Source organism: Asterias rubens, chromosome 3, assembly GCF_902459465.1.
Source record: "Asterias rubens chromosome 3, eAstRub1.3, whole genome shotgun sequence".
In the NCBI taxonomy this organism is placed as follows: domain Eukaryota; kingdom Metazoa; phylum Echinodermata; class Asteroidea; order Forcipulatida; family Asteriidae; genus Asterias; species Asterias rubens.
In genome coordinates, this window is record NC_047064.1 from 19,618,698 (window position 1) to 19,762,876 (window position 144,179).

Below are 144,179 nucleotides of genomic sequence, written 5' to 3' on the forward strand. Positions count from 1 at the left end.
AAGAATATCAAATGAAAAAGAAAAGTTAAACATTCTGAACTTACCAGTGGCTGTAACGCGTCCAGATCTTTGATTTTGTTATTGCTCAAAGTTATATGTGTTAATTTGGGACAGTTTACCAATACCCCAAGACCCGCCAATATTCTGTTTTCACTCAATTCAAGCTGCAAAAGAAGAACAGGTGGAAAAAAAAGGACGAGGATTTCATTAAAAAATTTATTTTACTTTTAGAGTATTCTTAACAAGTAAATTGTGAAGGGTAACTAAGGCCAAGACAAAGGCAGCCAGGGGCCATGGTCTCCATAATATTCCAAAGTTTGGGGCACTACAAAAAATTTATTACTAATTGTTAATATCTTGAATTTGTCTGAGGGAAGCAAGTCAGCATTTAGTGATTTCAAAGGCGTTAGAATCATCAGAATCATAACCCAGTGCTAATCATCATTCTTGCGTTATTCCCATGGAGTTTTTTTTCACAACAACTATTTTGTTCATTTACCGGTGTTGAGTTACCGCATGGTGGTAGATGTTGAGGGAAGATCAACACCAAGTTAAAGGGAAGGTTAAGGTTTTGTAGTCACTCTTAAAATTAATGGCCAAAAAGATATCAGTTTTTCTGCCCCCAAATTTGAATCCGAGTAATGCTTCTCAGATAGTGTTTTCCTATTCGGGGGTTACTCTTCCTGCTTGGACAAAACCGCTTTCTGATTTTCGGCGCTATCTCAAAAATGCCAACCACCTTTTGAAATACAATTTTCACAAATTTGTTTAATTGCACACATCTACATTCAGGCCTGTATGCTTCATTTTTGAAAAGGCAAGGGCACCAAGGCATTTTCTCTTTGGTAAAGGGCACCCTATGAGGAAATTGTAAATTTCTACTAGAGCATTTCAAGGGCACCAAGGCAATGGCAAGGGGCAACGGAGGCAATCGCCTTCGTTGCCTCCGTGAAGTATCAGGCCTGTACATTTATACGATGGAAACAATCCAACGATTCCAACGTCATTAACAGACAAACAAACAAAGTCAACCAACACACCTTTCTGAGATTGGGAAGTGCAGGGAAGTTTTTGAGTGTCGTTAATCCTGTGTTAATGAGGCTTAGGACTTCCAAAGATTCGTAACTTTCATTCAATCCCTCGATCGCTCCTTTGTCACTCCGGCAATTGTCCAAATTTAATTCTTTGACCTGTAAAAAAAAAAAAAGAATAATAATGATAACATCCGTAAATGTTTGCACAACCATTGATTTTTTAAAGAAGCCATAAATTGGCCGAGCACATGAGTTATCTGATTTAGGGAAAAATATGGGAGATAATTTGTTCAATTTTATTTATTTACTTATATTTTTAGGGGGACTGAAGAGAACCATCCTCAATAAGACCCCCCCCCCAAAAACAAAAACAAAAAAACCCTAAAAAACAAACAATTAAACAAACAAACAAACAAACAAACAAACAAACAAACAAACAAACAAACAAACAAACAAAACAAAATAATAATAATAATAATGATAAGTTTATATTCCATCTAAGTTTTGAAGCATTACAAATAATTCTTACTAATCCTTACTATAATCTGCCCAAGAGAAGCAAGGCGGCATTTAGCGATTTCAAAAGAATCATCAGAATCATAACCCGGTGATATTCATCATTCTTGCATTATCTCCACGGAAAGACATTTTTAGAAAAGTTTTATTTTTCATCAAGTTTTTCTCATTACATATTTACATGCCATGGTCTGTTGGGTAATACTGTTACTACAACAAAAATGCATGAAAACCAACCAATTAAGAGTCGTTTTTTTAAAACTGTTTAGCCATGATTAATGTTTTGATTGCTGATAATAAAAAAAAATCTTTCAACATCTCAAAAATTCAATTAAAAAATAAATTAAATTCACGAGCCTGGATAAAAAATGATATTTTATCACAATATAATTTACTGTGATAATATTAGGGCCTCAAAAAAAGCTCAGAATAACATTTCGATTTTAGAAAATCACCCGCCAAATTTATGTTTATACTACGCCCTCTATTGACACAAAAATACACCATCTCGAAAAATCCCCGTTCAAAGTTGTTTGTTGGCCCAAAATCTACATTTTATCCAGTCCACCGAGCCTCAGTTTCACACCTAACTGTCACAAAAAAATAAATCCGGAGCTTGATGCCGCTAAAAACGACCTGTTGTGGAATTTTGTCGAGTTTCTCGGCCCGGTGTTCCGTCCAGGGATCGGTGGCCACTCATTGGGCGCATGCCTACATGCCTAGCCATCCCCATAGCGCACACGCATTGCCACACAGCGAATGCAATCGGCGACCATTTTGCTCCCGTATACTTTATCACACACACGTTCGTAATACACACAGAACGCAGTGTGCCATCATGGCGTCGTGCAGTAAACCCACGCCACAATCTGCCAACTTTTCACTCCATTTTCACCCTCCAGACCACGATGTGCCGCCCGAAAAACATCACAGGAGTCAGGCTCGCACCGTTTCTGTTCTCACTGACATGTTTTGGAGGGACAACGGGACAGATTTGGGCTGAAAAGTGGTGTAACGTCACAAGTTTGTCCACGGCGTGGCAGCAACACTTAGGGACCACCTCATAATGTCTTTGTTGTTGATTTGTGTTGTGTGTGTTGTAGATGGTTGTAAGTGGCTGGCTGGGTCACTATTCATATTTTTGTTACACAGCAAGTGTTATGTGAGGGTCAAATATTGGCTCTGTATCTGTAGTATTCCGAGAAAAGATTGTGTATGTTCCACCCACTTTTTCATGTTTTCAGCTAGGTTAGGTGTGAGGAATTTATTATTAGATTTTTTCGTATTGTAAGGTATACTTTTGTGTGTATATATTTAAACAAAAATTATTGAGCATGCATGCAGACTGCATGCAGTGAAACTACTTATCATGTTTTAGAATTATATTCTATCATTTTACCCTCCATGATTTTAGTAGAATTATTCATTTTTTTTACAAAATGCAGTTTTTCATAGTTTCAGGGCTTCATTTTAGATCATCTTTTTGCTGGCACCATAAAAATGCTTTAATTATTTTTGTTGAAAAAGAGGTTTTCTTTTTCAGGAGCTTCAAAAATCACAGCAGCACTTCAGAAATTGTACTTGTAGGTACCCTAGTTGTAGGCTTATTTTGTTTTAATACTAGGGTTTTTTCTTTGAAAATCTGGATGTATTTCTACTTATGGAATGCTGTGTGGTAACTCTTTGACGATGACAATTTTAGTTGCCACCTAAATAGCAACTGGATAAATATTTGCAAAGGCTAAATTCAAACAACTTACTGATGATGTGCAGATTAAGTAGGCCTGATGAATGTTTTAGGAAAACTAGCAAGTGCAGCATTCTTCAAAAACAGCCAGAGAATATTTAGGGAACCTTATTTTAAAGTAAGTTGCAACTAGTGGTAGTAGACTCCAAACTGGGAGTTAATTTTTAGCTAAGTTCAATTTGTAAACCTGTACTAGGATTGGATTTGTTTGTTGCTTTAAATTTAAGCATGGAGGAAAAATTAGTAGTGCAGTTTGGTATTGTTCAATGTTTTATTGGTTTACAACATTTTGGAAAGCGGTGTTTATGTAGTGTACACCTTGCATTCAAGACCTGGCTACTAAGGCATGTTTTGTTTTGCTGTGAGTATGAAATGTTGCAGAATTAATTAGAACTTAGTTGATCTCTTGAATGTTGTTGCACTATTGTTCCTCTACTACGGGTTGCTCTAGCTAGGGTTGCTCTAGCAAGCATGTCTAACGAAAGTGTCTGACTCAGTCAAGCTCTATGCTTGCACTTTAATTAGTTGTACTCATTTCTACATGCTTCAGTCACTAAGTGGTTGAATCGTTGTCAGTGGTTTTTATTGTATTCTGTAGTAGTCTAAATAGTTGCTCCACGTGGGGGATAGCATGTAGAACAAGATTTTGTTGGCCTAGTCATCTAGGGTAGTTCAGGAATGTATGTAAACAGAAACCTGGCTTTATATTTAACTACTTCTTTTCATAAAATTTGACAAAATGTCATATTAGGCCTAGCATTTGACAAATGCAGACCTGTAGAAATACATCCAATCCAAGCATTGACTGACCATTTGCCAAAGTACACAGCCGCCAAGCTTATCATTTTTTGGGGGAAAAAACCCACCCCATTTTATTACAGAATCAGCACAGTGCACAAGATACCTTCCCCATGTTACCCAATTTAAATCTTGACACACCTTCACCTTTTACGCAGACACTAAAAACAGCCACACAAAATATTTTAAAGAAAAGCAGACGCCGCGAAATTACACTCGGTCCCGGACATAAAACTACAACAAAACATTACAAAAATGCCGCCCAACTCGCATGGCACACGCATACAATCACATGCAACCCGTACAACACAGTCACAGATCCCTATAAACAAATTTTGCTAAACTAGAAACTAAATTTAAAAAATACAGCACAGCTCGTTGTCTAAATCTAAACACAGCAAAATAAACTACATTATTTACCTTTTCCGGACATTTTCCTCGACACTCCAATTCTATCCGCCTCCCCATCATCGCAGCCCCCGTTCCTTGCTCATTGGTTTGCTCCATGATTTGTCTATCTTCTTACCGCCGGTCCGTGGTAGTTACTCTCGCTCGAATCGGCAGTGGGTATACTACTACCGGGCCGTACAATCAGCAGAGAGATCCTCAATTATTGGCCCCACACAAGCCGTTTGAATTGTTGGCTGTATTTATGAACCTACAACGATGCGAGACTGCTAGTGTACCTAGCTAGTCAATGGCAGTGAATATTGTCATGCAGGGCTGTATGACATTGCCCAATCTACCCGTACACATGTAGACTGTATGTGTGAATCAATGCTTGAAGCACGAGGGTGTCCGGGTGTTTTCTGACTTAGGTTGATGTGGTGAGGTAGAGCCTTCTCTCTTCTAGCTGCAGTATACAAAACTTGAACAACCGTTTGGCGCTATAACGGCGATCCCTAACCTTGTGCGCTTCAAACACACTGCATTGGTTTTGTACGTACACGATCGGAGCTGCCTCAGTTTTCCACAAATCCAGCATCGGGAGCAACATGCAGCCAACGCGCCAAAGTCAATCATTATCCAGGGAGGGGTACTCGCTATTGAGCAATGCGTAGTCCCCTTAATCACAATAGCTTGGCCGTGTTGTTTGTTTGGCTATGTTTTTGTGTGTGAATGAGTGAACCGCCAACCAAAGGAACGGTTGGAAACTTTTTTGACGTCTGCAAAATCTGTCGATATAGACGGGGTAGAACAGAATTTTGTTTAGTCGTTAGATGACAATTAATTTTTAAAGGAGGTGGCATTTGGCAGGAAAGGGTAAATTACATGACGAGACGACGAATAAATGAACATTATTTGATTGTTGGGGAAAGTGCACCCTTCTTTTCCACGATTTATAGGAAGGCATTATTCCTACCGGCTTGTGACAGGCCAAAAACTTCATCTTAAAACCAAAAAAAATAACGATACTAATGTGATGGACAAATAAGGCGAAGTGGTCTCCAGATTAAAAATGCTGAGGTTGATAAGCAAAAAAAAAGAAACTATTGTTTCCTCAACAAGTTTGAAGTTTCGTAAAAGTCGAGCGATCACCGGCGGGTGCTGGTCCGAGGGGCGGGGCATGCAGGGTCAAGTCTGTTTATTTTATCGATAAGATGTGCTTCCTAAATTACTGAGGCAGAAATCGTTCCACGTTTCCTATCGGTTTATTGAGAGTTTAACCCTGGATTCGTGAATGAGGACCCAAGAGTGGCTCATTTGCATATTACTGTGGATAATTTACATATTCTTGGGTAATTTAACTTGTTTTTATATAGCCTATGGGCTAAACGCAAAACCTCTAAACGCACGATATTTTGTATTGGCAGAAAATTTCTAAATGTTTAATTGATCGATTAGTGCGAGTATGAAAAGTGCAAAATATGAATATTCATTAGCCTGTACAAAAAAATGTCAGTACCTGGGCGGTGACGTTAATTTGAGGGTTTTACGCACCGTCCATGATGAGTAACCATTAGAAACATTAAACCAACATCCATACCGGTAAAGACGTCTTCCCTGAAAGTGTGCTGTCGGTACCATGCCAATGGCATCATTTCATTCAGGGAGTGCTCGCCCGGACTCAACGGTTTTTTTTTTGGGGGGGGGGCGCTGCCATTTTCATGACAGCTTACATTTTTTGCTGCAGTCAAGTTTTGAAATGAATTGAAATGAGGCTCATCTCATGAACTCGTGCAGATTTGATTAAACCCCCTGGCTTGAATGGCTCTATTGGTGAACGAGAAAATACGGGCACGTCTCGGGTGGCGGCGATTTCACGGCGACTTGGGAGCTTTTAAACAAAAGTATCCCTGTTTATTCGCCCTCGAAGTTTTGTTTCTAATTATTATTATTATTATTATTATTATTATTTTCGCCATAACAGTACAAAACAAAATACATTGACAACATTATACCCCAAGATGGGCAAGGGACAACAGAAGCAAATACATACTATGATCCGTAGATCTGTTGCCCCACACCTGGGGTACACAATAAAATTAATATAGATTTAACATAATATAGTACACAAGGCAATAATAAAAGCAGAAAATTAAAAATCAATAGAAAATGCTAAATATATATTAAGAATAAAAAATTAATTAAATTAAAAATAAATAAATAAGTAAAAATAACAGATGGGGTAAGGATAAACAATAAAGGGAAATAAATAAATAAATAAAACCTAAACTTGTAGATAAATTAAAACGACTTAAAATATTGCACAAGTGATAGGGCTAATGCTACTATTCAGTAGATTCATGAGGTTGACAGACAGAAAATCTAATGAGGTAGTGATGTGTGTAGCCCAGTAACCAATGAGACACTGGAGTCAGGTGTGTCTCTGACTGAGGTATATAATTTAAAAACAACTCTCAATATAAGAGTAAATTCAAGTTGTCTTGTTGAGTATTCCCAAAGAACTAGCATAATAACTTCATTTCTTCCACAAGCCTCGGACTACTTGCTTTTATTTTTCAAGAAAAACCTTCAACACTCAAACTACTCGTTGGAGGATTATTTAACCCGTTGGAGGTTGAATTCCTTCAGAACTAGCTGAACACCGAGGCAAAATCTTGTATGTGGATACCGATCCATATCCATGCAGCATCCACATACAATAATTTGCCTGAATAAAAATTATATAAATCTGGGAGAAAAAAAACAATCATAGGGAATAGCAAAGAAGACAATGATACGCGTAGAATAGTATACATAAAAAGTATACCATGCCCAAGTTGTCATGCCTTGAATAAAATTATCCATCCATTATGGAAAAGTAATAAATCAGTATAAGCCAAAACACCAGGAAATGAATATCTTTAAATCACCACCCGCAGTTGTGTATTACTACTACTGGGACCTACATGTTCACAATCAAATAAGGAGTCAGCAGACCCCACTTTCATTTAATGATTGTTCATGCTTATAATACTTTATACTCTCGACTGATACTACTTATGCGTTTCATTTCCCGAGTGTTGTTTATTACTTTGACATTTCATTTTCATAACATTCCCGTCTTCCTCATTGCTAACCAGCCGCAATAAAAAAAATGAAGCCAAGCTACTTCCGAGCAACCAATAGAGTTGCTCGTTGTACGGCCCACGGTGATGGCAACAAAGGATACGCCCGACCTAAAAATGTGACCAATAGCAGCGGGCGTTGTATGTTTAGCTTATGAATATTTATACTTAAAATGCTAATCTCACTTGGATGGCGGGGAAAACTCGAATTTCAAACATCAATTATTTTGATCCGATCCAATTATTGAAGTCCAATTTAAAAAGGCAGAAAGATAAACATAGATGACCAAAGGCATTTTAAAATGGAGAAAATACGAGGATGAGACAATAAAAACAACAAAATGTGAACAAAACTAGGGCAATGACAAGTTAGTTATTGAATTGAAAACAAAATGACTGGGTTGCAAGTTAATTTTGTGGAGCATTGGCATGGAACATATATTTTTGTCAGAAAAATGCAGTTAAAATAGTGTCCTTTCAATTTGTTTTATGAAATTTAACTATATGACTAACGTTTTGGGGTGAATTTTGTTTTTGTCCTCTTTTTTGTTTTACTATTTCGTTTTCAGCCTTTGCTACATTGGAAATTGTTCACGCTACTCAACTTTCATAAAAATTTCACACACAAATCTAGAATTGTCTAAAAAATACAACATTTCATGTTTTATATTGGTGTGCTATGTTAATTCACCTAAAAAATTGTCATGGTTCTTTAAACCTCCTAAGCTAAATGCTTCAATTGGAGTTTTAACTGGGAGAGACTTTGGTGCTAGTTTTGAAGATGTAAATTGTTTGTTATTAGTCAAGTTCTGCTTGAAAGAGACAGGTAGTTCCATTTATTGAGAATTGGCGGTAGTTTGTTCCAATCGATATAAGGCCAAGTAAAAAAAAAACATGTTTCGCGTCCCCGCCCGCTTCCTTTTTACAGGACGCCTCCTTTTTTATTTTATTTTTTTATTTTATTTTAAGAAAGAATGGCGGCCATCTTGAAATAAAAAATAAAAAATAAAAAGCCCCTCTTCCTCCTTTTTTTGAAAAACGCGGACGTGAAACATGTTTGTTTTTTTACTCGGTATAAGTACTTTTAAAAACATGTGCTATCATGTATTGATGGTTCTTGGAAAAGGGAAAAAGTGGGAACATTTTGTCGAGTACAATTGGGCTGACCTACGTGCATGCAATAGGCTTCAATAGACTTTTCAGGCTTCAGTTTTTCTGAATTTCCCAAAGGGCCGAAACATCGGAAATCAGACCTAAAGAATGAAGAATATCATGCCTGTCACATTTGTCATAATGTATGATGTGGAGCAACCTTATTATTTGATTGGATCAATACCCCTACCCACCCCACCAGTAGTATAAGTATTGCAATTTCATCTATTCTTCTAAGTCTTCTGGGCATATATATAAAAAACTTATAAGAGCACTAAAACAAAATAAGAATATGAACAGTGGCAACAAAACATGATAAAGTTGATTAAATTCTCTTTATGTTAAATCCAAACATTAGAAACATTTTTTACTACATTTTTTTTTAAACATGTGCGGCGAATTCTTGTAATACCAACAGAATAACATTGACCAGTAAACTGTTTAGAAATAGAAGTACTAAATGGACCATGTGACATGACATCATATGTTTACAATACTAGAGCCACAGAGTCTGGACTTCCTGCAGGCACAATTATTAATTTTTGTGTACACAGCTCAATGAAAGAGAACAATGATCTTGATTTTCGAGGGGAATGGTTTATTATCAACTTTCGATATAAATAAAGGACGAGGGGAAAAACATTTCAGCTGTTATTTTTACAACTCTTGAATTTATGTTGAACTTGTAATACAAAATCAAAAAATTTTCATGTGATCCAGTGTAGTAATTTGCCTCCCAGGCGTTGAAGTATCTGATGTCTTTACAACAAACTTGGCAATAGTCCATTTTAGCATTTTAGTCCCTGTGCACTTTCACCTGCTCATCATGAAGTGTTGATGTCAGTGCATGGTGTAAATGATAAATCATTTAAGCCTGGCGAATTGAAAATTAGAAGCGATTTCTTCTTGAACGGAGAGCAGAAAAGTAAGTTTTCAGGTAGAACTTAAGTCAATGACCTGGGGTGGATTTCACAAAGAGTTAGGACTAGTCTTATCTCGAGTTGGGACCAGTTACTCGTCCTTACTTAGGACTGTCCATGCAATTTTTATATCTCCTAGGACTAGTCTTGAATCTTGGTGAAATCGACCCCTGCAACATGTTTGTGTGTGGACATCTTACAACATCATTTATAAGCAATTTGATCAGTTTAAGAAAATGACTTTGGTAAATTTTCCTTCTCCAAAACACTTGAAGACACTGGACACTGTTGGTAGTTACTCAAAATAATTGCTAGCATAAAAACTTACTTGGGAATGAGCAATGGAGAGCTGTTGATAGTAAAGAACATTGTGAGAAACCGGTCCCTTTGAAGTAACGGGTAATTTCTCACTCAAATATTTAAAAACTTCAGGCCTGAAGCCTTTAATTGGGCATCTGAAAGCACACACATTTGTGCAACAAGGGTGTTTTTTCTTTCATTATTCTCTTGCAAATTCAATGACCAATTGCAATTATGTTATGCATATGTTAGAATACACCAAGTGAGAATACTGGTCTTTGACAATTACCAAAGGTGTCTTATAGTACAATTCAATTATTTATAAAATACAATTTGATACACCTCTCCAAAAGATCCCTCCTCCCCTTTCCCACCAAAATGTCTCAATCACCTCACCAAGTACTTAATTTTCTCCCCATCAAGTTCAAAGGTCGCGATAAGACTCCGAGAGTCTGTTGTGTCCTTCTGACAGTTGATTTTTCCGGAGAGTACTTCCCCCGCTTTTAATGGAATAGGCTTCCTGAGGAGAAATACTGTCTGTTTCCAATGGGTACGCTGGCTGCTTGGACCAGTGGAAAACATTACCTGGGGGAGGGGAAATGCAAAAGAGGGTGAATTACTATTAAAAAACATTGGTAAATTTAGGGGAAAAAAGACAAAAATACTGTCAAATCTATTCAAGGCAGTGGACACTATTGGTAATTACTCAAAACAATAATTAGCATAAAACCTTACTTGGTAACGAGTAATGGGGAGAGGTTGGTAGTATAAAACATTGTGAGAAACGGCTCCCTCTGAAGTGGAGTAGTTTTCGAGAAAGAAGTAATTTTCCACGAATTTGATTTCGAGACCTCAAGTTTAGAACTCGAGGTCTCGAAATCAACCATTTAAACGCACACAACAAGGGTGTTTTTTTTTTCATTATTATCTCGCAACTTCAACGACCAATTGAGCTAAAATTTTCACAGGTTTGTTATTTCATGCATATGTTGACATACACAAAATGAGAAGACTGGTCTTTGACAATTACCAAGTGTCCACTGTCTTTAAGAATACAGACAAACTAAAGCTCTAGTTATTCTGAAAGTGTATGAGGTTTGGAAATCACTCCAAAAATTATTGACCATACAAAGTTACTTGGCAAAGAGCACTGGAGAGCTGTTGATGCTAAAAAAAATTGTGAGAAATGACTCCCTTTGAAGTAATGTAGTTTTAGAGAGAGGTGTAATTTTCATCCACAAATTAATTTGAATCTGAGATGCTCTCACAATTCTATGCAACAAGGGTATTTTTCTGTTATTATTTTCTTGCAACTTTTTAAATTGAGCCCAAATTTTCAGTTTTGTTATTTCATGCATATGTTTGGATATACCACTGGTCTTCGGATATTACCAACAGTATACCATGCCTTTAAATGAAACATCGATGACACAACAAAAAAATGCTGACATGAGAAAGTGTTTGAATAAGTTCTTCTTGAACATTCAAGTTTCACAAAACTTTACTATTGTTCATTTTTAATAGGAAGATGTGCTAGGCATGAATTCGTTACTGCCACCAATCAACTTGAGATTCATTGTTTGAAATGCTGTCATATTGAAGAAAATTGAATTTGAAACTCCATTACAAATGAATGTTAAAGCCAGCTTAATTTAACTTCGCCCCTACTTATTTGAAGAATCTTGACTTACTGTCTTGTTGCAGTTCTTCTCAAAAATGACATCAAAGTATCCGACAATCGCCTGTGAAAAGAAGTCAAACTTAATCAGAACTCAATCAAAATCAGTACGATTTGAAACTTTGCATAGTGGAAATAAGATATGGAAAGGTTTGCGGTAACACCATGTAATTACTATCTCGGCCCCACACCCTCACTATACCCTGTGCTGTTCAACAATAAAAATCAACAACAGATAATTATAAGATCTAGGCGTGTTAAACACCCTAGTTACTATTTGGCATCTTGAGTGGTAACTATCTTTTGCCAAACTTTCACAAGGGAAATACTGCACTCTATAAGGTTTTTTTTAAACACTTTATTATTACTAAATTAGTAATACTGGATATTCAAGGGGAGTTGAAGCATTTATATTTCCAAAAATCTCCTTGGCTCCCCCATCCTCCTTTAGAAAAGGAGAACTTTGTGTGGACCACTCATAAACATGACTGTTGAACTTACAGTACACTCCCCGTCCCTTGACGCTCTCAGTTTGAAGTCTGTTGTAAAATCAAGGTCTTTAACATTCACGCTGGTTACGTCTAAACACTGTAAGTTTGAAAGAGAAACAGTCAATTGTTTTAATCCTATATTAATGTAGACGTATACAATAAAACTAACATGTGAAAATTGTATATGAATCAACTTCAATTCGTAAACAATTTTGCGGCACCACCAGTGGCAGGTTTGTGTAATTTATTTGTTCAGTGTCATATTTATTGTTTACCTTGACCATCGCTGCATCAGACATGACGGTATCAGCGTTAATATAATCCACTGACGTCTCTTCTAGTACGCAAGACTTCATGCACGTCATTTTAAATCCATACACGTCATCCCAGAATGCTACCCTGGAGGCATGGCCGACTGTGTCACTAACGGCAACCAAACTCAGGGTGCACAGATCGGGATAGACTGAATAAAATAAAATAAGAGTGAAATGAGTGCATCCCCTTGCTGTACATAAAAATAGAGTGGTACAACACTATGCCCACAGAGTACTATTATACACATATTGACTGGCAATGAGGTAACTAGTGTACGTCTATTCCCCAGAGGGACTTTGAGTGACCAGCAGAGGGACCTATTTTCCAAGGCCGAAGGCCAAGGGAAATAGGCCCCTCTTCTGGTCACTCAATGGCCCAAGGGGGAATAGACATACACTAGTTACCGAATTATGCCAGTCAATATGTGTTTTTTAACACAGCTCGGTCTTAATTGTCAAATAAGAACAGAAATCTGGAAAAGAAAGGAAGTTTTGTAGTTGTTGTTCACGTAGCAGGGCACTATTTTCAAAGACTGGTGCCCGCTCGGGTACTAGTTCTTGCAAAACACGCGCGCACGATCACTAGACTGTATTAGTTCATCCCACGAGACAGTTTTTCAGCCAACCAGAATACAGAACAAGCAAGAGGTGTGTTATAAAACCGGATAAAAAAAGTAGGCATGTTACAACAGGCTTCAGATAAACCCACGGCACCAACAGCAATTGCCGTGGTGTCCTGTGCTTTTGCCGTGGTGTCCTGTTCAAAGTTCCAATAAAACTTGAAAATTTCCTCATAGAGGTGCGGTCAGGTGCCCCTTACCAGTGATAAAATAGTGTGCCCCTTTCAGAAGTGAAGTTAAAGGCCGTGGACACTATTGGTAATTGTCAAAGACTAGCCTCCACAGTTGGTGTATCTCAACATATGCATAAAATAACAAACCTGTGAAAATTTGAGCTCAATTGGTCATCGAACTTGCGAGATATGAATGAAAGAAAAAAACCCCGTTGTCACACAAAGTTGTGTGCGTTTAGATGGTTGATTTCGAGACTTCAAGTTCTAAATCTGAGGTCTCGAAATCAAATTCACGGAAAACTACTTCTTTGTCGAAAACTATGGCACTTCAGAGGGAGCCGTTTCTCACAATGTTTTATACCACCAACCTCTCCCCATTACTCATCACCAAGAAAGGTTTTATGGCAATAATTATTTTGAGTAATTACCAATAGTGTCCACTGCCTTTAAAGGGTACCCTTATTGCACTAAGGCAACGACCAAGGGGCATACGTTGCTCGTCCCACTCCAAATTATAACATGACCTACCCATTCCTCCGTTGGTTAAGTATTTGTCCCTGGCATAGAGAACTGTGTCCAGCATCGACTCGAACAGGAGGAAATATCCCATCCATTCAGATATGATTACATCAACCTGGGCGAATGAAGAACAAAACGAGCTCGTAATAATTGTAGTGCTTATAGTATGAGGGATTCGAGCTGGGCCCAATTTCATAGAGCTGCTAAGCCCAAAAATTTGCTTAGCAAGAAGTTTCTTCCTTGATAAAAACAGGATTACCAACTGTATTTCGATTTGTTGCAAATTGCTTGTTACTGGTATTCAGCTGCTGTTTGCTTATCCTGAAAACCACGTGGACATTTGGTTGGTAATTCTGTTTTTATCGAGACCAAAATGTCATGCTAAGCAAACTTGTGTGCAAAATTGGCCCCTGGTCTCTTGTCACCGGAATGCTCAGTGGTCTAGTTAGACAGAGGACTAAGGACAAACTTGGCCTTTTGTGTAAAAGATCCTTAGTATGAGGGATTCGAACTGGTCTCTTGTCACAACGGAATGCTCAGTGGTCTAGTTAGACAGAGGACAAAGTACAAACTTGGCCCTTTTGTGTAAAAGATCCTTAGTATGAGGGATTCGAACTGGTCTCTTGTCACCGGAATGCTCAGTGGTCTAGTTAGACAGAGGACAAAGTACGCTAAGCAAAGAACTGGCGCTTACAGAAGCAAGACGTTCTGGGCTTCTGTCAAGTGAATTGCTTTTGAACGGTAGTAGTGGCCTCATACTGTTATCTTGCTTTGCATCTTTGCTTGTTGCGAGTAAGGACGAATAACCTCCCAAGTTTTTATTATTATTTATACATACCTTGTCAACAGGGAGTGTGATGTCTTCAACCCTTCCTTTGATCAGCGTTACAGTATTCTCAAGTTTGTTCTGCCTATCAAGTCAAAATATAAATAAGGGAATCAATGTGTGGTGAAGAGGTTTTCAACTAGTGGTTTAATCCCAACGAGGCCTGGTTCTTGATAATTTTACCGAGATTTCTATTGAGGCTTTGTGAAAGTGAGTGTTCACTCACCATCTGTCACATTATTTTTGTCTAAATCGCAAGTTTAGCTAAAAACTATCTGTTCCAACATAAAATTCCGGAGTTTGAAACTACAGTTATAGTTCCTTGACAGCACTATTAGGCTGACAAATTTAGTCAACTATTAACAATGGCTCTCATTTCTGTGATCATGTAGCAAAATCAAACAAAGAAAGGAAAACCACCCTTAAAACCTAAAAATAAACTTACCTGACAATATCCATGGCTTGATAGACAATGTCTGATTGGTCAACCCCTATCACCTGCTTAGCTCCCGCCTTGGCAGCAAACATGGACAGAATGCCGGTGCCACAACCAACATCCAACACAACCTGAAATTAACAAAAACAAAGAATGTGATGGAATGGTTTACAGTGACACTTTAATAAATTTCTTGTTGAGGGTCGAGGCCCGGCAGTCGTCAAGGACTTCTGACTCAATTTATGTTCACTTTATAGGGACTGAAAATCCAATCCACACTGTTCACATGGTTTCCTTGGCAGGATTTGAACTCGTGTCAAATTCAAGCATTTTTATGCATTTCCAATCCAAAAGGTTTTTACATATTCAACCTGCACTGAGACACACCACAACATCAAAGAACAATGAGAGGGGACCAGTTGCTCTCACTTGTTGCCTCTTTTGCAGCCTACAAGACTTGGCCACAAGCCTAATTAAAATGTGCCATGAGCCGGCTAATGTTAGATAACCAATACAAGGGGTTGTGAGAAAGCAGCACATACTGGGAAAAATAAAATGGCCCGGTGACATTTGATCACTCCTGGAAACAGTGAAGAGTCCTACCTTATTCTTGAAGATGTGCTGGTTGTCGTAGATGAAGTCTCGGTAGCTTTCCGTCCTGACTTTATCCTTGAGCATCTCCTCGTGGATGCCATAGTGGGCATAGGAGTCAAAATAAGCCTGGTCTTCCTCAGGGGTTTTATCCGGGGCAGCCGAGGATGACAACTTGTCTCCATCACTGCCTGGAGATGCTAAGACTTTCAGGGCAAATTCTCTGTGAAGGAGGTTTTTGGGGGTGACACAAATGAAAAATTATCACGACTAGGTTTTTTTTTTTTTAGCGGCTGACAGTTTTTCCTAGAGACACCGTGGTCTGCATGTTTTTGTGGTTAGACTGCATGACTTGAAATCACAAGGTTGTGGGTTCGAATCAAGGAAAGCTCACCGAGAACTTGTGGTTGATAGAGTTATACTGCAAATTTAATTGTCGGTAGTATTTGTAAGTTTCTCCGTATGGCTAAAGAAGACAGGGGCCCAATTTCATGGTTCTGCTTACTGACGAGTTCTGCGCTTGTGAGCACCATTCTTTGTTTGCCAGTCAGGCGGCGATTTTCTGTCTTAGCGAAAAAATGCCTAGTAATGCGGAGTACGCACACACACAAGCAGATATTCCCTACTAAACTGTGAAATGCATTTGAAGTAAGCATGGAATTTCAAATTAAGTAAGTGCAAATTATTTGCATATATGGTAAGTAGAGCCACGAAATTGGGCCCAGGTCTTTACAGCACACACTTTATAGCACATTATTCTATGGGCCGTATTCTTCAGTCTCGACACAGCAAGTCAGCATTTAGTGATTTCAAAAGCGTTAGAATCATCAGATTCATAACCCAGTGCTATTCATCATTCTTGCTCGAGATATCAAGACAAAGACCCACTTAAAGTACATATATTTTGCCTTTCTTTCATTCATATCATGGGGAGACACTGTAAATTTCCTGGTCCCAAAAGGCTTTTACAGTAATCACCGAAAAACGCAGCAAATGGAGGAAACTTCTGGACGTCTGCTCTGCAGTCAAAGGAAAAATATTTACCCACTCAGCACAGACAATTTTCAGGAAAAAATACTTACTTAGTGATGTTAAGATCCTGCATTGCTCTTGACAATGACTCTTCAGCGATGGCTGCTCTCTGCTCCGCGGCCTGTAGCCTCTGAAGGAGTGTCCGATACTCCTCTGCTGGAACTGATATGTCGTCTTGGCGACCGTCTGACATGTTATCTTGGGATGTTTCGGATAAACTTTCGTTGTCAAGAGATTCAATATCTGTGGGGAACGAGCGAATGAGTGAAGATGCAGTGTTACTGGAAAGTAAGCTCTAGCGAGAGCATAATGTACATATCCAAGCCATGTGAACACATAGATGAGGTCGAGTGCAAGAAAATAATCTTGAGAAAATGCCCCAAAGGGGAGGGGGACCAGGTCCTCTAGCCTCTAAGGATTAGTGTTTTTACCCTCACAAAAATGCACAATCACTTAACCCTCCTACTGTCTGACCATGCAATGTCATCCCCCGTGGTTTGGAATGATAGATAAACTTCCAGCCTGGTGTTTCTGGTTTAAGCAAACACTCGTGTTTACAGATTTCCTCGAGCTACAGTGATTGAGTTCACTTAAGAGACAAAAGGTTCATCATAGGAGGGTTCTAGTATACAGTTGTTGCTTACCAAATAATAACAGAGAATCATTTGCCAGTACGGGCTTCATATATTCATCGCTGGCCCAGGGTGCATTGCTCGTAGGATTGATGTTATTCAGATCAGAACTAGTTGAATTCTAGAAAGTAATCAAAAGAAACAGTAAGAAGATCTTGTATTGTGGGCTACAATTATTTTTTTCCAGAGGTCGTTGCCACCTACTCCTAGGGCTGAAACAGGGTTACCTCTTTTATACAGTCCATACGGTTGTAGGCTTGGGTATCATCAGTCCGAAGCCTGGCCAATAGAGCAGAAAGAACTACCTCCCAAATTTTACATAGCAAGTGTCACGACGGGGACTCGAACCCACACCCTGCAGATTAAACACCAGAGCTTGATTCCGGTGCTCTTAACCGCTCGGCCATGACAACGCCACTTTATCATAGACCCTGATGCATCCATTGACTCGTACAAATTTTCATTTTACCCACGCTCGGCGAGGATATGGAATCAGCTTCCCCTAGCAGCTGTGTGTGTCCCATCTGTTGTAGCATTCCAGAAGATAGCCCTTCCAGCTCCTGGTGTTTTAACACCTAGCACTGGCTCCAGGCTCCTGTAAATCACTTTTGCTTTTAACTTGCACATTAATTAAACATTAGTTCACCATCACCTGCGTCTTTGACCAGTGACAGCACCTGATGCACCATCCCAGTTTCCAGCGAGAACTGCTACAGGGATGACGTTACTCAAGACCCCCTTGCATATTACATCACACCAGAGCTGTGTACTGAGAGAGTTGCGACCAGGGACCAGTTTTCTTTGGTCATGATAGAGTGTCATGTCCGAGTGGTTAAGAGCATCAAATTCAAGTTCTGGTGCTGATTAAGTGTGTGTTCGAATCCCGGTCGTGACACTTGTGTCCTTGAGCAAGATACTTTACTATAATTGCTTCTCTTCACCCAGGGGTATAAATGGGTACCTGCGAGGGTAGAGGTTGATATTGTGTATAAAAAAAAAAACAAGCGCCTTGCAGGCAGCTCAGGGCTGTATACTCCCACGGGAGCTGAAGAACATTACAGGGATGTTATTGGCCCCATGACCAGGGCACTAATGTAAAGAGCATTGATAGGGTTATTGTGAAATGCGCTATATAAGAAATTGTTATTATTATTATTATTATTATTATTATTATGTGGTTAATACTGGATGCCATTTCGGTCCAAATGCAGCACAACCAATATGCAGACTAGTGTGGCACTCTGTATTCACCGAAGCCTTTTTTGACACAAAATGGCCTCTTATCACGAGTTTTCACTAAAAAATGTTCATAAAAGTGTTTTATTTACCTTAGAGCGAATATAGTTGACCATTTTGATGAAAGCAATGCAGTCCATGTCTGAAGCAAATCAAAAGTAGTAAAAAATGTTATCTGCTGAACTTGAACAATAGATTAGTACAACTCAAACCAGTTTAGAAGTAAATCATATTGACGGATTTAAACAAATCTTCAACAATTTGGCTCGATTTTGGCCTAGTTGGTTCTATTTTAAGAAATTGTTTACTTCTGAGAAAAATTGAACTACTCTCAAATTTAAAATGATTTTTTTATTTTTTTTATATATTTTGACAACTTAAGTTCCAAGAAAACCCATATTGCAGGGAGTGGGGCTTTGTATCCCACATGATTGTAGCTCGTTGTGGCTGAGCGGTTAAGAGCACTGGACTTAAGCTCTGGTGTTTCTTATCAGCAAAGTGTGCCCTTTGTCCTTCAGATAGACCATTCAATGTACCAACAAATGCATGTAAAAGACCCCAGTACACACTTATCGCTAAGAGAAGGGATTCGCCCTCGTTTGCATTGGCAGTTCCTTTATCTTCAATCATGTTAAGGCTACATTAAAGGCAGTGGACACTATTTGTAATTACTCAAAATAATTGTTAGCATAAAACCTTACTTGGTAACGAGTAATGGGGAGCTGTTGATGGTATAAAACATTGTGAGAAACGGCTCCCTCTCTGAGGTAACGCAGTTTTCGAGAAAGAAGTAATTTTCCACGAAGTTGATTTCGAGACCTCAGATTTAGAATTTGAGGTTTTGAAATCAATCATCTGAAACACAACTTCGTGTGACAAGGGTGTTTTTCGTTCATTATTATCTCGCAACTTCGACGACCGATTGAGCTAAAATTGTCAAAGGTTTGTTATTTTATGCATATGTTGAGATACACCAAGTGAGAAGACTGATCTTTGACAATTACCAATAGTGTCCAGTGTCTTTAAAAAGAAGAAACAGAAACCCGAACAATCTACCATATTTCCTCCTGTTTATTCTGATGTCAAAGTCATGGATCTTTGGACAGTGATTGAAGAGGACATCTTCAGGCGATGGTAGCATGGCTTCACAGAACAGACACCTTGCATCTTGGTTGCTCCCCTCTGTCTCGTCATCACATTCTAACCAGGTTTCTTCATCGTCGTCATCTTCCATCTCGTTCAAGAGGGTTTCGTCGACATCTTTCTCACCTAGTGATGAAAGAAAATAAGTAAATGATGTGGCATTACTGGTCCTCTGATTCACTGACATGGGTGTTGGAATGGTGGGTCAATGATTGATCATAAAAAAAATCTAGATTGGGTAAAAAGAATAACTCTTTTCTGTAATGTGGGACTAGATTCAAATCCTCCATCCAGTTTAAATACAAATAATGATTTTTATTAAGGGAATAAAAGGGTAGCGACGAGTTCTTTAACAGCCGGTTAAAACTGGCAGGGTCGTTGCAGTGTGATTTGAAATTCAAGGTTTTGCGTGATAATATTGGCGTACGCGCCCACCCGACTTTCGGAATCCAGCCGGTTATAAACAGCTCCAGCTGGTCATTATCAACCGTTTAAACACACCCACGTGATGCGCTCTCCACCAATAGGAGCAGATAAACTGTCTGTTATAAATATATATTAACTTTTTTATATTATTATTATTAGGATATATATTTTTATTTCACACAATGTTTTCTTAAGCTTAGGTCGTACTATATTTATTCCCCATAATAAGCCGATTCACAATTACAACTGCGCATGTCCGTTACTGCTGACAACGCAATTTGTTTATCTCCCGTGACCTTTTGACAATAAACCCGGGTATTGTCAAAAGGTCACGGGAGATAAACAAATTGCGTTGTCAGCAGTAACGGACATGCGCAGTTGTAATAGTGAATCGGCTTATTGGTTTACTGTATTCTTTTTAACAAACTAAATATTCCAAATAAAGCAGTTTAGAGAAAAATACGTGGAAGAAATGGGCGGGGCTTCTTGACCCACTTCACTTTTAATGACTTTTTTTAGTGATGACCTACTTTTACTTTTTTGTTTATTTAATTCAATAAAAAATTTAATAATAATTGGTCATCAGTATGATCAGCAGAGCAGCGACATGACAACACACAGAAATATTTACTAGAAATACATTGAACAAATTTCAGAATAGAAAATTCATCACGGGGATTCCAGACAAAATCCACGAGATTTCAAAACAAATCAGTACGAATAAGATTCATGTAACTTTTTATTGTATTTACCATTTCTGGACAGAAAACATGTGTCTTTCGTGGATCTCGCCATCTTGTGTTGAATGACTTAAACAAATACCGTGTGGACCACATGAGGGCGCCCTTCCACTTTCCCTGTCCTCAAAAACATGGTGCTGAGGTGGACGTGCTGCCGCGCTGTGTTGAGGTGAGTTTTTAGAGACGAAATTTCCTTATTTTTAAGAAACTATTTACTCAATTAAACTCAAGTTTTTATTTCATAGTTGTTTGGATATGGTTTATGTCAAAACAATGGTCGCGTCAGTATCGTTACTGGACGAGTTTACCTTGTTTTTGTTTTCTGTCGACGGAAATGAATGACGAACAACCGGTGTGACTCACCACCAGGCAGAATGACTGGAATGGCTCAACCATGGTTGAACAAAACAAAGTGTTTTTGTAGGTCAGCTGGTGGTCGGGGTTGAGTTTTAATTTAGTTCATGTGGTCCAGACGTCTGCTGCCCACTTTCCTGTCAACGTTACACACATTTTGTATTGTTGTTTATGTTGATAGTTGTGCTATGGTTTGGAGTGAATTGATTGAAGTTCCTAGCTCTTAATTAAAACACTGTATTTTGTCAGCATATCTCATCTTTACCTTGCAGTTTCACATCATCTTTCTTTGTTTTAAACCTTTTGTACAAATATGAATATGAATGAGTTTATGCCAGTACAGAATCCGTGACTTGGAAATAGTGGTAGGTGATATAAAATTTGATATGACTAAATCTTTAGTGCAACATTTTGTCAAAAACATTATATGTGTCATTCATTGGCAATTTTTTAAAAATTGTAAATAAGTTTTCCTTTTTTGGGAAGTTCTTTTTAGATTTGTTCAACAAGCAGAAGCATATGTACATTTATAGAAATGTTTCCGTGGCTGTTGCTTTGTCAGTTGAAAAAAAAAAGTTTGGCAGAAGAAACAAGGACAAAGAGAGGGAGAGAGATAAAAATGAAAAAAAAAAACACAATTCAACAAAAACTGAAAGCGTTCTCCCATAACCGTTGTCTCCTGGCCAAATGACAGTTAAAACACCTGAGGATCAGTCAACATTTTCTCTGAGTGGTCCGGCTGGCTAGTACAGAATCATCCCTGGCTGATGCACTGCCAAAAAGATGAGCTATGTAACTGGTCCTGCTGTCTGCCAGTCACTGAAAAGAAACGGGCAAACCCAGATTGACTTTTCTTCTTTCTTGTTTTGCAGCTACTGGCACACCCACTGACTTTAAGATATCCCATGAGATGCAACGCTGCCAATTCAGACTTAATTCCACCAAGTTTAACTTCAGCTCAACACAGCACCGATCCTGAGGATTAGGGAAACAGATTAAGAGAGGGTTAACATCTAATATGTGAAGTAGAGGTCAATTATCAACGCCAGAAAACCTCTAAAGAGAACTACAGTACTTCACTCAAGGTAATCCATCACCTTTTTTACTTGGTTGTTATTCCAGAAGTTATCGATCTCACTAGCACAAGCTAGTTTATTTGGTCAATATTCGCAACTTCATGCCGTTGGGCATAAATTTTGGCTGATACGCAGGCAAAAAACAAAATCTTTTAAATGATTGGTTATACTTAATATTACATGCGAATCTTCTACTAAGCAAAAAAAGGGCGGGATACCAGTCACAGATTGTATATGTGACTTAGTTTGTTTGCCGGTAACCATATTCTGGTAAGCCTATGTTTTTTGTGCTTAGCTACTGTTCGGCTCTAAGAGCAGCCTTAGGAAATTGGGCTTAGAGGTAGGACTTGAACCCCGGATCTTGAAGAAGACATTTTTGTGTTTTTACCTGATCTTGCATTTTCATGTATTTCTTTTTAATCTCTCTGACCCGGCAGTTAGTGAGCTACCCAGGATCGTAATCAAAGTCGGCAGCTGTCTAAGGGGAGGAGTCGACAGGAACCAGAAGAAAGAGAAAGAAGCCTTGACCATCATCTGTCTTTCTTTCTTACAAGGAAACTCTTTCCAAGATCTCACGAGCCATCATGGCGTCTAGCCCAGCATGGAAGGTCAGTTCGAAGATTGTTTTGAATGTATTATTATTTTATATTCTATTTTCTTTGAATGAATCCAAGGATTCCTCATAAGTGAACTCAATCACTGTAACTCACAAGCCTGAGGAAACCTGTAAACAAGGGTGCTTGCTATGTGAACCAGAAACACTGGGGTTAACCCATACCCTTACACTGTAGCTTGCAAGCCTGAGGAAACCTGTAAACAAGGGTGCTTGCTATGTGAACCAGAAACACTGGGGTTAACCCATACCCTTACACTGTAGCTTGCAAGCCTGAGGAAACCTGTAAACAAGGGTGCTTGCTATGTGAACCAGAAACACCAGGGTTAACCCCTACCCTTACACTGTAGCTTGCAAGCCTGAGGAAACCTGTAAAACAAGGGTGCTTGCTATGTGAACCAGAAACACTGGGGTTAACCCCTACCCTTACACTGTAGCTCGCAAGCCTGATGAAACAAGGGTGCTTGCTATGTGAACCAGAAACATTGGGGTTAACCTCTACCCTTACACTGAAGCTTGCAAGCCTGATGAAACCTGTAAAACAAGGGTGCTTGCTATGTGAACCAGAAACACTGGGGTTAACCCCTACCCTTACACTGTAGCTTGCAAGCCTGAGGAAACCTGTAAAACAAGGGTGCTTGCTATGTGAACCAGAAACACTGGGGTTAACCCCTACCCTTACACTGTAGCTTGCAAGCCTGATGAAACAAGGGTGCTTGCTATGTGAACCAGAAACACTGGGGTTAACCCCTACCCTTACACTGAAGCTTGCAAGCCTGAGGAAACCTGTATAACAAGGGTGCTTGCTATGTGAACCAAAAACACTGGGGTTAACCCCTACCCTTACACTGTAGCTCGCAAGCCTGATGAAACAAGGGTGCTTGCTATGTGAACCAGAAACATTGGGGTTAACCCCTACCCTTGCACTGTAGCTTGCAAGCCTGATGAAACCTGTAAACAAGGGTGCTTGCTATGTGAACCAAAAACACTGGGGTTAACCCCTACCCTTACACTGTAACTCACAAGCCTGAGGAAACCTGTGAAACAAGGGTGCTCTGTTGTAAACCCGAAACAAAGATCATTTTCTCTTCTTGTTTGGAGAGGGGAGGGTTTCTTTCTCTGTTTTAAAAATTTGAAATATTTTAAACTCACTTGTCCTTCCATACGTTGGTGACTGTCACCACAAAGTTGGTCGAGGAATGCGCAAGAATGATGACTAGCACTGGGTTATGAGTCTGATGATTCTAACGCCTTTTGAAATCACTAATTTCTGACTTGCTGCATCCTGACTACGAATGGATCAATCCAACAACTTTAGTTGTTTCGTAGCCTTCACATACCTCTACTCTTCCATGATAAGTGACCAGTGGTGGATTTCACAAAGAGTTAAGACTAGTCTTATCTTGAGTTAGGACGAGTTACTCATCCTGACTTAGGACTAGCCATACGTTTTTCATATCTCCTAGGATTAGTCCTAAGTTAGGACTAGTCCTAACTCTTTGTGAAATCGACCCCAGGGTTCTTTTACATAAACTACCAATCCTAGGACATGGTACTTGCGGCTTAATGTCCAATCAAAAGGACAAAGCAATTCCGGTAAAGTGTCAAGGTCGAGGATACAAATGTCTTGACTTAGACTCGAACCCACACATGTGATTTACATTTATACATGACTTTCATTGGTTTCAAGAATGTTTTTGTCGTTGTCTGCAGAGAATGAATTCCCAAGACTCGCCTACCATCATCAAGCCTTTCCACCCTGCTCCCCAACTGCAGAGATCTGCCAGTTATCCACCTCAAAACGGGTAAGTCCTTGGTCTGTATAAGGGTCTGAATCAATGGACCTTATTGCTGTTTCCACAAGAGTGTTGCAGAAAATGCGATGAAGGGAAGAGGGACAATTTCCCCAGGGTTCTTCCCATGCACAAGCAGGTCATTTAAAAAAAAAAAAACAATCTAAAAATTAATCCAAAGAAACAATTTAAATCTCAAGATTACTTGAAAGTTTTTTTTTATAACCAAGATAAACACCAAGTAGAAGTCATTCCGAAGTCCTTGTTTCAATTCAGCGTGCTCAGCCAAATATATATTTAAAAAAAATGTTTATAATGCCCCAAAGTTGTGAGTAATGGTGGGTAGAACCAAACAACTTGTTTTGTACTCTATTTTAAAAATAGACTGATATTTATGAAATGGTGTTTTTTTCTTTTCTACAGAGCATCATGTCGAGAAACAGGAATGATCGAGAAAATGTTGGTGAGTTCAGGAAGAGTGTTTTTTTTTCTCTATTTGTCTTTTGTTTCTCGTCTGTCTGTTTTCTTGTGTTTTATCTTAAAAACTTATTCCATTTTGTAGATTTCTGTAATTGTGTAATGCTTCTAAATTAAGCTATTCACATTGCATCTTTTGACTTTTCTTCGAGGAAGGGTATACTTCAGGTACCTTCTCCAAAATTTATTGACCGTAAAAAAGTTATTAGGTAAGAAGCACTGCAAAGTTCATAGGCATAAATTGGTAAATGTCATCTACAAATTTGGTTTTGTACTAAACAAAGATGGCTATCTATCTATTATGGTTTGGTACATTCCTCTTGTTGTAGAGTATAGTCGTACTGTAAGGTGCAAAGTGGGTGATCAGGAACACGACATCCTCAATTTACAAGTGGGAAAAGTGCAAGTGAAAAGTAACTTGGCACAGGCAAGTTGAAAGTACAGACTTCACTCAGCTCTGGCTTTTCTGAGGACACTAGTTTCCTCATATCTTCCACAATAAATCGCCATATCTTATCCAGCTCATTAGTCTTAGGGTCATCTCACACACAACAACTTACTGGAAACCAGTTCTCAAAGAAGAGAATCCATCCACTTTTTGAATATTCTCAGAATATGCTTGGAATAGTATTCACTTTTTGAATATTCTCAGATTGTTCTTGGGAATAGTATTCACTTTTTGAATATTCTCAGATTGTTCTTGGGAATAGTAAGCAATGTTTGACACATTACACATGTGCCACTGAATGCACTGCAATTGGTTGCCGCCAAGTTACCTGCAAAAGTAGCCTCGTGTGACCAGGCCCTAATGAAACTTAACTTCATTGGTCTACAATGTAATGAGACTTAATTTCATTGGTCGGCAATCTAATGAGACTTAATTTGATTGGTCGACAATCTAATGAGACTTTTGATTGGTTGACAATCTAATGAGACTTGATTTGATTGGTGGACAATCTAATGAGACTTAGTTTGATTGGTCAACAATCTAATGAGACTTAATTTGATTGGTCGACAGGGTTCTTACGGTTTCATCACCTGCTGCGATCGTGATGGACGTCTATTCTTCCACGGGAGCCACTACGATGGCAACATGGAGAATCTTAAGATTGGTGGTGAGTAACTCATTTCCAAACTCTTGACCTTATGTCCACAACTCATTTCCCAAACTCATTTGCCAAACTTATTTTCTAAACTCGATTTCCAAATGCAAAATAGTGGTTTCTGTAAACATTTGTGATAGTTTCAGAGAGACAGAATTACACAGATAATTTCTTTTGCATACGTATAAGGCAGATTATTTATCGGAGGATCCTCCCTTTCAAAAAATTTGGTAAAAGGTGCCCTTAGCCTAACCCTGCCAAATGCAACAATGTGCTCTGGTTGATAGAGCTTGTTGGATTCTCTTGCAATAACTGGTCCCAAAAACTTATCTTTTCCTCAAAACTTTCAAATTGCAGATGCAGTGGAATTTGAAACCATTCCGGATTGCCGTTCGGGTAAACCCATCGCTAGTAAGATCATCAAACTCAGCCAAGGAACCATCTCAAGTGAAATCATCTCAGAGGAGCCTCTCTCAGGTCTCGTTGTTCTTGAAGCAAAAGCAAGCAGACAGAAAACAGTGAGTAGTTCAAGTCCCTATTATCCCCTATACTTCTCGCTCGATTGTTTTTGAAGCTTAACTAAACAGACAGATGACCGAGTAGTTCAAATTCGCTAAAATCTCGCCTCATTGTTTGTTTGAATATGTATTCTAATTGTGAAAGCAGCGGTTTGCTTGGTAGGGTTCGAACCCACAACCTTGTGATTGCAAGTCCTGCAGTCTAACTGGACCACAGTAACCACAGTTCTTGAAGCAAACCCAAGCAGAGGGAAGACTGTTGTTCAAACTCTCAAATTCTTGCTTAATTGTTCTTGAAACAAAAACCAAGCAGACTGTAGACTTCAGAGGAAGTCGTTTCCCATAATGTTTTATACTATCAACAGCTCTTCAATGCTGGTTACCAAGTCAGTTTTTAAGTTAATATTTGTTTTGAGTAATTACCAAACATGTACCTTCCCTTTAAAGGGTCTATATACTTTTTCCTAACACAAAACACAATGTCCACAGATTTACATTAAACTTACACAGTTTGAAGATTATGATAGAAAGCTTCCCTTGAAGTTTTACTTACTGAGGTGCTGTAGTTTTCGAGACATAAGTAAAACAAATAATATCATAACTGGTTAATGGGATTTTACATGCTAAAATAATTTTTGTCTTTCCTGAGACGAAAATTATTTTGTGACTTTCTCAAAAACTCATTGTTTTGTGACTTTTTAAAAACTCATTTCTCAAAAACTAAAGAACCTCAGTTAGTAACATTTGAAGGGAAGCTTTCCACTTTCATTACCTTGAAACCCTGTAAGTTTAATGTAAATCTGTGGACATTTAAAAAAAGTACCCAAATCCTTTAAGAGATGTCTTACTCTTGTTCTGTTTTTTCCTCCTCTTTCTCCACAGCCAATGGGTTGTCCAATGACTGCTGAATATGGCCAGGTGGCGTATGAAATGAACGGCGTAAGTTAATACTTATCATAAAACAAACCAAGAATTTCTGAAGGTCAAATTTTATAGGGCTGCTTAGAGCTGAGGCACTATTGGTAATTGTCAAAGACGAGTCTTCTCACTTGATGTATCTCAACATATGCATAAAATAACAAACCTGTGAAAATATAATTCCAATAGTGTCCACTGCCTTTAACCAGCAGCATTTGGTCAATAGAACCCCTGTTAAAGCCATTGGACCCTTTCGGTACAGAAACAAAATTAAAGTTCACAGATTTACAAATAACTTACAGGGTTTACAGAAGATAATGGTGAAAGACTTCTCTTGAAATATTAGTCCATAGAAGTTGTGATACACGAAGTGTGGGCCTTGGAAAATACTGTTTACCGAAAGGGTCCAATGGCTTTATGGGAGAACACTGATTTCCAAAAACAGCCTGATTTCGGTGTGGGGCTTCACAATTGTATGAGTTATCAATAAACTGATATGCCATTTTGTGTTATGCTGTTCTAGGAAAGCTTCTTTCTTGCCTATGGAATGGAAGACATGTATGACAAAGGACGCCTTCTCAAAAAAGGTGACAAAGTAGCATTCTTTATCGCTACCGACAAAAGGTATGTTACTCTCTAAAATTGATTTCAAAGTTTTTCCTAAATTGTGTATAGCTGTTCATGGTATCTGACATGTTTGTGACTATGCCAAAGCTGCCCCCCCCCAAGACTATTTGACAAAAATCAATCTTGTTAACCATCTTTTCCCTCATAGGTACCCATTTGTACCTCTGGGTGAAGAGAAGCAATAATAGTTAAGTGTCTAAAATTCTAAACTAACTGGCAAGGTGACCATAGAAGAAGACATTAAAAAGCTTAAAAGTGGTTTTAAGAAGATAGGTTTTTATATTACATTTAAAAGAGAGGAGTTTCTGTTCTGTAGTAATGACTCTCACCCCTGTAATATTGTCATCATTTCTTACTCCAGAAACGGTAATGTCCAAGCTCGTAGGATCCGCATGGTGGAACCAGTCCAAGTACCAATGTTTCAGGGAGTCGTCTGCTCCATGAAGGAATCCTTTGGCTTCATCGAGAGAGCAGATGTTGTGAAAGAGGTAAGTCATAAAATAGAACTCTTTTTTGCAAAAAGGACATCAGCGTGACTATCTCGCGGAGATGTCATTCCCTCTTTGGCCATGTCAGACGGCTCCCAGAGGATACACCTGCCCATGTGGCCCTCAAGCTGATATTGTTTCGACCAAAACAAAAATAAAACATTCTTATTTTTGTGATCATAATTTAAACTGTTTTTGTACTGTTCTGTCATAGATTTTCTTCCACTACAGTAGCTTCACTGGTGACATCAATGATTTACTACTTGGAGATGACGTGGAGTTTGAAGTCGGCCACAGAAATGTAAGATCAATGTCCACATTGGCGGCTACGGCTGTCACTATTGCCCTAAATAATATATATAATATCGAAGTCTAATATAGCGCACGTATCTACCAAACAAGGTACTCAAGGCACTGAGTATATACAAACTTTCAGAAAGATAGGTTATTACAGTGATGAATTTTGAGACCCATTTAGTTAGCACCTTATAAGGGTTTACAAGGTGCTACGGCGCATTACGCAGCCACAGCCAGGAACACTGGGCGAACCCCTTCTCTTTTCGATAAGTGCACTGGGTTCTTTTACATGTGTTACACAACACACGGGACCAATGGCTTTACGTCTTATTCAAGTGTCACGGCTGGGGACTCGAACCCACACTCTGCGGATAAGAAACACCAGAGTTTGGATTCGGTGATCTTAACCGCTCGGCCACGACACTTCCTTTTCACATGGTATGTCTTATCTTTGTGGAGTACAGCCCTGGGGAGGTCCTGGGATTTATCTTTTACTCCACGGTTACCCCAGTGCACTTTCACACTGTGTCCCTATTCCACAGGGTTTCGGTTGCAGGTTTCAAGAATACCCCAGGGTTTTACCGCTTACCGCTACTCCAGAGCACGGGTCACTATTCCCCTGGGTATGCCCATTTGCAGGGTAGATCAGGGCCACATTTCATAGAGCTGCTTAGCACAAAACTTTGCTTAGCATGAAATTTCTTCCTTGATAAAAAAAAGGATTACCAACCAAATTTTCCATTTGTTGCATATTGCTTGTTACAGGTATTCAGCTGTTGTTTGCTTATCCTGAAAATCACTTGGAAATTTGGTTGGTCATTCTGTTTTTTATCAAGGCAAAAAATGTCATGCTAAGCAAATATTTGTGCTTAGCAGCTCTATGAAATTGGGCCCTGGTGTAACAATCCTGTAATCTTTCTCAGCTCCCTGGGGAGTATACAGCCCTGAGCAGCTGTGGCGCTCCGAAGGCTTTTTCAAATACAATATAAACCCTTACATGTAACCCCTGGGTTAAGAGAAGCAATTGTAGTAAAGTATCTTGCTCAAGGACACAAGTGTCATGACTGGGATTCGAACCAACACTCTGATGACTGAACCACCAGAACTTGAATTTTATGCTTTAAAGACAGTGTACACTTTTGATAGTTGTAAAAGATTAGTCTTCACATTTGGTGGATCTCAACCTATGCATAAAATAACAAACCTGTGAAAATTTGAGCTCGATCGGTCGTCGAAGTTACAAGATAATAATGAAAGGAAAAAAACCCTTGTCACACGAAGTTGTGTGTTTTCTGATGCTTGATTTCGAGACCTCAAATTCTAAACTTGAGGTCTCAAAATCAAATTCGTGGAAAGTTACTTCTTTTTCGCAAACTACGTCACTTCAGAGGGAGCTGTTTCTCACAATGTTTTATACTATCAACCTCTCCCCATTACTTGTAATCAAGAAAGGTTTTATGATGATAATTATTTTGAGTAATTACCAATAGTGTCCACTGCCTTTAAACCACTGGGCAATGACACCATATACATTAGAATATTAAGAATATTAAAATTCATGTGACATCTCTATTTTGTTTTGTTTTCGGACCCAGGATAAGGAGGTTGCAGTCACTATTAAGAAGCTTCCCACTGGTACCGTCATCTTTGAAGACATCGGGGAGAATGACCAGGGAGGATGCATCACTAAAGTCATCCCTCGCTTCACGACCAAGAAGACCAACGACCCATTCCCTGGCAAACTCATCTATGTCTTGGAAGATGGAGGGTAGGAATAACAGAAGTTCAAGTCAAAATTTTGATGTAAAACCTTGAAATCATATTTAAGTTGACCTGTTTAATAAAAATGTCTTCAGCTTCAATGCATCAAGTAATAAACCACAAGGGAAGCTGCCTGGGTAAATTTATGAGAATGGACTTTAACGTCCATTCTCTGAATTAATGAACCAGTGCTGTACCAACTGAGCCATCTTGTTGTAATGCTGGTGGTCACCCTATTCATTGGAAAATCTTAAGTCTTTCTGAAATGTTTGAAGGGGCACCTAGGCCAAGACCAGGGCAACAGAAGTCATGCGTCTTTCCAGGGGTCGATTTCACAAAGAGAGTCCTAACTCAGGACTAGTCCTACGACTCTTTAGGAGTTATTACAAACTTAAGGCTAGTCCTAAGTTAGGACGAGTAACTCTTCCTAACTCGAGATAAGACTTGTCTTCAATCTTTGTGAAATCCACCCTTGGCCAGTGCCTCGATGTTGGAGAAGATAACGACAAACCTTGTCTTAAAAAAAAAAAATTGTGCACTTTACCAGGAAACGTGAACTGTCGTATGGAGACAAAGACCTGCTCCATTCATACACGCTATGCGTGGGTGACATCGTCAACTTTCAAATCGCCACTGACAAACGAGACCATCTACAACGAGCTACAAACCTGGAGCTGTCTGAAGCCACCTTCAAGGAGGGAAAAGAAGTTAGGGAAACGGTGAGTTTACTTGAAGACTTTTTTGAAGAATAAATGATATTTGTGTTTTCTATTTGTGATCATCGGTGCTGCTATCAAAACATCATGGTCACGATTTGTTTTGGTAACTGATTTTCTGAAAAAGTTTCCCGAATCTGTCCTTGATTTAAGGTAATGTTATAGATTGGTTTTTGTCAATGTAATGCTGATTTATAGGGAATATTATAGAGAATAATACTCAGAAAGTCAACCATGTGCTGTTTCTTGTGCTTTTTATGTGTGTGCATGAATTTGCTTTCTTTTGTATTTAATTTCAATTTTTCTTGTAAAGCGCATTGGTCTGTTTTGGAAATGCGCTATATAAATCTTTTTAATAATAATAATAAACCTTGACCTTTTACCCTTTGACCTGTACAGGGCATTATAGCAGCAGTCAAAGAGGGCTTTGGTTTCATCAAGTGTGTAGACCGAGACGCAAGGATGTTCTTTCACTTCAATGAAATGCTTCACTCTGTAAGTAGGAATAGAAACAAAAACACCCCTCCCCCCTCCGCTCAGTGAAAACACATAAGGTTTTTACTTGAATTTTTTGGGGAACAGGCTTAAAGTAAAACCCCAAAAACTATATAAAAAAAGTTGCATCTCCTTGAGGTGATCCCCCCTGGCTCTCAGGTTGTATCGTAAACTTACGTGTTATCCCTGGCTACATGGTAGTTAACGGTTATATGGCTTCTGACTGGCACCCAAGAAACAAAGATATAGACTAATAGTTAGACCGCCAACGTAGGGCTGGAAAGCTCAGTTGGTAGAGCACTAGTACATTAATACAGTGAAAAAGTAATAATGTGATCATACACAGAGCGGTCGATTTTCTTTTTCCCTCTAGCTACCGGGCAATCTCGGTGGTATAGTTGGTAAATGAGAATTTTTTTTTTTTTTTTTCACAGAACTCTGGGAAAGTACTGAGTAAACAGTGCTTAATGGAACACATTGCCTTGGATCGGACGAAAAAAAAAGCATTTATAACTGTTTGTTATAATTTAACAATCGAAATTGCGTGGTTTTCTTTTTACTTTGCACGGTAAGGGAAAACCGTGCAATTTTGAGGCATGTTTGTGTGGCTCATTGTATTCTACTTTTACAACATCTTTCTACCCATGTGCATTCTATAACAAACGGTTACAAACGCTTTTTAAAGACTAACTCGACCGATCCAAGGCAACGTGTTCCTTTAAGCACATCAGTGTTAGGGTAAAACCAAATAATATTCTTTATCGCCGATGCAAATTTCATCCCCGATGTATCTATTAACTAAAAAGTAGAAGGCTTGTTTTTTTTTACATTCTTGACAAGATTTTTTGATGTTTCTTTCCAGGAGGGTGACATCCATATATCTGATGAGGTTGAGTTCTCGGTTATGTCAGTAAGTAACAATTAAGCTCAAAGTCCACCTAAGTCCAACTGTTAAATAAAAGCAAAAAAGAAAACTGAGGGAACATTCGAGACAAAATATTTCGAAAGTGGCAGTTTGCACTCCTTCAAAAATTTATTTAAGATTAAACAAACATACTGGGTTAGCATCATTTGAGAAAATCATCTGCAAAAGTGTTTGCTAAATTGTCAACTTGGTGTTTAAAGACACTGGACACTATTGGTAATTGTCAAAGACCAGTCTTCTCACTTGGTGTATCTCAACATTTGCATAAAATAACAAACCTGTTAAAGTTTGAGCTCAATAGGTCGTCACAATTGCAAGATAATAATGAAAGAAAAAACACCCTTGTCACACAAAGTTGTGTGCTTTCAGATGCTTGATTTTGAGACCTCATAATCTAATTCGGAGGTCTTGAAATCAAATTCGTGGAAAATTACTTCTTTCTCAAAAACTACGTCACTTTAGAGGGAGCCCTTTCTCACAATGTTTTTACCATCAACCTCTCCCCATTACTCGTTACCAAGTAAGGTTTTATGCTAATAATTATTTTGAGTAATTACCAAGAGTGTTCACTGCCTTTAAGTCCCGGTCATGTTGTTCATCAATTTTTCATCAATTTTCATCATGATGAAGATGGTGAATATTTTCACACGACAGGGAGTCTGCAAATTACGTGACACAAACATATTATCCTGAAATACTGATCTGAAGAGGTTTGACATTTTTTTCTGATTGTTGTAATGTTTGAACAGGACCCCACTCAAGCCCAGCGTCAGATCGCTACCAGGATTAAACAGCTCCCTAAAGGCAGTGTCACCTTTCAGAACGTTCTGCCTCAACGCCTTAAAGGAGTGGTGGACAGACTCCCCGATAACTTAGTAAGTTTAAAGTGACTCTTTTTCTTTATTTACTTAATTCCATTAAAAACAAAAGGAGAGCCAGATCGGTACCAACTGGTTTTTATTTTGGGCCGAGCATGTTTAGTATTAAAGGAACATGTTGCCTTGGATCGGTCGAGTTGGTCTTTCTAAAGCGTTTGTAACCGTTTGTTATAAAATGTATATGGTTAGAAAGATGATTTAAAAGTAGAATACAATGATCCACACCAATTTGCCTTGAAATTGCATGGTTTTCCTTTTACTTTGCGAACACACACGGTGGCCATTTATGGGAGTTAAAAATTTGACCCCCCACAAATGGCCGACCGTGTTAGTCGACGAGGTAAAAGGAAGAGTCCTATATAGGCTAGTCCTTGCCCCTGCTTGCCCAACCTCCCCCGATATAAAAATGTCTGGTTTTGCCAATTCCGTATTCATCACATGGTTATAAAAAGATAAGAAGCAATTTCAAATTCCAAAAAGCAAAATGTTGAGAGATTTGAAGTATCTTATATTGTTTTGAACAGTGGGGTCGGAGTCCAGGGAAGAATCGTGACCACACCCCAGAGCTTGGTTTGATCCGCTACCAGGAGGACGATAAGGAGGTGTCCGTTAAGTTCCATGCCAAGGACACCGATGTGCGTGTCCCTCCGGATGTCAAAGATGAGGTATGGCCAGGGGCCAATTTCATAGAGCTGCTTAAGCAACAAATTTGCTTAAGCACGAAAATAGCTTGCTTATTTTACACATGTTACTGGCCAAAATTGTAGGCTACATGTATAACATTGCTTGTGACTGGTATTAAGCTGTTGTTAACTAAGCATAACAAGTGAGTGGAGTCTTGGTCGGTAATCTGATTTTCCTAAGCAAGGATTTATTTGCTTAAGCAAAATTTTCTGCTGAAGCAGCTCTATGAAATTGGGCCCAGATCAAATTATTCAAAGAAATTAGTATATTTACAGGGGGCGAATTCACAAGAACACAATGGTTTGTAGCTCCAAACTTTTACTGGACCAACTTTAGAATCAAAATGAGAAAACAAAATTCCTGAGATCATGCATTGCAATATCTTTCCTTGAACAATCAAGCACTACAAAATGTAAGAGTAGATTGATCTCATCTGCTTTCTGAGGTTTTAAGTATACTTTGTTACTCAAAGTAACTCAATAGAATTAAAAGTTATTTATCAGAGTCAAGAATCGAACATGATTTTTTTCTGTTCAAGATATTGATATTGAGTGAGGTATGTTTTGTTATTCAGTAGAAACATACAAGACTGCTGGACTTATCTGGGCATAAGTTAACTGGCCTGACACTATAAACCACTGGCCTAGGGCCTGCAGTCCAGTGTAAAAGTTAAGCCCTGATTTAGAGGAAATTATATTTTTAGTAATTGTTTCATTTTTTGGGAAATAAACGCAGAAACAAATGTGTTGACTTTAATCACAGTGCCTTTAAAATCTTGACATCTTTTCCTAAAGGTGGAGTTCAACATCGCAGAGTTGAAGCGTGACAAATCCCACTTGGCTGTGGCTATCGTTGTATTGAACCGAGGAGCTAAGACAGACAAGCAGGGCTACATTGCTGTACTGAAAGACAGCTTCGGTTTCATCGAGACCGCTGAACACGATCATGAAGTCTTTTTCCATTACAGGTAGGGAGCAATTATTTTTGAATGATCTTAGATGAGGGGGGTTGTGTTAGCCGCTTATGTTCCACCCTGGGTCTTGTCCGTACAGCTGCTAAATGATTGCTTCACTCTTTCAATGTCTAAAGGCCCGGTCCCACTGCAGCGATAACTAGAACGATAACGACGCAAAGAGAACGCATTCCATTGGTTGAATGAGTGTGTGCGTATTCTGCGTGGAGCAATTCAACCAATAGAATGCGTTCTCTCTGCGTCATGATCGTTTTCGTTTTCGTTATCGCTGCAGTGCAGTTATCGCTCTAGTAATATTTTTAATTTACTATTGTTTTCTCATGTAACCATGTACATAGTTTTTGGATGTAATTTTATTGTTAACCAAATGCCATTAGTCTATGAATTGAATTGAACAGTGTGACTCGGCCTTTAGTCATACATGTACATGTACATTCTTTTTATGTATCTCATAAAGTGTCATAAAGTGACATGTATGAGACATGTTATCATGGAAAGGCATTATCACTAAGAAATACTATTGACTTAATGATGTACCAAGGCAGCACAAATCAACACAAAAGATACATTTTGTTTGGTGAGAGAGACTTTTGTTTTAAAGGTTTACACAAAAAAAAGAGAGAAAAAAAAAGAGCTGGTCGTTTAAGGTTCAAAAGGCAAAAAAGGATAGAAGCGGGCTCTGAAAGAGTTAACAACTTTCTGTGAAGCAAAAGTACGAATAGTCTTGATCCATTGTTCCAGTGATCCGATAGTGGACTGTGTATGTGGACTTAGTCATTTGTAAAAGAAGTAGTAGAAGGCCTCCATCAATCTCGAAAGGCGATGGACTTGTACAAATGGGGGAAGCTGATTTGCTTGAGTGGCACTTTGCTTGAATGGACCAGTTGTAGCACCTCATTCGGAACTCATTTTGTGGCATCTTTTGCATTGACCTTTGTTGACCTTTTCTATTTTATTTTGTTGTTAATAGCGAGTTTTCTGGTGATGTCAATGACATCGATGTTGGAGATGAAGTGAGTTATTCTGTCATCAGGAAGGGACCCAAGATCAGCGCAGAGGAGGTCTCCAAGTTGCCCAAAGGAACTATCGTAGTGGAGGTACAGGTGTATTTCAATTTATCTGTTCAGTGAAATGGGCTTTAAAGGTGTAATCAATGATTGGTAGAGCTGACAAAGTAGTCGCAGACAGCCATGTCACGGTGAACAATGAGGACTTGCGTACAAACAGTGATCGGTCAATGCAGTCTCGAGAAAACACTGAAAAACACCATTATATGTTTTCACTGTTTTCATCAAGTTTTGGTCTTGTGAGATTAATTAAATGTTTAACTCATTTCTCAAAACTATAGCATTTCAGTTTTTTTTTAATTTTTAGGGAAGTTTTCCTACCAAGATTATCTTTTAGCAAATCTGTGAGCGATTATATTTTTAATCATCAATGTTTTTCACATGCTTTGGGTTTCACCTCATATAGTGATCAAATTGGAGTAGGGTATCTTTCCTTGCCTTCCACCTCTTCCACCCGGTTCGAATCTAACCGGAGGCACTTCGTTGATTGGGCTTTCAGTCCCTACTTGACTGTATGTGTTTTCCTTGGGATAATTCACTTGGGTTTCCCTCCCACTGAAACTTCCTTCCTTATCTTCTCTCCATGGGGTTCTTAAAGGCCCTGTACACATTTGGTAATTGTCAAAGACCAGTGTTTTCACTAAGGTGTATCCCATCATAAGCATAAAATAACAAGCCTGTGAAAATTTGGGCTCAACTGGTCATTGAAGTTGTGAGAAAATGATGAAAGAAAAAACACCCTTGTTGGACGAATTTGTGTGCTTTCAGATAGGAGTCTCTTAATATTTTAGTGAGAAATTATCTCTTTCTCAAAAACTACAATTCTTCAGTGGGAGTCGTTTCCCACAATGGTTTATACTATCAACAGCTCTCAAATGCTCGTTACCAAGTCAGTTTTTAAGTTAATATTTGTTTTGAGTAATTACCAAACGTGTACCTTTCCTTTAGCTAGTAAAGTGATTTTGTTTACTTTTCTAAGAATGCTCAGCTTTACAACCAGAATAATTAACCAAATAAATCAAACTTTGATTGACCTCTGATCAAGTGTCCTTTTTGGTTTTCTTCTTTTGAAAACAGCCGAAGAAACCTGGAATTCTTCAGGGTAAAGTGATCCGTCCATTAAGGAATATTGACCCTCAGCAGGCTGCGTACAATGGTCTCATTCAAGTTGTTAATGAAGGTAAGAACTGGGGGGGGGGGCATTAAGGCCTAGATTTTTTATCTTTGGCAGAGGCACGCTGAGTGGGGTGTCGTGGCCGAGCAGATAAGAGCACCGAACTCAAGCTCTGGTGTTTCTGTTCAGCAGGGTGTGGGTTCGAATCCCGGTCGTGACACTTGTGTCTCTGAGCAAGACACTTAACTGTAGTTGCTTCTCTCCACCCAGGGGTAAATGGGTACCTGTGAGGGCAGAGATGGTTATTGTGGTTGGTTTAGATTAGTGCGCTACATATTTGGCGGCACAGGCTGTTTACTCCCCAGGGAGCTGAGATGGTTTAAGGAATGAAATGGCCCAGTGATCAGGGTAATAATGTTGGAAGCGCTTTGAGACATGGTGTATAAAGCGCTATTTAAAAAACGTATATTATTATTTAAACAAGGTCTATGGACTGTTTTCTACTTGGTGTTTATCTTGGTTTTAAAAGCCCCTCGGTGCAATCTAGGACATTCTTTATGGTTTTCTCTTGATGTTTTTTCAAATTATTTTATAAGTAAAAAGCAAAATTTGTGTATCTGCAGAAATTTGCAGGTATCTGCCCAATATGCTGGTTTGTGCATGGTGAGAACCCTGCTATTTTGTTTTGCAGTGCACGGTTTTACAGCAGAACTTGTAGGGTAAAGCCCGGTTCATACTTCCTTCGATGCGAATGCGATACGATTGTGACGTCACAAATTCACAACGAAATTTGCACTGAGTTGAGTTGTGCTCAACTCTCTTGCCAATATCACAGCGAAAGAGGGGGTTATGACGTCAAATTCACATCAAGTTCACATCGCATTCGCATTCACAGGAAGTATGAACCAAGCTTAACCTAGGGCCATTTTCATAGCGCTGCTTACTGAAGCAGACAAATTTGCTTTTAGTGAAGCATGTTTCACAGGTTAGCAAGAAAGGCAGCCAGTTTGCGCCCTCACCATGGATTGGCGTTGTTATGTCATTCATTTTCATGCAGTAGGCACCGAAAGGTTAACATGCTTTTTTGTGTGCTTTCGGAGAGAAGCGCTATGAAATAGAAATCGTAAAGTAAGCACAGAAACGGCCGTTCAGCACAGAATCAGCTCTGTGAAATTAGGCTATGTTGTGTAACAGCTTGACTTTTCACTCAGTCTGCTGTGGTCTATTCTATTTGACAGATAACAGTGACGGTGCCGTTTACCCATACTGCATCATCAGCCTGACAGACAGTCATGACTTCCTGCAGAAGGGTGACCCTGTCCAGCTGCAGCTGTGCATCGCTAACATCTCCGGGAAGGAGTGGGCGTGTAACGTGGTCGCCATTCGAAAGATTCTACGCACTCATGTGGACTCCATCAAGAACAACGTAAGTGTCTGGGATGTGGCGTGTCCCTTTGGTTACCAACGGCCCATTTTCATAGAGCAACAAATTAGCTCAAGCAAAATCAAAATATGAAATTGGGCCAAGGGGCCATTATCATAGGACTGCTTAACGGTAAGTAATATTTCATGCTTACTATAGCAGAGAAATTAGTGTAAGCTTTAAAGGATTTGGGTACTTTTTGTAACACAAAACACAATGTCCACATATTTACATTAAACTTACACCGTTTGAAGATAATGATAGTAGAAAGCATACCTTAAAATATTGGTTGCTGAGGTGCTGTATGAGTAAAACAATGTCATGAAAATACATTTTTACATGCTAAAACAATTTTCGCCTCATGTTCACTGAGACAAAAAAAATTTTCATGACATTGTTTTACTCATTTCTCAAAACTACAGCACCTCAGCAAGTAATATTTTGCGGGAAGCTCATTATCTTCAAACTGTGTAAGTTTAGTGTAATTATGTGGACATTGTGTTTTTTGTCCTACTAAAAGTACATATACCCTTTAAGCAGATTTCACAGATTAGCAAGACCTTTGATTTGCATTTGTAATAGTCATTTGCTGTCTAGCCCTCTGTTGGCATTCTCTGTGATACACAGCTCAGGTAGAAATTTGGCACTTGTTCAGTAAGCACAGAATGGTGATGGCAAGTGCAGAATTCGGTGGTAAGCAGAGCCATGAAATTGGACACTAAGAATTAATTTGTGCCGTTTGTAAGATTAAATCTAAAGATTGTTTTGTCTGTTGCTTACCCAGTTTGGATTTCTAAATTACGACACTGGTGAAGGCAAGAAGTTATTCTTTCACATGAGCGAAGTCCAAGAAGGATGCGATCTTCATCCCGGAGATGAAGTGGAATTTGTGCTGATTCAAAACCAACAAAATGGCCGCCACAGTGCCATCAATGTCAGACGACTCAGGTGAGTAAAAACAGCGATTGCAAAGCATCCAATAACTTTTCTATTGGACTCCAATATTACACTCAAGAGTGGCACCGCATCACCTACATGGCAAAATAGTTTAATTGTTTTTAATTTGATTGTCCTTCAGTGAGATTCAACGTCCAGGCCATCTGAACCGTTTGAAGAGTGTCCCGAGCGAAGAGAGAGGTCCGAAGACGATGGTCATCAGAACGCCTAAAGGACCCGACGGTACAAAAGGCTTCAACCTGGGGAGGACTATCTTGAACGGAACCGAAGAACGGAGTGTGTAGAAAGGGAACATCTTAGGAAGGTCTCTGTCGTACCTGTAAAGGCTAAGGTTTCTCCTCGACAGGCTACCAGTTGCCAATATATGTTATCAATGATAATTGGATGGTAACCAGAAATGACTAACTTGCTGTGAAGCAGTTGTCGTTAGATTTGCCAAGTTCATTAACAGATTTCAAGGGGGCCCCAAGTCAAATTTTTTAGCTGAATCTGCTTAGTTCAAAGAACCGTGCTAAGCGTACCTTACATGCACATGTCAGCCCAAATCTAGTTCATGAAGTTTGTAGTTTTCAATTCGGGAAAAAAAGACAATTGCTGATCAATTCTTTGCTCGCCGAGCCTCTTTTGAAATCTGATAATCCTGAACTTGGAGACTTTTGAACTTTAGGTGGTAGCAGACTTACCAGGTAAGTTTATTGTTTACGTAGTTCTGAACATGGGCATGTTTCCATGAACAGTGGATTTACCAGGCAAGTGTGCTGCACCTAGACTCTCCAAAAGTCCCCCTATTGGCCAGAACTTGTTGAATCTGGAAAATCTCAAAGAAAAATAATATTTATTTTTTATTCTAGTTTTTTCCTCTTTATTGGAGGTAGGAGATTATAAGGAGGAATTGAGGGCAGTATTATCTTGTGTACGAATTTCAGCACTAAGATGTTTAAGAAAAGCATTTTTTTTCCCCTTTTTTTCATGTGATTTATTTATTTGATTGATTTTTTTGTTAGTTTTTTTTTTTTTAAGTCAATGAAAACAAATGTGCTGCCAGTAAGTGAAGAGTATTGGACTACTCAATGTGGAAGAAAAAAGAAAGAAAAAAATTATACTAAAAAAAAAAAAAAAAAAAAAAAAATCGAAGAAGAAAAGTAAGAAATCAAGAATATAAAGAAAAAACACCAACGACAAAACAAAATAGCGAAACAATAATGCTTTTAAAAACTTTGAGAGAAGTATTGAGATGTTTAAGATAGATTTAATGAAATTATGAATATGTGAAAACCAACAAAATTAAAAAGTCAAGCTTGGGCAAAACAATTAAGGTTTAAAACACTTGATCCCTTGTAGAAGAATTTAGAAAAAATCCAATAATTCTTTTGAGAAATGTCAAAGAAATATAGTATACACCAAACCTTAACTGAATTGATAATTGCTCACTTATTTTTTAAATAGGGAGAGCTCAAGATAGCTTAATAACTGAAATTGTGCCCTGACAACGGGTCTAATAGTGTGAACCCTTCGGTATTTAAATGAAGCATTTGATTGACTCCCTCTGCAGTACTTATGCATTTACAAAATTAAACTGATTTGAGTGAGCGAATTACATATACATGGGCTAGTCTTAAGTAATGTAAAACTGGACATTTACTTTGGAAATGTAAAAATATTGAGCTGTCCTACAATTGAGTCCTTAAAAGATGAGACAATAATGAATTATTTTTTTTGGCGACAGAACCCACCACCATTCGTGCATTTATGGCAGATGGATAAGTTTGTAAAACTGTAACTGGCCAGGAGTTTCCTGAATTTGTCAAGTAAAATTTAAAGGGACACCTTGTCTTCCGATTGGGCCCTTTATCTTCAAGTACGCGCTAATCCTCCAATCAGATTCGCAGAATGGAGTGGTGATAAAAACCTGTATTGCACGGCTAATATCACTACCATGCGTATTGTGTGTTCTATGTCACGCGCCAAGTTTGCTTGAAGATAAATACGTTATCACACGCACGCTCGTGGAAATACGGAAAATATAGCGCGTCTGCGTCCAATATCCAACTCGGCTTTCGGCCTCGTTGGATATGGGACGCAGAAGCGCTATATTTTTCCATATTCCACTCGCACTTGTTTGATAACTTATATTAGACTATACAAAGTGCTTGTTATGAAATGACTGTGGTTTGGGAAAGATGTTTTGAAAGTAGAAAACAATGGTTCACACAAATATCAGTCAAAATTGTGTGGTTTTTCTTTTACATCATGAACTAACACTGAAGAACCAAAATTTTGTTTCCAGAGAATTACTGGCCGGAGAATTACCATTGAGAATTACCGGAGAATAACTGACCGGAGAATTACCGATGTTGTACTCTAGCCGTGTAAGTTCCCGAAGTACGAGGAAACCACACAATTTCGTGGCATATTTGTGTGGATCATTATATTCTAATTTAAAAACATCTTTCCAATCATTATTTATTTCATAACAAATGCTTTTTTGCATAGCCAAAGGCGCCAAATCCGAAAGCAATGTGGCCTGCTAGTGCTTCTGGCTCGACTCAACAAAAAACTACCTCCATCGTTTTATGATGACTCCTGACCCATTATTTTACTATTTTTCTCTCATTGTTGCAATGTTAATGATGAACTACTGTTGCAATATTGGTATTGGGGCAATTTCAATTGGGGATGGGAGGGAACGGGATTGGGAAGTAGGGGATGGAAGAGTGGCAAGAACTTGTCACTTAAAAAATATATGATGAAATAAAACAACTCTTTAAAACTGTGATTTGTTGACTGGGTGGTGATTTTGTATGGTGTCGATTTCCTGGTTTACCCTAAAAATGCTAGACTTATTACTAGACTGTTAAATTTTGGACCAAAGATTGATGAAAATGCTGAACTTACCCCCTTGTGATTTTTTTAATTTTGACCCAAATGTTTATAAAAATACTTGACTTACACCTTGTGACTTTTTCTATTTTGGACCCACATATAAAAAATTGCTGAACTTGCACCTTGTGATTTTGAACCCAAGTTTGATTAAAATGCTAGACTTACCCCTTGTGTTTTTTCTATTTTGGACCCAAATATGATAAAATTGCTGAATATACACCTTGTGATTTTGAACCCAAGTTTGATTAAAATGCTGGACTTACATCCCCTTGTGTTTTTTCTATTGTGATACAAATGCTTTACTTGACTTAGTGATTATGATCATTTGGACCCAAATAAGATAAAAACGCTTGACACTTGTGATGTTACACCTTTTTAAGCCAAAACTAATTGATAAAAATGCTGGACTTACCCCTTGTGATTTTTTTGAGATTATTTCATTAAATTGCTGGACACTTGTGATGCTTTCAATATTGGACCCAAATTTGATAAAAATTATGGACTTGCCCCCTATGCTTTTTGTCATATTTTAAAAACTATCTTGCGAGTATTAACATTTCCAAAAGTCATAAGGGAAAATGGGTCATATTATATTTTAAAAATATCACAAGGGGTAAGTCCACCATTTTTTATGAAATTCCGGTCAAAAATTTCAAAAATCACAAGAGGTTTTATCATTTTATCATTTCTTGACCAAAATTTGATGAAAATGCTGGACTTACCTCTTGTGATTTTTGCATTTTGGGATATTATACAAATTGCTGGACTTACACCCATGTGATTTTGTTCATTACCTTGTGGGTGTTTTTCTTAAATTTTTGCCTGTTTTTCAAGTAGCAACATGTCCCCAAAACTTAAAATAACCCTAGCCTAGGTTTTGACGAACACAACTTTCACCCACGATGCATCACATTCACATCAATCATAATTTCAACAAATATAACTATTGGATTGATTCATTTATTTTCAACTAAGGTCAACAAAACCCACAATTCCTGGTATGATGGCTCAACAAAAGTATCCATCTCATACCAAACATTTTCATCATTGGACTTAAAATAAAAAGACCCACCGAATCTTCCAAATGGAGGCTCCACATCATCATGATATGCAGAGTTTCTTTCATCAGGAAATTTATTCATAAACGATAAAAACCTTGGCCATGCCATTTTGTAAACATTTTGTTACTTGACCCCTTTTATGACAGCCATTTTTTTAAAACATGGCTGCAGTATAATTACATGCAAACATGCCCCCTATACTCAAACAGATTGCTTTCCTTTATCTGAGTGACTAAAAAGACATTAAAAATAAAATATAATAGATTTATAATAAATATTATAATAGATTTAACACAACCTCTAAATACAAACAAGTATTTAACCCCTAAAAAAACCAACTACTTTTTTAATAGGAGAATAAAACACCCTTTAGATTTAATAAATTCCCAAATAAGTGACAATTTTTTTAAACACTGTTGTTTTGAAATGTTTACATAAAGCCTGTACATGTTAACTATTTTCAAAGATTAGCTTTGTGAATATTTAAAGGCATTGATACGTTTGAGGAATACAACTCCACATATAATTTGGTTGTAATGAAAAGACACAAAATGTTTTGAACTACAAATCCATGTCACTATTATCAAGTGAACGACTATGTAAAACTGGAGACATCTGGTTTTCCAAGCATTTAAAATGCCAAGAATTTTTCGGATTATTTGGTAGTTCAATTCAATAATAAATGTATCAATCGAGTTAATCGAAGGGCTTATTCTTTTTACACTCACACGATTAATGATATTGAGCAAACACTGCAAAAACTGGTGGTGTTAAATTGATTCTTCCTGGTGTCTATATGTAACAACACCAACATGGTGATTTGTCTCCATTACTATATCGTTGGTGAAATTAACCATGGTTGGTGTTGTCACATATAGATACCAAAAAGAATAAATTCAGCACCCCAGTTTTTGCAGTTTCAAAAGATAAGACATCGGTTGATCAAGTCAATACTTAAACCGCGCACCAAAATGACTGAAATACATGCTGTTAAACCATGTAAAATCTACCTGGGGTCGATTTCACACAGATGGTCTAACTTAAAACTAGTCCTAGGCGTTTAACAAAAACTTAAAGGCTAGTCCTAGGTTAGGAACGAGTAACTTGAAATAAGAGTTAGGACGAGTTCTCTGTGAAATCACTCTGATATAAATACCCATTTTCCAAATCCATAACAACCAAAATAATAAACCATTTGTCAACAATTCTTATAAATGTTCAGCTTATAGACAGATCCCTCTACATGTATACTTTCTTCCATTACAAACCAACAGGATTAAATTTGTACAAACGCTGCACACACGCAGCTCAGTAAACATCTTATACGGGATATGAAGAATCAAAGAGGTTTAAAATAAATTTAAAATCTCTTCCACATTCAGAATAAACGACTGATCTAACTTTTTTCTAAAACATCTACCTCGTTTAACTTTTGCGTATATCCATTTAAAACCCTTCATGTGCTTTCGTTTCTAAAATTAGCTTATGACCTTTAAAGACCTGAATTTGTGATAAGTTATAGATTTAATAATAATTTTGTCTCCGACAACCGTGAAGGCCATTTTCAAGGTGCTTTTAAAAAAAGAAATTACGGACACTACTTTTTTTTAAAGAACAATAGCGTGTACAGGGAGAGGGTTACGACAATGTGACTCTTATAAAATTTCTAGAAACAAATAATAATAAAATAAATTACATGTGAACAGGCCTAATTTCAAGGTTATATGATGATGTATAATATTTACACTATACATGTACATTGTCTTTAGACACCTTTAAGGCCCGGTCCCACTGCAGCGATACCGAGAACGATAACGATTACGACGCAAAGATAACGCATTCTGTTGGTTGAATGAGCGTGTGCGTATTCTACGTGGAGTGATTCAACCAATAGAATGCGTTCTCTTTGCGCCATGATCGTTATCGTTCTCGTCATCGCTGCAGTGGGACCGGGCCTTTAGCCCCCAAACAACCATAGTACAACTACACGTACATTCATAGTGCCATTACAATGAATGTGTCTGGTGTACCCCCTACATGAACTCCCATCAACAAATGGGCCATATTTTTGACCGCGTGAGGGCGCTCTCAATCACTTCCGGGGGTATATTCATTCATACCCAAAACAGTTATTAAAGATTGGAACACATAACCACCACAGACATCTAATCCATCACGGACAATAAGACTTTTAAAGGAGCCGTTATAATCCACCTCTAAAACAAATTGAAACTACGGCGCAACACTAGTGACAGAACGCCTATTAATCTGTGCAGGGCGAATCGCGTATACCCCCGGAAGTGATAAAAGTACTATTTATAGCGCCCTCGCGCGGTCAAAAATAAGGCGCATTGAGTTGAGATGAAATATCATAACAAGTTAACCAATCATAAAATCAACTCATTTAAATTATTGCTACAGCTACTTTTAGCAAACTCACTGGCAAAACAACCAATTAATTTTTTCATAATAGGGAAGGATTTCACAAAAACTGTGCACAATACTAGCGAAGTCACACAAAAAAAATCGGATGCAAGATCTGATTTCATGGAATAAATCAAATTTTAATAAGTCCCCATGATAAAACCCTTATACACAAATGCAATTATTTACTTCACTTTACTACATTAAAATAGTCAACAAATAAAACCAAAGCAATTTGTTTAGCATGTTTCTCATACATCGAAAAAACACATCAAAAATGACCACAAATCATAAATCTGAGTATAACACTAAATGATATTGAATAATTTTATGTATTTTTTATAAGGATATGTGAATCAGATTTGTGTTACTCAAATCTAATCACAATCTGGCAAAAATGCATAGTTCTACACTGTATACATGTACTGTCAAATCCAAACATGTATACTTAGTGTCTAAGTCAGGGACTATAGTTTACTATTATATAAATACACGAATATATTTCTTTTAAAAGTTACGATGTACATGTATATGAAATTTTTTGAATGAAAGACTAAAATTGTAAAACAAGGAATTTTGATCAGTTATTTAACATACATGTTGTACCCAGAGCACATACTGTACACCATTAAATTTTCAGTATAATGATTTTAAAAAGAAACGTAGAACGAATGGTTTATGTGTCTTTTAGTTAAATATACCTTTAAAAGACCAGTCGAAATGGTCTTTGACCTACTAATGGTCAAAACAGATAATGGCAGTTTCAACTACACCATTGAAAGACTAGGGCCCAATTTCATAGCGCTGCTCAACGGTAACATTTTCGTGCTTACTGTAGCAGAAAAAATTTGCTAAGGTGCAAGCGTATGTCACAGGTTATCAGAAAAATTACGCGGCAATTTTGCACGTTAAACATGAGTTTGCATTGTTACGTCATTTATTTTTGTGCAGTAAGCACCGGAACGTTAGCATGCGATTTCATCTGCTTACCGTAAGCAGCGCTATGAAATGGAAATCGTACAGTAAGCACAAAAATCGGCCACTAAGCAGCTTTATGAAATTAGGCCCTTCTATGGTCTTTGGACTTCTAATAGTAAAAAGAGATACAAGCTCACATTTTTGTGTCAAGTTGACTCATAACCCCCATTAAAATTAATTTCTTTACTGTAGTAAAGTGGACATTTAAATGTTTGAGGTAAAGATATTATTCTTACACTTTTTATTTTATATAATTTTATTTTATTCATTGTGGGGAGGGTCGTTAATTATATTAATTGTTTTGAACCATTCATTTATGCATGGTTTTGATCTCATTGTTTGTTTTGGGGGGAGGGAGGGGGTGGGCAAGGGAAAGGAGTTTCACCAGCCACCCCCCCCCCCCCTCTGGTTAAGCCTCCGACTCTGTATACATAAATATTAGATTCTTAATACCTAACTACACTAATCACTAACTCATTTTGGAAAAACAAATGTGGCAAACCCTCATGCGAAAAGATTACATTCAATATGTCACATGTAAGCAGTGGACATAGGACAAACTGGACAGTCGCTAACAACCGATAAACAACCACAAGTTGGACATCAGAAACAACATACATAAATCAATGGCTTAGGATTTCTTAATGTTGTCATTGTTTTAGCGGAGTATTCAGAGACTGGTTCGAAAGGGAAGCTTCTAAACATGGTCATCAAGAACCTGAACTGCATCAATCAATTGATTAGTGACCTTGTTTTCCTGTCCCACAACCAGGAAGAGACGCTCTATAATCACCATCTCTGCCCTTTGTTACTGAACTAGGTTTTTAGCCAGGATTTGGTGAAAGGGTGACCAAAGTTGCTGGAATTTTAAAAACTGGGTGTCAAATTTGTTCACTTACAATAGATTTACATGACAGTTACAACATGGTGTCCAAATTTAAAACAGGTTGTCCAAGAGACACCCAGACACCCCTCTGGCAGTTTGGCAAACACGAATCCACGGCTTCGGCTTTAGATTCGGCTTCAGGCGTTGTTCTCTCGTCTGAAGCCCTGAGCCCATACGCAAAAGCACGCGCAATTGCCGAAACAACGGCGAGCGCCAAGCTAGCTTGAGCCGAAGCTGAAGCCGAAGCCATGGTTTTGTAGAGGGCCTATTGTTACTGAATCATTCACTGGTAACCTTCTTACACTGGTACTTGGCTTGTCCCCCCTCTATTGCATCTGATGAAGTAGAAATGTAGTTGTAGCTACATGCATTGAAATTTTAGCTACAGCTCATGCATTGGTTGTTTGTAATTAGTTAGTCTTTAAAGTGATACCACTATCTCCCAACATTTTTTTAATGAATTTTCATTTAGGAATCGATCAAAATGCTTGGTATTTATCGAGACATGGACATACACTAGAAGGCAAACCCAGCAGTGGGAAGAGCCTGGGGAAGAGAACATGTTACGTGTACATAATTACCTGAAGAGAAATGTTTGTAAACTATTTATTTATATGTATTGTGGAAAGTCAGATACCCTTTGTAGCTAATATTCTATAAATATAAATATTATGTACAGTGTCTGTGATAAAACATAGAACAACTGAAATAAGGCTGGATCCGAATTGGCGGCTACGGCTACGGCCAGATTGTCGCGTCGTCATGCATTGAAGTATAGGACGCCCTTAGCAACACCCCTGGCAACAGTCGTAGCCGTCGCCGTAGCCACCAATTCGGACGCGGCCTAATTTTGCATTTACAAATGTATGCATTGTTTAGCCTATTTACTAGTATACATGTAAGCTGTAAGCGAAGGACACAAATTGCACTTTTATATAGCAACATATACTGTGTATCAAGAAAATGTTGCAAGTATTTTGAAGAATAATTCATATTCAAAAGAAATATTCCTAGATTTGTTTGTATAACTGACATGACGAGAATGCTTCCAACAATGCAAGAAAAGAAAATCAGCACTTAAATTGAAATCCTTACCCATCAAAACTATTCGGTGGAAAACACAAAATAAAACGAGTAACTTTGTCACAACTTTAGACAAACTATTATAAAAGAATATCAAATATTATAAACCACAAGGGAAATTGCCTGGGTAAATTTTAAATGATTATTGGTTGAATTAAGACAAAATTACTAGAGTAAAGGCAGTGGACACTATTGGTAATTACTCAAAATAATTATTAGCATAAAACCTTACTTGGTAACGAGTAATGGGGAGAGGTTGGTAGTATAAAACATTGTGAGAAACGGCTCCCTCTGAAGTGGAGTAGTTTTTGAGAAAGAAGTAATTTTCCACAAATTTGATTTCGAGACCTCAAGTTTAGAACTTGAAGTCTCAAAATCAACCATCTAAACGCACACAACTTCGTGTGACAAGGGTGTTTTTTCTTTCATTATTATCTCGCAACTTCAACGACCAATTGAGCTCAAATTTTCACAGGTTTGTTATTTTATGCATATGTTGAGATACATTGAGAAGACTGGTCTTTGACAATTACCAAAAGTGTCCACTGTCTTTAAAAAAGAAGTTACAGTATTGCAGGGGAAGGAAAACTCAAGATACTGCCTCAAGAAGCCAACCATTCAACCTTAAATTTGATCGTTAAAGACACTGGACACCTTTGGTAATTATCAAAGACCAGTATTCTCACTCGGTGTATCCCAACATATGCATAACATGACAAATATGTGGAAATTTGAACTCAATTGGTCATCAAAGTTGCAAGAAAATTATGAAAGAAAAAACACCGTTGCACAAATGTGTGTGCTTTCAGATGTTTGAAAAAGGCTTCAGGCCTGAAGTCTTTTACTATTTAAATGAGAAATAACCTCTTTCTCAAAAAATATATTACTTCAGAAGGAGCCATTTCTCACAATGTTTCACTATCAACAGCTTACCATTGCTTGTTACCAAGTAAGTCTTTATGCTAACGATTATGTTTTAATAATTACCGACAGTATCCTGTGCCTATGAGGATATTCAGAAAAGCAAGGGGTGTTTTAACAATGCGTTCAGCCTCAAGAAAATACAGGATTTGAGGCATTTAAGCAACTAATTAACCAAGCATAAACTTCAATGAAAAATGTATATATTATTTTATTTCTACCCATTTTGTTTAACTTAGTAAAAATAAACTTTGAAGTAGGTACATTTTTTTTTTCACAAAAAAAAAACCATCACAAGCAGTTTTAACAGAAAATAAAAACACCATATTATGACAAAACAAAATATCTACATTGCGTTACTTAGAAGAGGAAAAGATATGTGACATTTTTATAACAGTAGTTGCGTCTGTATGGTTAATTCATTAAACTATGGCAAAAGTAACCATTGGACTGAACAACTCTAACATAAAGCAAAGTTTTGGGTTATAAAAGTGTGAAAGATATTCTTACTGTGTAAAAAAAAAAAATCCAGATCCACTTAATGTAGCTCTTGAATTGAAACAGTAAATAGACCCATTTTCCCCTTATGTTGTACAACCTGTGTTATCCTTGTAGGTTTTAATATAACATTTTAGCAGTAACATTGCAACTGGAAAAAGATCTAATGACATTGTGATTTTATTTCATGTGATAACCTTAAAGCCATTGGACACTTTCGGTAAACAGTATTGTCCAAAGCCCACACTTCGTGTATCACAACTTATATATAAAATAACAAACCTGTGAAAATTTAGGCTCAATCGGTCATCGGAGTCGGGAGAAAATAACGGAAAAACCCACCCTTGTTTCCGCATGTTTCGCCATTTAAAATAAATCCATAAATTCTCGATATCGAGAATTTATAACGTTTAATGTTTTCTCAAAAAGTAAAGCATTTCATGTAACAATATTTCAAGAGAAGTATTTCACCATTACCTTCTGTAAACCCTGTAAGTTATTTGTAAATCTTCGAACTTTAAATTTTTGTTCTGTTCCGAAAGTGTCCAATGGCTTTAAACTAACATACTGTGTACAAGGTGCAACTGATGTAAGTTGTTCTTCACATGGCATTGAATAAGTGTATCAGATTAGAAACAGATCCCCTTAAATAGTTTATCGCAAGTAAAATTTAAAAACATTCACAGGAATCCTACTAAAGACAATTGGCAACTATACCAACCTAAAATACCATACCAATGACGCTTTGCCTGGGTGCTGCACATTCAGTAAAATATCAATACATTACAAGTCTAAAAGTTTCAGAATCTATTGTAAACCATTACTTGGTAGTTTAACAAAGTTTGGGAGTTGTTTTGTGAATATTTCTTTTGAGCAGTGTTGGCCCAGCGACCAGTCCCTTACGAGGCAGTACATTCATGTAAACAGCCGTCGATTTCACCAAACTCTTCATAACTTGGGTTGTGATTGGTCAATATGCATTGGGGCGGAGCTAAATGGATCGTTCTATTCCATTTCATTCTTAGCTCAGTCCAGTTCCTATAATTTCAATCGTAAGACTACCCCTAAATACTGAATCATTACTAAACCTACTATTTGAAATAAAATTGTTGTAAAAGTCTCAAGGATTTCTCTTATAATAATAACAAAATTAAAAGTTAAGGTAATATAGAATTAAGGTATGGATTTCTCAATATTTTCATTCTCATTTGACAATTCAGAAATAGGGCAACCAAGCGGATGGAAGCCCCACGATTTTTGTTTTACCTGCCAACAAATAAATAAAGTAAAATAAATAATTTAAATAATAATCAATAAAAATTAAAGGGCTAAAAAAACACCTAAATATCATAGGCCAATACTTCAGAAAATATGTGCATTTATTATCTCCAGGTGTCTAACTCTATCCTAAATTAAAAATATATTCACATACATGTGTTACATGCTATTCATTAAAATCCGTTTATAATTTTTAAGAACTAATATTTCGTTTCCCTCTTTATGACATGCCTGTTAAATTGGTTACACTTTTACAATGAAATATTCCTCTACTCCCCAAGATTCAAGATTAATAAGGCTTAATTGTAAACAAATTAAAAAATAGTTTTTTTTTGTTGGTGTCCTGTTCTTTTACAGAACATAAGCAATCAAGTCACAAGAAAAATATAATTTTACAAAAACTATTTCAAGACTTATCAAGTTGTTGTTTAGATTATAATGTGACATGTTCCGTCATAAAGCTGAGCTAAGACAAGCTGTACACAAAAACACTTCAAGATGATGAGTTCTTCGTAGATTAATTGTTCCATCATGGATTTCTGGGGAAACAGAATTATATTATGTCGATGACTGATAACTTGACAGGTTCTATTTGAATTAACTGTTCTGTCAAGCATTTATTAGACTTTTCCTATATTAAGGTGAATAATAATAATAATAATAATAATAATAATAATAATAATATTAATAATAATAATAATGGCTTCTCATTTAGAGTCTTATATTTGACACTCAGTGATGCTCAAGGCGCTTCAACCTTTAGTATTTTCTTGCAAGGTATGTGAGACTACATTTTTGAAGTACATGTATGAGACCTACCCATTTAACACAGCACCATGTAATGGTTCACAAGGTACTTTTGCGCAATATGCTGCCAATCAAACAAGGAACACCGGGGCGAACCCTTCTCTTTTTGATAAAAGCATTAGGTTCTTTTATGTGCATTAACCGCTTTACATCCCATCTGAAGGACGAAGCATCATGGTAAAGTGCCTTGCATAAGTACACGGGTGTCACAACTGGGATTCGAACCCACACTCTGCTGATCAGAATTGAGTTTGGTGTTCTTAACCACTAGGCCGCAACACGCTGCATTGATCAGGCCCTCTCTGAATAAATTGTTCTGTCTTGCATTTATTGGAATTCTGCTATACTAAATGGGACCATTGATGACTTGAACAGGTTCTTTTTAAATTAATTAATCCGTCCTGGATTTATTGTTTATATATATGGATGCAATAGAATAATTGGGAAATATTCCTTTTGTTTATGAACCTTGTTTACTTCTTTGTGATTGATAAAGTGATCCAAAAAAAGAAGATGATTTATTATTATAATGGTATGTTTGTTTATATTTGTAGCAAAGTTTGCACAAGTATCGATACATTTCCTTAACAACTTTACGGATATCTTTCTTAACTAATGAGATACATGTATACTACTTTGTCACAACTAAAATGCCATCAGAGTAGAAAGCATTTTGTTTTTACATGAAAAATGTTGACTCTTTTTTTCTTCTTTTGGTAGGAACAAGTCATATTACAATGTCACACGTTGTTCTTAGTGCGAGTCAAGAACCTAACTTCATAGAGCTGCTTAAGCACAAAAAATAGCTGAGCACAAAATAAGTATGCTTAGGGGAATTAGGTTACCAGCCAAAATACCATGTCACATGTACCGTTTATGACTGGTATCCTGCTGCTTTGTGCTTTGCAGAAAATCTTTAAAGGAACACGTTGCCTTGGATTTGTTGAGTTGGTCCATGAAAAGCGTTTGAAACCCATAGTTTTAAAATGCATACATGTATGGTTAGAAAGATGTTTTAAAAGTAGAATACAATGATCCATACAAACATGCCTCGAAATTGCATGGTTTTCCTTTTACTTTGCGAAGTAACACGGACGGCCATTTTGTGGAGTCAAAAAATTTGACTCCACAAAATGGCGTTCAATCTTTCCTGTATAAGTAGTTCTATGAAATTGGGCCCAAGAGTATTTGGTCGGCATTGATGTTGTCCTTACTGTTGTTGCTTGTCATACTTTGTCAGTCCAGTTCGTCCTTTCTTTAGCGAGACTGATTGGTCAATGATGTCACAATTGCTAAATCCGAGTGTCACTAGGATCTTCTTCGGATATGCTTGGTCGTGTAAAGAGACTACGAAGTCCTGGAAAGCTCCTTTTTGGTGGGGGTCCATAGAGCATTGGGGTGCTATTCTTGTGGGTGATTGCAATCTGTAATCATAAACAAAATTAGGCTTCAATAAAATAACTTGAAAATGATTTATGAAATAATTGCATCAGGGATAAATAACATCCACCTTCTGAACTCAATTGGTCGCCAAAGTTGCAAGAGAATAATGGAAGAAAAACAATCAGATGCCTACAAAAGGCTTCAGGCCTGAAGTATTTTTCAAATTCCAACATTTCAGTGAGAAGTTACCTCTTTCTCAAAAGCTTTGTTGGAGCCGTTTCTCACAATGTTTTATACTATCAACAGCTCTCCATTGCTCCTTACCAAGTAAGTTTTTTTCATGCTAAAAATTACTTTGAGTAATTACCAACATTGTCCAGTGCCTTTAATAATAATATTATTATTATAAACACTGCAATACAGCGACTAAAAGCCGAAATTAGCAGTTTACAAAAATATTACTTTATTACAAAAAAGAATGAAATATCTAATGTATAAAGCAACAAATTTGTGGCAGAAAAACATTAAAAAGAGCCCAATTAATTTGTTTTTTTAAAATGTTGTTATTGTTATTTTTCTTTACCGTGCAAGGTGGCTGCAACCATGGTTCTCCATCAATCTGCATTGGAAATCGCTTTAATATTCGGATAGTAACTGTAGAACACTGAGCCAGCCGACGACCCGAGGAGCGAATTCCAGCTTTCACCTGTCCAGCGTGCAGAGCACTCTCCAAACCGATCACTTCTATCAGTTTGTCACCAATAGCTGAAAACATAAACAATGAAACAGAGAATACATGTATATGGAAGTTGAGGCATTGCATGATGGGTATCAAAATATATTTGGGTTTGCGGTAACACCATGTGGTATCCACTTGCTGGGTAGATTATGTTCTTTCGAGAACTTGTCTTGCTTTATATTCTACTATCACAGAGTAGATTTCCGAGTTCGGGAGTGTTGTGGCGGAGCGGTTAAGAGCACCGAATTCAAACTCTGGTGTTTCTGATCAGCAGAGTGTGGGTTCGAATCCCCAGCCGTGACACTTGTGTCCTTAAGCAAGACACTTAGCCGCGCCACGCATCTGGAACTCTCTACCACTTAATCTTCGATCTTGTGTTTGTACCGCAAAATTCAAGTCTCTTCTCAAAACTAATCTTATGTCACAGGTTTTCAATGACTAATTTTGTTGTGTCTGTTTTTCTTTGCGTTGTGTTTTGTTTTTGTTTTGTTTTTGGTTTTACTGCGCCTTGAACACCCAGCAGGGTGGATATGGGCGCATTACAAGTCTTATTATTATTATTATTATTATTACTTAACCATTGCTTCGTCCTTCGGATGGGACGTAAAGCCGTTGGTCCCATGTGTTGTGTAACGCATGTAAAAGAACCCAGTGCACTTATCGCAAAGAGAAGGGGTTCGCCCCGGTGTTCCTGGCTGTGGCTGCTGGATGCGCCGTAGCACCTTGTAAACCCTTATAAGGTGCTTCATAATTGGGTCTCAGAATTCATTACTGCAATAACCTCTCTTTCTGAAAGTTTGTATATACCCAGCGTCTTGAGTACCTTGTTTGGTAGATACGTGCACTATATAAGACTTTATAAGATATTCTTATTTTTTTCTCAGTTCTAAAAAGATCTGTCCTGCTTATTAACTCTTGGTCATCAAAGTTGCAAGAGAATAATGAAAGAAAAATCCCTTGTTGCCCAAATTTCTGTGCTTTTAGAAGCCTAAAAAACGTTTCAGTCCTGAATTATTTTATATTTGAGTTGCAAATTACCTCTTTCTCTTGTTATTTCACAGGGAACCATTTCTCACAATATTTTAGACTACATTAACAGCGCTCCAATGCTCGTTACCAAGTAAGTTTTTATGCTAACAATTATTTTGGGTAATTACCAAAAGTGTGCAGAGCCTTTTATTATTATTACACTGTTAGAAAGAAATTAAAATGTCAGAAAACAACTGAGAGCTTGACCTAAAATTGTTTAGCGAGGGTGAGGTCGATGCCTGATTGTGTACTGTAACCACAGAAATACCTTTAATCTAATTCTGAGGTCTCGAAATCAAATTCGTGGAAAATTACTTCTTTCTCGAAAACTACGTTACTTCAGAGGGAGCTGTTTCGCACAATGTTGTATACTATCAACCTCTCCCATTACTCGATATCAAGTAAGGTTTTATGCTAACCAAGAGCTTAACCTACATTGTTTAGCGAGGGTGAGGTCGATGCCCGATTGTGTTCCGCTAATTGCAGAGTGCCCTTCACTCTCTCGTCTCTTCTGAGCTTTCTTAGCGAGGCGTTTGCGTTTCTTCCCGCTTGGTGTGTCTCCCCAGAGGTTGGACCCACCATAGATACTGGGGATGTTTAAAACAGCGATTCCTTCCAGAGACGGACCGTTGGCAAGATCCAGAGACACTCCATCGCACTAATTATTGGTAGTAATATTCATATCATTATTATTTAGTTGACATAACAAAAAAGAACAATACAAAATACAGAAATAACAAAACAGGACGGACAGTAAACAAATTGCACACGCCTGGAATTAAGTCAACAGGGTGTGGGTTCACATCCAAGTCATAAGACTTGTGTCTTACTCTTTGAGCAAGACACTTACATGTGTATGCTTCTCTTAATTGAAAGGTAAACGGGTACCTGTTATAGGGCAGCATGATTGGGGGCCTTAAACCAAGGCTTGAGAAACATCTTGACAACTATTCATGTACTTACCATAATGTCAATGTCCTCGTGAAGATTCTTGCAAGTAGCTGCAAATGTTTCCGACGTACCAAACTCAAAGTACCAGAGTTTATTCTTCATTCGACTGTTGAATCTCTCGGGGTGTTTCTCTCTCATGGTGTGGAATCGGTGGGCAATAGATGCATCCTATATCCCAAAACCAAAAAATATTATTTTTAAAGGCAGTGGACACTATTGGTAATTACTCAAAATAATTATTGGCATTGTTGATAAAGTAAACTTTAGCCATGAAATACATGATAGTAAAATAAATCAACAAGAAAACCCCAAAGACTTGACGTCAAATTCTGGTTACTTGTTAACAATTAAAGGCATGCATTGGACGCTATTGGTAATTACTCAAAATAATTATTTGCATAAAACCTTACTTGGTAACGAGTAATGGGGAGAGGTTGATGGTATAAAACGTTGTGAGAAACGGCTCCCTCTGAAGGGACGTAGCTTTCGAGAAAGAAGTAGTTTTTTCACATTTTTTTATTTTGAGACCTCAGAATTAGATTTTGAGGTCTTGAAATCAAGTATCTGAAATCACACAACTTCGTGTGACAAGTGTTTTTTTTCTTCTTCACTATACCTCGCAACTTCGCCGACCAATTGAGCTCAAATTTTAACAGGTTTGTTATTTTATGCTAATGTTGAGATACACCAAGTGAGAAGACTGGTCTTTGACAACTACCAAAAGTGTCCAGTGTCTTTAAAAACAGGGGCAATAGATGCATCCTACATGTATGTTCCTATCAAAAATAAAATAAAGTTTCCAAAACAGGGGCAAGTAGCCTTTTGTTGAGACCTTCGTGGCTTGGGCAGCTTCATCCCAAGCGACTGGGTGGGAAAACCATGCAATAAGTGGTGCATGACTGCAGCATCTAGTCATCGTCAGGAGACTCAAATATCAAACACACGAGGCAACTTACACAGGCAACCAGTTCCAGGCAATCTCAAAGAAGAAAAGCCATTCACATTTAAATGTTCACCAATTTTCATGTGGATCGGGCAGGATCGTACGACAATGTTTGGAAAATGACTCATAATGCTACCAAAGTGGTCCTGTAGTTGGTTGCCCCCAAGTTGCCTATTAAAGTTGCCCTGTGTCGCCCTTGTGGATAACAATGCTACTTCATTAAATAAGATCATCTGGATTGTTGAAGATCAGTAATTAAAAGATTCGTTTTTACAAATCCATTGCATTTGGTAAAAACGAATCTTTTACTTCAACAATGCTACTTGCTTAGTATGTTTGCTACAATAATATTCAATTTTCAATTAAAATACACATTTATTTCCATACTTCCATAACAAATATCAATAATTAATGTACTACGGAGTAAAGCAAAAATAGCATTAAGTAATAGAGTATGACGCCATTTTGATGAGCAGAATAAAAAAATGTCAGCTTACCACTCCAATTGAGAAATAGTTGTTGATGATGTTATAGGGCACAGGATCACCCTGCTCATCCGTACTGGTCGTACTAAACTCAATATGCCATCGATCAAGGAACATGTCCTCCGCAACTTGCATGTCGTTGAGAATACTTGTTAGGCTACCCCCATCAAATCCTAGAAACGGTTCAAGGTTTAAAGTGTTTGGGTACTTTTTATAAGACACAAAAAAAACATAAACATACACAGATTTGTGTTAAACTTACACGATTTAAAGATAATGATAGTCGAAAGCTTATCTTCAAATATTACTTGATAAGCTGTAGTTTTTGAGAAATGAGTAAAACAATATTTCACAAAGAAAAAGAATTGTCTCAGTGAGACGAAAATTGTTATACTAGTACAACCGGTTTACGTGACTCTCCAGAAAACATTGTCCTGTGATTTTCCCTTTTTTTCCTCAAAAACTTGCAAGTATTAAAACTGAAACTTCTACAGATAAATTACATTAAATACATCTTCAAACTATATTTTTTGTTTGTGTTTAAGGCATTTCGTTTATAAGCTTCGGCTTCTTGTTAATGTCTCCACTTAGTAGTTTTATTGTCTCAATTGTTTTGTGTTTCTAAAGTTATTTTTCTTGGTGGAAATAAATGTTGATGAATTGAATTGAATTGAAATTCACATTGAGTAAGGATTCATATCATAGCCAAAAAACTGGATCAACTAAAGGTATCAAACCCTTTAAGCTTAGTTTGAGTCCAATCATGAGTAAAGGGGTTATCGAAACAAAACAAATCATGAAAGAACATAAGACCATCCAGACTCATCGCTTGTTGTTCGGACAAAGCGTCAATAAATAGACACAAATTTACTTTTTAAAAAGTGAATATCTCTTTGAGTAGTGTTGGTTTTGAATAGAACCAGTGGTTTTCAGAAGCAACACTACTCAAAAGAGATGTTCACATGGTGTTACAACAAACCTATCTTAGTAACACTTCCACCATGCACAGTTTCAAATTCAACTTTCAAAAAGTGGTTAAATTATAAAGAATGTAAAAGGATCTTCTCTCAAAAATAACCAAATTTGTTCCTGAAAACATCACTAAATAAATGAGAATTTATTCTTACCTCCTCCCCAGTTGAGACATCTAGCAAGATCATTTCCAGTTCCCAGAGGTAGGATAGCAACAGGGGGTCGAGGTTCAAATCCCAGTTTGTCTGAGGTTGAAAACACAAACAAAAATCATTCCAATATTGTTCCACATTGTGATGGATTTTGCAGTTGCTCTCATTCATATTTTTCATGCAGTTTTCGGACACAAGTCACACAATCGGCCAGTGCTTATGTTTTTGAGGCAATTATAAAGCATAAACAATTGTGTTAAAATTGCTTCAGGGGTGAAGAATATTCATTTTGAATTTACCCTTACACAGATGTGTGTAGCACTGTATACTCAGTACTTGAATCCCACCCGAGTAATATACCTGTGATTTTTTTTAACAGAACCTGGGAAAGTAATGTACATATATTAAATCATTGCTGTACACGTTGCTAAATATAAGATTCAAACTGCCCCCAGGTATCAGTTAATCTCAGCGGTCTAAGTTGGTAAGACACTGCTCTAGGGTGGTAAGGATCATAGGTTCAAATCCAACCCAAGTAATATGCCTGTGATTTTTTTCTCAAAGAACTCAGGAAAGAACCGACTACACAGTCCTAACACACAGCGGTCTAATCCCCAAATACCTACCGATACAGTCTAGTACCCAGCCTACTGTTCCATCCCCACCACAACAGAGTACCCGGAAATCCTTCACATCTTTGAAAAATTTTAATCTGAAAGAGAAAAAGAAAAAAAAAAATGTATCAACAACTGAAATATTCCAAGTGAAAATACTGGTCTTTGACAATTACCAAAGGTGTCTAGGCGCCGATTTCACAAAGAGCTAAGATTGATCATAACTGCAAATCAATTGTAGTTGCTAATAAAAGTGTGATGTCACAATACAAATCACTGAAAATTTGTCTTGGGATGAATTTGTTTGCTTTGTGAAATCGGCCCCAGTGCCTTTAAATGTATCTTTCTTTAATAACAACAATACTGTGTCAAAGTAAAAGTTGTGTACCCCTGAGTCTGGCACCCAGTGTTTGTGCATTCATTTTTTGTTATTCATTTTTTATTGCAAGTTGCCAGACACGCAAGGCCTGAAGGCCACTTCAAGGTGTGGGCTACAATTATTTTTTTCCAGAGGCCGTTGCCACCTACTCCTAGGGCTGAAACAGGGTTACCCCTTTTACAGCCCATACGGATGTAGGCTTGGGTATCATCAGTCTGAAGTCGGGCAGGTAGAGCAGTAATAACTACTTCCCCAAGTTTGCGTAGCAAGTGTCACGTCCGGGACTCGAACCCACACTCTGCTGATCAAACACCAGAGCTTGAATCCGGTGCTCTTAACCGCTCGGCCACGACACGCCACATTCAGTAAACATGATATCTTCTTACCCAGGCATAGGGCCGCCTTTACTGAGGTCATACACCTGACGTGGATTGAGTAGGTACTGGAATTTGCGCATAATCCGTTCTCCTTGTCGACCCCCACTTTTAGGGTTGATAAAAACAACTAAAGGATGAGAGCCTGGGAGTGGAGTGATCTGATCATCAGAAAAAGAAGAGAAAAATATATGTTTTCCAATATTTAATAGATATAAAGTTTGGATAATAGCTTAGAATATCCTGCTCCTTGCTCCCCGGTCTAGTTTGGCCCGCTACAGGGACAGGGTTTATATATTTGTATATCTCTGTGACCTTTTGACAATACCAGCGGGTATTGTCAAAAGGTCATGGGAGAGAAACAAATTGCGTTGTCAGCCGTAAGAGACATGCGCAGCTGCAATAATGAATAGGCTTATAGAGGATCATTATTAACTGCACTACCGCAAAGTGAGATCTTAATTGGTCTCAACGTTTCGACTAGCTTGCTCTAGTCAACAAGATTTGATCTCACCTGTAACCCTTGACCTTCCATTGACATTGAATCTGTCCTCGTTACAAGTTTCTTTGGTCCTTCATCTTCAGATGTGTTACTGTCTTTAGGGGTTAGGGTACTCCTTCTCTCCTGATCAAAATAAAGGGAATTATTCATTTATTATTTAAATGCAATAAATTTATAAATACCAAAAATTGAAAAAATCTCATTTCTGTGAATTTGTTGCCCCTTTATATGATTAAGTTTTTTTTATATATCTTTCATAAATACCCCAGACAGTTTTGCTATTCCTATTAGTGGAGAGCATGTCACGTGGGGGTGTTTAAACGGCTGATAAAGTCATAGCATGAGGAGTTTTGGGCATGTAAGATCATGTCTGCCATTTTTTTTACGCGGAACGCAATAGCTATTGGTAACCGCGCATTATCTATTTGTACACACACGTACACACAACCCAACGCGCACAATAAAGAATTTTACAAAAGTTTTTGAAAATATACAAACTTCAACTCATAACTTTGACTCGGGCCTTTATCACACGGCCACAACCCTGCCGGTTTTAAACGGCTGTCAAAAGAACTTGTTTAAAAACTTGTCGCCACTCTTTTATTCCCTTATTTATTTATTTTTTATTTATTCACAGCACTGACTGTCAAAGCAACTTGTCATGACACAATAAAGCAACTTGTCATGACACAATAAAGAATGACACAATAAAGCAACTTGTCATGACACACTAAAGCAACTTGTCATGACACAATAAAGAATGACACAATAAAGCAACTTGTCGTGACACAATAAAGCAACTTGTCATGACACAATAAAGCAACTTGTCGTGACACAATAAAGCAACTTGTCTTGACACAATAAAGCAACTTTTCATGACACAATAAAGCAACTTGTCATGACACAATAAAGCAACTTGTCGTGACACAATAAAGCAACTTGTCATGACACACTAAAGCAACTTGTCGTGACACAATAAAGCAATTTGTCATGACACAATAAAGCAACTTGTCATGACACAATAAAGCAACTTGTCATGACACAATAAAGCAACTTGTCATGACACAATAAAGCAACTTGTCATGACACAATAAAGCAACTTGTCATGACACAATAAAGTAACTTGTCTTCACACAATAAAGCAACTTGTCGTGACACAATAAAGCAACTTTTCATGACACAATAAAGCAACTTGTCATGACACAATAAAGCAACTTGTCATGACACAATAAAGCAACTTGTCATGACACAATAAAGCAACTTGTCGTGACACAATAAAGCAACTTGTCATGACACAATAAAGCAACTTGTCATGACACAATAAAGCAACTTGTCATGACACAAGAAAGTAACTTGTCTTCACACAATAAAGCAACTTGTCGTGACACAATAAAGCAACTTGTCATGACACACTAAAGCAACTTGTCGTGACACAATAAAGCAACTTGTCGTGACACAATAAAGCAACTTGTCATGACACAATAAAGCAACTTGTCATGACACAATAAAGCAACTTGTCATGACACAATAAAGCAACTTGTCATGACACAATAAAGCAACTTGTCGTGACACAATAAAGCAACTTGTCATGACACAATAAAGCAACTTGTCATGACACAATAAAGCAACTTGTCATGACACAATAAAGCAACTTGTCATGACACAATAAAGCAACTTGTCATGACACAATAAAGCAACTTGTCATGACACACTAAAGCAACTTGTCATGACACAATAAAGCAACTTGTCATGACACAATAAGGCAACTTGTCATGACACAATAAAGCAACTTGTCATGACACAATAAAGCAACTTGTCATGACACAATAAAGCAACTTGTCATGACACAATAAAGCAACTTGTCATGACACAATAAAGCAACTTGTCATGACACAATAAAGCAACTTGTCATGACACAATAAAGCAACTTGTCATGACACAATAAAGCAACTTGTCATGACACAATAAAGCAACTTGTCATGACACAATAAAGCAACTTGTCATGACACAATAAAGCAACTTGTCATGACACAATAAAGCAACTTGTCATGACACACTAAAGCAACTTGTCATGACACAATAAAGCAACTTGTCATGACACAATAAGGCAACTTGTCATGACACAATAAAGCAACTTGTCATGACACAATAAAGCAACTTGTCATGACACAATAAAGCAACTTGTCATGACACAATAAAGCAACTTGTCATGACACAATAAAGCAACTTGTCATGACACAATAAAGCAACTTGTCATGGCACAATAGCTTACCTCAATATTGGCTGATGCAGACTTGCCATGAGTTGATTTTCGGACAGAATTAACCCGACCCTAAAAATGTATGGATGAAAATTGAAAATAAAAGATAGATAGAAATGGGATAGAAAGAACGAGAGCCATGTGTGACAAACAGACAGTTAGATTGATTAGATTGAGATGTATGTTGTATACAGGAATGTTGTTACAGAAAATGACAGTATGTTGATACTGGACCCAGTTTCATATTAAAGCCTGTAAGCACTAAAAAGTCGCTTAACATAGAATAGTATTGCTTAGCAGAATCAGGTTACCAGGCCAAATTACAATAAGTTTGCATTGTTGTGGCTGGTGCTTGACTCAAGTTTTGCTTAGCAAAGAAAGCATACAAACGTACTGAGTAATGGGGAGAGGTTGATAGTATAAAACATTGTGAGAAACGGCTCCCTCTGAAGTAACGTAGTTTTCGAGAAAGAAGTAATTTTCATCGAATTTGATTTCGAGACCTCGAAATCAAGCATCTGAAAGCACACAACTTCGTGTGACAAGGGTGTTTTTTCTTTCATTATTATCTCGCAACTTCGACGACCAGTTGAGCTCAAGTTTTCACAGGTTTGTTATCTTATGCATATGTTCATTGTTGAGATACACCAACACCATTAAGTGAGAAGACTGGTCTTTGACAATTACCAATAGTGTCCAGTGTCTTTAAGGGCTTTATGAAACTAGGTCCAGGAATGACAAAATGCACAAAAGGTGAAATATCAAAAAAGGCCAAGCACATGTTACAGGAATGTAGAAAGTGTATTATAGTCAGGAAAGATTTGTAGCAGTTAGAAGATAGGAGATGATAGGAGGGTGGTAGGCCTATAGACGATGTGACCTCTAACGTCACTCGAAAAACCATAACATGATTCGCCCGCATACCGCCGGGCAAAACCTTTGTGTTTTGGCAGCCAGCTAGAAAGTGTATGCAATCTTACCATGACTACGCGTCTTTTTGCCCGGCGAAACATGACGTACACAGTGTTTTGTCAACAGAGGGCAGTTTGAATGTAAACAGAGGTCACATCTTCTACAGACCTTTCTATTGTTGATCAACGAACTGAGCATGTTGGCATGTACGGCCAAATGTTAACAAAATATACAATCGTCTTATTATGTTCTAACCCCCCAATTTTTTTTTTAAATTGCAGGCTTTCTTTTAAAGGCAGTGGACACTATTGGTAATTACTCAAAATAATTATTGGCACAAAACCTTACTTTGTAACGAGAAATGGGGAGAGGTTGGTGGTATAAAACATTGTGAGAAACAGCTCCCTCTGAAGTGACCTAGTTTTTGAGAAAGGAGTAATTTTCCATGAATTTGATTTCGAGACCTCAAGTTTAGAACTTGAGGTCTCGAAATCAACCATCTTAACGCACGTAACTTCGTGTGACAAGGGTGTTTTTTTCTTTCATAGTTATCTTGCAACTCCCACGACCGATCGAGCTCAAATTTTCACAGGTTTGTTATTTTATGCATATGTTGAGATACACCAAGTGAGAAGACTGATCTTTGACAATTACCAATAGTGTACACTGTCTTTAAATGAAATACCTCCCATAAGTGGTTCCTTTGTTCCAAATTCAACACCATGTAGCTATCTGTTTTTATTTTGCATATATGGCTTTCTGTTTGGCTACCGTATTCCAAGTGGGAGCTGATTCCAAAAGTTAGGGCCAGCATGAGAAAAGGATCTATCCCCCCAAGAACTGCGAGCTAGGGGGACGACTAATAATGAAGATGAACAAGACAGAGGTACATATTAGTATAAGAAACATGAAATCAGATAAATATACCTGATCTAATTTAAGAAAGATAATCATGCAAGTTAGTTGATAAGTCGCAAGACTTAAAGCAAGATGAATAAATAAAGGCCTTTCCAACACCAACTGCCAGTAACTCTGAATCATAGAGTTATATATAAGAACTAGAGGGTGCACTGGCCTATATACGAACTCTGGCATGCGCACAGACGGCCATTTTCTAAGTTGACAAAACAGGCATCCCAGAGCGTGTTTGTGCGGCCATTTTGTAAGTTGACAAAACAGCATCGCATCAGCGTTCAATAAACACAAACTCCAGCGTGTACGCGCTTACAGAATGGTGCGCGTGTCTCCTTGCGGTCCCATTGCGTTTGTGCAAGACGTATCACCAGTGCGCCCTCTAGTTCTTACATATAACTCTATGCTCTGAATCCATGTCTCATAATTCTAAAATGTCAAAGTTGAGGTTTGAATAAGACACTAAGGCCGAGTTTGAAACTGCGACTTTGGCTACAGCTACAGCTTGATCAGTGCGTCTGCCAGTGTTGAAGAATAGGCAGACGCGCACGATCTAGCCGTAGCCAACGCCGAAGTGGCTGTTTCAGACACGGTCTTAGTCAGGAAAATAATCCAATAAAGGTGAGTATGGGTATGCCTACCAGAACAGCTGGGCAGATGGCAGTAGGGGGTAGGATGTGGTCTCTAAATTCTCCCATGTTGCACTCTGGTTTGACTAATGACGCACACTTGTTGTGCAGCTGAATTCAAGATAGAGAATAACAGAGAATGAATCGAAAACAGTTACTAGAATATTCCTTCACCAACCATGGCCAAATTTCAAAGAGCTGCTAAGCACGAAAATTTGCTTAGCATGAAATTTCTTCCTCGATAAAAACAGGATTACCAACCAAATTTCCATTTTGTTGCATATCCTAGTTACTGGTATTCAGCTGTTGTATGGTTATCTTGAAAATCCCGTAAAAATTTGGTTAGGAAATCCTGTTTTTATCAAGGCAAACATTTCATGCTCAGCAATTTTTTTGTGCTTAGCAGCTCTATGAAATTGGACCCTGGTGTGATGCGATCAAGCAAAATGAGTCATTTGTCAGATTTCTCTACAACGATATTTCCAACGAACGACTCATTTAGCTTGATCTCATCACATATTTCTTTACTGTATACATTTACATTTGTATCTAAAGAAGAGACACTGTATCCCAGAACTTAGCTAAAATATTTGTTAAACAAATGTAGCTCAAAAAATATTTAAAGTAGGTTAAACAGATTCCAATTACAAAATAGTCTATAACACAAAGGCAGTATAACTTGTGGCAACCTGAACTCATACTCCCTCAAGGATACAAGTGTCTCGACCGGGATTTGAACCCACACTCCGATGACTAAACCACCAGAACTTGAATTTGATACTCTAACCCACTTGGTCATGGTCCCCAAATGCCTGTGTGTGCCGATTGCCCCCCTCCTCTAGATAAACTATAGAGAAACCACTGTAGCGAATCACTTATTGGAGTCAATTTTACTTACCCTGATCTTACACCAACGACAATGAAGACCAGTTACACCATAGCTCTTAATAGATTTCTTGCAGCGATCACATTTTCCATGACAGTTTCCCTCCACCCAGTGGTGGTTCATCACCTAAAATAAGAAAGATGCAGAAACAAAACGGCTGTGAAGAAGTATGAGAATACATCAAAATGTATAGCTGGAATACAGAAACCCAACAAACAAACCAGGGCCAAGCTTAAGCTCAAAAAGTAGCTAAGAACAACACAATTATGTTTACAAGAAGAAGGTTACCAGCCGAAATACCATTCCACCAAACTGGCATCCTGTTCAGTGTTGCTAAGCAGAACATTGTTTAAGCACCAATTGCTGCTTAAGCAGTTCTATGAAATTGGGTCCTGTAGATAGTTAGGGAATGAAGTACATCAAAATGATACAGAAACCCCACAAAAAAACAAACATTAATAATGTTGGAGTACAGAGTGCCAAGTCTATCTTATCCACCTGAGTATAAACAGAAACACAACATCCAAACCTAAACAATGTTGGGTGAAAATGACTCACAGAAACCCAAGAAAGACAGCTGTCTTAAAAACTTAAAAGTCACTGGACACCTTTTGGTAATTGTCAAAGACCAGTATTCTCACATTGGTGTGCATAAAATATGTGCTCATACAATTGGTCATCGAAGTTGCAAGAGAATAATGCAAGAAAAAAACACCCTTGTTCCACAAAAATGTTGTGCTTTCAAAAAGGTTTCTCAGGCCTGACGTCTTCCACTACTTGAGTGAGAAATTGCCTCTTTTGGACCTATAACACGGATGCAGATGGTGGTGGAATAAAGTGCCGAGTACATCAAAATCCGAAATATAAAACATGACCCAAAAACCCATTCTCAACCCTGTATATTAGTAGGAGTAAAAAAAGTGCAGATTCCATCAGATTCACCAAAAACATGATACAGAAACCACAGGCCTGGAGTACATGTAAGCTTAGGCGATACCACGATATTATCGCATATCGCGATGCTAATTTGGAAACGATTTCGATATCGGATCGATTTGGTTTAAATCGAAATATTGATATATCGCGATATATTGCAATATCGCGATGTTTTTTCTAGCCGAGACATCTTGCACCCCATAGGTTTGGAGTAAAACCAGAAGAATAGGTCATTAGAACACCTCTCTTATGCTGTGACTGTCTCTTCTACAACTTTCACTGGGAGTTAGAAGACTGATGATGTCACATTTAATTAATCGGGATTTTATCAAATATTGCGATATATTGTCGGCGATATATCATGGTTAAAATAAATCGATATCGCCCAAGCTTAGCCTGGAGTTACATAGAGGCCACAGAAACCAAGTCCTCCATTGCCCTCAACTTGTCCTTGGTGCCCCTTCAAAAGTTTCCCCATAAACCTCTAAGATTTTCCAATGGAAGTGCCCTTTGCAAAATGAAAATGGCCTTGCCCTTTCAAAGATGAAATTCTATCTGAAACCCATTATCCAACCCTTTATAGTGTTGATTTATAAAGTGCCCCAGAAACACCCAAAACACAGCTGTAGATGGTAGATCCTAGTCCATAAAACCCAAATAAAACACGATGCAAAAAAGTCGAAGAAAAAAGAAAAAACCTGTACAATGATGTAGTATTTGAAGTGCAGAAACTCAACTACCAAATCTGTAAGTTATTGGGGTATAAAATTGTCATTTAAAGGGTTTGGTACTTTTTGTAGATCAACTAATTAAGCTGTTATTTCAACTCCACCTGACTGCGTTATCAACCCCTAAAAAACACACTTGAATTGTGACAAGAGAATAATTTGCATGCTTATTGTGTTTTTGTCTGCCGTTGGCAACGTTTGGGCAAGTGGAATGCACCCCAGTACAGTCTTTAAAGACACTGGACACTATTGGTAATTGTCAAAGACCAGTCTCCTCACTTGGTGTATCTCGACATATGCTTAAAAGAACAAACCTGTGAAAATTTGAGCTCAACTGGTCATCAAAATTGGGAGATAATAATAAACGAAAAAACACCCTTGTCACCCAAAGTTGTGTGCTTTCAGATGCTTGATTTCGAGACCTCAAATTCTAAATCTGAGGTCTCTAAATCAAATTCGTGGAAAATTACTTCTTTCTCAAAAACTAAGTTACTTCAGAGGGAGCCATTTCTCACAGTGTTTTATACTATTAACAGCTCCCTATTACTTGTTACCAAGTAAGGTTAATTATGCTAATAATTATTTTGAGTAATTACCAATAGTGTCCACTGCCTTTAAATTGGCCCTGAAGCACTGTAGGGATGGGGAGATGTTGCGGTATTTCTTTGGAGAGTATTTCACATTCAAGGTGGGTGCAACCTTGTATATAAGATTATAAACATTTATCACTAATCCAACATGCAGACAAATTTCAACAAAATGGCAAACAATAACAATATAGAGATACATGTACAAAATCAACCATGCACTCAGTGTACGTGTACTTTCAGAACCCTTTTCTGCAAATTCATATATTTTTGGGGGTTGACATGCAAGAACCTAACAGTGCGCCTCCATTTACAAACACATGCACAGTTCATGCACATTTGAGTACATCAAGTTCTTAGCTCAAAAATCAATTGAATATTCAATGGTCTATATTGCTAACTGAGGTTCTGAGTGCTGTAAAAATTTTTAGTTTTTCAGTTTGTGCAATCGCTTTAAAATCTCACTAGCATTGACAAGTTTTGATTAGAATTTACATAGTACCTGTATCTAAATGGGATTTGAGGCATTGCATGGTGAGGTATCAATATATATTTGGTTTGCCGCAAACCAAATATATATAGCTGTATCTAGTTATCTCTTAGTCTTGACAGGTCTTTCCTGCTCATCCATAGTTGTAAAATTAAAGATGGCTCGTCAAAACATACAGAACACAAATACAGTCTTTCTTTCTTAGTGCAGCCTTCATGTGAAGATATAGTTGCACTGCCAGACACACCGGGGCTAACCCCTTCTCTTTGCGATTAGTGTACTGCGGTCTTTTACGTGTGTTGATAGTTTTTATAACAACACACGGAACCTACAGCCTTTTGTTCCATCCGAAGGATGAAGCAACGGTCAAGTGTCTTCCTTAAGGTCACAAGTGTCACGACGGTGACTCGAACCCACACTCTGCTGATCAGATACAGCAGAGTTTGAGTTCGGTCCTCTTAACTGCTCGGCCACGACACTTCTGTATAATAAAAGCATGATCCAAATCTTGACAACAGTACGATTGACTCACATGATGATCTACAAACAAAAGTATGACCAATATTACAAACACCGACAAGGTTTTTTTTATTTACAATCATAACCTACCGGTACTTCCCCCCAAACCTCGGCATCTCGTTTTGATAGGCATTGTTGTCGTGCAGTGGCAGTCAGTAAGTATAATAAGAAGGGTGACAATGTTAGTATATGGAGTAGGCCTGGGCGACTAGTGAAATTTACTACTCGACTAGTCGCGCCTTAAATAGTCGCGACTTTGACACTAGTCGCGACTAATTTTTCAATTCCAAAGATGCATTGAGGCATGTTTGTTGCAGGCGTGTTGTGGTAAAATACACGCGTCATATTTTGTTTTGCATTTACCTGTTCAAAATTGTGTCAGGTTAGAATTGGCAAGCCCATTTTTTTTTTTTTAGATAAAAAGTTCAAAGCTCAAAGATTGTATTCATAAAGGTTGTCATAAAGTCATGCAAAGCAAACGATGAAAAAAGAGCATCAAAATTTTAGTAACCCTTCAATCCAAATTGAATTGGTTGGGTTGGGGTGCAAGAAGGCACAAACCAAATTTTATTTCAATATTTCCTCGCATTTCTCCAAATGAAAAAGTTAATTGGTTTAAAAATTAACAAAAATTCTGCCTTCAAGATTGTCAGTTGTTAGACCGGATACTTACATTTGATGTTCGTTTTGACTTGACATAGGTACTAATGCAGCTAGCTGGAGCTCTTTGTACACATCGTTCGTGGACTGTATATCTACAGACTGTAATCAAACCAATACAAATAATAATTATTATAATGGATTCTTATATAGCCCACATATCCGTCACTCAGTGACGCTCAAGGCGCTTCAACATTCAGTAGTTTCCTGCAAGGTGTTTGAGACCTACTCCTTAAAACATAGCAGCATGTAATGGTTTACATGTTGCTGTGGCGCAATATGCTGCCAATCAAACCAGGAACACTGGGGCGAACCCCTCCTCTTTTATATAGGCTGCTGGGTTCTTTTACGTGCATTACACAACACACGGGACCAACGGCTTTATGTCCCATACGAGGCACGAATCATCATGATTAAGTGTCTTGCTTTAGGACACAAGTGTCATGACTGTGACTGGAATCCACACTCTGCTGATCAGAAACACCAGAGTTTGCATCCGGTGCTCTCAACCGTTAGGCCATGACACGCCACATGTAAATTATATATTTTTTTTTCTGTTTTCCTGTTTTACTAAGAGGGCGACAACATGATTTTCTGAGCAACGGTGATTTAGTTTACTTTTGTTGTCCCTGACCTACATGTGTACACAGTATTGTTTTAAGTATCCTTGCAATAACCTGGCTGTGACACGACTACCCACCACTTATTTCCGCATACATTAGGAAAATACTGTTTCAAACTACTAGCCCAGGACGAGCTGTATGGCTTGTGAACCATGATGTAGATTTTTGGTGTCAGTGAAGAGATGAGTAGGATTTGCAACTTTGCATGGTGGATGTATAAGTAAGACTAAGAGAGGTTTGCGGTAACACCATGTGAAAATCTCTTTTGAGAAGTGGTGGTACTAACCAAACGGACACTTGGTGTTCCCGCAAACCTCTCTCAGTTAGTGAAGAGCTAGTTTGTTGCCAATAAACTTACAGGTACATGTGAGGCCTTGCTTGCCCACGCCAACCAGGAGATTTAGGCAGAGATTACAGTAAGCTGGCTTGCTGAAATGCTTCAATCGCCAAACATGATTTCCGTCATCTTTAACATTCTAAGACAGTGACAAAGAGCACAATAATTTAATGAGCGACAATATGAAAAAATAAAAAAAAGTCCAATTCCTTTGAAGTGAACCCCGTTCTGCCACTTCTAAGGTTGTTAAAAGGCAGTTTCGGTTTGAATAGCTTAAGACTGGCACCACTGGAGAAAAAATATATGATAAAATAGGAAGATTGCGAAAACTAGGGCAAGATAGTTCAATTGTAAGAGCACCGGCACGTTAATCCTGATCAAAATCCTGATCTCATTTATTTGTTTATTTTTGCCAAAATTTACACAAATTTGTTTTTTTATGCATTATTGATGATACCCCAGCCTATATCCCTATGGACTATAAAGGGGCTAACCCTGTTTCAGCCCTAGAAGTCGGTGGTAACAGCCTCTGAATTATTTTTTTTTTGCCCACACCTCAAAGTGGCCTTCAGGCCTTGTGTGTCTGCCGACTGTCATAAGAAACTTTTTTGTAAATGTTGGGATACACCAAGTGAGAATACTGGTCTTTGATAATTACCAAACGTGTCCAGTGCCTTTGAAAGATTTAATACAGCAATGCTGTGAATATTATAAGTTATCACACAAGCGAGAGTGGACTTCGGAAAAATATAGCGCTTCTGCGTCCAGACGCGCTATATTTTCCACGAGCACGCGTGTGATAACGTATTTATCTTCAAGCAAACTTGGCGCGTGACATAAAACACACAAGACGCAGGTAGTGATATTAGCCGTGCAATATAGGTTTTTATAACCACTCCATTCTGCGAATCTGTTTGGAGGATAAGCGCATACTTGAAGATAAAGATTATTACGTACTGTGTCTAAACCAAGCAGAACAAGTAGAGGTATTGTGGTCATTCCTCCGCGTATCCACTCCTCAAGAGATACCGTTCCATCAGAATCGTAATCGATCTCGATCATCATGTCTTGAAGAATCTACAGGATTCGAAAAATAAGAAGGAATAAAGTATGAGTTTAAGAATAAACTCTACATGAATAGTAAATTTGAGGGTACAAGTATGTACTAAATCTTTTAAAGGAGAGTTGGCTTTGAAAAGAGCCAGTTTGGTCTCAATGTTTCGAACAGTGTACTCTGATAGCCTTTTCTCCTGAAGGCGGGGCGATCTTGGTGGTCTATTTGGTAAGACATCTGCTCTAGATTGGCAACGGTCATGGGTTCGTGTCCCACCCGAGTAAAATGCCTGTGATTTTTTCACAGACCTGAAGCAAATTAAAATACTGCTCTATCCCCAAGAAAGCAAATCCCTTTTTTTGTTTTACCTGTCAAATTGTACAAATAGACAAGTTACAATAAGATGCGATGATCAAAAAAAATTGACATTATTTACAATTCAAAGTTAAAGTAGAAAAAAGTCCTTACTGGTCTTAACTCTGTTACATCCCAGCCGAGATACTCTGCAACATGCATCATTTGGTTGACAATGCAATCAAGCTCCTGAAAAAGGCAAATAAACAGAAAACATTTTTTACAAAAACTGCGCAGACTGTTGAATGAGGTGCATTGTGGGATAGATATGGATCAAATTTGGATACCAGCTGGACCACAATGCACCTAATTCCAAGCTTTACGCGCGCGCCCCGGTATTTGCGAAAAGGTCTATGTTCATACCGATGTTTGCTGTAACACCATGTGTTTATCTCTTTTTGAGTAGTGTCGATTCTGAAAAGAACCGGTGGTTAACGACTCAACGCTTCGATCAGTATGCTCTGATCGTCTTCACGAGAATGCTGCTTCAGAGCATATACTGATAGAAAGAAGTGAGTTATCAACTACTGGTTCTTTTCAGAACCAACACAACTCAAAAGAGATATTCACATGGTGTCACTGCAAACCTCTCTTAGTTATACTTCCACCATGCAAAGTTGCAAATCCTACTGTACTTAATTAATTAAATTCAAATCTGTAATCATCAAAACAGTGTCAAGTTAAAAATGCATCAAATTTAAAATATTCAAAATCCATTAGTTGATTTCTTTCTTATAGTAACTGATTGTTTCTTTTTGTCTAACAATTAATTTGGAGACAACTCTTGACCAATAAACTCCATTTACCAGGAGCTCCAAAATATGCAAAAAGCAGTTTGATGAAATCCATACAAACTGCACTAATGAACTCATAGTCATGAGTCGATGTTATGTTACTTTTCAAAATACACCATTGCTCATATGTTTTTAGGCTGGACAACCATAGAAAATATCATTAAAAAAATAATATAAAAAACCAGTTGAGTGACGTGGATTGACACAATCAACAACAAAAACTAAAAGTACACAATATTAAACTATTTCATGATCAGTCTAGAAAAATTAAAATGACTGCCAAACCATGTAAATTATTTTATAGATTTTAAAATTTGCATCAGGGACAAAGAATATTATTCGTTGTTACCCATACACTGACGTGTGTAAGCATTGTATATACTCAGTACTCTACCAAGTTCTGTGAAAAAAAATCACAGGCATTTCACTCAGGTGGGATTCAAACCCACGATCTTCTCAATTCTAGAGCAGATGTCTTACCAACTAGACCACTGAGATAGCTAGAGGAAGTTTAGAATCCTATATTTTGCAAAGGTTGTGGCTTCATATCCCATCTGAGTAAAATGCCTGCGTTTTTTTTTCCCCACACAGAGAAAGAACTGAGTATATACATTGCTAACACACATCAGTGTTTTTGGGTAATATTATGTACATATGTAAATGATATTCAATGGTCAAGGAATAGAAATGTTGATCATTTCACAAGCTGTCTAAGAAAGCTGTCTGGCACATCACATTTCAGATTCAGTTGTCATAAAACATTTACACAGATCTTGCCGTTTCATTATTCACAGACCAGGGTCCAATTTCATAGAGCTGCTAAGCGCAAAATTTTGCTTAGCATGAAATGTTTGCCTCAATAAAAACAGGATTACCAACTAAATTTCCACGTGATTTTTAGGATAAGCAAACAACAGCTGAATACCAGTATCAAACAATATACAACAAATGGAAATTAGGTTGGTAATCCTGTTTTTATCAAGGAAGAAATTTCATGCTAAGCAAATTGTTTGTGCTTAGCAGCTCTATGAAATTGGACCCATGTTTAATGTAAACCTACTTACACTGCTATCTAGTATGCCATTGTCATCTGTGTCATACAACCGGAACATAACTGTATTCAGAACAAAATTTAAAAAATATTATAAAGAAATACGCAGCCCAGTATTCCTGAAGACGCAATTTGGTAAGATCCATGGAATAGTTTCATAGCACTGCATAGCGGTAAGCACATTTTCGTGCTTACTGTAGAATACAAAATTTGCTTAAGCATAAGCGTATTTCAGAGGTTAGGCCACATAAAAAAAAAAAATAGATTTGTTGACATCCCAAAATATGAAATCAAGAATAAAGAAATCATAACAATCACTATAAAACAGAAGGTTTTGTCAAACAAATTTAACTCCTAGATGACATTTTCTGTAAACTTTTTCAAACAACTAAGCACAGTGTAGCCCAAGTAAATATTTGAAGAATTGTTCTTGCTTTGCCAACATTGAATAAAAACCTTCTTTAAACATCTTTTCAAACCTGTACGTTTTGAAAAAAGTATCAGCTGAAAAATCTGGGAAGTAAGAGTATAAAGAGATATCCATACTTTTTTTTATGATTATTTAAAATAAAATAAAAAATAAAAATGGGGTCGGGGGGCTCTGAACAGTCGGGTGGGGACGATCAACAATTTTTTTTTATGTGGCCTTAGCAAGAAAATAAGGCGGCAAAGTTTTTGTACTTACAGGCTTTATAAAAATAGGCCTTGGTCAAATAGAGTCGTATTATACCTATTTGAATATTGTATTTCATGTCAGTGAGGAGCAACGATTTATATTTTTAATAGATTTTGAGAAACAGGATGTTGCTGCCGGCAAAAATAACAAGTCCATGTTTTACTATGCACAGTATCTCAGCAGCCACTATCAGAGCATCATTTATTTTATCCTTCCGAAAAATACACGCCCCCCCCAAAAAAAAATTGTTTCACATTTATATTCAAGTTATGATGCATGTACTGCAGTGTATACACCTCGGACATAAATCAACTTCATTACTGTGTTAGATCTGACAATTTGAACAAACAAACTCTCACAAATTCAATCATGTGCTGTAGGTAACCCCTAGGTAACCTTTAAATTCAGATTATGTTCTACACACACAAAATTAATTGGCTGATCCCTATAGTTAGCTCCGCCACCTCAGAATGAAGAAATGTAATTAAGGCTGGCAAGAAAGTGCACAAATTATTCCAGGAATCCGAGTAAACACATGTTCAATCATGTAGCGTTGTTTGGGTTTGGGAGGTTCGGTGACAGGCAAAGAAGATTTATGAGGAGCTCCTTGACTTGTACACTGACTTGAATGTTTCCTGGTGGCTATATTTATCATTGAATGTGGAGTTGCAGTCAGTGCCAGAACGTATAACCATTGTTGTGCATTGAGAATGGAATAACACTATGGGGTGCATCTAGCATAGGAGTTTAGCCCTGGAAGCAACTAATTACATGATAATACATGTATGTAGATTGTAGAAATCATTGAATCTTTAAAGGCATTGGACATGATTGGTAATTGTCAAAGACCAGTATTCTCACTTTATGTATCCCAACATATGCATACGAATAAAGTATCTGTGAAAATTTGGGCTCATTTGGTCATCAAAGTTGCAAGAAAATAATGAGGAAAAACACCCTTGCCGCACAAATTTTTGCGCTTTCAGATGCCTAATAAAAGACTTCAGGCCTGAATTTGAGTGAGAAATTACCTCTTTCTAAAAAAACTTTACGTTACTTTAGAGGGAGTCCTTTCTCACAATGTTTCATACTTTCAAAAGCTCTCTATTTGACAAGTATGCCCATTGTCTTGTTGATTCTTCACAACAGGTTTTGACATGAACAAAATCTGACAACGCTTTTGCTTCCAAAATTTGTTGTTGCTAACTGGGGAAATCCTGTGTAGTTAAATCACACTCCAGGGACTATCTATGTATAGGCCTTCATGAACTTCAGAAACATCCTAACAGCCACTTATGTTACTACTATAAAAAAGACAAGGGGCACTTTGACAAATGGAAAGGGGCGGACTCCCTCTAAACTACAACTTAGTTGAAATAAATGTCGCCAACGCACTACAGTTCTCAAGTTTTTCCAGAGTGGATAATTTTTCACCTAGCCATTGCCATGGTAATGGGTGGCTAAGTGACATTTAAGCTTCATGCTTGCAGAGACTTTTTTCACATCAGTAATTCACCCAAAAATAATTTAAAGAAATTTAATTCGGAAAGTAAATTGACCCATAGGTAAGGAAATCACCCAGTAAAAGCAGACAAAACGACATAAATTAATTAATCCAAGTATGATATTACGTCCTTGGGAAAACCTACATGTACACATGGTGTAGGCTTTAGACAGCTTTTCAGACTATTCAATCACTATTTTTCCCAAGGGCCAAACAAAATTTGGATTCAGACTTATAAGATTCAGACTAACAAACAAAACAGGATACTGGTATGAATTTTTAGAGTATTCAAATATTCGAAATAAATATTGAAAAAATATTGGGGAAATAAAGATAGAATACAGGCTAATCACTGGCTTGATGAGATGCCAAAAGTTATACGCAAAGAGTTAGGAAGAGGTTTCGAGAAAAAATAGTCTTTCCTTTGATGGAGAATAACTTCACATAAATCTCAATGAATTAGTCGAGATCGCAAGCCAACAGTTTGGAAAGATTGCGTAGGAAGAGTCAACAACATACTGGCATTGAAGTAATTTCCCGTTAATGTTGGATGGTGTTCATAAAAGCACTGGACGCTCTTGGTAATTACTCAAAATAATTGTTAGCATAAACACTCACTTGGTAAGGAGCAATGGAAAGCTGTTGTTAGTACAAAACATTGTAAGAAACGACTCCCTCTGAAGTAACAAACTTTTTGAGAAAGAGATAATTTCTCACACAAACAATTAAAGACTTACGACTTAAAGCCTATTATTAGTTATCTGAAAGCACACAAATGTGTGCAACAAGGGTGCTTTTTCTTTCATTATTCTCTTGCAACTTCGATGTCCAATCGAGTCAAAACTTTTCACAGAATTACTATTTAATCCATATTATGTTAAGATACACCAAGTGAGAATACTGGTCTTTGACAATTATCAAAGGTGTCCAGTGCCTTTAAGTACTGGATAGTGTTCTCCAACACCTGACATATGGAAGGTGGGTTTCTTGCAGATGAAGTCATCATAGATTACATAATTAGCATACTGAATTCGCTTTTGCTCAGTCTCCCGAGACTGGAGACCCAAGGACAGGTGCAGATCAGGAAATCTTCTTCCGGGACGTAATCTCGACGACTTTTGTTAAGACGTAATTCTATTATTTAGATTGACGGATCCAACACAATACGGTGAAAATGCACTAGGCTTCATATAAGGTCAGAATCAATAAACAAAACACGCTAGGGAGACTCACAAACAACAACGTACTGCTGACGATTGTTAAGCACCAATAAACAAGCTCTTTCATGATTTGTAAAATTAACAGACTTAATTAAGTCCTTGAATTTAGAGAGAGCTTGAGCATAACGTAATTATCAACCTAAAGCCGAAAAAAAAACGAAAAAAAAACAACAACTTTGAGCAGCCCACAAGGAAAAACTTAAAAAGTATCATTAACCAAAGCACCAGAGATTAACTTGGATTTTGTTTTGGTCAGAAGTTCTCACGAGTGACGAGGCGTTAGAGCGAAAGGCGTAATGGATGACACTCATGTGATGACACTCATGTGATGACACAGGCCGGGAGGCCTACCCAGCGCTGATTCTGTGCTTATGGAAGCAGAGCCATGAAATTGGGCCCTGAAGGATTTGTTTTCTTCACACGCTATGTTCAGGAAAAATAAACACGAACCCTAGGTTCCCCAAAGTATAAAAATTAGCATAAGACTTGGTAGCAGGGAAGAGATGAGGTCTCAAAAATCAAGACTTGTAAAAAAGTTGTGTGCTTTTAGATGCTTGATTGCCAGACCTCAAATTCTAAATCTGAGGTCTCAAAATCAAATTCACGGAAAATTACATCTTTCTCAAAAACTACGCTACTTCAGAGGGAGCCAATTCTCACAACTATACTATCGCCCTCTCCCCATTACTCATTACCAAGTAAGGTTTTATGCTAATAATTATTTTGAGTAGTTACCAATAGTGTCCACTGCCTTTAAGTTTGCAGTAACATCAGGGGTAGTAGTTTCCTTGCTGAGTAGGTGGATTGTTCTGATAAGAACTTGTCCCACTGTTTATCCACTTCCACAGAATAGATTGGGAATCGAGAGAAGACTACCAAGTTCAAACACAAACCTGTCCCGCTGTTTATACTATTGCTGGCGGAGTTGATTCGTTAAACCCTGGAAACTAATTAGGTGTGAAAAGTGAGGAGATAGGAAATCTTGGGGTTTTTCTTCTTCGATCGGGAGACGTTGCATTATTACTTCACTGTCGAGGACTAGACAGACCCAGAATCTGGAACAAACTTCCAGAATACATCAGAGATATCACCTCACTGGATAGCCAAGTTAGCCTGAGCCGCCGAATCTGGAGCCGAAGCCGTGGTTTTGAAAAGGGCCCCTACGCAACTCTCAAGAAATTAACAAAAACGATGACTTTCTTATAATACTTACATTCTAGTTTATCCTCTGGTTTGCCTCCTTCAAGCAGGGACAGATAGCAGACGATATCCTTCATGTACACCACCTGGTCAGCTACATCTGGATAGCTGGCCCCGCCCATACCGGGGAAGGTCTGTGCATCTTCTTTGCCTGAATATTTGCCTCGCTTTTTCCTCTTTTTCCGGTATGAAAAGAAAAACCTGTTGTGTTTGACTTCTTTATCTGCGGAAAGTTGGAAGAAAGTCACATGTTAATCCAATAGTGTCGATAGGTTTGTACTTCTTCTAATAATACAAAATAATAATTGTGGCTTTTTATATAGCGCACATGTCCTTCACTCAGTGATGCTCCTGGCGCTGTAACATACAGTAGTATTTCCTGCAAGATGTGGGACTACGTTGAAATTATGAGACCTAATTCGATAACACCATGTAATGCTTTACAAGGTGCTGTGGCGCAATTTTCTACCTTCAATGTCATGACATGTATATCTGCCAATAGGTTTACTACTGTATGGGATTTGAGGCATTGCATGGTGAGGTATCAATACATATTTGGTATGCGGTAACACCGTGTGTGTATCTTGCCAGGTAGATTTTGTTCTTTTGAGAACTTGTCTTGCTTTTATATTCTACTATCGCTGAGTAGATTTTTTGGAATTAGGGAGACTTCTCAGTTCTGAAAAGAACTGTCCTGCTTTTTAACTACTATTACTTTAGCTTTGGTGGATCGAGGGGACTTCTTGTTAAAAACTTCACTACCGTGGAGTGAGTTCTTAAAAGTAACAGAGGCCAATTAAGAACTCACCCGCGGTAGTGACATTTATAAAAAAGAAGTAATTTTAGACGAACATATTCAAACAATAACCATTAAGTGAAACGTTTTGACAAGTTATCTTCAGAATCAGGGGTCAATTTCACAAAGCAAAAAAAAAATAATACATCATAAGACAATTTGTCAGTATCACCATAGTGATTTGTATTGTGACATCACACTTTACAAAGCAACTACGATTGATTTGCAGTTACGATCAAACTTGGCTCTTTTTGTGAAATTTGACCCAGAACCATAAGTATTTGTATTTGCCAAAAAAAATGACATAAATGAATGAAAAAGCCTGCCTTTCTTTTTCCTGTTGTTTGACACTGTAGTTTCCTTGTTAGGGCTATCTGCCTGAGCTTGTATAGCGTGAGTAGTGGAATGGCTAGATGGAGTGCCATTTGAGGCATTGGACTTTTTGGACGAACTGCGTGACTGGGCGGGGCTTGCATTATCTGTAGTCCCTGTAAACAAAAACATGAAAACAAATGTTGACACTAAACACATAAGAAAAGAACCTCACGTTTCTGATGAAAGATGAATCAAGTAGAGTAGTTTCAGAAAATTAGAGTAGAATAGAGACACAAATTATATTAGCATGTAAAGTATTTTCAGGACATTGTTTTTCTCATTTCTAAAAAACTACAGCACCTCAGTAAGTGATATTTAAAGACACTGGACACTATTGGTTATTGTCACAGACCAGTCTTCTCACTTGCTGTATCTCCACATATGCATAAAATAACAAACCTGTGAAAATTTCAGCTCAATCGGTCATCGAAATTGGGAAATAATAATGAAAGAAAAAGCACCCTTGTCACACGAAGTTGTGTGCTTTCTGATGCTTGATTTCAAGACCTCAAGCTCTAAATCTGAGGTCTCGAAATCAAATTCGTGGAAAATTACTTCTTTGTCGAAAACTACATTAGTTCAGAGGGAGCCGTTTCTCACAATGTTTTATACTATCAACCTCTCCCGATTACACGCTACCAAGTAAGGTTTTATGCTAATAATTATTTTGACTAATTACCAATAGTGTCCACTGCCTTTAAGGTAAATCTGTCCACGGCTGTGGACATTGGTTTTTTTTTGTGTTACAAAAAGTACCCTAAATCCTTTAACTATGCCTTTAACTTTAACTTCAACTTATGCTGATATACGAATCAAAATCAAACTTACAGAGAAAATTCCAGGAAATCTTGACTGAAAGTGTCTCTAACCACAAATGCATGAGTTTGAGAGTTTTGTTCATCTTCAATTAACAAGTATAAACACACTCAGCTTCAGTGTAAGCGTATTTATATTCATTTCAACTTTAAAAAAAAACTAATATGAATATTTTATTCAGTATACTCAAACATCGTGCTACAGCAACATTTCAAGGATGCATTTTTCCACTTGCAACAGCAACAAAATAAATTGATTTGGCTTCAATGAATGGCAGCTTTTTATTATGTAAGAATGATCTTTTCAATTATTTACTTGTTCCACTCAGTGGTTGTAAACACACTTTTTTTTTTACTGTGTATGAACAAATACAAAATTTAGTTGGCATAATTATATTTCAACAGCAATTATGCAAATGAAAGACATCAGGAACGGCAAAGTACACATGAATGAAATAACAAACATACCAATGAATCCCTTGCGAATGATGTAATTACTACATGTGCTAAAGCCGCTTTTGTTTGATGCATGCTTTAGAGGGTTCACATATGCCATCTGCGTGTGTTTTAGATATTGCCGACAGGGTCAAGCTTTCATTCACTATATGTTATATTTCATGCAATAAAACTGCCTTGATTTCCATAACAGGTACAAGAGTAGCTGTTTGAAGAATATGTCCGAGGCGCAGACTTGAGGGGCATTATTTCCAAAAATGTTTTTGGGGAAACCCCATCCATATTAATAGGCCTGGAACTACACGCATACGGCCTACGTTGCCCCTAGTCTTGGCCTTGGTGCCCCTTTAAAAGTTTCCCATTGACTTTAAGATTTTCCAATGGAAAGTGCCCAATTTGAAAATGAAAATGCCTTGCCATTTCAAAGATGAGTTACCAGGCTGCCTTGAAATTCCAACTTCTTGATAAATATTGTAAATGTTCTTGACACCTTTTCAATGACAGTCGTGCAGTTAAACCAGGGGCCAATTTCATAGAGCTGCTTAAGCAAATAATTTGCTCAAGCACGAAAATAGCTCGCTTATTTTACACATGTTACTGGCCAAAATTTCATGGCATATGCATTGCTTGTGACTGGTATTTAGCTGTTGTTTACTTAGCATAACAATTGAGTGGAGTCTTGGCCAGTAATCTGATTTTATTAAGCCAGGATTTCTTTGCTTAAGCAAACTTTTGTGCTTAAGCAACTCCATGAAATTGGGCCCAGATTACATGAACATGAAACAAAATGATGCATGCAAATGCAAAATCACCCACTCCCGGTCTTCGTGCATGCAACAACAATAATTAGTTCATCGTGCAGTTTTGCTCTATGTTACAAGAAAAGGCTTGGGTTTTTTTTTTTTTGGGGGGGGGGGGGGGTGTGGGATTTAGCCGCGCTCTTGGCATACAAAATACTTACAGTATGCAGCTGGAAGCAAAGTAAATTACAATGGAATATTTGTTTGTCCATAATCCACAAGCCGCCGTACGAGTACACCTGTGCTCACATGTGAATGCATTTATCGTTGCGTTGAGATATGCAAGGTCATTATTTTAAATGTTCACAACAGTTGTGATGTAACTGACAACAACTTTATGACTGTATGATGCATGTTACTGTACATATAGTAGCACTTGTCAATATGTTGACAAGATTGTATATATTTAAAAACTTTGAAAGTTTTGCACTTTGTAGGTGTAATTACCTTCTGTTTTAACTGTATTCTTTTTTTAATAGGATACATGTATATTTTGGCTATAAAAAGATGTATGGTTGTTCTACAATGGTTTTGATACCTTTTGTTGATCAAATTTTTGGTCATGACATGAATCCCTACTTCTGTGAATGAAGGTGTTATGTAATAAAATTTACCTGCCCAAAGTTTCGCCTCACCCAGACAAAATTTTGTTTTCGTAATTTTTGTAAACTCATTTTCTTTTCAAAAACTGCAGCACCTTAGCAAGTCACATTTTAAGGGAAGCTTTCTACTAACATTATCTTGAAACTGTGTAGGTTTTTAATGTAAATCTGTGGACTTTTTGTGTTTTTGTGTCGTACAAAGTACCTACACCCTTTAAAGGCTCTGGACATGTTTGGCAATGCCCCTTATTTTTGACCGCGCGGGGGCGCTATAAATAGTATTTTGATCACTTCCGGGGGTACACGCGATTCGCCCTGCACAAATTAATAGGCGTTCTGTCACTTTTGTTGCGCCGTAGTTTCAATTTGCTTTAGAGGTGGATTATAACGGCTCCTTTTAAAGTCTTATTGTCTGTGATGGATTAGATGTCTGTGGTTATAATGTGTTCCAATCTTTAAAAACTGTTTTGCGTATGAATGAATATACCCCCGGAAGTGATTGAGAGCGCCCTCACGCGGTCAAAAATATGGCCCATTGTCAAAGACCAGTATTATCACTTGATGTATCCCAACATATATGCATAAAATAACAAACCTGTGAATATTTGGGTTCATTTGGTCATCAAAGTGCAATATTGAATGAAAAAAAACACTCCCGTTTATTTCAGATGCATAATAAAAGGCTAGTTGTATACTGTCTTCAGCTCTCCATTGCTCGTACCAAGTCAGTTTTTATGTTAACAAGTATTTTAAAGTAATTACCAATAGTATACAGTGCCTTTAATTGGAAACCTTAATATTTTGTTTATAAAAAGCTGTATGGTCGTATTACTCCCACGCTTTTAATAAGCCAATGGTTATAATAAGATAATGGGTCCCTTGGGCTTGATGTGCACTAATGGACAGAACAACATGGCATGGTTTAATTGATACGGATTAAGTAGCCATTAAAGGCAGTGGACACTATTGGTAATTACTCAAAATAATTATTAGCATAAAACCTTTTCTGGTGACGAGTAATGGGGAGAGGATGATGGTATAAAACGGCCCCCTCTGAAGTGACGTAGTTTTTGAGAAAGAAGTAATTTTCCACAAAGTTGATTTCGAGACCTCAGATTTAGAACTTGAGGTCTCGAAATCAACCATCTAAACGCACACAACTTCGTGTGACAAGGGTGTTTTTTTCTTTCATTATTATCTCGCAAGTTCGATGACCGATTGAGCTCAAATTTTCACAGGTTTGTAATTTTATGTATATGTTGAGATACACCAACTGCGAAGGCTAGTCTTTGACAATTACCAATAGTGTCCACTGCCTTCAAGTAGCCTTTAATCAAAGTAGAAAGTGAAAGATTTCATACTAATGACTAAGGACAGGGTATACTAAATTATTCCTGAGGCAAACAATAACTAGGAAGCTCAAATATAACAGTACAAAACATTGTAGGAAATGACTCATTCTGAAGTGTAGTAGTTCTTTAGAAAGAGGTAATTTCTTAATAAAATATTAACGTGTTTTTTTCTTTAGGCACTGAAAACACACAAATTTGTGCAACGAGGGTGTTTTTTCTGTCATTATTCTCCTGCAACTTCAATGACCAATTGAGTCAACATTTTCACAGATTTGTTTGCATAAAAAGTGAGAATACTTGTCATCGACAGTTACCAAAGGTGTCCAGTGCCTTTAATAACAGTAGACATTGAAGGATAATATTAATGACTAAGGACAAAGTAAATGTCAAGGAGTAGCGAGGTTTTATCTAGAAATAAATTATTCCTAACGCAAACAACACTAGGAAGCTCAAAAACAAATTCGAAGCCATCTAATTTTTCAAATTAATCAGGAAGTAATTGTCTGCATGTACGTACTGACTATGTGATTAGCGGAGTTTGATATTTTACCAACTTATCATTTATGACAAGCTTTCACAAATATCATCTACAAAATCCTTCTCATTACTTTCAAAAACCTATCATGGTCTCGCTCCTACCTTAACTCTGCTCGTCTTTAGGAGAGAAAAAAAAAGGAAAAAAAAAACAAAAAACGCGCAATGTTTATACTGTTCGAAACGTCAAGACCAAACCGACTCTTTTCAGAGCCAACACTCCCTCAAAAGAGATTCATAAGATGGTTGTATGCGCAAGTTTACTATTTATAGTTAATCCATACGGATGCTTAGGTTAACTAGCATTTGTATAAGAAAACACACTAGAAATTAAATGTTTTTTTTTTATAGAATAGAAACCTCTGAGAACATCTTGAATTCAATGCCAAAGATGTCATTATAATCTCTGAACTATATTCCTCGTTTCTGAGTTGTACAAACATCCTCCGGATAGCCTTGGTATGGTTTTTTTTATGTCTTCCCTCAAAAAGTATTTTGAAAACTTGTTTTTCGATCATAATTGTTTCTTGCCTAAAAGTCATGGTTTAATGAAAATAAGTGTGTTGGAAAAAGGAAAAAACAGAAGTCCTATTATAGCACGCTCATGGGGAGACCGCTCATTCTGTGTGGCTGCTCCAGGAGTTTGGAACACTCTTCCAAGAGAAATTGCTACTGCTACCTCCCTTCAATGCTTCAAGACCGGACTAAAGACATACTTATTCAAGCGTTCTTACTAATTCAGTTTCTAGTTTTCTGTTAAATGTTACATTATTTTTTTTATTTTTTTGCACTTTAGGTGTCTCTATTGAGACAGATATGTGCGCGTTATAAATTTATAATTCTTATTACTATTATTATTATTATTATTATTATTATTATTATTATTATTATTATTATTATTATTATTATTATTATTATTATTATTATTATTATTATTATTATTATTATTATTATTATTATTATTATTATTATTATGAGAAGTATCAATCTGATGCCAGTTTTATCACTTCCATATAACTTGGAGCAACTGATGGCTGCTTTGAAGGGATTGGTTACATTACAGACAATGAAACATCCTGGAGACTATGAACCACACAGACTAAAACACACAGACACTACAAACCTAAGTTAGAAGACTGAAAATCCAGAGACTTTAGAGCCACACAGACTAAAACCCACAGAGACTACAAACCAAGGAAAATAAGAACTTAGTCGAAATACTAAGAACCAATGAGACTAAGGGCTGCTTGGAATTAGAAACACAGACTAGAACCAGGCTAAGCACCGCAGGTGCTAACATGTCTGAGATAAAGACCAACACTTCATGGTGCTGGGCCCAATTTCATAGAGCTGCTAAGTACAAAAATTTGCTTAGCATGAAATTTCTTCCTTGATAAAAACAAGTTTACCAACCAAATTTCCATGTGATTTTCAGGATAAGCAAACAAAAGCTGAATACCAGTAACAAGCACTATGCAACAAATAGAAATTCATGGCTGGTAATCCTGTTTTTATCTGGGTAGAAATTTCATGCTTAGCAAATTTTTGTGCTTAGCAGCTCTATGAAATTTGGCCCTGGACAGCATTACCTCATTATTGTGCTGCACAAGGCTCAGTAAAGGTTGGGAATCCAGACATTTTTTCCTTCCTTTTTTTCTCCAGAGACGATCAGAGCATACTGATCGCAAACATCGAGTTGAAACCAACGGTTCTTTTCAGAACCACCCCAAGTCATTAGAGAAAGTCATTACCGCAAACCTTTCCATATTTTGTTTTGAGATGCAGGTGAACAAGTTGTAGGCGTAACTATCATTTACATCTTCCTCAATAAATCAACGAGGAAGACAGCCTTTCTTAAACATGTAGGGTGTAGATCTTAATGACAAAGATATTGCTTTCCTTCTTTCATTCTACAAGTTAATCAAGAAATTGTTCACAAGATGGAAGCCAACAGACGTATACAGCAGTATACAAAAGGGTTATTTCGTAAGTGTTGGTGTACGATGTCTGCCCAAGGTTCTCCACTGGGAAATTGCGGTTGATGAAAAAAGGCAGTGGAGCGTGTCATGTGCAATTGAATGGCCTTCTAAGTGTCTCTCCAACTGACGAGACACGAACTACTCAGCTGCTTCATGATGAAAGCAAAGATTTAGTATAGGCTACAAGAAACTAGCGTACATGTATATATTTGGTGTAGATTTTGGGAATTCTTATGTGTAAAGGGTTTTGGTACCTTTTTGTTTGTAGATGTCTTTGAAGACACTGGACACCTCTGGTAATTGTCAAAGACCAGTCTTCTCACTTGGTGTGTCTCAACATATCCATAAAATAACAAACCTGTGAAAATTTGAGCTCAATTGTTTGTTGAAGTTGCGAGATAATAATGAAAGAATTATTATCTCGCAACTTCACCGAACAATAGAGCTCAAATTTTCACAGGTTTGTTATTTTAAGGATATTTTGAGATACACGAAGTGAGAAGACTGGTCTTTGACAATTACCAATAGTGTCCAGTGTCTTTAAACATCAACACTTCCTAATAGATTTGTAATTTTTACATTTTGAATACTGCAGCCTCATATCAGATCATTGATATCAACACTAAGCAATATTTCCCTTTCCACTTTTGCGCAAAGTTAACCTTTTCCCTTTAGAAATCAAATTATTCTACACAAAAGACGAGTTGTCGTTGTGTAACTGTAAGTGGAAAAAAACAATAACAAAAACAAAACAGCTGACTCCTAAATTAAATTTAATATACATTAAAATCTATAAAAAGAATTTCTTTTTGCCGTACAACTGAAGAAACAAAGGACGTAGCCAAGGCGACAGCTTTTGCCATTTTCCTATCCACACATAATGAAATCAATGAAATTAAATGAAAGAGCAAAACACAATTCCTTTTAAGTCACAAGGAATCCAAGAATCAAATAACAACAGCAATGGAAATTTCTGCCCGAAAGGAGAATATATTTTTTTTTTTACGTGATGCAGTGTGTGTCTTTCTAGCGCAATAGACCGTATTGAATAACCCCTTTGTTGCTATGAAAGTCACCATATTGTAGGGCAAACCGTATGCACGTAAACCCGTACATCAATGAAGCACGCAGCGCGCAGCGTTCCCGGTTTGATATGGCACAGGTCAAACATACACGCGTACACCATCGCAGACGCCATGTTGTAGGGCAGGTTTTAAATGGTGACGCCATATTCAATATGGTCTATTGACTCAAGTTGTGAACGCCGAGTCATCACACTACACATGTAGTTCAAATCTCAATCACGGTATTTATGTCGTTGAGCGAGACACTTGAGTATAACTGCTTTTCCTTGGCAGGTGTACATTATGAAGGTACATAGATTAGGTACAGGTGCAATGGATGGCATTGGCATGCGAGATGATTTAACTGAAACTAGCTTCATGTGAATACACAACCATTTCCTTTACTACCAACAAAGCAATGGGTTCTTAGTGAGATGTGCATAACAGTCAATAGGAGACTTTCCAACGCTAGGCGGCAGCAGACATACCGGGTAAATTTCCATTGTTTACGTAGTTCTGAACATGCGCATAATTCTGAGAACAATGGATTTACCCGGTAAGTCTGCTGCCCTCTATCGTCCCAGAAAGTCTCCCATTGAATGCAGAAATTTAAGAGCGGTTAAATACATCGTATACTTTTGATTTTGGGAGCCGCTTGATTGTTTCAATCCTGAATATGTTAGTGTAGTTAATATACAATAATTAATAACCTGAGGAAACTTCATTTTAAAAGGTGGTCCCGTTTTTGAGATATTGTTGAAAACCCAGCACAAATCGAATTGCAACGTGACTTCTTGAATCGGTTTATATATTAAATAATCTTAAAATGTAGTCAAGAACATCCACGACAAATATAACCCCAATAAAAAAAAACACTCTTAATGTACTTTTGAACTCAATTGGCATGTATGTCCGACAAGCTACCCTTGCAATTATACCTTGCAGAAACCCAAAGTAATTTACAAGCCAATATCCTGTAGCGCGCCAGCGCAAGTAGAAATCCACACTACCCATTATTCGTACTGACAAACTGTTTAGTTAGTCAGGGCTAAGAGATCCCTGGTCTTGGCATGTACACGTATGTATCCCTACTCATTTTCGCCCACGCCATACGACGCTGAAATATAATCCTGGATTGAAAGATTGGTGTGGGGGGGGGGGGGGGTGTGAGGAGAGTTTCGGTCAGGAGGGGGGGGGGGGTCACGGGCACTGAGATGACAAAAACTACCCAAGAGCGTCTCAATAATCAACAATAGTATGTTCTCAGGGAGAAGTGACATTTCTACGAGTATTAGTGTGGCTTAAGCAGTATTGATCTAAGCGCTGCTTTATCCAAATACACCCACTGCCTAATGTTTATCTGCCGCCATATCGTCTTTGCAGGGTCCTTTTGCATAGCGCTACAGACATTCTCGGCTTTACTTTTCTAACGTGTAATAATCAATGGTTGAATCTAAGAAAAAGGAATAGGTGAACTAAATTTCAAATTCTTTTCTTTCAGGATGCTTATAGTATTACCAATTCGCTTTAAGTTTTCAAAAAGGCAATTATGTTTAGTAGGATTTGAAACTTTGCATGATGGAAGTTTCACTAAGAGAGGTTTGCGGCTCTTCTTCGTTTTCAATGTTGATTTTCTTTAATTAGCAATTCCATTTCTTGTCAATTAGCCGATGTCAATATGTGCCATAGAATTAAAGAACAGAGTGTGTAGTCTGATTGTGGGTGAGGCTTCTCCGAAAGAGACCCCCTGTGTTGACTCGGTTTTGTTTAAAGGTCCATTATACTTCAGATACGGGCTAGAAATGATTTTAACATTTTGGTTCTGACTTATCAATGTATCCATGGTATTGCACCTGTTTATCTTCAAAGTTTAGTTCAGGAGTACAAAACAACCAGGACTCTGCGATCTTCAAATAAATCCCTTCTGACTCGCCCAGTTATCAAAACCAAGTCGTACGGTTCCCGCTCTTTCCAATATGCATCAGTTTAGTTCAGTTATGGAACAGTCTTCCAGAGGTTGTTAAACAGGCTGAGACATCAGAACAGTTCAAAACCCGGTTAAAAACATATCTGTTTACTTTGTACAATAATTGTTGATATCCTTTTGCAGCGCATAGTGACCTCACGGTGATATGCGCTATATAAGAATGGTTTTATTATTAATTTTATTATTCATGTAGGCAACGGAGGCAATTGCATGCGTTGCCCGAATAGCAAAATATCAAGAGAGGGCGCTGTTGAACCCACACAAAGATATAGGGGATGCATGCGCAAGTCGTGCATGACAACATACACCGCATACAAATCTGACCCATCTGCCTACCCATAACGCATTGCGGTTCTGAATCACGATAAACTTGATTGCCTTTGTGCCCTTGAAATACTCCTTTAGAAAATTTACAACTTCCTCATTAAGACGCCCATTACTAAGGAGAACGGCTCCCTCTGAAGTGACGTAGTTTTCACAATGAAGTAATTTTCCGCGAATTTGATTTCGAGACCTCAGATTTAGAATTTGAGGTCTCAAAATCAAGCATCTGAAAGAACACAACTTCTGGTGACAAGGTGTTTTTTCCTTTTACTATTATCTCGCAAATTCGACGACCAGTTGCGCTCAAATTTTCACAGGTTTGTTATTTTATGCATATGTTGAGATACACCAGGTGAGCAGACTGGTCTTTGACAATTACCAATAGTGTCCAGTGTCCTTAAAAATATGAATCAACTTTTGATTTTATGTTTGTGATCTCTCACTCCCCACCCAGGTTATGCTGCTTGTCTTGATCAATCACATGTCGTTCATATCATTAGTGTGATGATTCTGGCATGACCTTGTCAAAGTTACAAATGTAAATGCTTGAGCCAAAACTACATACAAGCATGGCATGCATTGCACATGCAATTATGTTATTTATATAGTTTGTTGACTTTGTCATGATGGTGTAGCTATTAGTTTCTTAGCTATTTGTTAAGCAATACTTTTCTTTGCTTAGCAAGTTTACTGTGCTTACAGACTTTATGAATTCAGGCCCTGGGCAGAAGACAGTTCAGGTAGCATGGTTTGACGTTACCCAGGTCAAAATTCCAGTTGAACCTAGTTAAACTGTGTTTAACTGGAACTAGTTGAAAACCGGTTGATAAACTAGTTAAATACAGTTAAAACCAGTTGGTTTAATATGGAAAATGGACAGACACCAACTGGTTTATAATTTAAACCTAGTTGAACACAGTTAAACCTAGTCCAAACCAGTTGGTTAATATGGAAAATGGACGAGTTTGGTCACTATCCAGTTGAACCAGTTGACCCCAGTTAACTGGGTTCAACTGCAATTTTGACCTGGGTAGTAACGTCTGTTGATTTTAACCGTGGGTTATACCAGGGAGGTAGGATTCCATGGAGGTAGGATTCCCCATGGTTATACCAAACAGAAGAGAGTTGCAGTTAGCCAATCCAAGATGTCAGAATGTATGTACAACCATAGAGAAAGGACCCAGCCTTTCTCTAGCTATGGTACAATATAACGATACTTCTAGAATGATGCCATCAATTGAAATGGTGCTGTCTTTTTTTTAAGACACAACAACCGAGTGCTCAGTTTAAGGAGAAACACTAAAATTTGCAGTACATTCATCAATAACACTTTTTTTTTCTAGGGGAACGAGTCTACTTGTAAACAAGTATTTATTAGATAATGTGTGACACAAGAACATGAAATAAATTAAAGCATGAGGGGGGGGGGAAGCAGGCAATTACCTGACCTCTTTTTCTACAGAAACCAACTTGAAATGATGTTAAAATCTCCTTTTACCGTTACATTGGTTTGTACACGTAGAATGTACATGTAGCTATGTATTGAAGAAGTCTCATCAAAAATCAGGGGTGTGTTTTCACGGCTGTAACCAATAACTGGTTTGGTCATTGGCCAATGATTAAAGCCCGTTTCACACTTCTAAGGCAAAACAAATGTTTTGACGTCACAAATTTGCAACGAATAATTCAAATCAGTGGAAATGTGCTCAACTCCTGCGAAACATTCGCTGCAAAAACAGCCTTGTTTGCTACAACATTTCATATCGCATTTGCAGAAAGTATGAACCAGGCTTCATCAATGGCCAATTCAACCTATACAGTAAAGTTACCACCGTGAAAATACACCCCAGCGAACATCTACAAACAAGAGTCTCCTGGGAAACGACTCCAGACTATGATACCAGATTACAATGTGGCATCGTGGTATCTCTTTGATTGAACACATTGAACTACATGTTAACATAACTCCAAACGAGGCATTTACACGGTATCCTAGGAGACAACATCTACATCTGAGGGCAATACACGGCACACTGAATAAGAATTCCTTTAATTTAACATTCCAGACAACGGCAAATGACAAAACAATCCACCAAAGTTATACAAGAATGTGACTGACAGTTGTTAAAGGAATTAGGAGATTGTTAAATGGGTTTTCAACGAGCAAGAGAAAATGGTTAGGTTTTATAAAGAACAGCTAGGAATGCAATGAGCAGGCGCTGACATGGCACACAGATATTAGATGGTATCAGTAGAACTGCTTGCAGTGATTATGTTTTTGGTGAAGCGCTTGTTCCAACTGGACTTAAGATACTCCATATTCTTCAGAAAGTTTTCCAAACCCTTTCTTTAAATTATTTGATGTAATTTACTAACAAGAACTCAGTATAAGTTATGTGTATATGAAAAAAATATTTTAGGTGGTACATGTCATTGTTTCCTCTGCTGGTTAAACAGTTTCATGTCAACAAGTTTCCCCGCACAACGAGTTCTGAAAAGCAGATTTCGACAGAGTATTTTGTATAGGTGTTCATGCATGTCAAACATACCGTTTGTGAATATTGGATGAGTAATCCAATGCAGCAGCCGATTTCACGAAACTTTACGCAACTGCGTAAGTCCACTTATGGCGCAACTTTATGGCGCAACTTACGCAGTTGCGTAAAGTTTCGTGAAATCGAATGCTGGTGAGTTTGCATCAAAGATACATTTTGGCATTGTTGGATTGGTTCTTCTGTCTTGTGCATTTCATATAATTTATGTCGTTTGGAATAAGCGCTGTATTAACCTCTTGTTCAGAGTTAACATTTTTTATGATGTTGTTAGTTCAACGACAGACATAGCAAGAATCCGCTCTGTGCATTTTCTTTTGTATTTTTCAAGTGTTTTTCACACCACATTTTTTTTACAGATTATTTTTTGTTAGTTATACTAGTACAGCCTGGTTCATAATTCCTGCGAATGTGAAGCGAATTTTGACATCACTGCCCTGTTTTCCTTCGCAGGAGTTGAGCACTTAAGTCAACTGTTGGGAATTATTCGTTGTGAATTTGTGACTTAAAAATTTGTATTTCATTCGCGTTCGAAGGAAGTATGAACCAGGCTTTAGTAAGTTGCAAAAATGTTTTTGAAAAACATCATTGTTTATTAAAGTAATTGAACTAAGTGGATTTGGCACACAAGTTTTTTTTTATACAAGTAAGTATTTGCAAGAATGTTTTTGCTTTGAAAACAACACAGCACTGTGTCTTTTGAAACTGAGCATTGTTTATTGAAGCAACGAACAAAGCGGATAGTTCAGAGCGATCATTGCGTGTTAGTCTTATGAGCAACACCTAAAAGACTCCACATAACAAATGGTATTGAAGCAACGTGTAATGTGGTCAGTAGATGCATGTTAGTGTTAACAGAGTGAATAGAGATAGATAGAGAGATAGACAGGGGGATCTACATGTATTGGTTACAGTGATTTTCTAAACCCCTACCCTGTTCAGTAGTAGTAGTAGTGGTGGTGGTTGTGGTAGTTGTGTTGTCACCGCCTGTATGGCTTTTGGTAGTTGAGGGCGATGTTGTCGTTGTAGTTGTCGCCGCTGCTGCGCTTTTCTCAACCGGCACTGCGGCGCTGCCCGCACCCGTACAGATGGGTGCGCAGGCAGTTTGCGTTGTGGCAGCTGCCATCATGCTGGTCACATCCAGCATTTCCTTACCCTTAAGGGTGTCATAATGAGGTACTACTGGCGCAACGGGGGTCTTCTTGACAAACGATAAGAAGAGATGCCTACAGAGGTCCTCAGGCATGTCCACGTCCAGATAGGTCTCCATGAACAACTTGAAGCCTTCATAGTTGATTGGCTGTAAATAACAAACAAAAAACACAAAGCATTTATATGGCGCTATAGACCCATTGCATACGACGTCACACTCTCAAAAAGGAGGCAGATCATTGGACAATAGCTGTTCACTGGGTGCATTAAATGTGTGCGTGACCTGAGCGTACCTGTAGCGTTTCCCATTATGCAAGGGGGAGCTATTGATTTCTATACAGAACGCGCCTCCGAACAATGCACGTAATTTTGGGTGTCAACTCTCCTTTGTGCATGTTTGCATACGATTTTGACACCCAAAATGACACCCAGGATAGGCACATGTGAGTACGCTGCGCATTTTGCAAGAGGTCTATTCCAAAGAACAGAGCGCTTTACAAAGGGAGGGCAACAAAAGAACAAAATCAAAACAAAAACGGACCAACGACAAGCCAAGAAGATTAATAAAAAAAGAGGAGCAAATAAGGATGGTTCTGGGAACAGAAGTGTCTTGAGGAGGCGTTTTTAGACACAGCCAACGACGCAGCTTCTCTCAGACTTGTTGGTAGAGCGTTCTTTAAATTACCTTATGCTCAGTTCAAACATAATTCAAATACAAAATGTGATTTTTTTTCCCCCATAACGTACAGTCCAGGCCTGGAATTTACTCTTTTAAAGGGCAAGGCCACTTTCATTTTGCACTTCCATCGGGAAATCTTAAAGTCAATGGGAAACTTTTGAAGGGGCACCAAGGCCAACACCAAGGGCAACAGCCAAGACTTCAGTGGCCTGACTGTAATTCGAGGCCTGTAATTCCACACATCATATAATTTTTACAATAATGGGTTAAGTACATGTAATATGTTGTTGTGTTTGGTCAGGATGCTGTGTGACCTCTTAAAACCGAAGATAAACCGTATCGGGTTTAACTTTGAGCGGTCTGAACGCAAGGTAGTTTTATTTTGATGATCACCCCACGCTGTTCGTAAAGTTAAAACAGTTCGGGTCTAACTTTAGTACGCTGTCTGAACGTGGCCATAAACGGTATCCCACCATTCACAGTGGAGTCCTATCTACCACTATTGAGAATTATATTTTGTTCTAATTCACCAGGTTTGAACAATGAAACCAATTTTGGGATAAGCTGTTATAATGCAGTTTGCGAAGACCCATTATAATGAAACCATTAAACCATCTTCAATAGGAAAAGGTTGGAAGCTTAAAGACACTGGACACTATTCGTAATTGTCAAAGACCAGTCTTCTCACTTGTTGTATTTCAATATATGCATAAAATAACAAACCTGTGAAAATTTGAGCTCAATTGGTCAAAGTTGCGAGATAACTATGGAGGAAAAAACCACCCTTGTAAAACGAAGTTGTTTGCTTTCAGATGCTCGATTTCGGGACCTGAAATTCTAATTCTGAGGTCTTGAAATCAAATTCGTGAAAAATTACTTCTTTTCTCGAAAACTATGTTACTTTAGAGGGAGCCGTTTCTCACCATGTTTTATACAATCAACCTCTCCCCATTACTCGTTTCCAAGTAAGGTTTTATGCTAATAATTATTTTGAGTAATTACCAATAGTGTCCACTGCCTCAGAGAAGTAACAGTAAGCAGGGTTTTTAACTTGACAATAATCATTGCCAAAATACATAATGTACAAGATTGGTGTTTATATAACAAAATATTTGTATTGATCTAACAGTATATGTCTTAATGTTCCATTGAAGATGTTTGTACTTTGTTTTCACTGGTGATGAGTAAACAGAGTCTTAGAACTCCACTCAAAAGAAAAAAGACAAACAAGATTTGAAAAAAAAAACCTCGCTGATTATAAAGTCTGCCAATAGTAATCCTCCAGAGAAAAGTTTCTATCACAAACACTGATAATAAAGTCCTGTTCATACTTCCTATGAATGCTATGCCAATTTCATGTGAACTCGACATCACAATTACCCAGTTTTTGGTGCGAAGCACAACTCAACTGCTGCGCATTATTCGATGCAAATTTGTGGCGTTAACATTCGTATTGCATTTGCATTCGTATTTGCAGGAAGTATGAACCAGGCTTTAACAACATTAATTACTTCGATTTCAACAATAACAATTTAGTCAGCTAAACAATTGTTTTCACTTAAATGTATATAATACAGTTATTTGTGTGGAGCATTTATTAAAAACTATAAAACTTGAGTCGGAGAATGAATTTACTTCAAAACAAAACCCAACAATGACTCAATATACCTTTACCTAAGTGTCATGACTGGTCTCGACCTTGCAGGATCATGGCCGTGCTACGACCTTGCCTTCAGCTGGGTCTATTATCAGCGACCACAACCCTGAAAGGTTTCTTATGCAGGTTCAGACCTCGTCGCCACTCATTAGTTCCCTTATTCAAAAGAAGTTTTCTAGTCCAAGTCTGTAGCTATACTTCTAAATGTTGAGTTCGAGTAAAAATGGTTTATAAGGCAGTGGACACTATTGGTACTTTGTGTGACAAGATTTTTTTTTTCATTCATTATTATCTCGCAACTTTGATGACCGATTGAGCTCAAATTTTTACAGGTTTGTTATTTTATGCATATGTTGAGATACACCAAGATGAGAAGACTGGTCTTTGACAATTACCAATAGTGTCCAGTGGCTTTAAACTAAGGGACGCAGAACTGCTATATTTTTCCGTATTCCACTCGTGCTTGTGTGATAACTTATAAAAGCACACCAAGATCAGGCTTGGAACTTCATCTTTGTAAGGGCAAGGACATTTTCATTTTGAAAAGGGCACTTCTATTGAAAAATCTTTAAGTCTGTGGTAAACTTTTGAAGGAGCACCAAGTCCAAGACATGGCCTAGCTCCGTAAAACTCCAGGCATGAGAAATTAAATGAATCTTTACTGAGCAAGCAGCCAATTTCACAAAACGCTAGGATTAATCCTATCTCGAGTTAGGACGAGTAACTCGTTCTAACTTAGAATGGGTTCAATATGCGGTTAATGTCTATGCATACGGATCTTAACTCATCCGATATCCTAAAATTAATCCTAAGTTGGGAAGAGTTTGTTGAAATCGACAGCTGATGTTCTCTGAAAGTGCCACATAAATATCTTACCTGTTCTGGGTTATACTTGGAGAGGACGCCGTTTCCATGGAACTCCTCTAACACATCCTTCAAAGTCTTGCGGGAATCTGGACAGAAAAACAAACAAACAAATGATTGTTAATTTTAAGTCAGTAAGTTGTTAGATCGTTGTGGCACCCATAGGTTTCAAATTGCCTCTAGCTACCAGGCAATCTCGGTTGTCTATAGTTGGTAAGACACTGCTCTATCATTTCAAAGGTTGTGGGTTCGAATCCCACCCGAGTATTATGCCTGTGATTTTTTCAAAGACATCAGGAAAGTACCGAGTGTACAGGGCAAAGACACATCCGTGTAAGGGTATCAAAAATAATGAAAAATATTCAGTCAGTTTTTAGAATTAAAATGAGGTTCAAAGAAAAAGTGGCGGCACAACTTCAATTGAAAGCGTTAAAGAGTAAATTTGTGCACTTATTGATAATGAAAGAAAACAAAAAAGACTAGTTTGTGTTTCATGTACATGTAAACATACATGAGGTTCTAGACAGAAGCGAATGCATCCATGTACTATTTCTCTTTAATTGAAATCTAATCCAAGCTTAAAATCCAAGCTTAAAACACACATTTAATTAGCCGCCTATATTTAACACTCATAAATGCTTAGTGTACACATGGCACAAAAGCTGGAAACATAACGCATGTACATAATTTTAAAATCAAAATGATGTTTAAAAAATTCCATCATTAGAATTTTCACCTTGAAACTACTCAAAAGAATCACATCTGTAGGACACGACATACACCCACGTGTACATGTATTCCTTTAAAATATATTTATGTCAAAAAAAGTATACGTTGTACACGATGCAGTATCAACAAAGAGTTCAACATTAAACAAAAGTATATACAGAAAATTCTGTCTCTCATCATAGCAAAAAAGAAATTCATCACAAATATTACTTACAAAGTTTTGAATACAAGCATACATAGTCCACCGGAAATGGGCTACAGTTTCGATACAACATTCTAATTAAGAGAGTTCGACATTCAAAACACTAGTTGCTTCCACGTTGTAAATCCAGAGTGTTCTACACTCGATCAGTTATTCCATAATAACAATAAATATGCTGTACAATCGGACTGTACGTTAAACTGATTTCCTTCGCACTTCCTGATGACAAAAGGAAGTTTGGATTAAAACACTTTCTACATGTCAACCCACTTCTATCAGACACAACACGCCATACACTAGTTACTTCCTAAACAGTTTATATTGACGTTACACAGTGTGCACGCAGTACACGCACCAGTCAGAAATTGCCCAACAATTATTGTTTGATGACTGGACAATATTGGTTTTCTTTTCATGAATTACTGCATTTCAAAATGGAAGTTTGCCTGTATGGAAAACCAGAAAAAAAAACTAAAAGACACTGCACACCTTTGAAGACTTTTTATGCATCTGAAAGCACACAAATCTGTGCAATAAGTTCTATTTTGTCTTCTTTCATTATTCTCTTGCAACTTCGATGTCCAATTGAGCACAGTTTTTTTTTTTACAGAATTAGTTAGTTTATGCATAATTGTTGAGATACACCAAGTGATAATAGTGGTCCTTACCAAAGTCGCCAGTGCCTTACATGACTGAAATCAAATTGAACTATGTCAGGAGATTGTCTTACAACCGAGAAAATTCCCCTAAACTCTTATCACAAGAAGAAATCTTGACCATCAAAATAGCCGCGGCATTTAATAAAAAAAGCCTGAGGTAAGAACATAAAGGAGGTGATAGGGGAGTTCTGTCTAATTAATGGACCGATGATAACATATTCACACTCTATAGCCAGACCCACTTACTCATATCCAACCTAGTTTACGTTTGTTTTTTCTAATTTGCGTTGGGTTGACTTCATGACTGGCAGTGCTTTCATGGGTAAGTGGGTTTGCCTGAGGTGTGTGACATATTATCGATCGACTCGCAGCTAGATATGTTTATATGCTTACGGAATCAATCTATACTGAGAGGTAGAGTCGCTGATTGTAACACACAGGTCAAGAAGTGGCAGTGCAAGAGAAGTCACAGGTGAATTATAAGCAATCTAGTTTATAGCTCCATAGAATAAGCACAAGATTCCGTGGCAAGAATCGTCCACAAGCCATTAACATCCATACAAGAATCTTAAGTTCAAGAAGTATCATTTTGCATTTTTTTTTTTAACAATCACAATGGATAGACAATCAATTCAGTTTTAAACAAAGAAATAAACACATCAGAAGCCACCCCTCCCCAAAAAAAAGATTAAATGAATAATTAAACAAAGAAATAAACACGTGACACAAAAAAAAAAAAACTTAAACAAATAATTATACAATTTGAAATGAAAGATAAATAGTGCAGTATTTTATCTTTGACCTTAAAATGAAGACCGAAGTTGTAAGCCAGTAATAATTTTGTTATCCATTTTTGCAATTTTTTTTAAAAGTTTGTTGACATTGAGTACACATGCTACGTACATGTGTCGTACTTGCATACATGTGCATGTACAACTTATGCACTTTTCTCTTTCCCTTTACTTTGGTTTATTAATCCCGGTTCATTACAAAACAAAAATACTAATAATAACAAATCACAGATGGTTGGTTACAAAAATTAATTAAAACTGCACATTTATAAATTCAAATTAATCACATTAATTATTCCTCTAATTGTATCATGTAACATACATTGTGAAAAGGAAGGTACATGTAGAACAGACGTCAGGTGCATTTAAACAAGAAGTAAAATGCAAATTATGTGCGTTGTTTTTCAGTATTTGTTGAAGCAGTCGGTTTCGCCAATGTAAAAACCCCAACATCTGTTGCTAAATACATGGCCAACCTTGTATCAGGAAAAGCTTCTCTTTTGTCTATAACTATTAACTAAAAAATGCATCAATTTGCTGGTTGAGTAGACAAGGCTTCTCAAGGATAATGATAATGTACAATGATATCAATCATCAAACTGCCCATTCAGAAGAAAGTTTTTAATAGTTTTATCTCGTTGAAAGTTCAGTACAAAAGAACATTAGTTCAAACTGGGCCCAATTTCATAGAGCTGCTAAGCACAAAAATTTGCTTAGCATGAAAATTCTTTCTTGATAAAAACAGGATTACCAAAAAAAATTCTATTTGTTGCATATTGCTTGTTACTAGTAATCAGCTGTTGTTTGCTTATCCTGAAAATCACATGAAAATTTGGTTGGTAATCCTGTTTTTATCAAGGAAGAAATTTCATGCTAAGCAAATTTTCATGCTTAGCAGCTCTATGAAATTGGGTCCTGGACTTGATAGTAGACGTACATGTAGCTACCGGGCAATCTCGGTGGTCTAGTTGGTATAAAACTGCTCTATAATAGACCGATCCAGTAGGCTCCGCCCACGACGCACGTGTGAGCAAGAACACGTGGGGCTCTCCAATGCCTTTCTGCACAACTCTGCCGCGCGCGGCAAGATACGCGCACGCATGTCGGACCTTAGTGTCGGACCTACGTTGCATTGTGATTGGTCAATATGCAATGGGGCGGAGCTTAATGGATCGGTCTATTGCAAAGGTCTTGGGTTCGAATTCCAACAGAGTAATACGCCTGTGTGGTTTTTTTTTTACAGAGCTCGGGGAAAGTACTGAGTATACAGTGCTAACACACATCGGTGTATGGGTAAAACCAAAATTAATATTCTTTAAGTTCATTCCCGATTTCCATCTATGGACTTTAACAAAATAATGAATATTCAGGTTTTTTCAAATCCATGTGCAAATCATTGTGCTATACGGTAATTGACAATTGTTGCATGGTTTATTAGTAGAAAGACCTGGTGTCTATAATCGCAAGCGGGTCCTGAAATGCTGCTTCATTTATGTATTTATTGATAAATTCACAAAAACCATACATAGGACTACATGAAGACTGTGGATATGGATGTGTAAACGTTTTTTTCAAACTCGAAATCTTGTTGATATATGTACGGTTACAGGTGTAACCGACCATTTCAAAAACAGTTACATGTTTACAAAAACACCGTAAACACACAAGAGGTTTAGCCTACTACCTGTATATCAATGTTTTCCAAATCACAGCTATTTATACTGCCTACTGTACATAGACAGACAGCAGACTACATTTTTGATGCAAATTAGGTTGTACAATGTATATGTGTATTAGGCCTTACAATTATGTGGATTGGAAGGATGTCGTCAAAGGTTTGCGAAAGAGTGGGTGGGCATTCGTGTTAGAAATTATAGAAGAGTTTGTTACTCACTTTCCTTTTACTTGACACCAAGTTATTTAGGCACAGTAGAAAAACAGCGGGAAAATGAAGTATAAATGAGCAGTGATGAGTCATGATAGGTACATTACCATAGCACTGTAAATTATTTATCGCCAAAAGAATGTTGTGTTATCTACTGTGTGTTCTTCAATCAAACGTGGTTAATTACTTTAAAGGGTTTGGCTACTTGTAACACACAAAATACAAACGTCCACAGATTTACATTAAACTTATATTGTTTAAAGATTATGATAGTACAAATATCCCCCTAGTATTACTTACTGATTCAGTGCTGCAGTTTGTGAGAAATGAGTAAAACAATTTCACGAATGGATTAATGCGATTCTCCAGAAAACATTGCTATGTGATTTGTACTTTTTTTCTTTCTCAAAAACTTGACGACTAATGAAGCTGAAACTTACAGGTAAATAATATTACATACATCTTCATGGCCAAAAGACTTGATCTACAAAAGGTATCAAAAAACCTGTACACATTTGGTAATTGCAAAGACCATTGCTCTCACATGGTGTATCCCATCATAAGCATAAAATAACAAGCCTGTGAAAATTTGGGCTCAATTGGTCATCGAATTTGAGAGAAAATAATGAAAGAAAAAACACCCTTGATGGACGAATTTGTGTGCTTTCAGATAGGAATAAAAAAACATCTAGCTAGAAGTCTTTTAATATTTTAGTGAGAAATTACCTCTTTCTAAAAAACTACGTTACTTCAGAGGGAGTCATTTCCCACAATGTTTCATTACCGAGTCAGTTTTTAAATAATATTTGTTTTGAATAATTACCAAACGTGTACCTTCCCTCTAAGAGTGTAAGAGTTTGTCTTTGCAATTACTGAAAGCACAAACTCAACGCATAAATAAAACAACAGTTGTAAATTCATCATCACAGGATACATCAACTCAAAATCACCGACGATATCTTATCATTCTGACTTTCCCAACCCTTAGGCTAGCCGGGAAATCTAGCAGCTGTTTGCGATAGTAAGACAATTCCTCCTGATTATAACTTCCTATTTTGCCTCTCGACTACAAACGAGAAATCCTTTATTGAGATATGACAATTTGAATGTCAAGGGCGACGGGTACAGGTTTTAATTAATCAGTTATCAAGAATGGTTTGAATACTCTGGACAGGTGTAACAAGCAAGGACTTTGACGGCTCAACGTGTTGCCATTCTCATACACTGCATTGAAAGCACTGGACACTATTGGTATTTACTTAAATATAATTGTTAGCATAACAACTTTAACAAGCAATGTAGAGATGTTGATAGTATAAAACATTGTGAGAAACGGTTCCCTCTGAAGTAATGTAGTTTTTGAGAAAGAGGAAAAAATTTCACTCAAATAATAAAAAAAGCATCTAAAAATTACATAAATTTGTGCAACAAGGATGTTTTTTCTTTCATTATTCTCTTTCAACTTCAACGACCAAATGAGTCAAAATTTTCACAGATCTGTTGTTTTATGCATGTTGGGATACACCAAGTGAGAATACTGGTCATTGACGAAACGTGTCCAGTACCTTGAAGGCCAATGAATGCAAACACAATTAATGGCATCCTATAAGTTACATTGTATGTTTTATTAAATGCTCTTGAATGTCATGGCAACATGAAGTAAGAACAGCAATCAAGTACATCTTTTAAAAGTTTTTTTTTTTGGGGGGGGGGGCAACAGACTTATCTGCCTTCCTACCGCAAGTTGCTAGGCTATTCTACAATATGTTTGGTTTGACAACCATTATCATTCCACTGCAGGATGAAGGCCTCACTAATGTTGTCTCCGAGTATTGTAAATGAGGGAATATCGCATCATATATTTTATGTTTCAAACAATTGACATGTAAAATCAAAGAGCGTACTTAAAGACAATCTGGCATGTATGTTAAAATGTTTTGATAGTAAGTTGACCCAACAGCATTTCCTTATTGTGACTTTTTGTCCACCTACTATCCCCCCCCCCCCAGTTTAATTCCATAAAGGTTCAACGTCCACATACAGCAAAGGACAAAATAAAAACATCACACCGTTTATCTATCTCCCTGCACTTAAATGTAGGAACCAATTCTCCAAAGACATAGATCCTCGGTCAGGGTTTGTGCGTAGGCGTTGATTCAGTATAGAAGAGTACAGAGGGCTCATATTGTATGCAGAGATCCTCTTGAGGCCCAATGTAGTGTGGTGTTACCCACCGCTGATAACAACGGTGATTTTTGTGGGTGTAAAAGAAAACACAGTAAGGCCAAATATAAAAAAATATCAGTTGATCAACCCCTCCGTCATCCTTGTTTTCATGCGGCATCCTTTTTTTTAATTTTTTTTTTTTTTATGTTACATTTTTTCCTTCAAAAAGACAAGTTTTCTGTGTATTTCTCATTAGACTCACCAATCTTTTTAAAGGCACTGGACACTATTGGTAATTACTCAAAATAATTGTTAGCATAAAAACTTACTTGTTTTAACAAGTAACAGCTCTCCATTGATAGTTAAAACTATCAATGGAGAGCTGTTGATTGTATAAAACCTCGTTTGAAACGGCTCCCTCTGAAGTAATGTAGTTTCGAGAAAGAAGTAATTTTCCACTAAAATATTTGAATTTGATTTTGAGACCTCAGAATTAGAATTTGAGGTCTTGAAACCAAGCATCTGAAAGCACACAACTTCGTGTGACAAGAGTGTTTTTTCTTCCATTATTCTCTCGCAACTTCGATAAAGATTGATCTTTGACTATTACCAAAAGTGTCCAGTGTCTTTAAGAACTTGTAACTACATAAAGTAAGTAGTGACTTTAAACTGCAAAGATTTTGTGGCCAGTTTGAAGTAAAATGCTTGGCGGCCACCTTTGAAAGAAATAAAAAATAAAAAGGTCCTCCTCTTTTTGGAAAAAAAAAAACCTGGACGCTCTACAGGTAATTTTTTTGACTTGGCTTAAGTGTGAACTGAAGATATCTTGAGGTGTGTTGTTATAATATACACTGGGTTTTGGAAACATATGATACAAGAGAGGATATTGGATGAATGTAACGTAGGACAGGAGGGTAGATCTCGAGATTTAAGTACAATGACAACTTTACTCTGACTTAAATTATAACAGAAAAGCCTTGAGCAAATACGGAAATCTACCCTGCAAAGGGTCAGGCACCTCCATCGTGAAAGCCAGCTCAACACAAATATTGTGGTGACAAGTTCATTTTTTTTGTGAAAAGTGCAAAATGTTGCAGACTGAACTGACTTCAACTTGGCCTATAGCAGACAAGATATTTGTTTCTTGGGGGAAAAAAGAGAAATTTTAGTGAATAAAAGGCTGAGTATGTACAGGCTTTAATAAACATTTTAGGCTAAAATATTTAGTCTCGTTTTACTCTTTAAGATATGTTTAATGTTGTAAAGCGCCTCAGGGTTGGTTCTGCGTAAGGTGCTTAATAAATCTAATAGTTAATAGTATAAAATGCCGGATAAAATGAAAAACATCGGTGGCAATTGGTCAAACTGTCAAATGTATCCTTTGTACAACAAAAGGATGAAGGTCTGAAATTGGGAATAACACAATAACCCATGTCAAAATGGGAGATTTGAGCATGAATTCCAGTACCATTTCTCCCTCTTTGTACAGGGGAAAACGAAGCCTACAGATGGTGCATGTCTGTGCACGCTACACAAATAGATTGCCTGGGGGCGTCAACTGGTTTAACCAAACCAACTAACCACAAGCCAATAGCGAATGCTCAGAAGTTGTTTAGTGCTTTGATACACGTCAATTTAGCCTGTATACACATTGTCCAACATGAAATGGTTTAACCATCCTTACATGTTCATGTGTGCCGTGAACCTGTAGTTTATTGGATTTTGCCGCCCACCTACCCGTACTTAATGGGGTAACAGATATTTTTGGGGAGGAGAGCAGTACATAAACTGGGCTGGCTGCATTGACAATAAAAAATACATGCAACAGTAACGATCTCTCCTCACTTGTTCCTCCATGCTCAAACACAGCAACAAAAATAATAGTGGATTAGTTCCTTAGAAAGTGATGTAAGGTACAACAAGAAGTAAGGCCAAATAAATTAAAACAAAACAGTTGATCGTCCCCGGCCGCATCCTTTTTGGGGGCCGCATCCTTTTCTTTACGAGAATGTGCCTCAAAGACACATTGTCAGAGACCAGTCTTCTCACTTAGTGTATCTCAACATATGCATAAAATAACAAACCTGTGAAAAGTTGAGCTCGATTGGTTGTCGGAGTTGCGAGATAACTATGAAAGAAACAACACCCTTGTCACACGAAATTGTCACGGTGCTTTCAGATGCTTGATTTCGAGACCTCAAATTCTAAATTTGAGGTCTCAAAATCAAATTCGTTGACAATTACTCTTTTTCTCGAAAACTATTCACTTCAGGGGGAGCCGTTTCTCACAATGTTTTATACTATCAACCTCTCCCCCATTACTTGTTACCAAGTAAGGTTTTATGCAAATAATTATTTTGAGTAATTACCAATAGTGTCCACTGCCTTTAATACAGAGCTGGCAGAAACCTGTCCGGTGCCTGTCAGCACTAACAGAATAGAGGAAGCTAAAAATGAGCCTATGCCGTTTGGCATCGTGGGAGAGGCAACAGGGAGCTCTATTAAGAGTAAAAATCTTAGCGTTTGCACCTGCCATCTTGGGAAACATACATTGTACAACATTGTTGTCTATTAGCTCTACATGTAAGTAGAGTGACCAAGACATACTAATAATAATAAAGACATACAATTACTATTCGTATTTATCTCATGATTTCGATAAAATTAAAAACCCAGTTTACAGAAAGTCACGCTGCAATTTTATAAAACTCATTTTAAGCAGAAAAACTTGTTTAACAAAAACAACAAAATGCTAATCAAAAGTAAGTAAGATTTGTTTTTTCTGTGCTTAGCAAATTGTTGCATTTTAAACAGCATGATGATTTTTTTTTTTTTTATAAATGTGTATACTGACCAACCATGACCATGTCCACCACACTTTGTGCTTGGCCCTTCAACGCCATGACCAACGCCGAGGTACAAGGCACAAATAACGGCCGGCTAATTATTCCCTGCGCCGTCATCATGAGGTTGTAGCCGTTACGACAACGATGGCGTCTCACCCTGCACCACGAGGGCAGTATAGAGCGTCCGGAAACTCGTGGCTGTGCATTCGCGGGTGGCATTAGATCCTTTTGGTGGCTAATCGATTGCACTTGGCATAAAATAGTACCCTTGATTTACGATCCCTCACGGTGACACACACACACACACACACACACACACACGCGCACAAATGCTGCCTGTCCTGACCGACCCGGCAACAAGCAAGTCTTCAACTATCCGAGTCCCCCAGTTTCCACTCACGCCTCTAGAAATACTTGATTATACCATGGAGCTATAGCTCCATGATTATACACAGGTATGCGTAATCACTGTTGAGAACAGTTTGCCTGCAGCTACACAGATAAGCACAGCTTGATTGTTGTAGGAGTGAAAGCAATCGTTGAATAGAGAATGGTGACAGTAGCTCCATGGTTTTTGATGGTAATCTTAGGGTGATCAAACTGAGGAGTTGAGCAGCTCACTATAGCCATAGCTAGCTGGGAGTAGAGAGGGGTAGTCACAACTGAAGACTACTTGCTCAGTGATGTGCACTTGCTCAGTGATGCACGCATCAACTGTGTGTTCATGAAAGCTTGATTATAATGGTCTGGGCTCATTACTCCAATGTGCACTGGTTGTTGTTGTATGGATTGTGTGTACTATTGGATACAATGTAAGTCAGATGCCTTAAGAAGTGTCTATGGGATGATGTGGATGAGTCGAATGATGAAGATGTCATTGGGTTGTCACTCACAAGCACAGATATGAGAACTCTAAAGATGTCATGGGTTGTCACTCACTGGCACAAGAAACTTGTAAAGATGTCATGGTTTGTCACTCACAACAACAGATATGAGAACTCTAAAGATGTCATGGGTTGTCACTCACTGGCACAAGAAACTTGTAAAGATTTCATGGGTTGTCACTCACTAGCACAGATATGAGAACTCTAAAGATGTCAGGGGTTGACAAGAAACTTGTAAAGATATCATGGGTTGACAAGAAACCTGTAAAGGTGTCATGGGTTGTCACTCACTAGCACAAGAAACTTGTAAAGATGTCATGGGTTGTCATTTACTAGCACAAATATGAAAACTTCTAAATATGTCATGTTGTCACTCACTAGCACAAATATGAAACTTTTGCAATGGTTCATTGTGGTATGAATTGTATGTATACTAGTTGATACAATGTATGCCGGATGCCTGAGAAGTGTCTACAGTCCACACACGATGATGCTGATGAGTCAAATGATGAAATGGATGAAGATGTCATAGGGTTGTTACTCATAGCACAACATTTGTGGTAGTTGAGAGTTCTCATATTTAATATGAGAACTCTTAAGATATTGAGGGTCGATACTCATGAGCGCAAATATGAAAACTGTAATTTTTTTCTCAACAACTTGTCAGTCTTTCAAAACAACTTCCCCTCTAACACATCACTGTACAGATAAAGTTTGACTTGATGTGTACAAAAGTAAATAAAACATATTTATATAAAAATTCAAAATTCAAAATATAAAAAAAAAATATAAAAAAATTGACCAGACCCCAAAACAGCTACCTACAGTGCAAACTTTATCATTCTTCTGTAAAACTGAGTGAAAAAGTGGTGGCAGAATACAGAAATCTTTCTGCAAGTGTTTCACAAAGTTACATTTTTGGGGGGCAGGGACTTTTTTATTTTATTTCCCGATAATTCTGTGATCCAAGTAGTTAACAAAAATGGCCTAAGTGTTAGACTGGCTACACATGCCAACTCAGATGTACAATATTCTGGGTTAATAAAAGTACAACCGAATGGCTGTAGTGAACAATGTTATGAACATGTAATGAACAGGCTTTAAAAGACACTGGACACTATTGGTAATTGTCAAAGACCAGTCTTCTCACTTGCTGTATCTCAACATAGAAAAAACACCCTGTCACATGAAGTTGTGTGCTCTCAGATGCTTGGTCTCGAAATCAAATTTGTGGAAATTTACTTCTTTCTCGAAAACTACTCCACTTCAGAGGGAGCCGTTTCTCACAATGTTTTATACTATCAACCTCTCCTCATTACTCGTTATCAAGAAAGGTTTTATGCTAATAATTATTTTGAGTATTTACCAATAGTGTCCAATGTCTTAAAGTTTTCTCTATCTTTTAAGAACCTCAACTATATAACACATGATGGGTGACTACATGTATATATCATCTTCTCCGTTGACTTCTTCTACTAGCTCTATCCCGTCTCCTAACCTGTCAACATCTATCAGGTAGCGCTAGCAATGGTTTCAAACAGGCAATATGATAGACTGCGCTCATTTAATTTGCAGGCTTTAACAAGTACAGGTGTCAGCTGCAAGTGCCTAATAAATAGATTTGGGTACAGACGATGAGGCGCTGCAGCTTTGAGGGACTCGTAACATTTGAGGAGGCGTTAGACCATCGTGGTTTTAGTTTATGCGCATCGAGCGTGCTGATGGCTGATATGGTGTTGACTTTATCACGCCACTGCTTCACTCTATATCTTTACATTATTATTATCATCGTTCATAATGTTGTAGTTATTAAAGGTGTATTGTCACATTAAAATGTAGGGTGAGTGTGTGACGAATTATGAAACGGAAAAATCTGATAAAAGCAAACTGAATTTAAAGTTGCTTCAATAATAATATTATTAAAACAAATTTTATTTTCAATATTTATTTTAAATGAACATATCATCAAAACAATTTTTTTTCCAGCATTTATTTTTAATAACAATTAATAACAATGTTATTGAAACAAATGTTATGTTCAATAGGTCTCAAGATCTTCTTGATAAGGAAGAAGCATTTCTTCTTGTCTTGTAGATGATCACAGTATGAACTGTGAACAAGTTTTGATCATGCTTTATAACTAATAATATTCTTTCTCTAAAGCTAAAGATAGTCGTAAAGGGAACACCCTTTCTGCATTGTATAATGTATAGAACTTTCTACCACAACGTCACAACCCAACATCTTGATACTATCCCGTACCATTTCAGATCGCGTTGGGCCAACATTTTTATTTATTTAATTGGGCCTTTGTTGGAAACCCATGTACAGTGTGTCTAACTTTCAAACCATCAATTACACCTACACACATCACGACATGTACACATATCCCAACATGTAACTGATGATCAAATTAATGTGTACCTTTTGGTGCAATAATTAAATAAAACAAACTCGTTAAGTAAAACTTGAGAGGAAACCCATCAACAAGGATATCAGTGAGCAGACATTGTAAGCTAAATAAATGTATGTAGTCGCCAGTCGGGGGAGGATACATTTGTAGCGCCCATATGGGAGGCACATGTGTTTGTAAGGTCATTCATTGAGGGAGAAATTTCATTAACCTTTGACTAGCTAAGATCCTTTCCGATACTAAATGATGAATGAAATTCCTTGAAGACCTCCAGTGACCAGTAACTCAGGGAAGATTTTAACATCTACAGAAGTACAAAAGGGAAGCAACTTTACCCTAATGGTGCAGGCCTGACACTTCACGGAGGAAACAAAGGCGATTGCCTCCATGCCCCCTGGCCATTGCCTTGATGCCCTTGAAACGCTCCAGTAAAAATTTACAGTTTCCTCATAGGGTGCCCTCTACCAAGCAGAAAATGCCTTGGTGCCCTTGTGCTTCTAAAATCGAAGCATACAGGCCTATTTATTAGTGCATCAATGTATTTATTCAAGTATTTGAGAAGTGGGATTAGCTGTTGCGAAATGCTTACAAACAAAAAGGACCTATGGTATAAATGCAACAAAATAGTTGATGGCCTGTCGTAGCTGAGTCTTTCTCGAAGGCTTAAAAATGAGAGCCTTTGACTCTAGTAATGTATGAGAGTTTAAAGTTTTCATAACTTTGGTTAATGTTCTCTTTTTTAATTACCCATATCCATATCTATTTTGAGTGTCTAAGAGTGTACAGTGCCAGGCAGAATTGATTTTTTTTAATTTTATACTAGATATTAAGTTTTTTCCCCAGTTTAATTAATCAGATGAATAATAAAAACAATCTCTTCTCACTTCTTCATCATTTCTTCTCTGGAGGTCCTTCAGAAAAGATTTGGGAAACTTCTATTCAACTCTTCCATTCACAATATAAAACAAGGTGACTTGATGAGATACAAGAGGTCTCTGTTGTGGTTGTAAAGAATGAGGCCCTCTGTTGATATGTCACTGTTAATTTCTTCATCATAGAATGTGCAGTAAATTACAATATTATCATAAGAAAGTGAACAGTGGGGATTGATTTCAACTTTTGCAAAAGAAGCTTATATTTCTCTGTTTTAAAATTACTGCAATTCAATTATTTGAATGACGCAATTGCTCATAAGCTCTGAACAAATGCATGCTGGATATGATTGTCTGACCTTGAAACAGAGGAATACAAAACCATTTTCAATACATCAATGTGACAACTTGACAAGAGCCATCTGTTGTCAGAACTTGGAAAGGCACAGCCACCCACTAAATTTCCAAGACCCAAAATGTAGTATAGCTCCCCCTTTTGTTCAAATTTAGCAAGTTTTTCTACTATACTATCAATGTATTTGTTTGTACTTGTTTTATGCCTCTGAAGAAGGTCCGGATTGGATCGAAAGCTAAGGCCATCTACCCTATTCATTATACTATCAATACACATGTATAAATCAAACCATAAAGGGGAATTCTCTATGATCAAACGTAGAGGTTCAGTTATAGCAGAACCATAGCTCTATATTTTTGTAAGCGCTGTGATTTAGTTTTCTAAGTAGAGCGTAATTAAAATGCAGTTTATTATATTATTATATTATACTATTAATATATTATATTTACTCTGTAAACATACTTTTCAAAATACATCAAAATTTCTTTTTATTTAATTATAACCAGGACCCAATTTCATGGTTCTAATAACCGGCCTATTACAGTGAACTGTAAGCGCTGAATTCCTCTTCGAATAAGTGCAGCCATATATCATTGGGCCCTGGGCCCAATTTCATAAAGTCTGTAAGCACAAAAACTTGCTTAGCAAAGAAAAAGTATTGCTTAAACAGAAACAGGTTACCAGCCCAAAATTACATTAGGTTTAACAATGTTGTGACTGGTGCCCCAAAACTTATTTGGTATAATGACCAACGACAATCTATTGATAGTATAAAACATTGTGAGAAATGACTCCCTCTGAAGTAACGTAGTTTCTGAGACAGAGGTTATTTCTCACTCAAATATATGTGAATCTGAGAAAGACTTGGGCCTGAAGATCAGGCATCTGAAAGCATACAAATTTGTGTGACAAAGTTGTTTTTTCTTTCATTATTTTCTTGCAACTTCAATGACCAATTGAGCCCAAATTTATACAGATTTGCTATTTTATGCGTATGTTGGGATTAGGATACACCAAGTGATGATACTGGTCTTTGAAAAATTATAAATTGTGTCCGGTGCTGTTAAAGCACACCACGATTGTACCTTCAAACATATACATACTGTATGTAAACAAAATACCTCATTGCGAGTTATAAAGCAACTATTCTGTATTTAAAGGCAGTTGTCACTATTGGTAATTACTCAAAATAATTGTTATCATAAAACCTTTCTTGATTACAAGTAATGGGGAGAGTTGATAGTATAAAACATTGTGAGAAACAGCTCCCTCTGAAGTGACGTAGTTTTTGAGACCTCAGATTTAGAATTTGAGGTCTCGAAATCAAGCATCTGAAAGCACACAACTTCGTGTGACCATGGTGCGACAAGGGTGTTTTTTTCTTTCATTAATATCTCGCAACTTTGACAACCGATTGAGCTCAAAATTTTCACAGGTTTGTTATTTTATGCATATGTTGAGATACACCAACTGTGAAGACTAGTCTTTGACAATTACCAATAGTGTCCAGTGTCTTTAATGGGAGTAGTTCCTATGCAACGTTAGAATCATCCACAGTAAGGTGATGGTACCCCCTGGTGATATCCAAATGATGATGGCTCTTGACTCCTTAATGAGGGAGGCTGACACTGCTGGAGGAGGCAGCCAAGAAAATGAAGATAAATGAGGCACGTTGAGTGAGGAGAATAAAACCAGAAGGTGCTAAAGAGGGGTGTGCAAACAGGGAGGAGGCCCAAGAAAGGATAGAGCATGAGTGTCTTCAAGTTATATTGACAGGCAAATGGATGAATTATTCATTGAGTAAAAGGACCGTCGGGGTAGATTGGAGCCAAGATGGTTGACGTTGCTCGTTCCGAGAGATTTTTTTGGGTATGATTTTTTGTATTTTTTTCTTGATGGTTTGTCATTTCCCTGGGGACGGAGGATCGTATTCACACTTAAATGGCTTTGACTCTTCATCTTTCATCTTCAAGACTGAAATAAGTATGTGTCATCACAGGGCCAGTACTTTTTCACCCTCTTTGTCGACAACATCTTGATTATCTTTGTAGTGATGTTAAAATGTACTGTTGTCATGAAACTGTTACTAACTTGACTGTTCTCATGAAACTACGTTATAATAAATGAGTATTTTGTGGATTTTAGCTAATTGGTCCTTTCATTTTTTCATGAAGTAATGAAGAGTGATTTAGTATCCAGTTTGGAGCGTAGTTCGAATCCTGGTCATGACACTTGTGTCCTTCAGCAAGATGCTTTACTACAATTGCTTCTGTTCACCCGGGGGGGGGGGGGGGGGGGGGGGGGGGGGGGGGGGGGGGGGGGGGGGGGGGGGGGGCGTATAAATGGGTACCTGTGAGGGCAGAGATGATTCTTTTGATTGATTTAACTTGGTGCGCTCATATGCTTATGTTTGGCAGCACAGGCTGTATACTCCCAAGCGAGCTGAAATGGTTTAAAGATACTATGTCAGATTTTTTGCCCCAAACATTAAAAAATAGATTTTTTTTGAGTGAATGGTATTTCAAAGAGTATCACCTTTTTAGCTTTTACTTTTAATGGTCAGGAACCATGACAAAATTTTAAAACGTTTCTTATAAAAACACATAAGAATTGGTCACGTGATATAATTGTCGGGATCCCGACAAAAAAAAAGAATTTTGAGCACTTTATTTCACTGCTACTAATAATTGGCGGACTTTTTCGAGCAATGGCTCAAATGAAAGCTTGTAACTTTCTCGACCCCCATCACAATACCTATTGAATTTTAAATCAAAATTTTCGGGTCAAATCGGCCAAAAATCTGACATGGCATCTTTAAATGGAATGAAATAAAAATGGCCAAGTGACCAGGGGTGATAATGTGAAGCGCCATGAGCGTCACTGAGTGACGGACCCGAGTCCTATATAAGAAGTTACTACTATTATTACTTGGTGATGAACTCGGTGTCTATAGTGATAGTGGTTCTTCATGTACCGGTACATGTAGATTGCCGTTTCATACAAAAAACACTTTAATGGACGCATGAACGGAAGACAAGGTCAAGATCCTCTGCGACTGAAACATTCAGACTGATCATGTTATAGAACATAAACGTCTAGATGTTGCAGTCCTAGACAAAATGTACAAGATGTGTCATCTCATTGACATAGCTGTGCTGGGCGATATCAGGGCATGATGGATAGCTTCAAAAGACTTGGAAAAGAACCAAGACTTGGCAAGGAAACTTTGTAAGATTTGGCAGGTGAAAGTGAGAGTAGTCCCTGTGGTGGTTGGAGCACTTGGCACCATTCCGAAGGCACTGGAGAAGCATCTAGATCAAAATAGGCCTGACTGTGGGATCTGCTCTCAAGAAGGTGGTACTTCTGGGAGCAGCGAAAATCCTGTAAAAGACCCTTGAGATCAGTATCTACTGTAAGGTTACGGAACGTACAGCCTCGAGCCCGTCTCAAGTCACATTCTTAAAGACTTGGATTTAGACTTGAGTCACAATGGTCACTAACACAGACTGGGACTCAGGACTTGGACTTGGTGTTTGTGTTCTTCTATAATATACAATACATTAATGTACCTGTTTTTTATACTCAGGTATTGATTTTTGTTTAAATATTCAAAATTATCCAGACTACTATGTATGATTTTGAATGTTTGAATGGCATTGCTCCACCTTATCTCTCTGATATGCTTCATCTTTGCCAAAGCCAACGTCAAGGATTACGTTCTTCTTCCGATAAAACTCGGCTTAACACTCTCGAGTCCAGACTAACTTATGGCAAACACGCCTTCTCACACTCTGCTGCTGAACTTTGGAACAAACTCCAAATAAATGTCCCTAATTCTTTGTATAGATTTGTGTGTTTTATAAGTTTTCAGTATTATTACTTTATTATAAATAAATAAAAAAAATGATTTGTTATGATTTGTTACTGTGTCACTAGATTTGCTCAAATGAAGGGGAAAAAATCATTTGACTCCTAAACTAGGAGCCCTTTTATGGATTTGTGCACTTTATAAGTTTTCATTATTATTACTTTATCATTGTTTATAAAAATGGTTTGTTATGATTTGTAATTGTTACTGGATTTTATCAAATAAAGAAAATTCACCTTTGACTCCTAAACTGTGAAAATCCTGCAGCTACATACAGTATTCTGAATAACCTAATGTCACTGCCATTGATATGTGCATACTTGCATGGAGTCGGACAAAGTAATCCACATTAACAAGTCAATATTAGTACAACTGTGGTTTCAGTTACACTTCAGCAGCCTCTGTCAAAGCTTGTGTTTTTCTCCCTTGTCTGTGCATTAAAAAAAGGTGAAAAAAAAACGAGAATCCAAGCTGAGATACTATCCACTGCTTTTCTTAGCGCGGTGTATCTTATTACCAGCTAACGCACGTTTCTGCAATGGATAAAAATAACAAGGTATTGCTGAATCCCCAATGTCCATGCATGGCTGTCGGCATTCTCTACAAACCGACACATCTACAACTGCGCCAGACCAAAGAATCCTACAATTTCCATTTAACCATGTGCTACCTCCGGCCTCAATCCCTATCACACTCACAATATGTTTCCCACTAATAAGATTAATTTCTGTTTTTCTTGAGTTTTAAGCAAAAACAAAAACAATAGATTTTTTTCGCCGAGACTCGCTTTTGCTCAGGCTTAGCCAGTCTTCGTCAAAGAAGGAAAAGACCTTCCACTAATACTGAAAAAGCTTGAGGTAATTGCATGCATAAATAACGAGCATGTCATCTACAATTAAGCCCTTTAACCAGTGTTAGATGCGAGGATAATTGCTGAAGGCCACGACCGGAGATTGAGAGGTCAGAATAATATCACACAACGCTAATCACTAGTAATATCCCAAAACAAAATTAACGTTTGTAAACCGAGACGACTACAATTTGTGGAGAGTGCATGCAATGTTTTCATACAGGCCTAATTAAGTTTACTAAGATAAGCAGTACTTAAAGGCAGTGGACACTATTGGTAATTACTCAAAATATTTATTAGCATAAAACCTTACTTGGTAATGAGTAATGGGGAGAGGTTGATAGTATAAATTTTTGTGAGAAACGGCTTCCTCTGAAGTGCAGTAGTTTTCGAGAAAGAAGTAATTATCCATGAGTTTGATTTTGAGACCTCAGATTTAGAATTTGAGGTCTCGAAATCAAGCAAACAATAATCATAAAGAAATAATTCATACAATATATTTTTGTTGATAGGAATCACCAAACCATGAGCCTCAAATCACCGAGATATCAGTTAATTTGTTCGGTTTTTATTTCAAGTTTGTTAAAAACATGCTAAGTTGGTAAAGTCAGACATTTTTACTCTACAGTAAAATTATTTCTTTAAGGAAAAAAAAATGGGAAAAAAATTATAAGATTAAAAGATTATTATGTAATTTAGTTTACTTTTTTATTTAACCCATCTGGGGTGCTACTTTCTTGTTTGTTCTCTCTCCCAATTGTATGTGCATGTTTTTGTTTTCTTTACTGTTCTTGGATTTTTACCTGTGAAATTAATAAATGAAATGAAATTAAATGAAAAAAAAAATGACAAAAAACCCTCTCTTTTTTCCAAGCCAAATAAAAAAGTTTAGGGCCTCAGCATAAAGTTAGGGACAGTCGAGTATCTGTAAACAGAACATTGTTGTTTTTGGCCTTAAAGCCATTATACACTTTCGGAACAGAAAAAAAAATTAAAGTTCACAGATTTACAAATAACTTACAGGATTTACAGAAGGTAATGGTGAAAGACTTCTCTTGAAATATTAATCCATGAAATGCTTTACTTTTTGAGAAAACATTAAAACAATATCAATTCTCAATATCGAGAATTACGGATTTATTTTAAACACATGCCATGACACAGCGAAACGCGAGGAAACAAGGGTGGGTTTTCCCGTTATTTTCTCCAGACTCCGATGACCGATTGAGCCTAAATTTTCACAGGTTTGTTATTTTATATAGAAATTGTGATACACAAATTGTTGGCCTTGGACAATACTGTTTACCGAAAGTGTCCAATGGCTTTAAGTGACAATCTGACTAAACCTAAAACAAAGCTTCTGTGCAGATAAACACAAGAGTTTGAACTATGACTATCTTCTCAAGGCCCTTGAAACCAACAGCCATATCAAGCACTTATGAAAATAACTACCCTGTGATCTAATGACAAGTTAATATGTGGACTTACTGACTGATGGGAATGAGGATGGTACACAGATTAAAAGCACTCAAGTATGATGAACTATGTATCAATGATGTTCAGTACTAGCGTCACCTCATGGAGCCATCATGATGGCATGGCGTGCTGGTCATAATAATCAGACTATCAGAAAGAAAGCCTTGTGCACTGTAGGTGCCGCATCACTTCAAAATGGTTCAAACACACAGTCACGGTACATGGTTGTTTCCTAACTGTGCGCAGCTACAACCATGGGTACACATTTTGTTTGTGTACATCTTATGAACAATTTTAAAACACACTACAGTTGTGGTGCATGGTTGTTTCCTCATAGCCACAGTGTGCACATTGTGTCCGTTTATGGTTTCAGTACGCAGGTAGAAATAGTTGCAACGAAATCCTAAGCCAGTTTACAACCAATTTAGGAGATTCCCTTTATTTTTACAGATAAAATTAAGAAAAGAATGAAGACAAAACCATATAATAACGCCCCAGATTGCAGAGTAGGGCTTTTTAAACCAAAGATTTATGTTCCATTATGGCCATCATACTCACAAGTTTTCCAGTTTTAGTAAATGAGTCAATGATGAATAAAAAGTGATTAAGTTTGGGGAATACAAGATCTGCAAAGAGTTACTCAAAAATGATGTTGCTCATTTGGTGTCTTTTTGTACCCACAATTGTGACTGCCACGATAGTGTCTATGCACTCGTACAACTTATAACAGTCAAACGAATACGGTAGTTTTCAAGTTACATCACATATTAAACATTTTTCTCCAAACAACTTTTTTACGGATGATGATGTTTTAAAAACAACTTTATAATTGCTTCATTCCACAACATAATTAAAACTTGCTAATTGTTTTGTACAATAATTGCTGGTACTTTGAGATAAGATCAGGTCCACACAAAGTACTTTGACTGAACTGGGCTCGATTGCATGGCTCTGCTTACCGTAAGTACAGAATCAGCGCTTACGGAAGCAGGGAATTATGTGCTTACGGCAAGCATATTTCACGGGTTAGAGAAGAATTTTGGCTTCTGCGCGTGCGTACTCCACTTTAGTAGGCATTCTATGCTTACAAGGCTAGTGCTGAAATTCGGCGCTAGCATGTCAAGCGGGGAATCGTGATCGTAAGCACAGAATTCGGCAGTAAGTAGAGCCATGAAATTTGGCCCATGTCATCAAAGTTGCAAGAGAGTAATGGAAGAAAAACACCCTTGTTGCACAAATTTGTGTGCTTCAGATGCCTAAAAAGGGCTTCAGGCCTGAAGTTGTTTTAATATTCGAGTGAGAAATTACCTTTTCCTGAAAAACTACGTTACTTTTAGAGGGAGCCGTTTCTCACAATGTTTTATACTTTTAACAGCTCTCCATTGCTCGTTACCAAGTAATTTTGTTTGATGCCAACAATTATTTTGAGTAATTACCAATAGTGTCCATACAGTGCCTTTAAGAGAAGAAAAATAATTCCATCAATAAGTTCAAATACAAATTGTAAAGCATCAATACCTGATAAAAGACGACTCAAATCAAGGTAAGACATCTCGCTGACAACATCAGAGAATGTTACATCATCATGTGGCAAAATAGCTTTCAATTTAAACTAAAGCTAAGAACTCCTCATTTACCAGAATCGACTCCAAGTCCTCAATTGCTTGTTGTGTTTAAGTACATCACCCATTTATGACAGGATTAAACGTCTGTTTCCTGACTGCAAGGTCAAAGTCTACCTAATTTGTTCATTTGTTTGAACTATTGCTTAGTAAGCCAATAAACTCAATCTATTGAAGAGGTTATCAAATACATAATTGCCACTGACAGAAGAAACAAAATTGTAAACAAAACTAAACATAAAGGTTTCGGATACTTTTTGTACTACACAAAATTACTATCTACAAAAGGTATCAAAACCCTTTAAGAGACGAAAATCATTCTAACAATAAGTTTTCCAAACTGAAAAATAATCATTTACCTGATAAAAGACGATTCACATCAGGGTAAGACATCTCACTGACAACTCCAGAGTATGTTACAACACGTGGCAAAATAGCTTTCAATTTAAACTAAACCAATGAGTAAAACAAAAAAAACACATTTCTGATGTCCCGTGTTCTTGGTCATGTCGGTCTTGGAAAATACATCAGCCAACTAAAAGTCTCCACACCTTTTATGTTTTAATTCCCTTAGATCGTCTCTGATCATTATTCATTGCTTTCTCACTTTCAAAGAAGATGATTTTCCACGAAGGAAAGCTATGAGTAATTATACAGCATGTGTTATTAAACCTGGCCAAGCGTTTCTGCACGCGACAAGACAGCCTAGCTCACTAACATAGCTTAACATATGTAGATTTTGTAGGGCATGCCACAATTATTGCGATCCTATTTTGATATTTTTTTGTCACACTTCTAGTCCTTTGGTAATACCTACCACATGATGGGTACACATGGAATGTTGCCAAGGGGTTTTATAAGATAATATTTATTATTTATACCCCTAACATCTTCAAGACTGACGTCAAGATGAAGGCTTGAAGGACAAGGTCGGCTCAACTAATCTTAGCAAACTAAAAACGAGAACAATCTATATACAGCACATCAAGTAATTCAATACACCCCCTTGCATGTGACGTCACATGCTCAAAAAGAGTCTTCACAGTTGGGGTCAAAAAGTGCCCTCACTGATGTCAAAGGAGGCAAATGATTGGTCAATAGCTGATCTCTATATGAGATCACTTATAAAAACAAAATTTGTAAAGATGGAAAGAACAATTCTGAGAGTTTAGCATCGATCAGCTCGTCGCGACTCTGCATTGAATTTCTTACCAGCAAGTGGCTCCTTGTGCTTCACAACTTAATTTGGCCCACTAAAAAAAGCAACCTTCATGAATTTTGCACTTTCTGAGCAATCATCTGATAGCTCCCTCGCTTGATGCAATTTCCTCAGGCAATGGTTAAACACTGCTCAACGTGTTTATATTGCACATTATTTAAAAAAAAAAATGGACATGTGATCTCCTCTTGACCAATCAGAATTGATAACATGTCCCAGGTATTTACAATTTATGTTTATTAAAACAAAATAACAATGTTGATGCTTGCAAACAAGTGTAATGCACTATTTTTTAATACTGTAAAGCGCTCAGTGACTGGTTTGGAGTTGAGCGCTGTATAAGTCAGGCTTACTATTATTACTTTTTTTATTACATGTATACCTGTACACTGTCTTAAACGTAAGAGATAATTGGTTTTTGGTATTTCAATTTCTGCTCATCTCCAGACATTGTCATATCGGTATTTTTGTGTATATTTTATCGTAGTCTAAAGCATTCCAAACATTACAACCTGGCTCCTCCTCTTTAAGAATTCCCCCATCTCATTTCTCGTTCTGTTTTTTCCTCCCGTCTCAATCTTATACTTCGATTCTCTCCTCTTGTTTATAACCCTCACAAGACAGCTAGGCAATTTCACCTACATGTACCCTTACAAAGTCAGCAAAGCAAGATGTCTATAAATAGCCCTGCTCTGACGTCAATCCGTGCTACATCAATCCCCCATCATCCATGTGTTTATTAACCGCTGGACAGTTCTGGGTGCACGGGCAGCAGCACTGCCCACGGACAGACTACGACGACAACGACACTAACACACAAATGCACCCCCCTGATGTTTACAACTTCAAATTTCTTCTTCGTCTCTTTGATTTAGGGACTAAAAAATTCCCAGGCCAGCATTTTTTAAGTGCTAATAGCTCCGAGGTGGGACTGATGCTATTTTAGTTTTTAATTATTGTTTATGGTTAGGTCTATTTTTGGTCATGGATGTAGGCCAATTTTGTATTTTGACAATGGGAAATGAATAAAATGGAGGATGGGAATAATAAACTACACTGTCAATTTGTACACAACAGATTCTATTGTATGTAACAAACATTATGACAGTTACTGTACCAACATGTTTACAGTTAGGTCTATGCACTTTGTTTATCAAGCTGATTTAAAGGCAGTGGACACTATTGGTAATTGTCAAATACTAGCCTTCACAGTTGGTGTATCTCAACATATGCATAAAATAACAAACCTGTGATAATTTGAGCTCAATCGGTCATAGAACTTGCGAGATATGAATGAAAGAAAAAACATTCTTGTCACACGAAGGTATGTGCGTTTAGATGGTTGATTTCGAGACCTCAAGTTCTAAATCTGAGGTCTCAAAATCAAATTCGTGGAAGATTACTTCTTTCTCGAAAACTATGGCACTTCAGAGGGTGCCAGATCTCACAATGTTTTATACCATCAACCTCTCCCTATTACTCGTCACCAAGAAAGGTTTTATGCTAATAATTATTTTGAGTAATTAGCAATAGTGTCCACTGCCTTTATCTCCATCTGGGAGATTGATCGTATTAACCCTTAAAAATACCTTCTTTCAGAGTTTATGATTTGTAACACTTGTTAAATTTTATGAAGCATGGACAAAAATTCACCTCATTGTGAAATGACAAACATGAGCAAACTCTCCACAGTTAATAGAATGTATTTACTACAGGCATATTGTACGTTGTCAATGGGCAAATGTTTTTTAGTACTTTTCTTGCAACCTGCATGTATGACCATGGAGGAGTCTATTTCTAATTCCTCCATAGTATGACCAATGCAGTACCTGCCAAAATATAATGTCATGCTTGGCCTGGGCCCAATTTCATAGAGTTGCTAAGCACAACAATTTGCTTAGCATGAAATTTCGTCCTTGATAAAAACAGGATTACCAACCAAATTTCCATGTGTTGCATATTGCTTTTTACTGGTATTCAGCTGTTGTTTGCTTATCCTGAAAATCATGTGGAAATTTGGTTGGTTATCCTGTTTTTATCAAGTAAGAAATTTCATGCTAAGCAAATTGTTGTGCTTAGCAGCTCTATGAAATTGGGCCCTGGTAAGGTTTACTTAAAAATCAACAGAAAAGTTTGCTAGGTACACTTTTCTGCTCAATACATAAAAGCTTAATGAAGTGATAACAAGTTGTGTCCTTATCCATTTACGATGTTGATAAACGCTGGGAGTGTTTTATTGGTACACTATCAGCAACAATTAGTGTTCTTTAAGCAAGAATATGTTTCCTTGATTATATAATGCATAAGAACTAGATTGGAGTTATTTGACAATGTTGTTAACTATTAGGCAGAGTCTTAAAGTAAATCTTTTTGACTTATTAAATTATGACTTAAAAAATATCCAGCACATTAAATTATGTCCTTATCACCTGGCACGTTACCGTGGCAACCGAAATTACTGCACTGGATTGTCAAGTATTTAAATAATAGAAATTAATCATGGCAAGTGGCTCTGAATCATTGCCAAAGGAAGTTAGGATAAATGATGTACATCGCTTGGATGGACCATGAACTGGGTCAATTACATGGAGGGAATCAAGTTGCTGATCCATTAACGTCTCAAAATACGCTTGCATAATTTAAAAACAGATACAGTGTGTAGAGTGCAGCCTTTTCTTGGCAAAACAGACGAACTTGAAAAGTGAAATTTTGAGAAAAGCAAGTACCGAGATTATGGTAGCCGTTTTTGCCATAAAAATGGGATGAAAGTGTAAAAAGAGGCCCAGATAGCTGGTTTGTTCACATCCATGTACATGTGTAGCATTCCTTTGAAGCCTTTGAAACTTTGAAATGTAAAAACACCCTCATTTAACCCAGAAATGATCTTACATGAGAAACCAACATTTTTTTGTTAGGCTGTTTTGCCATGAAAGGGCCAGCAGGCATAGTTTTCTAAAGGGGTCACATCCCCATACATAAACATGTAGCAAACCTTTGAAAATGTAAAAACATCCTCAATTAACCCAGAAATTATCTTAAATAAGAAACCAACATTTTTGTTTGTGCATGCATATTTTTCTAAATGGGTACTTGAAAATTTGCAAAGTACATTTTTTTAATTTTATTTTGTTATGCAAGTTCGCCCAAAACGAGGCTAAAAGCCACTCTAGGTCAAGGGCTACAAGGAAGAAAACATATAAATGCAGAAACTCAGTGGAGCTGAAGGCAGGAATTGATATTCCTCTTAAAAGATGGCAGATCATAGGATGAAGGGAAATATGCACCAGACAAGGAGTTCCAAAGAGATGCAGTACGAGGAAAAAAGCTACTGGAGTAGCTCTTTGTTCTACATCTCGGCACAGCCACAATATAAGGATGAGAACAAGCAGGAAGCCTGGTCTCACATGGAAATAGGATGGTACATGTAGCCAAGGAAATGGAGCAATGTCAGCAATTACATTTTCCTTGTTATTGCAGGGAGAGGGTTTTTTTTTAGGGGGGGGGGCTTGAAGGTTTTTCAAAGATTTAAATGGTCTTTTTGCATGAAGCATTGCTCCAATAATCTGATAGAGAAGCAGATCTGTTATTCTGTTGCAAATAAATGAAATTCACTGTCAATATTCCTAGCAAAAAATTGCACAACTTCTTGAGTGTCTTTTTCTCTAGTCAAATTATAAGAACGATTGTTAGCACAGAAATTGAATAGAAAAATAGATTGAATAGACACTGGACACTATTGGTAACTGTCAAAGACCAGTCTTCTCACTTGGTGTATCTCAACATATGTATAAAATAACAAACCTTTGAAAATTCGAGCTCAATTGGTCGTTGAAGTTGCGAGATAATAATTAAAAAAAGAAAAACACCCTTGTCACGTGAAGTTGTGTGCTTTCAGATGCTTGATTTCAAGGCCTAAAAATCTAATCCTGAGGTCTCGAAATCAAATTCGTGGAAAATTACTTCTTTCTCAAAAACTATGTTACTTCAGAGGGAGCTGTTTCTCACAATGTTTTATATTATCAACCTCTCCCCCATTACACGTTACCAGGTAAATGTTTTATGCTAATAATTATTTTGAGTATTTACCAATAGTGTCCACTGCCTTTAATATATCATTTAGTGGTAAAAAGGTCAAAGCGTCATCCCATATCTGCAGTAAAGTGGGCAATGATTTACAATTTGCGTCAAACATAAAGAGATCTCCCATTATAAATCACACACTAAAAGCCAAGTTTCCACATTGATGCAAGAAGATTCCAAAGCAAACCCCCACTACACCAATAATGAAGGCAAACTAGACGCCTCAAGTGAATAAATCTCAAGTGTTCATAAAACACTGTTGATTAAGACTGGTACTCGTGTAAATATGCTCAAGTTTTTTTTCTTGTTAGATCCTGCTGATTTTGGGGGAATGTGGGAAAGTAAAAAATAATAAAGGCACACAATCATTGTTAAAGAAATGTGACAGGATTTTTTATTTGAGAAAAATAGAATCGGCTTTTGCAAACTCGTCAGGGCATTAACTATTTTTTTAAGGATTTCAATTAGTAAAATTGTGTCACTCCTTGGTATTTCACCAACACATGATCAAATAACTCACATTTCAAAGCAACATTGTTTACAATGATTTTTGGGTAATATTAAATCCATTCTAAAGCCGATTCATACTTCCAGCGAATGCGAGTGCGATACGATTTTTGCCATCACAAATTCACAACAAATAATTTGTATCAGTTGACTTGTGCTGAACTCCTGCCAAACATTCGCTGCAAAAACAGCCCAATGACGCCCAAATTGGTATTGCATTCACAAATTGGTATTGCAATCAGGCTTTTTGCTAAGAAAAGATGAATCATGCGATAAAACAGATGACATTGATGGGAGAAAATTTTAACACTTTAAGCCAGCACAAAGTATGACTCTAAACTAATGAACTTTCCTAAAATCAAAATTAGTGTCAATAGTCAATTAAAAGAGTGCAATGGCTGTCATTAGTATGCTGGGCAATTTGTGGCATACACCTCATCGTGTGACAAGGGGGGGGGGGGGGACACACAACATCACTGACGTGTATCACAAGTCACGCCTTACTGGTGATGAGAAGCGCAAAGTGTTTTCATGCGCATCGAGATGAAGCGTCGTACCCGATGCGTGACCCATCTTTGATGGATCCCTGTCACTGAGATTGCCTTGTTATCGCGTCTCACAAAAGACTTGAGACACTTGAGCGTTTAATCTAAGCCAGCTGTGGTTCTTATGGCTTGGGTCTTAGGGGGTAGGACTACGTGACTCGCCCCTGTAAAGGAGAAGTAAATTTGCATGGATTTTTTATATTTCTTTATATTTTATTCTTTGGACAATAGAACTTATATTTACATCAAACTTTATTTCTCATCAAATATGACATTTCAGACAAAAATATTTCAAGGGATATTGTACACTATCATCATCGTTAGACTGTGTAAGTTTGATGTAAATCTGTGATCTTCACGGTTTTTGTTTCTCACCAACTCTGTAATGTTCTTTTAACTGCAGTGCATGCATGTAAGCTCATACATTCTGAGCCATTGTCAGTGTCCTTGTAAGTCACAAACACCAAGGGCAGCACCCAACATGACTCTAAAGGTGCAGATTACTGAATTTCCTGACAACTTAAACTATTTAGTGTTGTGACAATTGTCACCATAGAAACCTTTTACATAACAGAAACTAGACAGGAAGCCAAGCCTCAATTCACTGCTAAATTACAGGTCATGCTCCGTTTCACTCTTCATTTATAGAAAAACCATTCAAAGGAAAAAACCTTGGCATAATTGTAGCGACGTACCTTTTATAAACGTAAACCTGGAATAGCCAGGTCCTAAGTGAGTTTAAGTTTTGACCATTCCTTTTGTTTAATGATTTAATCACTCCTTTAATTTAAGTATTTTTTACTGGGAGGTTAACAATTCTTCTTTGTTCCCCCTCCTTTTTAGGGCTCCTTTCAGTTTTTAAGTTTTTGTAGTTTCTTTTTAGGGGTTTATGGAATTCCTGTTTATGCTTATTTATTGTTGTTTTGTATATTTCAGTATGTTCATTAGCTGGTTGTTTTTACTTCGTTTAATTAATCTGTTAATTGCTTGAGTGTCTTGTTGGTGCTATATAAATGCTTTCTATTATTAGTATTTGTATTTATTTAAATATGTACTGCAAGTAAAAACAACACACCCAAGAATCCAATTTAAGTCCAATGATAAAATATACACAAACAATGATAAAAAAAAATCATTCTTGTAACACGCTTTTTGCTATACATGACACATTAAAGGGAAGGTACACGTTTCGTAATTGTCAAATACCAGTGGTCTCACTTGGTGTATCCCATCATAACCATAAAATAACAAGCCTGTGAAAATTTGGGCTCAATCGGTCATTGAAGTTGCGAGAAAATGATGAAAGAAAAAACACCCTTGTTGGACGAATTTGTGTGCTGTCAAATAGGAATAAAAGACTTCTAGCTAGAAGTCTTTTTATTATTTGAGTCAGTTAATTACCTCTTTCTCAAAAACTACATTACTGCAGAGGGAGTCGTCTCCCACAATGTTTTGTACTATTAACAGCTCTCTAATGCTCGTTACCAAGTCAGTTTTTAAGTTCACATTTGTTTTGAGTAATTACCAAACGTGTACAATGTCTTTAACTGAGAGGACATGCTCAAAGACTACATCTGCATTATGAAGTATCAGATGCAAATTTTTTTAATCTCATTAAGTGACACCTAATTGACAATGTAACAATAACTGTAAACGAGTCCACCACAAGCACAACCAGGGACAACCAAGTTTGAAATTACAGCCAAAGCTTTATCACAGTATCCGTAGTCTCCAATCTCATTTGACGTCATACAGTTAAAGGGTTATTTTGTCAGTACGACATAAAACACAAGCATCCACAGATTTATGTTAAACTAACACGGTTTAAAGATAATGATGGTGGAAAGCTTCCCTTAAAATATTACTTCCTGAGGCGTTCCACTTTTTTGAGAAATGAGTAAAACAATTTCACAAAAAGAATTTTGGTCTCGGTGAGATGGAAACTATTCTAACATGAACAACGGATTTACGTGACTCTCCTGACAACCTTGCTCTGTAATTTTCACCTTTTATTTTCTCTCTGAAAAGCTGAAACTAAATTATATTACGTACATCTTCATTCACAGTGAGTAGGGATTCATGTCATGGCCAAAAACTTTATCTTTGTTCTGTCTTTTCCCTCTTCTTCCTTCTCAGCGCCTTGTATCCTTTGGCAATTTGGCGCTTTATAAATACTGTTATTATTATTATTATTGTTATTACAAAAGGTATCATAACCCTGTAAAGGGAAACCACTTAGCCGTATTTTGATTGCTTTTTTACATGGCAAATTTATGTGTTTGTTTAGAAAATACATCTAAACACAATCAATACTTAATAGATGTTAAATTTGCATCCCCGATACAAATTTAACATCTATTATATCGTTGCGGTACCCGCCGCCAAAACATAGGATTCGAACTGCCTCTAGCTACCGGGCAAACTCGGTAGTCTATTTGGTAAGACACTGCTCTAGAATTGCAAGGGTCGTGGGTTCGAATCCCACCCGAGTAACATGCCTGTGATATTTTTTCATAGGACTCGGGAAAGTAGTGAGTATACAGTGCTAACGCACATCTGTGTATATGGGTAAAAACCCAAAATAATACAATCAATACTTATTTATAATATAAATATAATATAAATAAAAAAATAAAAAATAAAATAAAAAAAAAACATGTATGGTGTATGGGGTTCCCTTAACAGACCATTACATATTTATTTTCTTTTGGATAAATTGAGGGTGCAATTTTCACAAGCACACATTTGTTAAATGAAAACCACACACTGTTAAAGAAAGATAGCATTTGTTTATCGACAGGCTGTGCAGCTATTGGGAATATTTCAATACTAGGAAAATGAGCTGAGCATATTCTTTTTTTAACTTCAGAATTCTGCAGTCTCGCTGGCAATAATTAAATGAACTTGAAATGAAATGAACACCTTCTGTGTTCTGCCATCACCTGTGCATCCGCTTCCTGAACACCTCATCCATATTACATTACAATGTCAGTTCTCAATTCATCATAACCTCATGCAGCCACTTAAAGGCAGTGGACACTATTGGTAATTACTCAAAATAATTATTACCATAAAACCTTTCTTGCTAACGAGTAATGGAGAGCTGTTGATAGTATAAAACATTGTGAGAAACGGCTCCCTCTGAAGTAACAGAGTTTTTGAGAAAGAAGTAATTTCCCACAAATTTACTTTCAAGACCTCAGATTTAGATTTTGAGGTCTTGAAATCAAGCATCTGAAAGCACACAACTTTGTGTGACAAGGGTGTTTGTTCTTTCATTATTATCTCACAACTTCGACGACCAATTGAGCTCAAATTTTCACAGGTTTGTTATTTTATGCATCTATGTTGAGATACATTAAGTGAGAAGACTGGTCTTTGACGATTACCAATAGTGTCAAGCGTCTTTAAGCAGTATTTGTCTGCAGAAGCAACTCTATGAAATTGGGTCCCGGACCATGTCTCAATATCAGGGTGCAGTTACATCAACTATAATAAATCTAATTCTCCCCCTATATGGATTTATACACAGTGATGAGATCTCGAGCTAAATCTAGTGAAACTCTAATCGTTCTTTATGCATCAATGACGACTAGCACCAGCCACATGAAAATTAGTCATTACCGCCCATTTGCCATAGGAAGGGCAGTAGACTATAAAGCACCCGGAGAAGTGGGTAATGTCCATCAAGGTTGCAAGTGCCTAGATCCTAATCTTTCACATCATTTCCCTGATTGACAATTTCTAAAGTTTATTACCGGCGACCCCCTCATGTACTAGTGATTTGTCATTAGAAAACGATTTGGAATATTGTTCATTAGTTTGTACGATCTTGCCTTGATTTCCTTTATTGTAGCTTCAGGCAAAACTACATAAATTTCAGATGTGTACGCAACCATCAATGCGTATTACAGGGTTTGCCCTTAACTCTTTTAGTGACTGGAAAGCAGGATCAGCTAGCTTGTCATATTAGTAGTCTGGTTTTTTTTTTTTCCACTAGTCAGTCATTATAATGAAATAGGGGAGCTTTTCAAACTAAACTAGTCAAAATTATCTGGTATGCATTTCATATGGTTTCATGAGCTGACACAAACATTTTATACCTTCTTGCTTAATGTATTTAGGACAACAATTTTTTTTTTTAAAGGCATTCAACTTTAGATGGCGTTTTCCTTAAAAGTAAGTTTTTATTGGTATGATAGCCGTGTGAGTCAAACTGTGGCATCCATGACAAACTGTGTAAATGAGAATTTTGGTCAACATTTATCAAAACGAAGACCTTAAAAGACTTGGCAAAAACGTTCATTGTATAACATGGATACCATTCATAATGTACTGTAAAAAAAGCTAATATTTCATGGACTTTGTGATACATGTAGTCTTCTGAACATGGATTTGAAGAATATTACTTTTGTCGTTGAAACTTGCAATTTGGTAAAAGGCCTAGAATAAAACATTTAACCACCCTGTAACATGCATCTCACTGTTTTTACTGTCAGCAACAAACAATTCATCGTAGCATGAACAAGGCTTGTGTAGCATCAAGATGGTACAATCATTCCATACAATCACAACTGAAGTAATTCAATTCAATGTTTGCTGAACAGTTCATGTGCATAATTGCTCAAGATATCAATTTTCATTTTCCGAAATGAAAACACCAGAATGACTTACGCAAACATAACTGCAACTGAAAGAAAATCTAAGGGCAGTCATGTCATGGTATGCCAGGCCGGGTCCGAGAAGAGACGGCAGTTAGTGGCCTTCCCCTAAAGACACGCTCAGAAATTGATCTAAGAACAAGACGACAGTGAAGGCGTTCAAGCGATCAAACTCACAGCCCCCCCCCCCCCCCCCCCCACCCCCCCCCCCCCGAACCCTGCAATCTATTACAGCTGCGCCCCTCGAAATGATGGATTTGACTGCCGCTGTGTGCCGTTAGAAACGTTCAAATGTGGTCCTTGTAGTGTCATCACGCTTTAAGGTAGGTATTTATAGTCGGGGCTTAGTGTAATTGCATTTTACCTTTAAGTTAATTTGAATCAATCTCAGGCTTGCTGCTCATCCTCCTTGACTACAAATGTCAGAATTGATATTGAAATTTCATATTTCATTGATTTGTAGTTCTGGAATGTCGCACATGGAATGGGTCTTTACTCGGTCATGCTGGATCTAGTAAACAAATGTTAGAGGTTTATTTTGACAAGGATGTAAGATTTGTGTCGTTTATACTCTGCGTCCGCAATTTCCTTATTAGAAGCTCAAACATTCGAGAGAAGTTGCCGGTAAATACGTTGGGACTACATAGAGTGCTATTCACACGACAGCAATGTAACTGGGGTCCCTTGCTTAATTTTAGCATGGTTGTAAAACGTAGCAAGAAAACTTGTACAGTCCAAGAAAAACAATTTCCTTTCACACGAGGTACATTTTGTAAAATTTTACAACCATGCTAAAATTTAGCAATGGACCCTTGCTAAATTGCTCTTGTATGAAAGGGGCTTTAACTGATAAGACACATGTACATACTGCCCTTCTCATGTTTCATTCTTGTTTATTTCTTCATCAGGTACATCTGACACGTCTCCATTATTTCTTCTTTTTTTTTAGTGTTATTTCAAAAACTTCAAGTTTTTCTTTTTCTTTGCCTGTCCTTGGTTGCCACTCCCATTGCAGCTTCCAAGGGAATGATCTGTATTCGACAGTTTTACCGAGATTCTAACGATATCACATTTACCTGTATCGTGGGAGAACCAAAATACAAGAGGATTTGTTTTTCAAGGGGAGGTCATTTTCGTCATTGCTCACGACGTAAACAACCCCCTAGACAAGAAGTTACATTTTCTACATTGCCAAACATTGAGTCTCCTCTCTGTTGACCAACACTTCCTTACTGCAGTCAGTATCTAAACTGGCTGTGGCTTCAACTGGTAAAGTTATCCTTCCTTACTGCAGTCAGTATCTAAACTGGCTGTGGCTTCAACTGGTAACGTTATCCTTCCTTACTGCAGTCAATACTCTTAAGTGTAAAGGTAAGTATCTAAACTGGCTGTGGCTTCAACTGGTAAAGTTATCCTTCCTTACTGCAGTCAGTATCTAAACTGGCTGTGGCTTCAACTGGTAAAGTTATCCTTCCTTACTGCAGTCAGTATCTAAACTGGCTGTGGCTTCAACTGGTAAAGTTATCCTTCCTTACTGCAGTCAGTATCTAAACTGGCTGTGGCTTCAACTGGTAAAGTTATCCTTCCTTACTGCAGTCAGTATCTAAACTGGCTGTGGCTTCAACTGGTAACGTTATCCTTCCTTACTGCAGTCAATACTCTTAAGTGTAAAGGTAAGTCTCTATACTGGCTGTGGCTTCAACTGGTGTAGTTGCTATTGGCTTCATTTCATTCAATGCATGTTAACATTGCAAAAAAGCCACAGCCGTGTAGCAACAGCCACAGCTGATAGCTCGGCCACTGCTTAAGTTTCTCAGGCAGGCCTAATGTAGGCTTTCATAGAGGTAGACTACCTCTGTCTACCTGTAAGGACTGGGGATGAACAATATACCGAGAAACCAACTAGTAAGTTCTTCCTTACTACTGTCATAGAGGTAGACTACCTCTATATAGCCACTGTCTACCAAAGCACTGGGGATGAACAGTATACCGAGAAACCAACTAGTAAGTTCTTCCTTACTACTGTCATAGAGGTAGACTACCTCTATATAGCCACTGTCTACCAAAGCACTGGGGATGAACAGTATACCGAGAAACCAACTAGTAAGTTCTTCCTTACTACTATCATAGAGGTAGACTACCTCTATATAGCCACTGTCTACCAAAGCACTGGGGATGAAAAGTATACCGAGAAACCAACTAGTAAGTTCTTCCTTACTACTGTCATAGAGGTAGACTACCTCTATATAGCCACTGTCTACCAAAGCACTGGGGATGAACAGTATACCGAGAAACCAACTAGTAAGTTCTTCCTTACTACTGACATAGAGGTAGACTACCTCTATATAGCCACTGTCTACCAAAGCACTGGGGATGAACGGGATACCAAACAACCAAAACATATGTTTTTGACACTTGTTACTTCTGTCATAGAGGTAGACTACCTCTATTGCCACTGTCTACTAAAGCACTGGGGATGCCAAGAAGACAAGATACTCCTTTACACCTGCCATACACAGCCAGATCCATCAACTGAAAAACTAGCCCGTTCTGGCCTGTAACACATACACTTGCCTAAGGGTTGATACGTTTACACATAACGGTGACCTGTATATACACCGACACCATTTTTGTTTGCTAGTGTGAACGGCTGAGTAACAGTATGTACAATGTACATGGGGTTGGAAATACTACAGAAACACTTTTTCTGCTCCAAAGTGTTGACGTACATCGATCAGTAACTGTTAAATGAAACTGAGTACATTGAACTTCAACTAGTAACCACGCTTTTTCAACTACTTCAACTAATATAGTAACCAAGCTTTTTCAACTACTTCAACTAGTAACCAAGCTTTTTCAACTACTTCAACTAGTAACCAAGCTTTTTCAACTAGTTTTCCCCAAGTGGATAATTCACATGTTAAATGTTTTTGTTACCACAAACTGAACACAGGATAAACTTAAGACCTAAGTTAGGCCGAGTAAAAAAAGAAACATGTTTTGCGTCCAGGTTTCTCAAAAAAAAGGAAGGAGGAGGGGCTTTTTATTTTATTTTTTTTATTTCAAGATGGCCGCCATTCTTTTTAAAATGTCAAATATCCATTGTTTTTTCTACTGCTTTTAAAAACACACAATACATAAATGAAACATTTTGGACAAGACATACAGACAAGACATTCAGATTGTTTTAGCTGAGATCGTTTAAAATAACCCTTTTTTCATAAAATAAAAAGGGGAGGCGGCCTCTAAAAAGGAAGCGGGCAGGACGCTAAACAAGTCTGGCCTTAGATGAATATTGACAAATATAGAAGGATTCATTGTATATGACACTGACATCATTGCTAAATAATTAAACAATTTTACAAAAATACATTTCGTCTCAGTGGACAACAATTATTTCAGCATCGTACAACAAATGTATGCGACTCTCCAGGTTCTCCTGAAAACATTGCTCTGTGAATTTGATTTTATTACAAATATCCTCATTCACAGTGAGTAGGGATTCATGTCATGGAAAAAAAAACAGAAGATCCAAAAGGTTTCAATACCTCTTGAAACTGTAAACCACTAGTTTTGGACTGCAATTTTGCAATTTTGAACAAGCAGTTTGGCCTTTCATTGTGTACATCATGAAATTGCCAGGCACCGATCACTAGCAGCAGAATTTCATTAAATCGGTATTTTGCAAATTCAAAGGAGTTATTGTGCACGCGCTCTTCATAATTAATAGTGCGTAAATGGAAATTAATATTTAGGCAATGAGCAACATACATCATGCATGAAGGCTACAGCAGTCTTTAAAAAAAATGCAGTAAAACAAACAACATCCCAAAACCGTCCTTAAATATAAAGCAATCTACATACATTATGGTAGTCTAAGTGTCCGCCACATATATAAACCTCATAATGGACACACCCCTACAAACATTACAAAAGAATAATAGTTTAAATTCCAGTAAATTCAAATTTGTGTAACCCAAGATTTTTTTCCTCCAAAGTCACGCTAGCTTATTTCACATCAGACATCAGTGAGCTCTAAGCATTTTAAGGACAGTGTCCATGTACATAATATTATTATTTTAAAAATAAACCCCACTATGGACATCTCTACAAACAAATAATGGGTTAAATTCCTGTATATACAGATTTTTTACCGGTTATTTTGTTCTCTTCTCAAGTCACTCTACAGTGTATTTCACATCAGACATCAGTGAGCTCTAAGCATTTTAAGGACATTGTTTATGTACATAATGTGTTTTTATAAATACACCCCACTATGGACATCTCTACAAACAAATAATGGGTAATATCCCACTAGATTCAAACAAACATTTACAGTGATTTTTTTTGGCCCGTCTCAAGTCACTCCAGCTTATTTCACATCAGTAAAGGCTCAGGGCACTTTTATGGACAGTGTTCATGTACATAATATTTCAAAAAAGATCTTATCAAATAATCTCTGACTGGAGATAAGAGCTTGTGCAGAGCATACTTTCAGGCAAAGTTCTATTGATCTACATTACTGATACAAAAACAACAGAAATTTTATACAGGGCGATTGAAATGTAAGGCTATAGATAAACTTGCCCAGAGTCAAAGAGCTTGACTTACAACGGTGACAACCACATTCACGGGCTTGTACACATTTTTGTGTGTCCACTTTATGAACAACAATTTGAAAACCACTAATTTGAAAATCACTAAAATAATAAAAAGACTTCTAGCTAGAAGTCTTTTATTCCTATCTGAAAGCACACAAATTCGTCCAACAAGGGTGTTTTTTCTTTCATCATTTTCTCGCAACTTCGATGACCAATTGAGCCCAAATTTTCACAGGCTTGTTATTTTATGGTTATACTGGTCTTTGACCATTACCAAACATATACCTTCCCTTTAATTTGTTTTAATAATTTTTCTGCTTGCATCTTGCATCTTGAATTGCTATACTTTCCTTACAAGCATAGCTGTTGTCCTGGGCCCCAATTTCAAAAAAGCCTGTGAGCACCCAAAATTTCCTTAGCATGAAATTTCTTTCTCGATAAAAACAAGATTACCAACCAAATTTTAATTTGCTGCGTATTGCTTGTTACTGGCATTCAGCTGTTGTTTGCTTATCCTAAAAAAATCACGTGGAAATTTGGTTGGTAATCCTGTTTTTATTTGGAAGAAATTTCATGCTAAGCAAATTTGTTGTGCTTAAAGGCTTTGTGAATTTGGGCCCTTGAGAGGGTGGGTTACAAAATCCATTTGTGCTCTGTGCTTGTGCGGTCAAGATTTTGCTTTTGAGATGATGATGCTGTCAATTTACCCTAAATGTAAATTGTAGGCTTGTAGACTGTAGTTTCAGGTTTGTGTTTGTAAATAAATATGTAAATAAATAAATTAAATAAAATGTATTTTAGCTTATGTTTTTCAAATTAAGACCTGTCTGTCAAATAAGGATACAATTTACCCAAAGCATACTCTAATGATAAATTTAATTGCAGTTGAAAATTCTGCGGGCTTTATATAAATAAATATAACCACACAAACCCAGGCTTTGGATAAAAAGGCACTGTCGGAATTCTCAAACAATGAAATTAAACTTTTCCTAAGGTGAAATTAAAAATTGTCCCTGATTAAAAACCCAACACTTAAAAATATGAAAATGCATTATTACTGCAGTGAGATTCATGCACATCACACAGTGGTGTATTCTTACTCGATGCCGAGTGTCATTAAAACAATCTGGTGTCGTTTCAATTTGAGAGCATTTAGCATTGCTAATGAGGTTTATGTGCATTGAAAATTGCATGACGAAATGAAATCTGATTGAAACTTTCAGTATCCAAGTTCTCCCACCTCCCAGCACAAAAGTGTATGAATAAATATTGTTATTATAATAGAAACAATGCACTACAAGTTATTATTAATAAACTATTAAACATAATTATATTAGTCTGTGGAGGAGCCAATTCAATTTCATGTACGTCTAGCGCTGTGTAATTCAATATCAAAATTGTAAATCTAAGTGGGGCTCTTCGTGAAAACTCAAAACTAGGAATTTGGTAAAATGTTCCTTGTGCTAATAAGTTTTAAAATTAGAAGTATAACAATTTTAACTTGGGGAAAATGTTGATGTCACTTATAATATTCATCAAAAATGAAAAAAAAATTAAAAAATAGCCAAAATATGTGATTTTTTTTCTCTACAGTAATTCAATATAAAAATTGGCAACAGTGCAGAGTTTCATGAAAATGCAAAAGTGGGAGTTTGGTAAAATGTTCCTTGTGCTAATTAGTTTACTGACAACAGTATAACAATTTAGCACTTGAAACTTGGAGAAAATGTTACGGTCACTAATCACATTCAAAATGTGTAAAAACACCGATTTACCAAAATGTGATATTTTTAAAAAGAATTGCCTATTCGTGAAAACAGTGCTGATGTGTATGACTCAACTTGACAGCGCTAATGACTGAATGTCTAGGGAGAGGGGGGGGGGGGCGGGGCAAGGGGGACCTCTAGCACGTACATGTATGAGGGTAGTCATCATGGAGCCGCTGAAGTACTTCTCACTGGCTACCAGTCAACCCTTCAAGATCGTCAAGATGTGGGCCGAGCACTAAATGACAAGAGTTGCCCGGTACCCACCAACCATTCCTACACTGATTGAGGGAGCATAAAGTGCACAGAACTGTAGCATTGCGGAGCAGTGTGCCGATATAATGAGGTTAATTACAATGTCTTAGAAGCAGTGCCAGAAATAGGGTAACATTTAAGGGGGGCACAATTAATAAGGTGCTGCACCATGTATTCAGCAAAGACTCGAGTTTCCATTGCATTTCCAGACCTGGAATTACACAGTGGCAACAGAGGTCATGACCTCTGTTGCCCTCGTCTTAGCCTTGGTGCCAATAGACTTTAATGCTTTCTGCACAAAAAGGAAATGGCCTTGCCCTCTCAAAGAAGAAATTCCAGATTTCTGATTCCTGATTTCTTTTAAACATTAGCCCCATTTCAGTGCTCTATAAGATGATTTGACATAAGCATAGAAACAAATGCATTGTCTGCGTGTAAATGGAACAATAGAAAACATTGAAATCACTAAATAAAAATGACCTTTTCCTATCTATTTCCCCTTCAGGATCAGGCAAACTTTTATCATGGGATGACAAGAAAAGACATCAATCGCTGTCAAGGTCATAGCTTTCACCTCAAAAAAAGGAGCTCAACATTCATACTCACATATGGGAAAGGGAAGTACCAGGCTCTATTTTTACATACAACTCATTTAAAGCCATTGGACACTTTCGGAACAGAAAAAAAAGTTCATAGATTTACAAATAACCTACAGAGTTTACAGAAGCTAATGGGGAAAGACTTCTCTTGAAATATTATTCTTTGAAATGCATTACTTTTTGAGAAAACATTAAAACAATTATCAATTCTTGATATCGAGAATCACGGATTTATTTTAAACACATGTCATGACACGCCGAAACAGGCGTAAACAAGGTTGGTTTTTCCCGTTATTTTCTCCCGACTCCGATGACCGATTGAGCCTACATTTTCACAGGTTTGTTATTTTATATATAAGTTGTGATACACGAAGTGTGGGCCTTTGGACAATACTGTTTACCGAAAGTGTCCAATGGCTTTAAGAAGTGAGAATCAAATAGCCTAAGTGCCTAAGTGGTTAAAGATGTCTGAAAGACATGGTTAATTTACTCTAAGCTGATAGGAGAGGTGGGAAGGAAATTGTTGAAGTATGACATAATACAGCAAAGGTAATAACTAGAATCAATGCTTCCGCACTATCTCTACTTCTACTTCATTCTTCTCTCAGCGTCTCAGCAAGGCCCCATCTTAGGGATGTCAGATTATCCAACCAGCCATAAAAAAGAGGGGAAACGGCAAACACCATTTCACTGCATGCCATGTGAGCAACAATTGTTTGCTCGAATAGATCACTGCTTCAATCAAATGACATTTCAAGGTGCCTCTGCCAAGTCAATTGTTAACAAAGTCAAACGCCAGTTTTTTCGCCACGCTGCTGTTTAATTTGATCAGATGCAATTTTCATCAGACTTGGCTCAAACCTTTCGTTGATTATATTCTATAATTGAAACATAGTGCGTAAATGGACACTGTAGGTCACCATACATGCCATATTGGACTAAATCAGATGTTGACAGAGTCCACCCAAAAGTACGGTTGATTTATTTTACACAAAAACCGACTAGTTGAAATACAATATATTGCATGACTTTTACAGATGTTTGTACTGGATGAACCTCTTTCCTCTATACATTAGAAGTTTGTTTTCACATGTCAAGGTTTAACCTGTGAAAATTTGGGCTCAATTGGTCATCGAAGTTGCGAGAAAATTATGAAAGAAAAAACACCCTTGTTGGACGAATTTGTGTGCTTTCAGATAGGAATAAAAGACTTCTAGCTAGAAGTCTTTTATTAAGTTACTTCAGAGAGAGGGAGTCGTTTCCCACAGTGTTTTATACTATCAACAGCTCTCCAATGCTTGTTACCAAGTCAGTTTTAAAGTTAATATTTGTTTTGAGTAATTACCAAACGTGTCCTTTCCCTTTAAACCAATCTGTATATTATGACCAACACTGTCTTCACCAACTCTCAGGGAAGACCAAACTATAAGTAGAACTTCCATTCAACAAAATATAGTTCCAAGGAAGGATAGGTCTTCATAGGCCAAGTACATGACTTACTTACCCAGTACAAAGCAAAAAAATAGCATCCACAGAATAAATGTGTACATGTATAGTTAATGCCTAGGGCTGTTTTCCCTTGGCGAAATTCCCCCTTATTTTGCAGGGACATGGCTAAATTTAACTCAAGCCAGGACGTTCAATTGGCAATTATCTGACACACAGGAAGGCAGGAGGGCAATGTGTTCAGAATGAAGTCTACATGATTAGAATGTACAAATTTAGAAGTCAAAGTAAGAGGAGATTTTTGTTTTCCTTCTCAATCTCAGGAAGTGCTTGCAGGAGAGAGAGCAAAAGAGATGTTTTTTTTTTCCAAACATTGTGTATGTAGTTTTTTCGATAAGATTTTGTTGTTTATTGTGCATTTTCAGTTTTTGTAAGCGCTGTGATATAGTTTTCTATGGGGAGCGTTTCCAAATACCAAGAGGACCTATGTGCAAATGCACACATTTTTAATGGCCTGCATGACGTTTCGGCCCTACAGAGTCAGAGGCTTTCTTGAAGACTCTGCACTCTAAAAACTGAAGAGTTGAATCCAACGCTTGCATGAGTTCAGTGAGTAACTACACTTTGAAAGTGTTGGATCCAGCGTTGTGTTTGTTAAATCTAGCATTTTAAATAATTTTTGATCCAATGCAAAAAGGGTTAAGTCAACAATTTAAGTGTTATTTCAACATTTCTCAAAAATATTCCTTGGAATTGTTGGATCAGCTTTTTAAACGTTAAACTGACACTTACGGTAAATTGTTGACTGGATACTTTAAAATGCTGGATTTTGTAGTCACTCACAGAACTCATGCAAGTGTTGGATTCAACTCTATCGTTTTTAGAGCGTGTAGGGTCAAAACAACAGGCCATTAACTATATTCTTTGCATTTATACATTAAAGGTCCATTTGGTTTGTGAACAGTTGTCAACGGCTAATACTATTAACCCAGAAACAAAGCAATTTACAACATTTTGCCAAGATTTAGCATGTACTCGAATCAGAGATAGAGAAAATTTCTTGCAAGGCATGACCTCAAACAGACATTAGATTACCATCAGTTGAATGTCAGATGTAGCTGTTTTGAAAAACAGATTTGGGTCAAATGTTCATCCCCAAAAAACATCTTTCAATAAAACGTGAGATGGAAAACAGATTACTCAATAATGGCTGTCTATCGTGATACATTTCTTGTTTACGCAGAAAGTATTTAAAAAAATTGCTAAAGAGCCATGCATCCTGCATCCATCCTTAATTTAAAGGAACATTACAGAACTGGTTTTTGCTAACAAAACAGTTGCTCGCAGCGTAAGCACTTCATGTAATCCACCATATACATAAACTGACAAACCTGTAGAAGCTTGAGATCGATCGGCCATCTGGGTCACGAGAGAATAGTGAAAGACAGATTACAAATTTTGCATTGCATTGATGCCAAAATAAAAAATGAATAAAACGCTCACTGAGCGATAAACTCCAAACGCGAAGTTAGATTATTTATTTCTCATCAAATATGACAATTCAGACAGAAATATTTCAAGGGATGTTTTCAACTATCATCATGATTAGACCGTGTAAGTTTTATGTAAAACTGTAATCTTCACAATTTTTTTGTTTTACCTACAATTCTGTAACGTTCCTTTAATCAGCCTCCATACTGTTCCTTTTCTTTGACTGTATAAACTTTTTAGGTTTATTAACTACTCTGTTCGCTATTACAATGTAATATGTATTCTGTAATGTTGTGTTTTTGATAGTATGGGAACAATATGAATTGAATTGAATTGAATTGAGTCACATAAAATTATGCATCAATGCATTTCTGTCTTTTAAATAATTAGTCTCATTTACTCAAATTAGAAATGTTTAATGTTATAAAGCACCTCAGGGTTGGTTCATTCAGGGCGAGGTGCTTAAAAAAAATCGAATTATTAATTACTATTTTATCACAATAAAAGTGCATCAGAAGCTGCATCAGAAAACTATTGCAGAAAATTAATTTTGAGAGTAACGACATGTTTCTTTGTACTTTTATTATTAATAATTATTATAATAGTAGTAGTACGAAATTTGTAAAGCCCCAGCTGTCTAACACTAAACATATTCAAATGTGCTGTACAAAATTTAATTACAAAAAATTACATTACTATACTGATAAATTATCAAAGTAAATAAGGGATGTAGTTATAGACCACATTAAAGAGTGATTCGCACGAGTAATGGGGAGAGGTTGATGGTATAAAACATTGTGAGAAACGGCTCTCTCTGAAGTGCCACAGTTTTCGAGAAAGAAGTAATTTTCCTCGAATTTGATTTCGAGACCTCAAATTTAGAACTTGGGGTCTCGAAATCAACCATCTAACCGCACACAACTTCGTGTGACAAGGGTTATTTTTCTTTCATTCATATCTCGCAACTTCGACGACCAACTGAGCTAAAATCGTCACAGGTTCGTTATTTTATGCATATGTTGAGATACACCAAGTGAGAAGACTGGTCTTTGACAATTACCAATAGTTTCCGCCGCCTTTAATAATAATAACAATTATAATAATAACAGTGCACAATTTTCAGCGCCATCTATGTATGACTATACATATTTCAATGTGCTGGGTAAAAAAATTATCAACAAAAAATTGCGTTACAAGATATTTCTAAATTATCAAATTACAGGTGATGTTTTATTCCTCAAAAATTACAGCACCTCAGAAAGTAATATTTGATGGGAAGCTTTCTACCATCATTATCTTCAAACCATGTGAGTTTAATGCACATCTATGGATGTTTGTGCTATGTGTCGTACACAAAGTAGGTTGAGAGAGCAATTATTATGTGTAATGTACCCTTATAAATTCTGTACGAGAAAGAATGTTCAAATACAGATTGTACAAGTACATAAACATCCACATACAGATTGTTCAATGACCTAGTACCAATCCAGACTTGTTCTTTAAGGAACGTTACAGAATTGGTAAGGAACAAAAATCATGAAGATCACAGACTAGCATAAAACTTACACGGTCTAATGATGAAGATGGTAGAAAACATCCCTTGAAATATTTCTGTCTGAAATGTCATATTTGATGAGAAATAAGTAATCTTATTTCACGATTGGAGCTTATCGCTCAGTGAGCGTTTTATTCATTTTTGTTTTGGCATCGATGCAATGCAAAATTTGTAATCATTTTTTCACTATTCTCTCGTGACCCAGATGGCCACTCGATCTCAAACTTCCACAGGTTTGTCAGTTTATGTATACATGGTGAATTACATAAAGTGCTTTTACTGCCAGCAACTGTTTTGTTAGCAAAAAAACTATTCTCTAATGTTCCTTTAAATATATTCAGATCAACAGTCAACCTGAGGCTAGCTTCTCATTATAAGACGGTCGGTGAGAAAATATTCCTCGTAATCATCAAGATTAACCTTCAGTTGGAGAAAATGTTACATTCTTAAAGTGTGTGCAGAAGGCATTCATAAATGTGAATTTATTTCAAACGAGGTCATAATTTAAATTGGATGCATATGTGAGTGCATTGTAGTGCATTTCAACATTTGTTTCACATCTCACATATAATATACACTGTAGATTCTTGTCATCATTTTGTAATTGTTTACAAAAACTCAAAATAGACACAGAAACTTGTCAACCCTGCTACACTCTTAAAAATTCCAAAACCCATTCTAAACAGGTATGGAAGAATCCATGTGTGACACAGTCATACACAGTTGGACAAACGGTTTTTATTTTGGGAACGGTGCTACGGAGCGTCCAATAAGTTTCAATATTGGAATCCAATATTAAATATTTAGAACACAAACAAACAAAAGCAGAGACACAGTCTGCAAACAAGAAATTAACACTAAAATGAAAGTACCTTTCCAGTTTCAAATTATATGAATTGGTCGAGAAAGGGTGGAAGTGAGCTTTCGTAGCAACAACTATACTTCATAGAATAGGAAAAGTTTCCGTATGGCGCCCCCACTTTTTCATTCGATATGAAATAATATAGTATCTAATTTATCTCAATGATATATCCCTTTTTGTAAAAGTTAGTGAAAAAGTGGTGGCGCCATACGGAAAGTTATCCATAGAATATGCTAAATTAGCATGAAAGAAAAGGGGCAATTATCTCAGTTCATGGTACTTTTTAACTGTCATAGTTTGTGGTTTATTTCTCTAAATCTAGGTTAATGACCAAACCCCTCTCCAAAGCAACAACCAATTAAAATCCATCTTTTTCACACATGAGCTGTTCTCCGAGTGAACCTCCTTATTGTTTTGTCCTGTCTTTGTCCACTTGTTGTTGTTTTGAAGGGTTGTCCAAAAAGCTATGCTTCACCTTGTTTCCTACATGTTGACATCGTAAAGTGTTTTTGTTTTTGTTTACAGTCCCCAGTGTGCCCTTCAAGAAGCTTACTCATACTGTAAACATGTCATATTGACTCTGCTGCAAACTTCTGTTTTTAATTTGTCCTTAAATAGAAATTGTATTTACTGTCATTGAGGATGTCAATGTGAAAAACAAATGTCATATTGAATTGAATTGAAAAGCGCTATTGTCAGAAGCTTCCATTGAGCAGAGACATATTTCAGTCACACCAATGTACAATTTTAAACTATTTTTGTGCACTTATAAATCACTTCACTTCCAGCAGAAAACCTGTTAAATAAATGAGGCACAAAATTACCTGTCAAATACATGTGTGTAAGACCCCACAAGACAGGGTTACGACCCAAGGCTGAAACGTACTTTGTTTATTTCTGTCCTTCGCAGACAAACATACTGTACTGGGACGGACGACTCTCTCTCTCTCTGTCAGCCAGCCTGGGCTGAGCCTGTCCTTCGCAGACAAACATACTGTACTGGGACGGACGACTCTCTCTCTCTCTCTCTGTGTCAGCCAGCCTGGGCTGAGCCTATACACAGATGTACTGGACCTCTCTGTTCACCCTTCTTTGCATTTGCGTCACAAGTAATCACCATCTATGTATATGATACCTATCCCTCTATCCAAGTGCTGGCCACAAATAAAACACTCGTGCTAGCTGTTTTGATTGACGTTACTGTGTGCATATACGTGGG

The 144,179-nt window shown here is 37.3% G+C and overlaps 4 protein-coding genes across 8 annotated transcripts in view; 1 reads left to right on the forward strand and 3 right to left on the reverse strand.

Annotated features, from left to right (window-relative positions):
* Positions 1-5,185, reverse strand: part of LOC117288139 (acidic leucine-rich nuclear phosphoprotein 32 family member A-like) — a 13,941-nt gene extending 8,756 nt beyond the window's left edge. The window contains exons 1-3 of one of the 2 annotated variants that reach the window (XM_033768847.1): positions 4,516-5,185; positions 1,041-1,190; positions 45-164 (exon numbers count right to left, since the gene is read on the reverse strand). In XM_033768847.1, the coding sequence (XP_033624738.1) occupies positions 45-164; positions 1,041-1,190; positions 4,516-4,602 (357 nt within the window). In that variant the 5' untranslated portion in view covers positions 4,603-5,185. The remainder of the gene's footprint in view (positions 1-44; positions 165-1,040; positions 1,191-4,515) is intronic. The other variant, XM_033768846.1, reaches the window with a different exon arrangement.
* A 5,053-nt stretch (positions 5,186-10,238) lies between these two features.
* On the reverse strand, positions 10,239-20,934 carry LOC117288141 (protein arginine N-methyltransferase 3-like). Its single transcript, XM_033768849.1, has 13 exons — positions 20,849-20,934; positions 19,584-19,796; positions 18,620-18,669; positions 17,304-17,412; positions 16,710-16,902; positions 15,640-15,850; positions 15,046-15,167; positions 14,613-14,685; positions 13,784-13,889; positions 12,424-12,611; positions 12,159-12,245; positions 11,671-11,721; positions 10,239-10,564 (listed from the first exon to the last, which is right to left on the reverse strand). Exons 1-13 carry the CDS (start codon positions 20,889-20,891, stop codon positions 10,367-10,369), a joined length of 1,644 nt encoding a protein of 547 aa, XP_033624740.1. The 5' UTR covers positions 20,892-20,934; the 3' UTR covers positions 10,239-10,366.
* An 8-nt stretch (positions 20,935-20,942) lies between these two features.
* On the forward strand, positions 20,943-41,222 carry LOC117288140 (cold shock domain-containing protein E1-like). Its single transcript, XM_033768848.1, has 23 exons — positions 20,943-21,005; positions 22,063-22,275; positions 22,704-22,874; positions 24,593-24,684; positions 25,096-25,135; positions 26,168-26,264; positions 26,610-26,770; positions 27,653-27,709; positions 28,212-28,312; positions 28,677-28,803; positions 29,018-29,104; positions 30,696-30,868; positions 31,409-31,580; positions 31,977-32,072; positions 32,935-32,982; positions 33,747-33,872; positions 34,400-34,540; positions 35,354-35,526; positions 36,503-36,629; positions 37,677-37,779; positions 38,952-39,139; positions 39,921-40,084; positions 40,215-41,222. The coding sequence occupies exons 3-23, from the start codon at positions 22,851-22,853 to the stop codon at positions 40,375-40,377; spliced, it is 2,460 nt and encodes an 819-aa protein (XP_033624739.1). The 5' UTR covers positions 20,943-21,005; positions 22,063-22,275; positions 22,704-22,850; the 3' UTR covers positions 40,378-41,222.
* Positions 41,223-53,979: 12,757 nt separating this feature from the next.
* On the reverse strand, positions 53,980-107,774 carry LOC117288190 (diacylglycerol kinase beta-like). Of its 4 annotated transcripts, none has more exons than XM_033768931.1 (23): positions 107,042-107,774; positions 97,768-97,844; positions 94,337-94,703; positions 80,890-81,051; positions 79,781-79,990; positions 75,181-75,230; positions 73,437-73,511; positions 72,872-72,991; positions 71,936-72,053; positions 70,968-71,056; positions 70,385-70,447; positions 67,047-67,160; positions 66,161-66,259; positions 63,708-63,767; positions 61,448-61,558; positions 60,946-61,094; positions 60,193-60,278; positions 59,570-59,659; positions 58,455-58,615; positions 57,027-57,182; positions 56,499-56,721; positions 54,879-55,060; positions 53,980-54,336 (listed from the first exon to the last, which is right to left on the reverse strand). In XM_033768931.1, the coding sequence occupies exons 1-23, from the start codon at positions 107,250-107,252 to the stop codon at positions 54,205-54,207; spliced, it is 3,105 nt and encodes a 1,034-aa protein (XP_033624822.1). In that variant the 5' UTR covers positions 107,253-107,774; the 3' UTR covers positions 53,980-54,204. The 4 variants fall into 4 exon arrangements, with proteins under 4 accessions (XP_033624822.1, XP_033624826.1, XP_033624824.1 ...); XM_033768935.1 differs by having other exon boundaries at positions 94,559-94,703; positions 107,042-107,772; XM_033768933.1 differs by lacking the exon at positions 107,042-107,774 and adding an exon at positions 98,699-98,840.
* Between the last annotated feature and the right edge of the window lie 36,405 nt (positions 107,775-144,179).

Coding starts and splice junctions, on each gene's coding strand:
- LOC117288141 (XM_033768849.1), bottom strand. CDS start 20,891: ATGGCGAGATCCACGAAAGACACATGTTTTCTGTCCAGAAATG. Junction 19,797..20,848: donor ATGTTTTCTGTCCAGAAATG/GTAAATACAATA, acceptor TTTCATCACTAG/GTGAGAAAGATGTCGACGAA. Junction 14,686..15,045: donor CAAGCCATGGATATTGTCAG/GTAAGTTTATTT, acceptor TTGACTTGATAG/GCAGAACAAACTTGAGAATA.
- LOC117288140 (XM_033768848.1), top strand. CDS start 22,851: ATGGCGTCTAGCCCAGCATGGAAG. Junction 24,685..25,095: donor AGTTATCCACCTCAAAACGG/GTAAGTCCTTGG, acceptor TCTTTTCTACAG/AGCATCATGTCGAGAAACAG. Junction 28,313..28,676: donor TTTATCGCTACCGACAAAAG/GTATGTTACTCT, acceptor TTCTTACTCCAG/AAACGGTAATGTCCAAGCTC.
- LOC117288190 (XM_033768931.1), bottom strand. CDS start 107,252: ATGCCACCCGCGAATGCACAGCCACGAGTTTCCGGACGCTCTATACTG. Junction 72,992..73,436: donor ATGTAACAGAGTTAAGACCA/GTAAGGACTTTT, acceptor CGAATCCTGTAG/ATTCTTCAAGACATGATGAT. Junction 71,057..71,935: donor GCAAGGCCTCACATGTACCT/GTAAGTTTATTG, acceptor GTTTGATTACAG/TCTGTAGATATACAGTCCAC.